This window comes from Apis laboriosa, unplaced genomic scaffold (assembly GCF_014066325.1).
Source record: "Apis laboriosa isolate Shangri-la unplaced genomic scaffold, ASM1406632v1 scaffold13_cov153, whole genome shotgun sequence".
Classification (NCBI taxonomy): domain Eukaryota; kingdom Metazoa; phylum Arthropoda; class Insecta; order Hymenoptera; family Apidae; genus Apis; species Apis laboriosa.
Genome location: NW_025221370.1, coordinates 1 through 119,244, shown reverse-complemented (window position 1 = coordinate 119,244; position 119,244 = coordinate 1). Strand labels below are relative to the sequence as shown.

Below are 119,244 nucleotides of genomic sequence, written 5' to 3'. Positions count from 1 at the left end.
GAAGAAACAATGTTTCAAATACATATAATGATGTTTACAAAAAAGAAATTCCATATCAATGAAAAATTAATAAAAAATTACGTATCAATGATACGTTGGCTTGATATAACACATTAATTCTTAATAAGTAATAGAAGTAAATTTTTCATTAAAATTGATACGAGAAATTAACCTGGAATTCTAGCTTTAAAGTGCAAGTTTAAAAATTTAAAAATTTTAAATAGAAAACTAATTATTAATGAATTTTTAATATATCTTCGACGTATTAAAACGTATGACGTATTATTGTTAATAAACAAATTAACTAAAAAAAAATATCATATCAAAATTAATATTAAAAACATATCTGAAGTTCTAACTTTAAGATTCGAGCCTAAAAATATCGAAATTTTAAATAAGAAACGAGTAATTAATGAATTTTCAATATGGCTTCTTATATAGCTCTTCTAGGCAAATATTATGCGTTAATCGTTAATAAATAATTAATAAAAATAAATTTTATATTATAATTGATACGAGAAATTAGCTTGAAGTTTTAGTTGCAAAATGCAAGTTTAAAAATATCAAATTTTTAAGGAAAAAACGAATAGTTAATGAATTTTCCATATAATATTTTCGACGTAGTAGAAAGTACGGTGCATTAATTATTAATAAATAATTAATTAAGAAGAATTTTACATTAAAATTGATACGAGAAATCAGTCCGAAGTCCTAGTTATAAGTTGCAAGTTTAAATGTGTAGAAATTTTGCATAGAAAACAAGTAATTAGTGAATTTTCCATATAGTATCCTCGAGGTGGGGGAAATGCTCTCTGTCCTTCTCGCACAATGTTACTTTCCTTGTCTATGACGTCACAGGGATTCGTATACCTCCTTGCATATTCTGCTATGCCAATAACAAGTCGGAGCTTCGGTGATCCAAACGCGAGATGGCGCTGATTCGAAAAATTTTTCAATACCTAACTTATCGACAAAATATATTTTGCTTATAATTTAGAAGATTAAAAGAAGGAATGCAATAATAATTTAAAATATTCGTTTAAGAAATATCGCGTAACGTAAGAATCTATTTTCAAAATTAACAGAGATGTTTGAAAAATTAAGGAAAAGGAATATTTTTTAGAGAAAAAGGAAGGATTATTCCAAGTGTTAAAGAATATGGTAATCTTAGAAAACGGGAAAAACAAAATAGGATCTTTAATCATTCCGTCGAAGACGAGTAGGTATATTTATTAAATTTATAGCATCGGCCGATGGCAAAGTAAGCAAGTTTTACGTTTCTCGTTATCTATCCGAGATACGTACGAGATGTTTGTGCCATTATCCACTCGAGGCGTCGCGGGAAAAAGTATAATACGAAAATAAATACACCGACTCGCTCGTCTCGGTTTCTTTTTCCTCGTCTGGGAGGAGAGAAGTTTATCATTTTGATGGGTGGCTCGTTGAGGAATCTAAGTTAACCGATGCGGGAAAGGGAAAGCTCGGGGACTTTTGCGGCATTGTGCTTCGCACGTGATTCTACCGAAAATAGTTTTTCGTCTTTGGAATCTTAACGGATCGACGCCTTTCCAGATTTCCGTGTTCCTTTTCTATTTTTAAAAGTGAAATTTTGTAATTCTATAAACGAAAGTTCGATCTCGATACGTTGTTTCGATCAATTCGCTCTTTTAGCAGAGAAATTTGAAATTTTTAAATTTTACTTTTACGACATACGATCGACGTAATACGAATAACAGGGAATTGAAATTTGGCTAGATATTTCGATATTTCGATGATTTTCCATATCGTTACATATATATTCGCGCATGATCGATTCTACAAACGGGTGACAATCGTACGGAATCGATTACGATTCTAATCAGGATTAATACGGCGTAAGGGAAATACCAAACGGATCGAGCAGAACGAAACGAAATTTCATACGTGGTGAAATTGAAGAGAAAAACTCGAGATGGAAGGTATTAAACGCGGATGCACGAGATAGGCGGTGCATTACGTGTACGCAATTCTTGCGCATCGGAATACCGTTACAAAGAAAAACATCGATTTAATGGAATATTTGCGTCTGTCATAAAGGAGCTATGCATTCTTTCGTAATATTTTGCGTCGCGGCATTTTTCTCCCTGCGTTTTCGAAATTCTTCGCCGTTCCAAGCATTTTCTCATTGACACTTCCTTTAAACGGTCGTATCATTTAGGGACGACGATTAGGGCATTCGCAAATTCGTGAACGCGGGAACAGGTTTAAAAATAAGACGTAGCCCTGAAAATGTTGCGCGTTATTGGCGTTTCTGCTCATTAAGATAATTGAGCGTGGGTTCAAGGCTTCGCCGCGATAACTCATTCAGAGGCGTCGTCGCGGCGTCGTCCCGTTCCCTTCCAAAAAGCAAACGCGAGGAGAGCCAATTTACGAGCTCCGCGATCCGATCGAACTATCGCGGCCGATCGATCGCGTTCGCACGAGCGAACCCCAGTTTAATCGTCCCGTTCTTTCTCAAATCCGCGCAACGACTTATTTCCCAATTCCCGTTCAGGACGTTATCCAAATACCACAGTGATTAATATCCGAGAAAGGAGAAAGATCGAATCGTTGTTTGCTTCGTCGAAATTTGCTTATTATTAATACACGTTCCCGGAACGAGGAGGAGGAGGAGGAGGAGGAGGAGGTCTCCCCTGTTCACCGAATCGGTGCGTTCTCTCCCGGTTCCGTTGGCGGACGTTGGGAAGAAAAATTGCGGCGAATGTCGTGGAACCGGGCGGGACCGTAAAACAAACGTTTCGACGACGCGCTTTTCTCTCCTTCTAATTTTATCTCGCTGCCTCCACCGTGTGTATTTTCGTAACACGTGTCACCTACGTATAGACACCTTATGTCCGTGGTTAACGAACGCGCAACTGCGATCCTTCCAACGTACGCGCTCGTCCCTCTCGTTTCGCTTCTACCCCTTTTCCCCAAACGGGATCGCGCCTTTTCCACAACGCGATATCGACGTCACGTACGATCGCCACCTGCCTATAAACGCGAAACGAAACTAGTTTTAATCCGATAAAGATCCGTCCAACGTGGAAAAAAGGGAAAAAAAAAAAGAAGAGAAACACGCCTCGCGGGAATCGGGCCAAGGTTCATACGCGTCGATCGATCGGCGCATTCCGTTTTAAACGATCCACCCGTTTTCTCTCGCGCCGCTAATCGTCGTCGCTTCGATTTTCTCCGATGACGTTGCAACCAGTCGCAGCGTTTTTCCCCGATAATCAACTCCGGGCAATCCGGATTCCCGTCCGATCGCCTTCTCTCCACGCAAAATAAACGGCAAAATCGCGGTTATTATTATTTCAATTTCGTGTCGAACTATCCAGCTATTGGGTATCGATAGCAGTCGTTGCAACTTCTTTTCAGAAACATCGTCTATCGTGCGTTATTTTTTCGATTTTATCGAGCAAAATACTCGATTACATCCGATCGATGGATCGTTGCCGCATTTCGCTTCGACCGGCGATAAAATTTGGTCCGTTTCGACGCGAAAATATACGAACGAATTCTCAGGATGCCGCGTGCGATCGTCCACCCGAGCCCACCTACCTCACCTATTTTACGACCTATAAACTTTTTTTCCCTCTATTGTGTCCAAGACTCGTACCACGAATCGCTTTTTCGCGACCGTTTACTCATCCTTTTCTGCTTTGTAGGGAACGCGTGTGTCCAGATTTCAAAGCGGCTCCTCTTGTTCCGCGGGATCAATTTGGCAGGGTTCCCCGAGGAAACCCGAAGGGAAGGGCGAGCGAGCTCGTTCCGCGAAAACTCGTTTTTTTCGTTGCATCGCCGATCGAAAACGCGCGTCGATCCTTTCCAACATATTTCGAGCGAATTATTATTAGGAAAAATTGGGGAAAAAGTGGGGGACGATCTCCTCCGTCTCCTCCTCCTCTTGCTATTTCGAAGCGTTTATCCGTTGGTCGGATTGGTGGTACGTCGGTTTCGATGGAGAAAAACGTAAAGATCGATCGCGAGGGAGAAAGGAAGGCAGATTAACGGTTTATCGAGCAACGATCTCGGAGGCAAGGAGGTATCGAGCGTGGGAGGGGATCGAGTTGGGCATAGGGAGCGAAACGAAGGAGGGCGCGAGTTGCATTTCAATGGGCCGAGCGCGTACGTAAAAGTGTTTGGTGGATTCCAACGGGGTAAAAACCCTGGGCGATCACCGCTCGGGACCGGGCCTCACAAAGGAACCGCCATTTCGTGCGGATACCGGCCATCGTGGTTCCGCGCGCGCACCGCACCCCGCGGAATGCCCCGACACACCGATTTTTCATTCCTACCATCTAGAACGCGTACCCCTAAGTGTACCCCGTCCCTTTCCGCGTCCGAACTCGAGCGAACGGATATTCCTTCCTCGATCTCCTCTTTCGTATATCGTATCCTCCTCCCTATCGTATAATAACCGAATCCAATTAATATCAATAGCATCGTCTCGCTCGAGTCGAAACCATCCTCTTACCCAATAAATACCAACCGATAAATAATCTATTCTGGATTTCTGGATTTAACCCTGGGAAAATTCGTTCGATTCCGTTATTGTACGCGCGCGAACGCGAGAAAAGAAAGCGGACAAGAACGCGGCGGGGAACGAATATTAAATCGTCAACGTGGAAGAAGACTAATTCGGGCGAGGAATCGACGCCGCAAACGGCAAACGGGTATCCCGCCGCGTGCTTCTCGTCCGTTTAAAGTTTCGGCATTAGGAGAGGTGGAATGCGTGTAACTGCTACCCTTTAACTTCCCATTCCTCCTCGTCCTCGTCCTCGTCCTCGTCCTCGACGAACCGGAGACGTTCGTAAACTTGGCCCACGAGAACGCGGACCATGTGGTCAACGCGCGTTAAACGTTTAACGTTCCACGCTGCTTATATCTCTCCGATGCGTTTTTACGCCGGCATAACTCGCGTCGCGCCGGCCATTTCCACTCCATCGTCCGTCCTATATTTTCTTCGCGGCGAAACGCAAACGTCTCGGTTATACGTTCGCGCCCTCTTTTTTCGCGCCTACTCCCCAACACGGAGAGACAGAGAGGAATTTCCTCTCGTCGAGAACGTTCGACGCGAAACGTTTCCTCGGATGGAAAGGGATCGGCGAGATCGGGGATAAATAACCGTCTCGCCGGTATTCGTGAGTCGTAACGAGGGTGACAACGTCGACGAGACACCTTGCGACGCTTTGATTCGTTGGCAGTCAGCTGGCGGAGGGCCCGTTCCGCCGTCCGTCCGTCCCCGTCGATCGTCCCCGACAGACACGACAGCTTCTCCGCGATAATCTATGCGCCTCTTCCTTCGTACCGTTACCGAAAACGCGTGCACCTGTGCGACACGCTCCTCGTCTCTCGTTAAGGAGAGAATATCCAATCCTTCCATTACGATCCCGCAGGTGGGAAGGAAGTAGTCGGTCGGGACGCCCCGATACGGTTTTTCCGACCCGTGACTCGCGACGCTAAATCTTAGTCTCGAGGATAGGAGCGAGAAATACCACCGGTCCGTCCGGTCCGGATGGCAGGCGCGTTCGGGATCCGGTGGCAAAAGCAAGAATTATCGCTTACTCCGGGCCGGGAGCGGAGATCAGATCGCAGGCAGGATCAAGCAGGAAGGTAAGTAGTATCTCCGTCGTGAATCGCTCGTGAAATCGATACGGCGACGGCCATCAATCGAGGTAATTGACAAGGTAATTGGCGTGGTTTCATACCTCGGCGTAGCGGCGCGCGCGATACGCGGAAAAACCGGCGACGTCGATACGAAATAACGCATATAGGGAAAGTTGTAGCGCGAGTTCGTCCTCGCGCGGTCCTTCCTTCTTTACTTTCTCTCTTATATACCTTCTCTTATCTCTTATATACCTTTTCTTTCGCCCACGACTCCTCCTCCTTATCGGTCCAATCTGTACCGATAATTTCGTTTATTTGAGGGGGGAAAGGAGCGATTACGATTTCGGTGCCTTTTTCTTCTTTTTCTTCTTCCTCCTCCTCCTCTTCCTATCCCGGAAACGCGTTTTAATATCCGCTTATGACGGCTATGTTTCACGGTCTGAGACACCCACTCGGCCCCATTCCGCCCCATCAACCCCCATAGTGCGTTTAATTTACGTGTTTTCGCGAGTTATTCGTCCCCTCCACGTTTGGCCAACCCTCGTCGAAGGGGGTCGGTCGCCATGGAGACGCGGAGCGTTCCGACGCCCAATCGTGGGGCGCCTACGACGTCGGCGTCAGCCCTGCGAACCCGTGCGAAACGCGATAATAATTGATGGTGAACGAAGAGAAAGGGGGTGGTGGGAAGCGCACCCAACGGAGTTGGCGGTTTTCCTTCCTTTCTTCGCTCGCGCGACGGGCCGAGCTAAATCGCCACCCTCCAGATTTCCGTTATTAAGCGGACTGCCCTCCAACTTGGATTTCATTTAGTCGCCCAAACTCTCCAGTTTTCCACCACTTTTCCACCACCGCCGATTATATTTCGTTCGTTCCATCGTTCACCGCTTCGCCCTTCCCTTCCTCTTCTCGCGCGCGTCAGTGATAAATAGCGTCCACTCGCATTCGTACGTACGTTTCGCGCACGCTTCGAATTGGCAACGAGTCAAGAAACATGGTACGCATTTGCACCTACTTCGTACGTCTCGTTTACCACTAGCAGTACCGATATACACACACCAACTCTTACACCAACTCGAGTAAAACTCGACTGGACCGACACTCGCGGAAACGCGATCGATCGTACTCGAAAAATCCATTCTCCTTCCCTTCCTCCAAGATAACTTCTTTATTACTCGAGTGCGTCTTTACGAAACGAACGCACTTTTCTTTCGCGTCTTCTGCATCCACGATTCGAGAAAGAAATTGCTCCGTTGCTCGATTTAACCCTGACATCTCTCTCTCTCTCTCTCTCTTTCTCTCTGACTTTCGAGAAGTTGGTCGAGACGAGGAGGAGAATCGCGCGAATGGAAGACGGAAAGGGAAGGCTCCCGTGGACCGCATACCTCGCTCGGCTAAAGTAGTGCAAACAGAAGCTCGAGTATCAGCACGCGCGGCACGTTGCTCGCGCGTTGAATGCAGCCGAGGGAACTGGAACATCGGGCTGCCAACTCCCGATCCGGACTCTCCGTGCAACACGGATACGCGCCCAGATATACAGAAACGAAACTGATCGCGAGGACGCTCGTAACGAGCCACGTCGACCGAGGCCTAGGGAGAAAGAGACGCATCCTCCCCTGGACCGCGAGCCACCCGGGCTATGCAACGCTCAAATTCCGCCGACTCGTGGTGGTGTCACTCGCCGAATTCCATCCGGCCTACGAACGCGACCGCCCGATTTTCTCTCACCCTCTCCCCCCTTCCTTCCCTCTCTCCTCCTCCTCCTCCTCCTCCTCCTTTTTTCCCCTTTCTTTCCTTTTCGATTTTCGTCGGATACCTCGAGACCAACAGCCGCTGATCGATACGTCGATCGAGGATGCGGATCGAACCATCCTTTCGTCCACGTTGCTCTTCTATTCTCGGTGGCGCGCCATCTATTTAATTCGTTTTACGGGATTCTTCGATCAGTTTCGCATAGATTGACAAACTTACGCACGATAGATACGTGCAGCTAATTAGAGAGAGAAAGAGAAAAATCCGATTTTCAAGCGTTCCCTTATCGATGATCTTATTCACGGGTTGGACGGGACGAGGCGACGAGCAAAGGCATCGATTCCGTGCGAAATAACACCCGATTCTATCGGGCTTAATCGGTAACTGATCGCATGCAAATCCACGGCTGTTTCTCGCGCGCGAAACCCTCTTCGGGTCGACATCGAGGGGAAGGATGAAGAAGAAGAAGAAGAAGAAGACGAAGAAGAAGAAGAGAGGAGAAAAAAAAGAAATCGTTCCCTCGGCTCTCGACCGAAGCGAGAGTGGTGATCAGCTGCGTGAGATAAAATCTTTACTTCTTTCCTGCTGTCCCTGCGCCGGCCCACGATCTCAATACAGGCTCGCTCGTTCTTTCGAGCGGGCCGACAGGCCGGCCGGTCACGATCACAAACGAAACCCACCTTGTAATTGTCTCGTAAATTCCGAGTATCGGTTTAATAGAATATGATAAAAACGGCGACGAACCGACCAATTCGAGAAATTCGTTTCTTACTCCCTCGAAGCCAAGATTTTTCTTCTCGAAACGTGATCGATCGAATTATCGAATGCGATGTGATAACGAGCGATATAAACGATTCGTCGATCGGACCGATCGACGTTGTTCGAGTTGTTATCGAGTTTGGACGAATTTTGTTTCTTTTTTTTTCTTTTTTTTTTTCCTCTTCAAATATCGAATTCTTATTTATATCGTTGAACGAGGGGAAAGTTCGTTTCGTACGAACTCGATCCAGTTCGCGTACATCGCGATTTCATCGGACTATCTCAACTATTCCGTTCTACCTTTGCTTCGATCGCTTCGATCGTAAGAATACTTCTACTCGCCTATACCTTTCCCTTTTATCTTTCACCGCGGACCAACTATTCTCTAATTCGTTCGACCACGGAACGGATAGCGGTCGAACGTTTGCGTTTCTGCAAAATTATTCGCATAATTGGGATGATAAAAGTTATTTTCTCCCCCATCTTTCCTCCACGTTCCGAAACGTGAACGTTACGCGACGATAAATCTCGAGAACCGCGATTAACGCCGCGAGGTGATCGATAAGGATAGATAAGACAAGAGAAGGAGAGAGTCTTCCAAACGACGACGTTTCGCTTCCTTTCGCCAACCTCGAAATGATAAATCAACGTCGCGCACGGGCGAAGGGTCTTTCCCGAGATAACGCGACATTGAAGCTTTGCACGCGGATGGACATACGGTATTCGTATACATTGTATGCATATTAGACAGCTGGCCAATGGACGCGCGAGGGTAACGTGACTTTCATAGCGTGGCCGACATCGAGCCACTTTTGCGCGAAAAGTCTGCCAAGTCTCGCAAGGACTCTCGCGTTGCGACATCTGGACATCGCGCGGCCGTCTTTCTTTCTTTTTTTTCCTTTCTTTCTACGCCTTCCTTTCCCTTTTTCTCTCTGAGCAAACGTCAAATCGGTCAAAATCGCGAATACGAGTAATTTTTAATCAGAGGAAATATACGCGTAAGAAAAAGAAAAAGGAAGAAATCGTAGTTCTCCTCTCCTTCCCCTCCGAAAGATCGCCGATGGATCGTGCGACGCGAAGGAATGCTCGAATCATGCTCCCTAATTCACCGATGATTCCAGCTTTGCCCGTTATAGAGGAGACCATCTATCCCGCGACACACGAGACATCCCGCGGAGCAGGTAGCTCCGGGGAGAGTTTCTGTCAGCGTGGCGCGTTATCTACCCGTTTATCTACCTAGAGCCTATAGCACTCCCTCGGATCCCTGCGTATACGTACACGCCCTCGCCGTTTCCTTATGTAACCGCACAACAGGTACACGCATCCCAGCTTCGTCTCTTTATTTCCCTGCTCATAAATTCATCTCGTGGAAGATCGGTTGGCCGACTTGCGTGGGGTCCTCGCCAAGACGAAGGTCACCACCAATTTCTTTGGCCAAAACGAGCAAATCGTCGGGAAATCGTTCGACGATTTTTCACATTCGTCCTCCCGAAAGTGAATGGAGCACATATATTCTTCGAATATGAATATTCCACGAATATCGGATCGGAAAGAAGGATTATTGGAAGAATAGAAAACCGGGGCAGAAAAATTGGGGAGTTGATCGAGAAGGTTTGCAAGTCGATCGAACATCGGGATTATTGAACATCGTCCAGAAATCGGCGAAAAAATTTCGGACAGTAGACTTGTCGCGATATTTCCTACTCGACTTTACTTTGCTCCAGATTATCGTTTATTATTATTGTGCCTTTAAAATTAATATAATGGTGTAATAAGATCGAGAAGGATTAAAAGAATCGAGTTTTACTCGTGAATTTATTATTTGGGCTTTTATTAAATTTCACGCTCCCTTAAAAGATATATATATATGTGTGTAGGATTATTAAAGATGCGTCGATTCGAGGAATCGTATAAAAAAATGCGATACTTGTATATACTTGTATATACTTGGAGTTTACGATATCGATTCCGCTCACAAGACATCGGAATTCGGTCCTCGTGATTGATGTTGCAATAACAAACGCGACAAGCTCGCGCGAGTCGTCGTATCTTTGACTTTCCGGTTAATTACGAATGCGAAAACGAATTCCGGGGAACGACGTTCGCTTTCGGTTCAACGAAATATCATACTTATTTCGCCAGATGCGGACAACAAGAAAACCATCCCGCGATACGAGTTTTTCGAAAATAATAAACGATTCAGGAATTCGTGAAGCGTTATACCGCGGTTATTCACAAAATTTTAAGTATGCTCGTTCGGTTAAGTATTACGTTATTCGTGCGATTAAAAAAAAGAAAAGAAAAAAAAGGAGAAGAATTTTTACCATTCCCTTACGTTGAAACACCTGATTAAAAATAAATCTACGTATCGAATTAATTACGATCCCCTTCCAGAAGAAGACGAGTAAAGTAAAATTATTACAAAGTTATCAAAAGTTATTAAAAGGAGAAAAATCTTGGCGTCGAGGACTCGAGAATCTCTGGCGAAATCTCCGAGACGTTCGTATATTTTCGCGGTTGATAAGCGAAACGATAGCGTCGTCGCTCGGTTTAAAACGTCTCGCTAGGAAACAATGCGGAAATTAAAAAGCTAAAAGCTAGGCTGCGCGGAGATCCTGTCGAGGACGGCCATCTCTCCTTCCTCTCGAACCTCGCCTCGTTGTGTTTTTGCTCTGCATAAATGATGAGCTCGGGTATTTTAATGAAGACATTCCACGGCCGCTTGCCGGCTCCTTGGCGCACGGCGAGAGAAAGAGGAGAGAGAGGCCAACCTCTGGGCCTCTCGATAGACACGTTCCTGGCCATGCTTGCTCCGCCTTGTTCTATTGGCGTATTGTCAGCCTTTCAACGCGTCGTTTAAGCTTCTCTCGCCTTCCTCTCCTCGTCTATCCTCCTCTCATTCCACGTGTATCGCAATTATTTCGCCATGATATCGCTTCCGTCTCGATACCTCGTGACCAAGCCAACGGCAATTTCTCTCCTTTTCCTTTTGCGAAATTTTCCTCCGCTTTTTATCGTCCGCCTTTCGCTCCACGGGGTCGCGAGTCGCGGGATTCAGGGAACCGGATCGATCATCGAGATCGACTTTTCTTCCCAGCGAACGAAATCGAATCGATCTATCTTCTTTTAAAACGTTTTTTAAAACGCGTCTTTTAAAACGAGACGAAAAAGTTTCTTTACCTCCGGAAAGAGAGAGAGAGAGAGAGAGAGAGAGAAAGAGAGAGAAAATAAAGACACGAACCACGTCTCATGCAAATCACGACGCTCGGTCGGGGAGCGTAAAAACATCCTACTTAGAACGATTTCGAAGCGCAGCCCGTGACCGTGATTTTCACGAATCACGATACACCTGCCCTTATTCGGGTGGCGGATTTCAATGGCCTCGGCTTAACCCTCGACGATACCATTGAACGGCGCAAATGAGACGTGACTCGAAAAGATATCAGGGGTCCTGCCACGTCGAACACGTGCACCCGGTGCACGACCACGCTTAATTCTTATTCCGATGCGTTCCGGCTATTCGCCAACAAACAAATTACACCCCCTTTCGACTCCACGCCAATTTCTCGTTCTTCGTCGCGGTCATCTTACGACGCGCAAATTTCGTTAATTAAATCGCGATCTCCCTTATTATATTTTCATCCTTGCTTACGAATCGAAAAAAAAACGAAACGAAAAATTATCGTCAATATCGAGGAATAATATCGAGGAAGGTGAAATTACTCGATTAATCGTAATCGATTCCTCGAATAGAATCTAAAATCCGGAAGTGGCGATTCTTTGGAAAGCTGCCGCCGCAGGCTACCGGTTTTCTGCGCGAACAAAAAGAGAGAGGAGAGGGTCGCGAGCAAGGTAAAAAAAGGAAGAGGAAGAAAGAGACGGGAGGAGTGGCGGGAGGAGGGGGCTACGATATCGGGAAGGAGGACGTCGTGTACCGCGTATCCGAGACATCGTACGTCAAAGGTTCGAGCCCGTGGGAACACGAGGGCAGAGATGCCTCCAATGCCGAGGCAAAGGCGAACCGAGTGTGTTCCCGCAGGTAGACGACCACGAGGAACGTCTACCATGGCTGATGAAGCAGCACCACGAGGGAACCCGCTCTCCAAAACCCGCTCTTTGTATACGATTACGAATCAAACTTTCGACGATTAAAAAAAAAAAAAAGAATTTCGCAAGAAAAATTCCATATTATATTCATACATTTATTATAATTGCACGAACAGATGTAAAAATATCGATTGTAAAAGTTTGAAATTTTTGGAAAATCAGATCCATCGTTCGTAGGACGAAAACGTACAAAATGGAACAACTTGTTAACAACGAAGCTAAAGACAAAGGAGAAAAGGAAACGAGCAAATTTTTAATTCGAACTCGGAGAGAAGTTGCAAGATAAAACGGAACGAAGGCGAACGTTTAATAGAAGAAAGCGAACAAGCAACAGGAACAAAAGGAAGAGAAGAGGATAGGTATCTCTCTTAGGTGACACCGCCGAAATATTTCCGTCGGCATTCCTAGACGTTTTTTAGGCCTTTGTCAAGCACGGCGTCACTATGTCATCGAGATCGATACGATTCGATCGTAGCCTCCACGTTCGGATCTCTCTCCAACCTTCTTCGTCCGATCCACGATCCACGATCCACGATGCCGCTCCATCGCGATCTTACGCGTTCCGAAAACCAACCGAGATTCTTATCCATCGTGCGTTTATGATTTATATTCCGCTTCAACCCACCACACCGTCCAATACGAATTTATCATTTTAATTCCCTCGTGAAAATCGTTTCAACGATCGCGTACGCGATCGAATCGAATCGGGATCTACGTCGCGCAATAATTGTTTCGGGTCAGGTTTCAGATCGTTCGTAAATGGTGACAAATAAGGGTGCGTTGGTGAAGTAATATTAATATTCATATTCACGGTCGAATCATTTGTTCCCCTGGCGCAATATCAATAACCTGACCCTACTACTAGTATCCCCTTCGTAGGGATGCCACTTGCGAGAAGGGGACGATACTCGGTATTTAATTACCGTGAATCGAGGGGTGATCCGCGTACGAGTATACGGCGGTTTCCTTCTAAATTGTTTAACGCTCTTCCCACCGATCCGACCAACGTCCGATCTCTCTCTTCTTTCACGACGAAAAATTCGTTGAACAGATATTTGTAAATCGCGTACCGTTTATGGTGGGAAAATTCGATATATTTGTGATCGCAAACGTGAAAAATAGCCAGGAAATTTGTCATCGCGTATCGCTTCTCCACCAACCGTTCGGGCTCACGTGGCCCTCACGTGGTTTCCTGCTTCGAGTTTTTCCACGTCTAGCAAGCATATGCACGATTGCGTAACAAAACACACACAAATCATACTGCGCGCGACAGAAGAAACGGAACAGACTGATTTATGTTTAAGGAGCGATGGCCTATCCGCTGTTCGCCTGACGAAATGCATCGTTGGTCGGCCCGACGAATCGCTATCGCCCTTCTCCCCGTGGAATGCGTCTTTTCAGACGCATCGAAAACGACCGACCAACCTCCTGTGGAACAGCATTGCCTGCTTCGACTCGTTCGAAAAGAAACCACGTATGAGAAATCGCGAAAGAAAAAAAGTATTGCGGTAACACGTGTTCAAATCGGCCAGATTTCGTGAGAGTCGTCGCTTTTGACGATCCATCCAAAAATTTTACAAAATATCCCTTCATTTTATCGCTTATATATCCTTTGACGTGATCTCAAAATCTTTCTTCCTTCCGCTTCTTGTCAATTTGTATATCTTATGTAAAGAAAAGATGAATCAAGTTTCAAAAAAAAAAGAAAAAAAAAATAGATCGAACTTAATGTAAGTTTGCAATCTTTCCGATTGTCGTCCACGATCGAACGAAAAAAGAAAAAGAGGAAGAGAAAATCGGAGAAGGCAACGCGACTTTGGTAATTAAAACAAGATGGAATACCTCGGTCGACGCGATAAATCTCATCATTTCCCATTCTCCCATTTCCCTCTCTCTTTCCCTCCAACCCTCCCCCCGCATATATATCTTCAGCTTTCCCCTTATCCGTAGATCGGAACTAGCCCCTTCGACGACATCCAACGATTTATTTTATTATTTGGTAGATTTAGTGGCGGCTACCGTTTATTGGAATCCACGTCGATCGGAGATTATGAGGCGAACGACGCGTCCAGATGCGCGCTTGCTTCCTCGCTCGCGTTACGAAACGGCTAATTATCGAGGACGGGATGAATTATCGAGCTTGAACGCGAAAAAAAAAAAAGAAAAAAGAAAAAAGAGCGTACCGCGAATCTCTTTCCTTTTCGCCACAGAATAAGTGGATTTTGTTGTTCCGCGTTATCGGCGCATACCAAACGGGTTGGACGCGTATATCGCGGTTATTCTCTCGTACGGAATCGACGTATCGAGATCGAGGCCGAGAAGAGAACCGAACTCGGATGGAGTGCGTTTCGATTCGCTTCGATTCGATGCGAAAGTATTCGCGTAGATGAACGGGTGAACGAACGGGTTCACAGTTTTAGAAATTCTTTCTAGCAAATTATATTTCCCTTTAAAAATAATCGCATCAACGTAAGACCATCTCTCTCCTCTCCTTACGCGGCGTCGTAAATCTAAAACTTCTAATCTTCGAAACTTGGCATGGTCGTCATTATTTCTAAAAATATCTCGTGCAATCTCGTTAAAATTTCTCGCCACCTGCTTCTCTCGCACGAGTCCCATTTCCATTCCGTAGCACGACCAATCAGGCTACACGTGTTTTACACGTGATAACAACGATCACCCGAATCCGAGAAACATCGTCTCCCTTAGGTGACCAAGTTAATTGCTCGTTTTCTCATCTCGTTAACTATGGCTTGGACGGGAGAACACGTCGGTGACGTCGGGGAGCACGTGCAAACGAATCTAGCCATATGTTTTGCCCGAGCGTATTTTATCGTATTCGAGCGTAACTCGTATTCAAGTGATATTAATTTTAAAATTTGTCGAGGGATAATATGATCGGTTCGTGTGAAAATTCTCTTTTCTTCGATACGAAATACCAAACACGCGAAAAAGAATGTGGAATACGAATTCGAAATTCGAATAAGTATATTTGTAAATATCTATCATAGTATTTTGTAGATATGGAATAAGGTAAATGTTTCGTTGTATCTCTGATGCAATCGAGACTATCGCTAGGTACAATTGCGGTTATAGATCGCTTATCGGATCGCGCGCTACGTAAACGCGATCAAAACGTTCAAGAAACGAACGAAAGCGAGAGTTCCACGCGGAATTCCACAAGATTAAATTCCCCATTACTTCCACTTATTACGTGCTCGATTAACTTTCCGGCGTGAGTGGAGCCACTAAATTCAACGGCGTGTAATTAACCAGCAGCGGTGTAACGAACCGCAAAAGCATAAAATTCTATTTTCTTCGCCAGATGTATAACTTCGCTTTTGTTCCACTCTTATCTCTAATCTCCAGTGTTAATTACATAATCGCGGATACGCGGCCCACGCTAACAGGATATCACGCGTTTTCCTAGAGACAGGAAACGGTCGTAGGAAATAGAATTGAAAAAGAGATTCGCAGGAATTTCTTTCGATCGCTTTTCTTTTTCGCGTCGTCAAAGAGAATCGTGCGTACGTGAATAAGTAAGTATCGATAAGATTTATCGAACAATATATACTCGAAACGATAATATTTTCATGAAATATTCATCAAGAACGAGTTGATCGGGTGAGATGTCAAGAAGCCAGAAAATGCAACGACGTAATATTGATGCATCATTTATTTAACACCTATGATAACATGAGATGCGCTTAAGGTAGAGTAATTCACTAGGCGAAATGACGGTTGTGCGTGCGTGCTTGTTGCGCGTGTGTATACATGTCCTCGCGATATCATTGTCGATTCTATGGGAAAGGATGTAAAGAATAATTGTGACAATTCGGATAATAACTATTTTTTTTTTAATTTGCCGACTTGGATTGAAGATTTCAGAATTTCTGCAGCATCGGTGTTATGATACAATAATAATAGTAATATATATATATATATATTTATTATATATATATGGCAAGATCATTGGTCAATAAATATTTCACTTAAATCTGTAGTCAAATTCTCCAAATAATCGATCCATCTTTCTTTATCCTCTTTCGCGCATCTTTCCTTCCTCGATAAATAAACGAACGATCGCAACGAAACTCATCGATTCGTCGTTTCAACGATGATTCGAGAACAAAAAGCATAAAATTCTAAAAGATACGATACGTTTGAACGGATTGACAACGTTCCAAGAGATATCGATTCGTTTATTAGATTCCTTTATTCGATCGTTCAACTATTTCGTAATTATTTGGAAAATTTCGACTCTTTCGCCTTTCGATGGCCTACAATTCCCTACACTCTATACGAACTAGAGAATCTGTCATTTTCACCGGCCGGTCGGACATATATGTAGTAAGTAATTTCGTCGTCAGTCACTATGAAAGGTAATAGTGCGCGCAAAGTAGTTCCTCTAATACTATCCGAGTTGTACGCTAATAGTAGATCCTTAAAGTAAATTAGGTAACACTATGTACACTTGCTCGGCGTGAACGATGTTCGCATACGTTCGTCCGACCGTAACGTAACAAAAATTTCTTCCTCTCCTCTCCCTCTCGTCCATCAGCTCTCCGTTCGCCGGATGGATCGCCGTTCCTTAGCACGCTAGTATCACGTTTCAGAGCAGCCTCGTTTCTCCTCGATCGCGTCCCAACAGCGTCCTATTCGCCATTTTGTCGCTACGTTCGTTCGAGCGAGGATGACAATTCCTTCTTCTTCCGATTCCTGTTCGCCGTTTCGAAGAGCTCGTGCCTCTTTCTTTCGCGGATCCACCCACCGGATGTTGCGAATTAATTCGGCCCACGAGACTCCGTCACTCGCTTCTAGAACCAATAAAGGTCTTTGGAATCTTGAACCTGAGACTCGAGACCTGCAACACGGAGGACAAAATACCAATCTTTAATATACAATTTATCCTTGTATTATTCATGTGTGTGTGTGTGTGTGTGTGTGTGTATCGTATATCATTAATTTCCATCAATTTTTTACATAAATTTAACGATGATGGTAACGAGATATTTCATTCGACGAATGAGTTTATCGAATCAATTTTACAAATTTTATTTTAGAAATACTCGATGCGCGCAAAGTTCGTAGATCGTAACGATCTCGATCGGACACCAATGACGATACAAGTTTGGCGCACAGGACGGGTAATTGGTTATTCGAAAAGATAGGAACGAATTTTTCGTTCGGCTTCGATCGTCCATCGAAATTTATAACGCGCGGCCAACCACGTAATAAAAGAAGAGTCAACGTTTTGACGGATGCGAGGGTGCAGAACTGGTGATGGCACCCGCTGAGCGACACGGACGGACAAACCGGCGGGAACGGATGGAGAACCAACGGAATATGTCACGAGATCGACCAGTTAAGATCTCACGTTCTTTACAACGGTTGCACGGATGCGTCCCAACCTATCTTCCATCTCGATATCTCGAAACAGTGACCCTACTACGGATCATTCCGGTTCTCGACTTCGAGTACCTCGTTCGAGATCGTTCGTAATTAACAACAACTTCGATTCTCGTTTTAAAACGAATAACAATAAAATCCCCCTAATAAATATCGTTCCACGATATTTCCTTTTAATTTCACCCACGCGTAACTCGATCGACTACGACAGAACTACGACTACTCTCTGATCGTCGTCCATCCTATATCTACATCTGAACGTATCTCCTTCGTGAACCGTTCAATTTCGAACGAGCGAGACGAAGACGAACGTTTTCGAATACTTAAATTCACGGCACGTGGTGTACGGCACGGCCGATTAACTTTGTATCTGTCGGCCTATACACGTGTCAGCACGTGGATCTACCTGCTGCTTCAAAGTCAGCTACGTGTGCGTCCGCCGCGTTGCCATATTGGCGCACGCACACATACAAAAAACGAAAAAAGAAGCACAAGCGAAAACATACAAAAGATTCGATCTCCGATGGCGAGCAAGGGAACGCGAACCGCGCTAATCTATAGAAAGCCGGTCGATCGGAAAACGAAAACGCGTCGTGAGAAATCCGATGTTTCGACGATCGTGATAAATATTTCGATCGATAATCTCGACTTGGATAAATTCGAAATTCGTGGATATGGTATAGAGATAAAATTCTTAAAGTTAAATCATTGTTTCGATACACGACGAAACTTTATCTTCGTTTCGACGAGAAAAATAAAAATTCGATCGTAGTCGCGAATCGCGATAGTTCCAAATATTCTTCTACATTATGTATTCGGTTGAAATGGGGGAAAAAAGAAAATGGGGGAGGTCATAATCATAATGATACGGCATATAAACGTGTAGGAGAGGGAAAAGCAGCCAACACCGGCCAATATTGTCCGCGTTATCCGACACATCATTTACCAGCAACACCCTCTTCCACTTCGTTCCGGCATATTGGCTTCGCATACTGAACCGTGAAAATGTTATAGGCACGTAAGTAGGCACTTACGCGGCTCGCATAAATCGTCTTGACACTCGTGCTATACGTTATTCGCCCGCCCTCCGTATCGAATTAGAATTCGCTCTCTCACGGAGATTACGATCGAAGAACAGGTAGATATAATGTTTGGATATTAGTGAAATAAAACTGAACAATTACGAACAACTCGAACGAAAGATTATTTCTTTAATTACGCGTACGTATAATTTTTCAGCGAGATGATGGAAGATAATAATACGTCTCATATAATCATCTACATCTCTAGTGAAAGCTATTCTTAATAAAAAATGCGCGTCAAAAATTTAACTTATATTTATTAGAAAATTTTAAATTTATCAGAAAAAGAAAAATTTCTTCTACTTCCAAGTATGTGTGTTTGTATATTGTATTAAAAAAATATCTGTCGTTATAGTTTTTTAAAAATAATCTTCTCGAAAACGAGCCGCCTTTGATCGACGTAGTTGTGTTAAATCTTTATTGTACGAAGAATATCTACACGCCCAAGTGTTTCCATTCGAAACCTCAGACGTTCGCAACTCGATGAATACAAAGTTACGGACGAACGCACCTGTTATGAATGTTTCGGCATTCAATATCGCGATATCAAAGAGCGCAGCAAGATGGTACAAGGAGGAATTCCCTTCGGTCCTTTCAACGGAGAAACAAAGCGTAAAGTCGGTGGAAATTCGGCGTTTAACTCGAGAATTTTGCGAAATCTATCCTTTGCGTTTCGTTGAAAATTCGAAATGCTTCGAAATTATTAAAAGTCGCAGAACAGAAAATATTTAAGAAAAATAAATAATTCGATTGCGAATCCAACTTATTTAAAAATTAATAATTTCTCGCTCGCTAATTTTCCCCTTTTGTTCATCCCTGGATCTGAATTTCAACGTTCGTCAAAAGACGAGAGTCGGGCATTTGGATTAAATTAAATCGAACACCCCCGTTTTAAAAAGCAAACTCCCTACCCTCGCGTCGTAACGGGACCCTCGCCAACGTCGGGGGTTACGTATCGAAAGAGATGACCCTTATCAATGGGGGTCAAACCCCTCGCAGCCTGAAATCCAATATACTCGTGGTAAAGGAGAGAGTCCCCACTTTGATTCACCCCACCTCGAAACTCGTATATCGCACCGATGAGCGAGTATTAATTGGAAATTAAGCTTCTAAATCTTTGTGCCTTTAACGTTTTCCTAATCCTTGCCAAGAATCCTTCGACAAAAACGACGAATTACGTCCCACGGAATTCGAATTTTATACAACTTTCCTCCTTGGAGTTAAACTTGAGAAAATTTCTCTATTGGCACGAGCCAAAATACGCAATATTGATATTTCGCGTACTAACGCGAATAATTATTGATTGATTGATTAATTAATCGATAAATAACAAATCAATTTCAATTTAATCGATCGAGCTCCTATTCGACTTTACTTTAATTATTATCCTTTCCGATAAATTTCGATTCTTCCACGTTGCGAATCAAGCTTAAATCAACGCTTGGCTATAACGCGGAATGAAATTATGAAAATTTGGGCCGACGTTTAACGATTGTCAAATCCGTGCGATCCATATGCCACGGAAACATTGGAGCCCGTTCGAGGTCCTCGAAGGAGAGGATTAAAGGACGAAGAGGACGCGCGTTCGCCGCGAAGCCAGCTCCGGTTCACCGTAGTGTCTCTCCATCCGCGAACGAACCGACTTCGAGAGATCGATATAAACCGGCAGCTTTCGACCACTCCCTCCATCCAGCTGGCTGACCAATCGAGGCTCGCTAGCCATCCCCGGCTACCCTTTTGCTCTCACCCGTGGAAACGGTGCACGAGCACGACGGTGGATTACGTGACGTCACCGGCCGACGCCATTTTCGAGGCGCGTGCCAGAAAGACCCGGCTGTACCAACACGCGGATCCGCAATATTCTCTCTCTCTCTCTCTCTCTCTCTCTCTCTCTCTCTCTCTCTCTCTCTCTCTCTTTCTCTCTCTCTTTCTCCCCAGAGAATGTCCCACACGGACTAGAATTTATGGCGAAGATTCCCTGAATTAATTCTCCTGGAAATATTGAGAGCGCCAAACCGGCCCCTTTCTTTGTTTCGCGACACTCGACCGCGCGAAACCGCTTCACCGACGCTACGCGACGAATGCCTCCCAAACAGTATCGAAATTGGCCGGCCATTTAACGCGTTCGATGGCTCGCAACGTATGTCGCTCGATTCCTCTTTTTTTCTTCCCTTCTTTTTCCTCGCCGATGAATCGGTACAGTTGATGCGTTTCTCGATTGAAAGTCGATCGGTAATCGAAGCGTGGAGTTGTGCGGTTCGCACAAGATTGATCGGGAGAAAACGGAACGACGTGGTTTCAGTAACATACCAGTGATTGTTTCTTTCAAATTCTTCGATCATCGTTACGTATACCAGTTGTATATAAATATCGTTGAAGAGAGATTTGGAAAATTGATTATTTAAAAGAATCTCTTTGAAGTTTTGCAGCGATAACGCAACGACGATGTGAATCGTGATAATTATACGTATAGAATTAAATAAATAATTGATTTAAACAACATTTTTGTCAAAAACTTATTAATTAATAATAAGCGTATAACTTGAGAAGAAATTGTTCTTCGCTGGAAGTTTTTTGCTATAACAAGTAGTACGAGTCAATAATTTGTCGAGTCATAATTGAAAAATATAGAGCGGAGAGTAGCAGAGCGGAGTAGAAAGTAATTATTATTATTGCTCGTAGATAAAGCGAAAAATAAATATCAATTATATACAAATTTGTACCGTAATTAGTTTGTCGTATTATCAAAGTCAATCGTTACTCTCGTCTCTGCCTTCTATTTATATTAAACAGCAAACATTAATTTTTAATAACAAAATCAAAAGCTATGAGTATACATTTCGTTAAAATAATAATTCTAATTATTCATTACGGACAACAAAATGTATTGTTGAGATTAAATAGAAAGTCTTTCAAAATCGATAAAACAATTCGACGAAAGAATGGAACAAGTAGATATTATAATCGGAAAAAGTAAATTAAAGGAGCAAACGAAATGTTTGCGAGGGAAGGGATAGCGCATGGAATTCAATTTGGCATTCACCGGCGAGTGTGCGTTTTGATTTAAGTCGATCCAAAGTCGACGATGCGACGTCGTGGCGGCTGCGTGTTCGGAAGCAATAGATTTCGCGATATCAGCCCGTCACTCTTCCGCTTCGGATAACGAATCTCGCTCATAAATCCGTCTCTGTTCACGGTCGCCGGGAAATTAATGCTTACCTCCGGAAAGATAAAAGTACCTACGTGAACTGCATTAAATTAACATTCTGGATCCAGTTCCATCGCCTCCCCCCCCCCTCCCCTCTCCCACCTCCCGATTTCACGATTTCCGCTCCAAGTTCTTTCGCAACTTTTCAACTTCCTGTTCTTTCCAAGAAACTTCTCGTTGCAGTTTTTCCGAGAAATATTCTTCTTCCTTCTTACCGTTGAATTTTTTTAGCTTTCCAAAAATCGATACAATCGATACAATCGAATCGTGATACGAACTCTACGGTTTGCAAATTATTTTATTTCGTGGAATTTGCATCGATCTTTTTTCCACGCGATCGGGAAATCCATTTCAATCTTTCCGACGGATTTCTCTTCCTCGAACGAATCGTCAATCGATTCTACGAATCTTGTTTCACCGTGGGAATAGAAAACCCGCGCTTACCATTATCTTAACAATCCCGTTATTGCATCTCTTTAAATCACTACTTCCGCCAAATTTCTAACAATCCTTTTTATCCTCAATTCCCACAAAAAAAAAAAACGTTCTTTTCTTCGTCGCTTGCGTATTCTTTGCATATGTAAATAAATGTTACCCACTTTCGGTACGGCGCGATACAAGTCTAAACGTCGATCGAATCGATCGAAAGAGCCAAGTTCGAAACGAATTCTTTCTTCTTCTCCTCGTCTCCGTTTTATTTCCTTTCCTTAAAATCGTCTCTTACATTTTTTACCTTTACGCTTGGTCCGAGCAGTAACGAGGAAGGAAGTAGTAGCGATAGGAACAAGTCGACTTCCGGTGGCGCGTCGACTATAATCGTCATCGAACGCGCGATGATGCATCGAATTCGTCGATACGACTGCCGGTGACGGCCAATTAAATTAATCACTTCGCAGAAGTAATAGACATACGCGCGACAAGTGGGGGGAGGGGATTGAGGGAGAAGAGGGGGAAGGATAAAACAACCGACAGAAACGTCACGACGCGGTGCACCATGACCATCTACAGTTGTTCGTCGTCGTCGGATGTCACACGGTAATTGCGATTTATTTCTCTTAATCGCGCTTAAACGGCAACCAATTTATATGCCGGTCGAGTTAATTTTACGCAATTATATAATTACCAGTGGACTCGCGGCCTAATCCGAGCGTCAAGCGGCGTTCTAATGGCGGCCGATTTCCAATTCGAAGACACCGCGTCGAAACTTATCCATCCAAATCTCGCCTATCCCTCGCTTTTCCACTCAATTCAACGTGAAATTTATGTCCGATTGGATAACAAAAAAAAAGGTGTAATTTTCAATAAATACTTTTATGGGATTTTTCTTCGATGCAGATCGGTATAGTAGTATAGATCGATCCGAGTTTACGATGCGATCTGTTCTTTTGGAAATATTCTTCGATAAATTTCAAAGGATAATGAGGGAAAAGCAGAAAAAGTTTGTCACCGTCGATTCCCTGGAGCACAAAATCTCTCGAAATCCTTCAAATTGCCCTTCATGTATTTTAACCAAATTCTGAAAAATCTGGTCGATGACGATCAACAAGGTGGTTTTTTATTTTCTCGAATCGTGGAATCGATATACATTTGGGGGCCAAGAGAGCGAACAAGTCGCAAGTTCTTCCTTATTTATTCATTAATTTCGAGAATCGATGTTTGACGACGCGGTCGCTGCTACTTGGAAGGTAGCGACGAGCGTGCACAGGGCCCTTACGGTAGCACACGCCAGTTAGAATAGTGAGCGTTGCCGGCATTCCGCCGAGTAAATTCTTGAAAACTCGTTTGGTCGGTCCGATCCGCGAACCAACTCTCAATCTGCGCCCATACACCAACCCGTGCGCGTGCGAATGTAAGCGTTTCCTAAATTGGCCCTAAATCTCACCGCATACGTTCCTGGGAGTTCTTCTAGCGGACGAGGCCAAAATTTTTCTCGCCATCTCTCCCGCAAATTCCTCCGACGCGATCAAATTTTCTTAAGGGACCGCTTTCTTTCCACATCAAAATTATCAAAATTCCAAATGCGAATACACTCGCTATATATTATCCACGTCTCGAATAATTTCGAATTTTAGCTTGAAATCTTTAATTATTATTATCATTTTTATCTACTACTAATATACGAATCGATATCGGAAGGTGTCTATCGTGCATTTCGATTTCTCGTCCTATCGATAATTTCAAATTCAAGAGGTAAGATAAGCTTGATTACACGCCAGAGTGCGAAATGAGAAAACGTGCATAAGTTTCTTTCAAGCGTAGAATTGAAATAGAGAAAATGGCTACCAAAAGAGAAGGCACGGCGTATCGAATCCGTGATATCGAGAGGGATGAGAATGTCAAAGCGAAGCTCTAGTATCGATTTTCGTCGCTCGAATTCACCATACACGGCACACCGCCATCATTCTCCCTTTTACTTTCCCCTTATCGTTTCCTAAGCTATTTTAACACCATACATAATAAACAGTATTTTTTAAGTCTTTCAAATGTTTCTCGTATTTACACGAGATTGATAAGATTAATAGACGCGTTTGAACAGATATCACGAAAATTATAGTCATAGAAGAGTGGACGAATTTTTTAAACGACCAAAAATATGTCGAAAAGATTCTAAATATCGAAATATTTAAATTTCTCGATCGCTAAAATTTACCAAAAATAATTTAAACTGCGATAACTTACGTCGAATTGTTCGCTATCAATCTCGTCAAAATATTTTAAACGTTTGATATAACGAAAAATGAAAAAAAAAAGCGATATCATTTTAAAATGCAAGAAAGATCGAATTTTCCATCATCCGTAAGCCATCACCAAAGACATCAGCTTCGAAAGCAACGAATACATGTTTGAGAGGGAGAGAGATGGTGTACGGCACGTGATAAAAATAAAGCTCGAACGAAGACGCGGAAATTGTCGAACGATAGAGCATCGCGTCGAAAGTTGCAGACGTGTTACACGAAATCGCGTGACTGGCTGCCGAGGTAAAACGGAAGGCGTGTTGGTTGCAACGACGTGCAGACAGATGGGAGTGGTCTCCGCAATCACGATGGGCGTGGTGCTTTCACGACGTGTTGCAGCTGCAACTCGCCTCTTCGTACGTTGCACTTAAACGCGTTGACGAATCGTACGATACAAATTTCGTTCGTCAAACATTTTCGTCTTTTCGTCTTTCCTTTTTCCTTTTTTTTTTTTTTTTTTCTTCAAAATTGTCGACCATCGTGTCACCTATTAACATCCCCATAATAAAACACTGGTAAAATCTTCCGTTCGCGATCTAACTTTTCGAAACACACGATCCCTTAGAAGGCGGTGGACAGTGACGAGGGCACGAAAGAAAAAAAAAAAAAAAAAAAAAAAAAAGAGGAGAACGCGATGGGTCGCGATATAGGGAAGGATGAGCGGGCTTTTTACCCACGATTTACATGATAAATCTCTTTGGAGGAGGATCGACTCGACATCAAAGTTGGAAGGCCGAGGAGTGCAGCGGGTTTGTTTGCGGCGGGCAGCGGAGAGGGAACGGAGGCGGAATGGCGCGCAGGTAGCGCGCAAGAAAGGTCGGTCGGCCCCTCAGATGCTCGCAATTAATAAGAGCTTAATGGGGGCCGATATAGCGGTGCCACGCTCTCGGGACTCGTGCTTTCTTCGTTGTTCTCCCACCGAAATCATCGATGCCGACGACAAAAAGCCACGGCATGGCCGTAAAACATTTCGCTCTCCCTCCTCCTCCTCCTCCTCCTCCCCCCACCCGACTCTGCTCCAACATATCCAAGACGCGTCGCCGCAAAAAGAGCCGCGCCGTTTTCATTCTCGCAGTCCAACTTCCAGTTATATAAGAGTCGGGGAAAGCCTCTCGTTTCTCGCGAGAAGATTAGAAAACGTGGACGAAACGAATTCGAGAAATCGATAAGTTAGATTTCGAGGAAAATCGTTGACGAGACGAACAAATTGATCAAAAATCGGTCAGTAGTAACGCGTTTCAATTTCATCTTTGTTCAATTTTCGGTTAAACGTAAGTAAAAAAAGCCAGGAGCAAAATATCGAGTACGTAACGAGAACGAAACGAAAGAGAGAGAGAGAGAGAGAGAGAGAGAGAGAGAGAGAGAGAGAAAGAGAGAAAAAAAAGAAACTCTCCATATCCTCGACTCGTTGAATTCTCGCGATGGAAAGATTCGTATGAAATTCGTGCGACTCGACTCACCAGAGAGGGGTGCGTAATAGCCGTGCGGGTAAGAGGGTGCGGAGGAAGCGTCGACGAACGACTGCGACGGCGTCGCCGACGGCCAGTCCTTGTAGGAGGCCGCGGAGTGCGCGTGGTGCGCCGCATGGTGGCCGAGTCCTCGCGCACCACCCAAAAGCAAACCGCCGTAACTCGTCACGGTCGCCATGTTATGGTGATGGTACTCGTGCACAGCCCTGCAAAAATAGATAGCCGCGTGAAACGAAAGGAAACGAAACGAAACGAAACGAAACGAAATGAAACGAAACGAAACGAAACGAAACGAAACGAAACGAAACGAAATGAAACGAGACGAAACAATCGAACAACGAAAAGAGAACCGATGAAAGTGAGGGGAAAGGATAAGGAAGAAAAAAAAAAGAGATTAAAAAAAAAAGATGGCGCGAGATGGAGGGAGAGAAAGAATTCTCGATATCGTGCCTCTTCTCAAGAACGGTGACAGACTGGTAATTTATACGGCGACCAACGCGAGATCAGCGCTAAAGATCTCTCGAAGCAGGGGTACCTGCTCCCGACGGTTTTCTGTATTTTTCACGTCTCGTTTTCTCTTTGCCTTCTCCTCCCTCTCTTTCTCTCTCTCTCTCTCTCTCTCTCTTCGTTCAAACCAATCGTCTCGCTTTTTCTACGCTCCTTTAATCTATCCCGCTCTTCCCAACCCGCATCCTCCGTTCCTTCCCTTTCCTCAATTTCTCTCGATTTTTCTCTCATTTCGAACGTGTTCCCCTCCTCGCATCCCGCCTCGCAGCCCATTCCACGACCCCCGTACCCGCTGCGACATTCGTTTCCGACCATTTATCCCGGCAGGCTATCGCGTAATGACCGTGTCGCGCCTGCCGGAGGTAGATTTTTCGAATGCGCCAACCCCCGATCGGCCCCCATTATCGTTCGTTAATTGAACGGATAACGCTTCCCACTATTTCGTCGATTAATCATGGCTACTTTTCGCGCGGTGCGCGTGAAACAAACTCGAACGAGTCGATCGATCCTTTCAAATCATCCTTAATTAAACTAACCAACATCTATCATGATAAATTANAGAGAGAGAGAGAGAGAGAGAGAGAGAGAGAGAGAGAGAGAGAGAGAGAGAGAGAGAGAAAGGAGAGAGTAATAACGCAAGTATCATTTTAATAGGTTAGCTAGAAACGTAGAATTTTTAGAACAGATTCCCTCGTAAAGTATAAAATATATTTGAAGAACGAACGAAAGAATGTTAGGAACGCTCACCTGTGGTGATATTGTGGATAATGCGGATGCCATGGATCCGTTGGACACTCGTAGACTTCACCAGGATGCTGACTCTTCCAGAAGGAAGGGGGGAAGTTCCTCATGAACATAGGGGAGATATTTTCTGCGACAAAATAAAATTGTTTTAGCGATCTTTTCTTTTTGAATAAATAAATAAATACTATTGTATCTTTAATACGTTCAAATGTATATTTTATAATTACGCGAGATATTATTTTTAAAAGTGCTGCGACGTGATACAGGATCAATGGTTGAAAAGGTGGACGGATCAAAGAATAATGGATAATCGGAGCGCGATGCAAGTTTTATCGGAAAGATGGACGATTCCGAGGCGAGGTGGAATGTTTATTAAAATATTTGTATCGTTTCCCACGGGCCAGCACGCGATTCTTTCGAGGGTTCACGATAAACGAGTAGTAGTCGGATCCCACGGGATCGAACCGCGCGACAGAAAGGTACCGCTCGGTTGTTTTACAAGCGACCACTCCAAAGCCAGAAGCTTGTCGTGTATCCTCCCGCGAGTCTCCCGAGTCCTTGGTCCCGGGATTCCTTTTTCTCTCTCTCCAACCTCTTTCGGCCAATCCAAACACATATTCGAAGGTTGAAACCAGCCGACGATTTATACTTCTAATTCCTCTCCTCTCTACCTCTTCCTCGATTTCATCTTCGCCATCGCGCCACCGCTATCCCACGTGGAACTAATTTATACAAAAATCTTCGTCGGTTTACGCTTTCGATTTCGCGATACGCGATACGTATATGTATATGTATATATATGAATTTTTGATCGAAAATCGACCGAGTCTTTTCTTTCGTTTCGAGATGCTACGAAAATTTATCTTCATTTGCTCGAGTAACGCGTTAATTACGAAGCATACTCTTTATGGATCGACGGGAATAACTCGGTCGTGGAAAAAGTGGCAACCTGTACGATCGTTTAGAAGATAAAACAGAAGGATGAATTATTCATTTATGCGTTGCGCAACGGTATCCAGGTATCGATCGATACACAGCGCTCGGTGTACAGTAATTTATCTCTAATAGACGACACATCGCGCTAACATATGTATGTACATATAGGCGATAATTAACGAGTCGGACGAGTCGAACAAATCAAAAACAACGTCGGGAAGAAAGAAAGAAAGAGATAAATTAATCGGTGGAATAAAATTTCAACGCGTCGGAAGGGGATCGATCGGAATCTCGTTCGCGATCCCGGAATCGCGAAATAGGTTCAGGACGATAACGTCGATTGGGTATCGGCTCGTCCCCGGCTAACAACACTGACCCGCGACACTTTCGATATAAAGAAGCCATGGAACTGCATTGTTTCCCACGCGTGGAATGTCGGAATGGAAGTCGAAGTCGGAGGGAGGCCCCTCCCCCCTCCTCGTTTCCTCCAGTATCCGGCCAAACTCGTAAAATATACTTTCTCGAGTCGGAGAGGAGGGAACCGGAGGCGAATCGCGGCATCATCCTCCTACACACGAGTATCAAGAAAGATTGACTAACTATCGCGTTAAATATTGCAATTTGCTTATGGGGGAGATGCGAGATAGCGGAAAGGAAACCGGCCCCCACCGGTTCCACCTTCGTTCCACCACGTCCTTCGTCTTTCCTCCAACCTCCGCTTCTTCCCTTCTCGCCGCCTCCCCACTCCCTCCCTCTCTCTCTCTCTCTCTCCCCCCCGGGTCCCTGTCCACCGCCCGACTGTCCTTTATTTATTAACGCAATTAAAGAAACAGAGTGTCGAGCGTCCACGGTCGGCTTTCTACCATGCCGATGCCGCGAACCGGCTGTACGCTCGGGGAGAATATACGCAGGGAAGCGGATCCACCACTCACTCGGAGGCAGAGAGGGTTGTCGATACCGAATTCGCATCGCGAAAATTCGACGTTCCGTCCATTTCCAACCGTTTCTATCCCTCCGATTCCGACCGACAATCTCCATCCGTCCACGTTATCATACAATGTGTCGTCGATCTGCGATGTATTTATTTCTCTCTTCGCGCTACAAGAACTTATACCTCGCATATTTCATATATCGCGACGAAATGATCGCGAGTTGATAGAAAGTTGAGAACCCCGAGTTCTTTTCGACCGTTCGAAAATTATTATTCTCCGTTTCAGATATATCGCTTCGTTAAGTATTCAAATTACATCGATACCGAAGCGAATACGTATATTTCCACTTATTATCCATTTTAAGCTCCTTCTTAACCATCCATCTTTCCGATAATTCGCTTGATCCATCGATAAATCGCGCGTTGCTTCTGAAAAATTTAAACTCTCTACACTCGATTGTACTCGAATTAACCAGTTCGTTCCAAGAGAAAGATTCCCGGACGAATAAATAGGGCATTTTTCTGTTTTCCTGTGAACGGATTAAAAAATCTTGTAACTTTCTTCTAACTTTTCGACGACAAGAGGGAGAAAAAGAGAGAAGAGAGAAGAGGAAAGATTCTCTGGCGAAGAACGTTAATTTTTTTTCGAGTTCATTCATTTTCTCGGCGAGGTGGCTCGTAATGATTCACTTTCAGCCGTTGAACGAGCGACTCGACGTCGATCGTTCGCCCACTGCAGCGAGACTACCCCCGATACAAATGTAGTCGGTAAATCTTGGCGGCGACTCGAGCGCGGAAAATAATCGGCTGACACGAAGTACGAGAGTACGAGTTTCCTCGCGGTGGACGCGTGGTGTTGGCGCACCGCCAAAAGGTGGCTGTATAAAGACGTGGCGCGGCGCGATCCCGCGATTCGTCAAAACGTAACCCCCAGACCGGATTGATGTGGCGGTGCGACCGGATGCCTCGTTATTCCGATTGCCACGGCCAAAGGGATTCGCTCCCGAGACGAGTGGAATTCAGATTCGCCGCGTTCCGCTCTATTTTCGATTTGTACAGACGCCCGTCTACGATTATACGCGAGAGAATAAGAGGAAGGAGAAGAACGTCCGAAAGTTGGTCGATCGTCACGCGTTCGACGAAAGATTCGCTTTAGCCGAGAGTTACGAAAATGCTTTGCGTCGTACGTTCGAAGATGAAAAGGAGACGACGAAACACGACGTAAAATCGATCGATCGTCGGCCGTGGAAACGTGCGATTACGCTACGTTAAATTACGCGGCGTGTCATGGATTACACGGCAATTTTCATCCGTGTGATTCGTTGCTTTCGAGCGAGCGGTGAAAAAGCGTGGACGGTATCGTAGAGGCATGGTATCGTGGCTAATCTCGCGGCAACCCCTTTGAAGACGCTACGGCGTCGTGTAAGAGCCGTGTCGAGTAATTGCGTCTCTGTTGCGCCGCGGTGGCTGGCGAACGGGGCGTTAATTTGACGCCACCGACTGGAACGACGCGCTCAATTTCCCCAACTCAACCTTACCAACGTTCTCGTTCCCAACCTCGTATCCATCCTTTCTCATCGGATACGACAACATACGGGACGCGATACCACCCTTCCCTCCCGCCGGACGTTCCGAATTAACCCTTTGAACGGAAGGATGCGCGCTGATAAACGCGTGTGATTTTTCACGAAGCGTCGCCGCAACTACGAAAAAGAAACAACGTTCTTTCTCGCTCTTTCTTCTTTCGCGATTTGGCTTTGAAAACCTTTGACGGGAGAGAATTATTCGCGAACCGCAATCGAGGTATCTCGTTGACTCGTCGTCGAGTTTCACTCAAGTCAAGTTTTACGAAGATGCAACAGTTACGATGCGGCGTGTTTTTAAATGTATTTTTAGGAAATTAATTAACGCGATACGTAGTACGTATTCCACTCGAGTAGCGCAGCGATGTCGATTCGGATCGAATTGGATCGATTCTATTTTCGTTCATCGTCGAGCTTCGTCGAGTTTCGTCGTCGTTACCTCGATGATATCGAACGATATCTAAAAATAAAATCGTTCGAAAAATTCCACCACTCTCGTACTACTTACGAATAAAACGAATGCGATAATTAATTAATCCCCACCTCTACGAATATACGTCTTAATTCGATTCGCGCAAGTTAACCAACCCTTAACCTTCCCCTCCTCCCCTCTCCGTTACCGAGGGCAAAACGTTTTATCGGATAGTCGTATCGTTCGCCTCCTTCGATCTTGTCCCCCTTTAGCGTGTGCCAACCGCTCCTGGTACCGGCTGGTAGTAGCAACGCAAAACCGTATTAAATGCAATTTCTTCCTCGCGAGAAGTCATTCCCTTGGGAGCGTTACGCGTCGTCGATCCGTACTCGCGATTTCGAGCGCGACGCGAAAATCGATATTCGATAATAACGTTCTTTCAGCTACGAGGCGGATAAAACTCGCGATGTATCGGCTGATCGATCGAAAAAAAAAAAAAAATGGGACAGAAGAATCGAAGAAAAAAAGAAAAAGAAAAACTCGATTTAATAAGACACCTCTCGTCGTCGCTCGTCACGCCGCGAAACGACGACGCAACGCAACCCTTTCGATCGATCGCCTTCCTTTCTTTTCCGTCCGTTCGCGGAGGGATGGTGATGCTCTTTGTTCCCGCGCATACGTTCACCGGTAAGAGACGTTCGCTCTTTGTACGTAAGTACGTTAGCCAACATACCGCGGCTAAAACTGTCTCTTCGCCAAGCCTCCCCTCCTCCTCTCCTCCTATATCCCTGCCCCTTGCTACCCTTCACGGCTCTCCTTGAGTCAGCGTGCATCCTCCTCGTAGACCGAGGAGGAGAAGAGAAGCTCTTAATTTACCTTTCCTACGCCGTGAAACCGTGGTCTCGATGGAACGGGAGAGGAGGAGGGGGAGGGGGGGATGAACGCGGGAGAGGATGACGGAGGGAGAGACGCGCACGGCACATAACAATTAGGTCGCGTTGCGTTGAATTCTAAGCAGGCTAGTGAACCGATCGTGAGCCACTGTCGCGAGATAAATGCGGCCTTAAACGATACCGATATAGACGGGCTGCTACGCCGATCGCTTGCCAAACCGACTCGACCGCCGACAACCCCCTATATACCCTCTCTCTCTCCCCACTCGCTCGCCTTTCTCGTTACCCGACTCTTTCTTTCCTCGCCTTTCTTCGCCCCTTCACCCATCCGTCTTACCGATTCCACTCCTTTTCTGGACTATATGAATCTTTCTTTCTCCGCGCTTCCTTTCGACTCGTCCACGTCCACGTCCACGTCCACCGCCCATTCTTTCCTCGTATTCCAACGCGCATTCCTCGATTCCATCTTTCTTCTTTCGGGATACTTTATTTCGTCCCCGACTAGGTTTATCCCATTCAACCACGCCAACCGTTTCGCGTCTTTTTTCAACTTCGCGTCGGATACCGATAAATCAAAATCCCGATTGATCGTTTCTACCCGCGTATTGGAAAAAAACGGAGAGATGGCTTCGAATTTCGGCTTATTGCGTAGAAATTCGTCCCGAAAAGAGCTCGCCTTTATCTTCTCTCTCGTTTTCATTCGGCTCTCGCTCCCTTTTCCTCCCTTTCCTTTCGTTCCTCCGTGGCGAAACTCGCACTCCTCCCCTTCTTCGTCTCGTAGCACGGAGCGGACAAGGCAAGGGTTTCGAGTCCCCGAGTACGACCACGATACAATTGTTACGAGGCTTGTTAGAGTTGTCGCGGCCTAATGGCGCACTTTATTATCGGCCTCCGCCGGGACTCCGCGGCTGCATCCGCGCTGGATGCGTTTAAATCACCGCCCTTTGACGCATTAGTCCCGGTCCCGACTCGCTTCGTCCTCCAATACTCGAGTCGCGTGTTCCGATGACGTCCGAACCCGTCGAAACGGGAGATCGTAATTGGAACGTATCGCGCGCCACCATTTTTTATCCCACCGCAATCGCCGGCTTGCGTTCCATTTCCAAACCGCCACCACTCTCCTTTCTTTCCACACATTTTTCTTTTTTCTTCTTTCTTTCTTTCTTTCTTTCTTTCTTTCTTTCTTTCGCGTATGGAAAATTGACACGAGCGATTAATCCACGCGTTTTTCTATATTTTTTCACGTTGAAAATCGCGACAAAACGAGAGAAATTAGTTTGGACAACTCACCCTTCGGTTTGTCGTGCGCTAATGCCCTTTGAAAGTGTTCCTCCACTTCGGACGCAGCATCCCCTCGATAATGGGTGAAGACCACGCAATTTGTGCTCACGTATTGCGCTATGCTCTCGCCATCGTCGGAATCTTCCGCTGCGGTCCCGGTACCTACAGCTATAAGCCAATTAGAAAGGGGACATTTGTCAGGATTGACCGATATCTTACGATTCCAAATAATATTCTTTTTCTTACGAGATACCGTTTCAACAATCGTATCGTACGATTTTCGATCTAATCGTGGTAAACGTTCCAACTCACCGTCCGTCGATCTGTCATCGTCCAACGTTCTCGAGGGTTGCGAGGCGGTCGATGCAACGGGTGGCCGTGGTTGAGGAGTTGGCCTTGGCGATGCCGGACTAGGTGCCGAGCCGACGGAACCTGCGCTGCTCTGTTGCCCTTGTGGAACACTTCCACCAGCTGGACAAATTTGCCCGAGTGGTCTTTGGTGAACGTTCAACTGTAAGAACAAAAAAGGGGAAAAATCGCGATATCTCCTCTTCTTCGTCTATATATATATCCGTCCGCACATCGAGAAATATAATAATCGGGCAAAAAGAAATTCGTTTCGTTTTAACGGTTATTTTGTCGTGTTTCGATAAATACCTGTCACAAAGTTTGATAAAACGTTTAAAGATAAATTATTAACGATGTTTACACAATTTACATGGTAATTAAGATAATCGCGATTTACGATTAAAATTCATCGCTTTCGCGTATCTCGACAAATTTCACAACATCCTTTCACTCGCGATTTTCACACGATTCTGACATCGCGTGTACGTTGTGTGTACGGACCTACGTGATATTTATAATTATCAGAGTTCGAATAAGCAATAATTTTCACGATTTCAAATGTAGACGTTCGTTTATTCACGCGATACGTTCGATCGATTTCAACATATTCAACGGAAAATTTATTTCATTTTCCATCGATCAATAATTATATTATTTTCCATTTTCCATTTAAATACCAACGAGTATAAATTCGAATAACTTTAAGAAAAAAAATTCTAGTCCTAATCTGATACACCGTATCGCCTTATTTTCCATTTCCTCCGATCGTTCGAATCGTGGAGCAACGATCGTCGAATTTTCGAAGCAGCCTCCTCCTGGTCGTGGACATCCCTCGAGTTCCCTCGATAATAAAATATCGAGGGAATGGTCGGTGGACGAAACGCTTCGACATCAACGTCCACAATTCCAGGGATTTTACCACCCTCCGGCCGTAAGCCACCCTCGCCAGTCACTTGGCGAATCCGGCGAGCGGACGCGTCGCCGTGGTCGATTCACGTTTAGTAGGTAAATCGTACGAACCACGTCCTTAGAAGAGGGGCCTCCATTGAGCGCATACCGACGCCAGGCGTCGGCGTCCATTGTACCTCCCACCCGCTCGGTCAGACTGCAAATAGCGCGAGAGCTATGCTATGCGCATCGTCGTCACGGCCGCCGCTCGCAATCAGACCAAATAGGACGTAATGCTCGCTATTCATTAGATCCTACGGATGCAAATGCCACGCTGGGTCATGGCATTCTGCTCGAATTTTTTCCACCGCGCCAAACCCTTCCCCCTCCCCTCCACACGATCGCGCACGCGACGCGACAAGCCAACTATTCGGCCACCGTTCGATGGATCGAAACACGATGGATGCCAGTGCTCGAGATGCTCCACGAGAACCACGCGCAACGCCGTCCGCTCCACGTTTTCGCCCCTATCCCTTTTCTCCTTCGTCTTCTTCGTTTCGAAGACGAAATCCCGAGAAGAAACTAGATGAAAAAAAATAGGATTAAAAGTATGAATCCGCACCATCTCGAAATCGGTAGTAGTAGAGGGAAATTGTACAGCATCTCAACCGTGAAGGAATTCTATATACGAGGAACGTATAGATGGACGTCGACGATGCGCTTCGAATCGTATCTCGATCGAATACGGCCCGGGAGAACGGTGGTCGCGTGGTTCATCGCGAACGTCGAAACATCGCGACGTCGATCAATTCCGCGCGATATAATCCGGCTGTGGATTATTCGAGGAACTCGGAGGACGCGAAACCGTTTCGATCGGAAACCGGCCAATCGTGCCAACCGCTACGTAATTTTAACTAGCCGATGTTCGTTTGCCCGCTGGCTATCGAGAGTCGGTCGTGTCTTTGTCGTCGTTGTCGCCGTTCTTGTCGAAGGTCGACGGATCGATGGAAAGTGAACGGCGGTGGCTACTTATTTGCACAGGCAGGCGGGGATCGATCGAGACGATCCCGCGGCATTACGACGCGCGATTCGCTACGCAACGCGGGAAGGAAGAGGAAAAATTTCTTTCCATTCTTTTCCCACCCGAGAGAAGAGGATCGCTCTTCGCTTCGCCGCGAAATTTTCGAAATAATCCGCCCGAACGCGAACGAATTCCGTTTCTCGATATTCGTGGGAATATTAGCGGGGCGATAAATCGGGGAGAGTGGCGCGCGAGATCCATCCGATATTCGTTGGAGCTAGGCGAGGAGGGGACGCGGGCCGTGTACATCGATCCTCGAGATCGCGGCGAACACGATCGTAATGATCGAAGAAACCGCCTCGCGCGAGCTGCATACCATCCCGACGCGATGATAAAGGACGCGCGATCGCAGTCTCGCGTACACGTAGCCGGTAGCCATTATTGTTGCGCCGCTATCGCCAATAAATCTGTCGGACGGATGGGCGTGCATGAGTTATAATCCCGAATCCCGCTGAATCGAGAAAAACACCGTGTCACTCGTGTCCCTCCCGATTCGCAGCGCTCGAATTCCTCCTCTCCCGATAACGAACGCGTTATTCTTCTTTCCAATACTCGTTGTTTACGACTTTAAGGAGTAATTTTACAACGTCCACCGCGATTCAACCGAGATAATAAATTGTTCGCATACGTCGTTAAAAGATGGGGCGGGGGGGGGGGGGGAGGAGGAGGAGGAGAGGATTGATACGTGGAAAAGAGGATACATCATAGGCAATAGCGTCGAGTTCAATCGCGGTTCGAACTCGTTCTCCTTGAAACCCCTTCGAGACCGAGTCGTCGCTCAATCGAACGAATTTATCCTACCTACGTTTTCACGTTTCGTGTAATTCGTTTTCCCCCCCCCCCCTTTTCTTTCCTCTTGTACTTCATCGAAAACGAAAATCCAATATCCATGTCTCCGCATATATTGCGCACACGAGATCTCGTTTAATCGAAGCTACATTAGAGTTAGATAAATAAAACAAGATGAATATCGAAAAAATCGAAGAATTTATCGATCTTTCGATGTTTTACCTCGTTTTATAAATTGAAATCTCGAGTACGAGCGATCATTCGCGTAAATTATTCGCGCTTTTGATTATTTCTTCCTCTCGGAAATCGTCTTAGGTATATATATATATATATCTAACTCGTATATCAAAGACGCATCGCTCTTCTCGTAACTCGGTTGAAACTCGGACGAAACTGGAATTTATCCAAGGCTTGACCCGTGCAAGCGTTTAATTCGCCGCGTAAACGACGGTTTATGCAATGAATTAGAGCTTCAGACACGCTAATGAACGATCGCAATCGGCCGAGAAAATGTACGCGCGACTCTCGCATCGTTCGACGGCACGATACGCGCAATTGCAGTTGCGTATGCATCGTGGTAGCCATTATTGTTGCGAACGTTGTGATTGTCGCGTCCCGGCTGACAAATGGACGCGCGAGCGTGCGTCAAGTATAAGTTTAACCCTGGCAAATCGATCGAGAGATGCTGCGCGCTCCCATTTCTAGCTCGTGCCACTCTTTGCCAGGATCCTCTTCTACACTCGTACTTGCTTTCGTTCCCGTTCGCGCGAAAATACGCCAAGAAAAGCAACCTAAATCGTTATCGTTATAATCGCAAAAGAAATATCTCCAATATCGTTATTATCGATTCGAAAGAAATGTCATCGTAGGATCTCTACTCTTCGTAATATACAAGTGTTACGTGTCATCGATCGATATGACAACGCTTATCATTTCACGCAATTCCGTTTGCAAACATCGCGGAACGCTCGATCCAAAGGCGGTATCTATATTCGCTTGTGCGGGGAAAAAAAAGGGGGAATCTTTGGACTTGGAAGTAAATAATGTTGTTGCATCCAACAATGTCGCGGCGATGTTGAAACCACGCGTTTCTCGTCTTTCCCTCCCTCCAATCGGTTTGTCATCTCCGCTGCCTCTTCTCGCTCGCTTCTGTCTCGTTGACAGGCGAACCTTTTCTCGCGTATATCGGGGCGAGCCGCGTATCCCGCCTAACCAATTACGTTCATACATCAGCGGTGGCGTAGCGACGCACGAAAATAAGCTGACGCTGATGTATACCGTGCGACCGATGGCGGCGGGTGGACTGGGGCCACGCGTGGCCCCAAACCCAAACTCGCGCGCTACGCTACTCCGAGATGTTATCGTTATCCGCTATAATAAACCGAGAGCCGACATTCCACGGGCTAGTAGATCACCGCCATGATCCCGAAACGGCGAAAACTTGCGGCGGAGTCGAGCCACGTCGAACGATGACCGCTGGTATTCGGGGAACGCGCAATTGATCATGAACTTGAGCGACCAGCCCCAACTTATACCACCACGTACCGCGCTATCTCGATCGCGTTCGTTTTCCGCGCCATTTCGCCCACTCGCGGTGATTTACGTTTCTAATCTTTTCTTTCTTTCCTTCTTCCTTTTTTTCTTTCCTTTACCGATGGGATAGAATAATTTCTCTTCCCATCTCGCGGGCCGGATGATTCGCCGAAAACGCGCGGAGAAAGATGAAAAGAAGGAGAAACGAAAGTAAGAAATGGCCGATCTTGCACGGATTACCGCGGCCAAGCATCCAACATCGTCCGGACGACAATGTGGTAATTAATCGAAGCAAGTCTGTCCGCGACGGTCCCTCTCTTCTTCCTCTTTTACCTTCCCTCGAAACGGTCTACGTCCTCGTCGCGGCGAACTCTAACTCCGCCGAGAGAGAGAGAGAGAGAGAGCTCGCGGTCTTTCAAAGCATTCCAAAGCGCGAGCGCGCCTCTTCCTCTTCTTCCTCTCTTTCATCCCCTCCTCGATCCCACCACCACCACCACCACCGGTGTCGACTCACTTCGCCGGCTCAAGACCGCGCGCGTCTTTATTCGTTTCCTCTTTTGTCTTATAGATCTCTGAATCTTTGTATCCCCCCTCCCCACGTCTCGTTCGTTTTCCTTCGCGTCCTTCAACCCCCATTAAAATGCTCGATACCTCGATGATCCTGGACGTTGATTTGGATTTATGTTCCACCGCGAATCGAACGAAACACCGACTGGTCACCGATTGTGTACACGATCCACCGATCATTGCTCGCCGATGTTCTTGCGTTTGTTTCTGCGTCCAAAGTATCCCGAGACCTTTCTCTTCGAGGGGACCAGTTTTTGTCCCTTCCACGCTGGATTAATCGTGTCGATAATTCGTCGTTCGTTTAGACGGAACGTTTCACCACGTTCGCCCATTCTTTTCCACCCAATATTCCTATTCTACGGTATTTTCTCATTTACTTTTATAAGGTTATCCTTGATACCCTTGGAACGATAGAAAACCCTATACGCAACACACAGGGACGATTGGACGTCCGCTCGATCCAGATTCGATCGGAAAGATCGGTCGCTCCGTTCGACGAAGGCGAAGGAAGGTGAACGATGGGAAGGAATACGAAAAAGGGATGAAAACGTAGGACGAGGGGAGGAGGAAGATGGGGGTCGGTAACAAGCTACCACGGGATATCGCGCAATTTGTTTGCCGGACACGGCCATTCGTCGACACGATTCTCCTATCTTCCACGGAGATGAGAGTCCACAGATCTCGACCGTGCCGTTGGATTACGACTATTGATAAGGCGCCGGTGAACGAGTTCCCTTTGGTTAAGTTTAGTTCATTAGCAAACCAGCCAGCACAGGTGGACGATGGAGCGATCCCTCGTCCGACCGACAAATTACAACGAGCTCGGCCTCTTTGGGGGGACACGGCAAAGTATCGCGCCCGAATGTCCAGAACTCGTCCGGATTTGCCACTCGATCCTTAACCGATATTTTAACCGATATTCCCTCGAACAATATATCTCATCTTCGTCTTTCTCTCGTCGCATCATCCAATCACACCCTCCAAACATCCTCTTAAATCGAACTCGTGACAACAATGTCCGTGCTCGGCCTCACTACATATTATATCGTCCATACGACTAGGAGCATTTTTCGGATTCCATTCTCGAAATCCATCGTTACATCATCGAGATTATAGTATAACATGCAAAAGTCGTACGTATACTGTATCCGCTTGAGATAAAAGTAGGCGTAAAGACAGAAATAGATAGAATAGGACTCGAGAAGCATCCCGTTGAACAAGCCTGCACGTTAACGCCGCTCGGGGTCTGGCCGCGATATCGGTCGAGCATCTCGATCTATCGCGCCGTAATCCTCTCGTTTTTCGTCGGCATTAATATCGGCGAGAACGATAACCACGGCGACAAGTATCGCGCCTCCGGCAGTAAACACGTGGCGACCGCGATTCCACGCGTCAACCCAACGTTGCCTCCGCTTCAACATTCCATCCCGAACAACCCGACCTCTTATTTTCACCACGTGTAAATTGCGCGTACGGAGCTACCGCTATGAATTTCGCGGCAACATAATCGTAAAACCGATAAATAGAGCGGCATTCCAACCTCGCGGATGTCGGAGGATCCCTTATAATAACCCCTCATTTTTATCATATTCTCACCTTTTAATCGACGACGAATATACGCGTCCTTCTCCTTTCCCTTCTCCTTTCGCGCCACGCGCCGCGAGTTCATACCAACTCTCAACCGTCTCAATTAAACGCGAAAAAGCTCGGCGAGAATTTGCGAAATGCGACGAGACGACGAAAACTCGCTTCGACTCGCCATTCTCTCGCTTTCTTCCGATACCGTTCTACGTCAATTGTCGCATCGCTGCAATTACACCGCGTTATCTTTTCTTCTCGGAAACAAGATCCAATAAGAAGAACGAAGAAGAAGAAGATGGAAAAAATCGATTCCTCGAACCGGATCGTCTCTTCTCCTCACCGTCCATCGAGCACCGGCAAAATTCGAATGGATTTCGACGAAGAAGCGAACGACGAATCCTCGTCCGCCCGATAACGCCTCGGTATACGTATTTAATACGTTTCTCCTTCTACCGGTAACCACCGGCCAGATACGCCTGAGTAATATTGGCGCATCGCGATATAAATGAAAACGTATCCCGGCAAGGTGGCAATGGCGTGGCAACCGACGTGGACCTGTCCGGACCGGCGAGAGACCGGCGTGGAATACACGGAGGGGAGTGGGAGCGGTGGAATAGGCGCGTTAAAAGCCGGAGGAGAGATACCTCGGACGGACGAGGCCTTTAGCGTCCTGTTATCAGGCCCGATCCGATACGGTCACCAATAACTCGGCCTACCTACCGCAGCGACGCAACCTACTACGTAAAGGTTACGCTCCCACCGAACGTTTGCTACCGGCCGCCGGACCATTTACCAACTTATTACCATCTACCGTCCACCGGCTCGTTCCACCAACTTCGCACCGAACGATAGTTGTCCAATAAAAACTCGCTCTTTACATCCGCGGTGTAACGTCGTTCGCCGCCCATAACCGAGATGCATAACTCGCTGCGCTTTATCGGAGGGGACTCGTTGCTCCGTTTTTGCCGGCGATCGACTCTCGTGTCCCGTGCGATTCCGCCGCTTTGATACCTCGTAATATGGAAAATCGAAATTCGGTTACGACCGCGAACTTTTCGTTTTCCGAACAAACTCGAATCGAAAGAATCCCTTTTCCTTTCCCACTCGTTTACGCCAATTCCAATTCGCGATGAATTTTTCTTTCTTTCGTACGCCGTACGGAAGGATATATTTTCGTACGGATAGTCGCGAGATTAGTCAAGGAGCAGCAAAAGGAATTTGCATGAATATTGGACTCGGTTCATTAAATATTCTTAAGATGCGCTTAAGGATTATTATCTCGTATATCGGAATTACGAAGGTGGGTATAGTAGAAACAACTTTCTTGGAAATAACTTTTGGAATATATCGTTTATAACCACCGTTTGCCAAATAACGCGATGAAATCTCGATAACCGATCGTTTAAAATTATTATCCACTTTGAAATTTATATTTTACATCGATTATTAAAAAATTCAAAAATTCGCGTAAACGCAACGATAATTATTTCCATACTTCCAGACAACATTTTCCTAAAATCTTTCCACGCGCAAAGATCTCGTCTTCCTTCATCCCTCGTTCGAGGAGGAGGAAACTCTAATCCCTAATCCTTATTACGCGGAAGTACAAAAATTGATTCTACTTTGCGAAAAGAAATGGATAATTTCGATCGATCGCTCTTCTAATTAAGAGCATTATTTTTACAACCGAGCGACATCTAACAACTTCATTCGACGATCAAACGATTTCCAATCGAAAGAGAATCGAAACGAGAAACACTTGGCGTCGCGTTCCATCGTTCGCCTAATTGTTTCCTTATCCGTGGACGAAACGACGATTAAACGTCGCGATACGCGAAACCTTTCGTTTCCTTATGACCGGTGCGCGATATATGAATTCCTCGCTGCCATTTCATCGCATCGAGTAGTGGCCGAGCTACTCTAGGAATCCGACCAATGTCCTCCGCGAGTCCACGCGCGTGCTTCTCTATACGGGGATCGCTCACCTCCACGCGATTCCTTTATTTTTGCGCACCAACTATTTCCGTTTTCCCGTAAAACAAGGATAAAACATACTTAATGCCATTACTACTACCACTCGCTTCCTTCTTTTATCTTTTCCGCTGGCATAACGGACGATTTCATCCTACGATCGCAATAAAATTGTTTATCGCCGATCCAATGAAACGTAATAAACAGTGATAGGACGCGCGTGATAAAAAAATATCGTCTTCTCTCGTTTTAATCTCTATCTCGCATCTCCTCTACGTCGATTTATTCTCGCTATCGGTCACTTAGAAACCTAGATCGAGCAACGACACGAGTAATCGCGACCTACCTACCGGCGCGAGTTTCTATTAATTCCTACGGTTCGTCTCCCTATAGATAGGTGGATAGGTAGGTAGGTAGGTAGATACTCGTCAACCAAGGCAATTAACGAGCGAACCGACAAAACGTCCATACCTCGCGCAAACATCAAGAGGCCAACTGTCGCCATTCCGCGTCATTACCTAGCAATGCCTGCCAGTTTGCACCCTTTGCATTCCCTACGCGCGTTCCCGAGTAAGAAGCATAACCAGTCACCCGAGAGCCGACCGCGCGATCCACGCGATGGCATGAAAATAAGGTTGAACGATTATCTCCGTTGCGCGTGCAGCAGGATAGGAGAAGCGGGTCGTCGATCGCCAACCAATCGCGCGCGATGCATCGAAAGAAAGATCGCGTCGCGCGATCCCCTTTCGAAAATAATTCCTCCGCGAATACCTGGCTCGCTGGTTACGTGGCCCGCCACGACCAGATTGCTCGCGAGAATGCGCTCCTTTGCAACGACCGTTCCATCGATTAATAATCGAACGTTGCCTCCAGTTTTCCTTCTTCCCCTCTCCTTCGTACCGGTATCGCACTACTCACGCGATGCCAATCGTATATCGAGGACGCGTGGATTCGTCTCGAATGCAGCGACCACGTCTTATTACACCGACTACCGACGACTTCTGGAAACCGAGGCGGCGAGTGGAACGGCGAGCGTGGCCCGCTTTTCCACTCCGACATTCCCTACAGTCGCAACGGTTTCGATCGAGAGATACGTTTTACCGATGATTAGAAGTGCTTCGAAGCTTTCTTTCTTTCGAAATTATAGATATAAGATAGGGAGTGGTGGTAAATTTTGGTTGAGAAAAACGAGGATGGGAAAATTGGGCAAAGAGAAGGAAGAAAGGAGGGCGCCGTCGCTTTTCGAACGTATCGAACGAGAAGCGTTTCGAACGTATCGATGGACGGAGCGAGAAGGCGACGTGGATCGGAATGCGATCCTTAGAAAACAGAGGTGGCCGCCGGTGAACGCAGTGGCACGAAGCGTAGCCCCCTTTAGCGCGTGTCGCAAAGAATGGCGTTCCTAGACTAAAAACGGAACAGCGGCAAGGAATGTAACGTTGCAGCACACCTTGCCCCGAGCTGTGACACGAGTTGGCGCGGCCGCGCGCGCGCAACGAGTCCGATATGCCGATTCCGTACCGATAATTCTCAACCATCCCCGCCATCCGCGTGTAAATACGTCCCGCTCGTCCTTCTTCTCGGACGTTTCACGGACTTCCGCCGTCTTACCTCCGCGATACCTCGCCTCGCCTGCCCTCCCCTCTCTTTCTCTCTTTCGTTTTCGTTTTTTTTTTGCGGAGAGAGCGTGGAGAGCAGATCTGTTCCTCCACTCGAGCTGTGATTCGCGAATTTAAAAATAAATGAATAAAAGGATCGTTGTATCTCACAAATTGATCTCGTCCGTGGAGGTAAACCATTTCCGACGTTGGCGAGCAATAATTTTCGCCGTAAATCTTATTCAAAGCCGACCAGTTGAGTGAAAAGGACAGCTGCTCGCGATCCGATTCTGGTGCGTTTCGGTGTAATCCAACGGGTCATCCAGCGTGATGAATTACCATCGAGGATACTCTCTCCGCTCCTTCCTTGTGTTTGATGTTGAACGCGATTAACGTGTTCTTCTTCGTTCTAACCTCCCGTTTGATCTTGACACGCAAATTTGCGCTCCTATCCTCAGCTGCGCCGATAATATCGTACAACGCGTGCTATTCGGTTATTACTGAATTCGGGATTATCCTTCAAAGGGCTTGAAAATAAGTCTTCAACACCGATCCCATTGCGTTCTCACACCAACGACTCGTAATTTATTTCGCTTATCCTTCCTTCTCGTCCGATTATCATATCCTTTCCTACCTCTCCTCTCGTGTTCGAGCAGAGAGCAAAGAAAAAACTGCGCCGAGTCTCTCATAATTTCAATCGCTAACGCAACGCGTCTCGTTTCCAACGTCTCGTCTAATATATCCGTACAGATAAGCGGTAGTAAGATCCAGGTAAATATAATATCCATTCTGTACCATTTTCGTTAGAATTTTTTAAGATTCCTACGATCAATAACGATGCGGATTCAACGCGGATCGATACTCCTCTTCTTTCGACGTTAATTATTTCACTTTGTAACCACCAGGTTAAATCATTTAAACCAATTTGATAATATCGATGCAACTTGCTTTTTCAATCTATACCTATTTAAAAATAGAAATACGCGTAATTGCCGTATAATTTTTTTTTTTTTTTACGATAAAACGGGTACAATAAAATTAAAGAATCGCGAGGAAACGCGAACACGTATTACAGGAGGAAAACGCGCGGATGTTCGCGTGTTCGAAAGCATTAAATTGGCCGAAGGAACGGAAGTAATTTCTTAAGGCGACGCAAAGTGGACGATTACAATGAAGGTATAAATTTCGTTGAACAAATTCGGTGGGAAAATGGCGGATCTATCGTAGAGGGAGCCGAGTGGTTTGCCGTCGTCCTCGGACGAAACGCGACGAGAGCCAACTGGTACAATAGTCACCCGAGGCGATTAATGGCGTCCGGTAATCGTAAATAACAATAAACCAGTTTACTCGAACAACAGTCGCGTGGCTTCCGCGATTCTGCCAACCATCTCGATCGCGCTACCATCCATCACGACCAACAATTAATTTCCAACGGACGCGAATCGCGGTCAAACATTTTTTTCGAAACGGAGAATACGCTTTATCCGTTTTCAATTGAATCGAAATTTCATCAAAATCGATCAAATCGAGCGGGAAGAATCGAGAAACTTTGTCCACGAAACTCGACTCGAGCGTTCTCGAAAAGTGGATCGCGACGGGTAGAAAGACGGTCACGCGTCCCCTCCCGCGAGAAGGGGGGAAAAAAGTGAGAGGCGTTCTGTTCGGTGGAAACTGGCCCTCGAGGAAAAGCTTATTCGATTCAATTCTAATGGCGCGGATAGTTGCATTCGCAACTAAACCCGACGAGGGACCATCTCCACCGTGCCGACGTCGAATAATGAGAGTATTCTCACCACGTTTTCCGCGACACCGGCGTATTACGGATCTTCAAAGAGCCGCCACGGACGTCGGTCTCGCATCGTTGATATAAATTACACCCACACACAAGCGCGCACGTTTCGAGGCCAACCGATACAACGTCTCGAAGGGAGGACGTTCGTCGCGCACTGTACGCGTCGACGTATTACCAGATTCTTAGGAATGCTTATAATTTTACGAGCCTGCTTAATATGCGCTTAGCTTCTGCCGCGGTAGCCTCGGGCCCGAGGGTCCTTCCCCCCTCCTCTTCGTCATCCCTCGCCTTCCTATCCACGACATTTTCCACTTAACCTTTGAACCAAGATCGTTCTCGCGTAGCAGGTGCATTCCACCTTGCGGCGCGATCATCGCTCGAAAATTCATTCCGTCGAGATGAGGTCGCCGACTTCCTCTTCTATCGCGGAACATCTATATTCGATACGGGTGAACGAACAAGGATTCCAAACGGATTGAACTTTCACTCTTACCGCGCTTCTCTCTCTCTCTCTCTCTCTCTCTCTCTCTCTCTCTCTCTCTCAATTTTTTATTTCATTTTTCTATACGCGCAGCACGTACTCGCCGATTTTTTCTTATCTCTGTTCGGAAGTACGGTATAAATGAATAGATTACGTGGATCGGGAGGCATGGCAAATTTCCGGAGAATGCCTCCTCGCTATGACGAGGAGAATTATCGAGATTGAAGTTTGCGTGGATCTTCGACGAGGAGCGTAATTGCATAGCCGTAAGACCGTATATGACGTAAGAAGGAAAAGACGGTTCAAAATTTCTGTTCTTTCCTATTCTTCCATGTATTCCACGCGTACGTATTGTTTCGTCGAGACTATAGTAATGAATATCCTTAATCCTTGATTCGCAGCTTCCTTCCATTTATTTGAAAATCACGCTTCGACAGTACTTGACGTTGTGGTTCGCGTAAAATACGCGTGTATAAATCTGAGTTTCCCGATTTCTCGGCCGTGCCGCTTATTTTTCAACGCTCAAGGTGCAAAACCAGTATGGTACGCGAAAGCAACTCGGCTAGTTTATGAGACAGGTGAAGGGCCATCGTTTTTGTTCGAACGAAACTTCCCGTGTCGCCATTTAAGCGCGTATAATCGTCTGACGTATACGACTGACCAGTTGTAATTGCATTAATTTCCTCCCATAATTATGAATCTTGTTCACCGCTTCCGATCGTTGTCGGGTAACGTATCCGCAAAGAAAGTTGATCTCGCGACTGCGATTAAACGTTTGGTTGGATCCGTTGAGAAAAAAAACTTGAAAATTAATTTTTTCATTTTCATCCGTATTTGTATATAAATTATCGTTTATACGCGAGAAAGAAACACGTAATCCATCAATTCGTAAAATTCAATTCAACGGAGAAATTGTGTTACGTACTAAAAATCACGAATTTTAAAAGATCCGTGTTCTTGTCTACCGAACGCGATACGAAACGATAAAATAAAATTGCAACTTTTCGCGATACCGAGAATAAAAGAGTCGATTCGAAAGAAGGCTGTATTTTCATTAGTCATGAAACGCTGGTCTCTCGACCAGTGTTGTCTCAAGGGTTGACTCGACAACTGTCGATTCGTCACTGTCAGCTAGTGCAGTGTCACGAGCTGCGCGAGATGAGACGACCGATTACGAGAATGAAAAATGATCCGCGAAAACCTTTGATATTTCGTCTTCTATTCCCCCGGGGGATATAAGGAATATGTATCGAGATCTTTGGAATCAGAAACGAAGCGCAATTTTTACTTTTAATTCTTCTATCCTTCTTTTTTTTTACTTTACTCTCATTCATAAATGAGAAAAAAATCACGCGACGAACGAGACGTGGTGATCTTCTGATTGGAGGATCTTATCGCCCTAAAGAAATTTATCGCTCGTTGTTCCACTAATATTAATGAATATATTAATTTTATTGTAAACGAATACGCAATGACGGTGTAATGGACAATAATCTTTTCCATTTCCTCGTTCGAAAACGGTAGGAAAGCCGTGATAAACGATCAACGAACTTACGGAACGAGCGTGTATGACGCGATAAAAACAAGATAATTTGTAATAACAAATCGATTAATCACTTATCGTTATGTTCGCGTGTTCTTTGTTTATCATCCGTGAAAATGATTTATACTTAAGCGACAACACAGGTGCAACAAGAACGAAAAGATATCAACGAAAAGAAAAATCTCTTTTCTGGTTTTTTTTCTCGTTTGGAAGACCAAAGCTACGATATCATTCGGTTTAACGATCGCGATTAAACAACCGTGAGATGACTCAATTATCGTTAATACGGTCGCGACGTGCCGCTTTCCTCGGAATCTTGGAGGAAAGGAGAAGAGGAGAGAGGAGAGGGGAGAGAGGAGAGAGGAGAGAGGAGAGAAGAGAGAGGAGAGAGAGGAGAAAGAGAGAGGTGAATTTAATTAATCCGCAGTTCATTCGTTAAAACCCGGAAATGCGACCCTTGTAATTGTCTTAGTTCGATCGTTTCCTTGGCTAATTGAAATTCTTATCCAAGTACCGATAGCGTCGTGAAAGAAACTTGCCGGACTCTATTAACGATGCTTGATCATCAACGCGTTAGCGATCTTTTGATCTTGCTGACTTTTTTTCCCCTTAAATCATCGACGATGCATCGATCGTTTGGCGTAAATTTTTAAACGATTTCAAATAAAAAAATCAATTCCAATATTTTATAAATTACATTCATTTAAAAATTTAAAAACGATAAGTTTAATATTTTCTTTCGATTTATAAATTTTGTTTTTTTCCGCATTATCGATGCACAAAGTTTCTTTTATGAAATTCTTTTTATTTATTTATTATTTTTTTTAATAATATTTCATTTCAATATCGTTTATTAAGATAATTCATCTTTTATTCGATGAACAAAATGATTCGATCGAACAATAGACGTTCTCGATCCCCTTTAATACGAAATATAAGAACCCAGAAGCGACGAGCTGCGGTGTCCGAGCGGTTAAGGAGATGGACTTGAAATCCATTGGGTGTTAACCCGCACAGGTTCGAATCCTGTCCGCAGCGAAAAATTTTTTTTTCTTCAAAATCGTATTTATTCGATAACGAAACGTTAAATATGCATCGTAAATGTACAATTTTTCAATTATCGTTAATACGAGAATAAAAAACAATGTTAAACGAGTGCATTACGATTGTGCCTCTTCGCTCAAGTTCACGGTAAACGGTAAGTGGATAAGTGATGGCATAAGAGAACAACGATGAGAGGGATTTTTATATCGCGTTATTTAATTCACGCGTTTCCAACGTTCATTTGTCACTTTTGCAAAGTTGGTTCCGCGCCAGTTACGATCGTAAATGAACGACGACGAAAGAAAGGTTTCCGAAACTTCGCGAGTAAATAGACGGTCGTTCGAAAGTATGCAGATTTGTACAACGATTAACAAGTTGTGATTCGTCATCGCACCTACGCAATCAACTCCGTTACGTTCAACCGAGATTTCACGATAGCGATAATAATAATAATTCGAAAAGAGCACCGATAAATACCGCGTTGACGTTGATACATCATGAAAGATACCTTATTTCTCGCGATTGATGACAATTGCCACGCGACGAAACGACAAAAACGATCACTCGTCGAATATCGTTTTCCTGGAAATGCACTCTATGTATTTATATATACATATATATATCACGATATCCCGAGTAATAGATAAAATTTTGTCCCTTTTTTAAGAGAGGATCGCGTAGATAGACGCGCGACGACGCAAAGAGACAAAAACCGTTTCATAAAAATTCTTACACAGATCCCTCGCGTTTCCCTCGTATTTCCCTCACGCTACCCGCTTCTTGACTCGCGGTAATTGAAGAAACAAAGGGGACTGTAATTATGGCTGGCAATTACGTCGGCGTAAACGCGCTTGCGCGAAGCGGAGAAGCATGGCCGAGCGTGCGGCTTTCTTCCACGCTCCACGCCAATTTTTGATGAAATTATTTCCTACGGAAGAGTCGTTTTTCGTTGTTGTCGGAAATGGCGGCAGACGGAAAGCCGCTCCGCAACAAACTCGATCAACACCGGAATCGCGCTCCGTCTCTTCAATAATAATCGCTCGTTTCGCAATTAAACAATTGGAAACATTTTTTGGAAGAAACCGAATCGAGTCGAAATTCGAATAAAATCAAATATTTTCGAATCTTGAAATATCACGAAATTCTCGGATTTTCGTAATTCTCTTCGAAATTTTAGTTTAAAACACGCTGATAAAGTTGCCGACTGTGATAAAGTTGGCAATGCGTTACAGCGATAATTCAATGCATACTTTACCTTTTTATTGCGCTTTAACTAAAATTTTTATCGTGATTTGTTCATTAATATTTTTAAATTATAGTTTATTAATAGGGAAGGATGTAAAGATACGCGTATAAATTTACATCGTAAAAAATATAAAAGGTAAATGTTTCGATTAATTAATAAATCATAACCTTTCAACGGAAAAGTTTCTTCATTTTTCACACGATTTCGCAAACGATAAATACGCAAATAATATCTCTCGATGTAATTGCAGAGAACAAACGACAATTTGATAAATGAATCGCGATTTTAAGTATTTAAGAGATCGAACTATTCGTGATTAAAAATTGCAAAGAAAACCAATGTATATAATCTCGATAATGAGAGACGAAAGAATTCGTAGATCAAAGGCGATGAATAAAATACGAATTTTGCGCAATTTGATAAAAATACTTACATGTAAACATTTAATATTACCTAATAAGATTAGATAATAAATATACAACGTATTAGAAAAAGTATTATCACTAGTATGAAATATCAGAGAAATTCGAGTCGTTGAATAATCATCCATCGAAACGTTTCGATTCTTTCGTCTCCTTTTTTTTTTTTACGCGTCGTTAAAATTAATCAAAAAATTGCGTTATCGCAGTATTCGCTTCCAATTTATTGCATATCGCGTAACGAATATCGAGAGCGAGGACACTCGTTATATCCGAAGCACAGAAAGAAGAAGAAGAAGAAGAAGAAATCAAACAGCCGTTCACGAATTACCATACATTTTGTGGCGGACCGGAGATGACCGTAAAGCTGTCGGCTATCGCGAAAATCGCGGTGAACCATTGTACGCTCGAGGACAAATGCCCCGTGTCGAGCATCGAGCGAAAAGAAGATAAATAAGAAAAGAAGAGGGAAAGAAAGGATCCGAAAGCGCAAATAAGACGTCGGCCGATCGTTGGCTCGATCGTGGAAGCGAATCAGAAAATCGCATGCAGAGCCGGTGGAAAGGTTTACGACCTTCGTTATCCTGTTTGCGCGCTCATCAACCTCGAAGGAACGCTAACCCCGACGTATCTGCCAAGAAATAAGTAGCGGCGCGGCGATCGTGATCACCGATGCGGATTCAACACCGTTCCGAAATCCCCTTCCGCTCCCATCTCCCTTTCTTACCAAACCTTTCTTATCGTTCGTCTCTTTCTTCGCTTCTTTCCAAACATTCGAACGCGACAAATCCATTCTATCGACTATCGTTTTTCCCTTTCTTTCGTTTCCCTTTTATCTTTTATATTTATAAAGAGATTCCACGTATTACGATTATATTATATGATCGAATACTGGAACCAGATTTTTTCTATTCCCCGATATCAACGTTCTTCGTCTAAAATATCGAATTCGCGTTTCGAAGGAAGATCCGCTAATACGATTACGTAAATCGCCGCTTTCGTTTACACGCTACTTAATTTTGATAAAGAGGCCTTATCACTCTTAACCATAACGCGAAACGAGGCACGCATTGGTTTCGCGTGTTGCACGCTTTCCGCTTAACTCTAACTTAACGCGGTTAATTAAAGTAAATTCTTATCGACTGACAACGATTATACATCGCTCGTATATAATCCCGATCACGCGCGTGTATACTTTTAATCGTATTTGTATAAATTAGCGAACAAAAACAATTCTCTTCCGTTATTTTTCTTCGCGAGAAATTGAAAAAGTTAAATATTTTAAAAGACGATTAATTGGAGGAAGAAAAAAAGAAAAAAGAAAAAAGAAAAAAAAAGAAAAAAATAGATATTAATCGATTCGCGTTAATTCGCGAATTCACACACGGGAGGGAGCATTCACGAGAACGAAAACCATAAAGATACCCTCGTAAGAAGAAGCTTTTCATCGAGCGAATATCGAAGAATTTGTCGCTTCGCTCGAAGCGGGTCGAGCGAGAAAACATCAAAGGATTCCTCCTCACCCTTGTTTCGTCTCCCCACCCTTGGCCGCCATCCTTCTCGACGTAATAATCATTTATTATCCCGACGAGTAATAACCGGTACGCAACGATATTATGAAGTTGCGAAAATTAAGGCTTTGTTTAAAAATTAGCTACCCCTACAATTTACGCGACGACCTTCTTTCATAAACTTTATCTTCGAGGTCTATCCTTTGCTTCGTTACCGGTCTTATCCTACGTATTACGAAATACTTATTTGATTTTCAAATCAACACACTTGTTCGGTGTGCGAGCAACGATCATCCAAATCATCATAACGAGATTTTATTCGACGATAACGCAACCGTTTAATTCGTTTCTACGTTAAAAAGTTTGTATATATATCTGTTTGGAGAACAGATCGGATCGATGGATTGGATAGCGATCACGTTCGTCGAAAAACACGTTCGTCCGCGAGTGATCGTACGAGATAGGTGATCGCGAGACACGGGAAATTGACGAAAGTATGCCGAGTGCGTGAATTCCACGAAAGTTTCGAGTTGTGGCCAAGTTTGGCGAGGCCGGGCAGGCGAGAGGTAAACGCATCTGTTTCAGGCGTCCGATAACGCGACGCGTTTCGCGCTCTCGCGCCCTTATTAATGAGAGGACATTCCCGAACAGCTCTCTCGGAATCTTGGTTTCGACCGACGGGATTCGAAAGCAACGAAAGCCGAAAACGCCAAGAATCCGCGGCTAGCTGCCGGTCCTCAATGAAAAACAGATGCTGACACCGTCGCTCCGAAACCTCGCTTTTTCACCACACCCCTTTGATCAACCAACTGCATCGCGAGACGACTTTCTGCGCATTCTTTCGCACAGATTTCTCCGACTACGATTACGCTCATTCTCCTCGCTCGTCCGAACAAAATTTCAATTAACGCGTTCAAAATTGTTCGCGACATTTTTGCTCAACATATATTTTGAAGAAAACGAGGAGCGAACAATGTGTAGAAGATCGATAGAATATAACGACAGAAAGAGAGAGAGAGAGAGAGAGTAAAATACGACAACTGAGTGGAAGACGGACGATAGATGGAAAAACGTGGAATGTAAGAGAAGCGATCGTTTGGAAGATTGGAATTTTTAAATCGAATCTTTAACTTTGAACTTTCGTTGCTCGATACATTTCGAGTTCGAATCAAAAGACGAAACGACAAATTATTATAAAATATCGTTCGATCGATTTAGGAATTAATAATTCGATCCGAACGCGTTCTCGACATCGGTCGTTTCTTTTGGCGAAACGTTTTCCATCGAATTGGACGCGACAACCACTCGACAGGTGATGATCTCCTCAATTGAAGCGATCCCTTAATTGCGATTCCAGGGCGCAGGTGGCTCGTGAGTTGCGAGCGTGTGTGCCTAAGCCGCGGCGGCACGCACAAAGGTGTCTCTATTAACCCCGGAAACTAGAGAACCGTGCAAAATGTCTGGCTCGAGAGGGAGGCTCGCTCGCTCTATATTAGCTCGTTTTATGCAGACGCCGCGGCTTCCATCAAATTAAGTTCATACGAGCTTCTCGCCTTCCGCGATCTCGAATCTCGACTCTGCCGAGTTTCCCTTCGATCGATCGCTTCGGTTCGCGCTTAATCAACACCGCCTTCGCGCTGCAATTCGAGAATCTTTGAACGCGACGCTTTCACGTTTCTCGTTTCCGAATTCGAAATATCCGCGAAAAAATAGGTAGATTTCGGAAGGGAAAAATAGGGGGTCAAGTTGAATTACACCGTAGGTGGTCCAAAGCGTTCGTTAAGCAACATCGGATAGATTCGAAGATAAACGGAAGCTACGTCTCGAGTTAACACGTACGGAATTAACATAGTCGAGCGCGGTTCGACGTTTAAAAGCCGATCGCATTTCCATACCGGTGCCATTTCAGCCTACCACCACTACCACTATCTCTCGCTAACACGCTGGTCTATATTTGCCCTCGGACCTCTCCGAGACTCGCATTTATATCCCGTTATCCGTGGATCTTTACGCGACGTTCGAAGGACGGGCCTACCCTCTTCCGTTTCTTTCTTTCCTCCCCCCCTCGCGTCCTTTGTCCCCTTTCTTCTTTCTACGTTTTTTTCTTTATTCTTACGAAAAATCCCGAGAGACGAAGGCTGTCGATCAAGAGGGGAAGAGGGGAAGAAGGTGCGTATCTCTTACCCCGTTCGCAGCGAGAACGATCATATATAATTCTTTTCTACGTGACAGCCGGTAGTTTGGATACAAGTCATTAACTCCGGCCGCGGGGAACGCAATATGTTAATGTCACCGATGACAACTAGTCGTTTAATCACTTAACGCCTCTTTCGAATACCACGAATCGCGGACCACGAACCCGGAGTGATTCATCGGCTGCAACGGCATCTCTTCTAATCTCGAATCCCGAAATTCCTTATAAATCGTCGACGGATGGCCGTTTCGCGATTTACTTTCGCCTCACAGTTAACGAGGAAGCACGCCGCGGCCGGGACGGGCGCGTTTCCGCTTCGAGCCCCGACCCGCGTTCTCATCCTTTTCGCAAAAATTTCTCTCGCGAGGAAACGAGCGGAAACGAAATAAAGGGGAAACTTTCACCGATCGTTCGTCGGCGATGTGACGCCAAAGCGAAGGCGCGCTAGGGGAACGAGTTCTCGCGCGTGTTCCGTTTTCGATCGAAGGCGGCGCGGCGCGACGCGACTTTCGGAAAAGTGGAGAAAAAGCCAAGACTCTGTAAAAGTTAGTCGTCTCGTTTACGAGCTCGCTCGGATCTGTTGCCGATTGTCGGCATAAAATACCGGCCGGGTATCGTAAAGCACTCGACGCGCGGTTACAACCGCTTACAAATGACTCTCTTAATGCTCGCTGCCCGCTGTATATATATTACAACGAGAGTTCACTCTCGTCGCTATAACTTATACTTTCTGCACCGAGTACGGAGCCGCGCAAGAAAAATAAGGAGATCCGTTTCTCCGACTCGAGAATTACGCGCTCTGCCTTTCCTTCCATAACACCGTCATTTTCACTCAATTTCACCGGTACCCGGCGGAAAAAGGATTTCGAAAGGATTTGGAAACGGGAAACGGGAAATCATTGTGCAGGGAAGCAACATCGCGTCTTAAATTAGACAGGTGACAATCGAATTTAACCCGTATCTGGACGGTGAATCAGTGAAGCGACCGGGCCAGTGACTCTCTCGCCCCTTAAATATAGAGACGGCGAACGGTCCTCGGCCGCTAGTCGTGCTCGCTAAGAATTCGCAGGCATTGTGGTTTAGCGCCGAGTCGAAAATCGAGCCGCGTGCTTTCGCCCGTTTTCCTTCGTTTTTCTCCGCATTCCCTCCGTCGCCGCTTTCACCTCCTCCTCCTGCAAAGCACTGGAAAAATAACGACGGCGCTTCGCTCTAAATATCGACCATCGAATCGAGTAGTAACGCATCATCCACCGTCCATTTCTTACGATCGAGATTTCGAAACATCTACGTCTACTTTTCCCCTAGAAATCAAATCAAGATTCATACTTCGTTACGTAGAAAAAAAATCTCTCGCGACGATTTGGTGAAACGCGCGAACGAAGCGACTGCATCATCGGGCCGAGATTTATTAGTTTATTGCCGGGAGGGAGGGGGAGAAAATGGAAAAAGCGACGGGGGAACAATGACGCCGCTCGAAACGAATTTCGGACGAATTTTATGAACTCGAAAAAGCGGCCGACCCCTCCCTGGCCGCTCGCCAACCGACCGACGGCGGTTTATTATAGTTTTGTTATGACAGCGGGGCGTTTCGGTAAATTAATGTCGAAACAAATGTATCTCGTCCTAAGAGAGCCACGGTTGTACCTCTAATTGAATCGGTAAACATCATAAGTTAACCGGTAAGTAGTTGTGTCGTCGTAAATCACTTTTGGAAGATGAGCCGTCATCGCGAGACAACGAAGCGGCGGCATCGATGGGAAACGGGGATCTCGAATTCTTAGCGAATCGGAGAGAAATCGCCATCCAATTCCATCCTATTTTTCCATTCTAGAAATTATTATCCGATCCAACGAAACGCAATTTCTCTCTTTCTTTTCGAAAAACTACTGCTCGCTGCTACTATATCGATCTAGGCGGATAGAGATAGGCCGATATCGGGGTATCGATCGAGGAACGATGGCAAAAAGACGGTGGAGGATTTTTTGGCGGTCCGGATGAAACGTGCGATAGAAATATTTTTGCCGGTTTAAAACGGGTTGGTTCGGAAAGGCGGAAAGGGAGGACGGACAGCAGCTGGCCGGTCGCCGCGCCGATGCGACCAATCATACCTGTCGCGTCGCCATTCGCGCACGGGTTACCTTACCCCTAGGGGAAAAATCCTATTTACCGATAGAATCTTAGGTATATCGAACTCGATGCAACGCTTAGGTATCCGCCGCGCGTTATCGAGACCGAGACCACGCGAGAATTCCACGGAAGCGGGAACCCGGTTGACGCCAGATGCGCGATCCGGGTTCGCGAGATAAAGAGACTATTCTCTTTCTCTCTCTCTCTCTCTCTCTCTCTCTCTCTCTCTCTCTCTCTCTCGGCTCCGCGTCCACGCGTCGAAAGGGAATGAAAAAAAGGGCCGAGTATTTTCGCGCGAAAAGCACACCGGCGCGGCGAATTCCAGGAGGGCAGCGGCGGCGGCGTCCAAGAATAAATCATGGAAAAGGCGGAGAAAAGAAAGCTGCTCCCCGGTGTTTCTCTTCTTCTCTAACCATGCCATCTCCTGCCTCGAGATACGAATACAGGGGTTAATAATTTTCCCGACTTTTCCGAGACGCATTGATTAATCGGATGCCATGTTCGACTACTTCTCGAGGGAGGAAGAATGGAGGGAGGTAGAGGGGGAGGGAGATAGAGGCAGAGGAATCGCAGGGAGCGCGAGTTCCGCGGGGTTAAACGGACGGTATTTCAGTAATGGAGGCTTATCGCGCGCTGCTACCGCACGAATCCCCGTTGCGTCCAACAGGCCTGCAGCTCGCTGCCTCCTTCGGACGGCGTTTATTAATTCGCCACTTAACAACCGTAGCTCGCAGTCTGTTCGTCCGATATCGATGAGGAATTAGACGCGTTCAGCCGGACGGACGATCGCGCGAATAAGCGAACGCAAGCTGGAAACCGAGTACCTAGTCGTAAATAACGTACCGCGACCGTGAAGCGCATCTCTCGCTGCAATTAACCATCCTCCCTCCCTCCCTCCCTCCCCTTATCCCCCTCTGCCGCCTCCTCCCTTTATCGGCCTTTTTGCCGATCAATTGTTCCAAAGCCCTCGTTATACCGCGCCGCGGCACGCCACGATCCGCTTGTTTTTACCTCCTTTCCGAAGGAATTAGGGATGTCCACGAGTATGCTCATCTCTCGGAATCCCTCGATCGAAACGCGTTTTTGCACGCGTGGCGGGACCTTTTCGCTCGTGATCCCGTGTCGCGAGAATCGATACCGATGGAATCGTTGGGTTTGAGAGAACAACGGGATCGATGTTTGTCGCGAACCCGTCCTGATCGATCATTCCGCTCCGAAGGGAAGATATCACCATCCCCCCTCCCCTCCATTCATCGTCCTTAATCAATTAATTCTCTCGTCGATTTTTCTCAACGCTCTCTCTCTCTCTCTCTCTCTCTCTCTCCCAACGAGTTAATTTTATTCACTCTTAAAAAACCACGCGCTATCACGCGCTACGCGCAAGAATATTGTATTATTTGGATCGATAGGTAGGCAAAGACTCGTCCGGTAAAACTGGTCCTGCACCGGACTGGACTGACGTATCAAAGAGATACCGACCCAACGATCAGATTCGACGCGATATCGCGGTAACAATTTCTAATTAATCGCGTTCGGAGATCGACGCGATTCTCGATTTTCGATTCGACGTATCCACGCAAGAAAATATATTATTCCGATACTTTGTATCCTCGTTTCTTACCACGAAATATCAACTATTTGTCCTTCGAATCGAGCGTAATCGCGCGAAATATTTTATTTCTCGTTAATGCTATATAATACGTGCGTATATAACGTACCGAATGTTCCAAGGTAGATAAAATTAAATGAACATCGAGAAATACGATACGAGTCGAAATTTGATCGCAATCTCGGCATGAAATAACGATCTCTTTCCAACGAATAATCTAGGCAAATTAACGAAAGCACGCGTATTTTCAATTAGAACGAGCGAACGAAATTGTTTCTCAATTAGATCGAATTCTTTTACACACGCGAGACAACATAACAGAGATTTTTAGGCGACAGAATCGCTGACAGCGTGAACGTCGTTATTTCGGCAACGACTCTCTTACGGTACATTGTCGGTGAATTTCGAGCGAATAGCGGCCGAAGAACGCGAAGAATTTGGCGTCCGACCGATGAATCGTGTCCGGCCAAAAATTTCTCGCCCGCCCGTATTCGCGAATTAATCGAGAATCGTTGAAACGATACGTCTTTCCGAGTTTCACTCTCCGCTCCTCACTCCTCACTCTTCGTCATCTGTCCTTCCCGATCGTATAAGAAAATTACGAAATCGATCCACAGTTTTCGATTCCTTAACGCTTAAAGCGACGTTTCTCCTCGAGGTTTTATCCATCTCGAGGTTAAAAAGGATAAAAGAGAGAGAGAGTGAGAGAGAGAGAGAGAGAGGGAGAGAGAGAGAGAGAGAGAGAGAGAAGGCAAACCTTCGACTTTGCCTCAACACTGTGAAACATGGAAAATTAAATTAGAACGGATACTCGAGAAATCGAAATGACGGAATCGATGTCGGATGATACTCGACATACCTACTACCACGCAATTCCCGATAACCGATGCATTTTTCATCGCCGTTTGTTCATTGCTCGGCATTGAAACGATCCAGTATCGAAATTGTCCTAGATCGAGTGCCAGTTCGAAGGCTGAACCAGCGATTTCCCTCCACTTCTCGATACGTCTCCCCCTCCCGTACACCTGAATCCAACTCTCCTTTGTCCTCCGCTGGCAACAGGTTACTACTCGCTATCGATTCCATCTCGCCTCGCTTCCGGGAGCCTTCCCTTCGACCGTAATAGACCAGATATCTCGCAACCGCTCGCATTGTTCGCTTTCCACGCGTCAAGGAGGAGGAGGGAAGGGGGATCATACGTACCGATTCACCAAACGATTCATACGTGTCTACCCTCCAAACGTAATCGACATAGATCGACGTTCGATTTTTCGAAATAGCGATTCCTCCACTCTGCTCATCTCATCCGTCCTTTTTCGAAATTAAATCGTCGAATCAACGGCTAGAAGAAGGGGAGGAAACGAAGAAGGAAAAAATGATAGGATCGGGGGGGGAGGGGGACCCGTTCAGAATTGCAAATCGATGACCAGATGGACGAGCGTTCGTCGAAATGCTCAGGCGATCCGATCGGACGGCAAATGGAATAAAATTTGGGTTACGCGAGCGAGCAATCCCCATTCTCGGGAACGAGGGAAGGAGGGAGGAGAGCGAAGAGGCGAAGAGAGGAAAAACGAGGTGAAAACGAGGGAACGGAAGGAGAAAAGAAAGAAGAAGGAAGCGGCATGACAGCGGCGGCGGCGCGGCGGCGACGCGGACTCTTTATACACCGTCTAACTGTCCTTCGTGACAAACCATGGACGACGCGTTCCTTTTCCAGTCAGTCATTGAATTGTAGATTCGTACGGACAGATGAACACGTCCGTCGACAAACTTGCAGTACTTACGATCGATAAAAAGCATCGAGAGACCCTGGAAATCTTACGATCGTTTATATATTATCGTCGACAGATCCCAGGAGACTTCCGTTTCGATTCTTCCTTTCGTTCTTCGATTCGCCACGATTCGCCATTTCCACGCGATCTTCTTCTTCTTCTTCTTCTTCTTCTTCTTCTTCTTCACCGATCGCGTTCTATCACCCTCCGGATTCGGCAAACTAATCATCGATCGTACGATTTCACATTTTCATCCGGAATAGAAAAAGAATCGTACGCGAGAGAAATTTGAATTTCCAACTGGACGATCGTTCGATCGTTCGCAAGAACGATTTCACCGGCCTAAGATCTTGGCTTCTCGTTACGGGAGCAAAGTCGTTAATCTTTCTCGATGGAAACTCGCGATTTGGGCGGATTAGAGACAGCTCGCCGCTGGTAATTGTGTTTAAATATACCCATGCGCGATGGTATAAGGAAGAATTCAAATCCGGACGAGGACGCGCAGGGTTAATTGTGATTTGTGGCTTTAGATTGTTGCGAATAGACGCGAGAACGTTTTCTTGGACACGGTACACCGTTTGCGCACGGCACATCCCGAACAACGATCGCGAAATAAAAATATCCGCGCGATATTTTTCGACCGATCGCTACGTTTCCCCTTCCCCCGTCATCGATTACGCCAATACGTGCTTTTTTATGTAACGTCACGCGGATAATCGGCGTAGAAAGAAATTTCGCGCACAATAAGAAAACTATTATAACTAAACGCGTTTCTCGTGGTGCAAAAAATTCACAAATTTATCGCCGCCGTTTGCAAGCTTGAGTACATAACGTATTTCATCGAAATTGACGCGTGCCGATACGGTGAAAAGTGAGACATTCGGCGAGAATAAATTACTACGGAATGAAAAACACTTTTCGTTTAATTAACGTTATTTATCGAGACACACGCATCCGCGCGTGGACGGCGCCGTCGCGATGCGCCGAAAAAACGAACAGGTGATCGGACGGACCATCCGATGGATGCGATATCGAAAAGAGATAGCGCGACTGATCGATCGAATTTTTGCCTACTACTTGGCGAGAACGTTTACTGCCTCGATACGAATAATTATTCGATACGTACTTGACGAGGAAAAATAAAATGTTAAATTAGTGCCAATGTCTTTTTCTTTTATATAATATTCCCTTATATTCAGAAGTTAGCGTCGAATTAAAATTGCGGCGACATAAAGGCGGGAGAAGGGAAAGACTCGCATACAATGCGTTCAACGATTTAAAGATTGTCTCTCTGACGCGCTTACAGTTTCGCAACTTTACGTTATAATTGAAATTGCGAAATTGAGAGTAAACATCGGAAATTAACTGGAAATTATCTGGAAGAGCGACGATGAAAATTTTTTTCAACAAAGGAAGGCTCGTGTAGTGTAGCGTTCGATTTAAAATTTGATTTTTTTTCAAAGTTCAAACATCCAAAAATGAGGATGTTGGCTTTGATTTTTAAATAAATCAAGAGCGCAATTATATAATCGATGTATTTCCTTACGTTCGTGCGTAATCTGTAATCTGTAATCTAAAAAATAATTACGCCTGACCTAGGCATAATTTCCAGTCATTCTTTTTTCGGATCGGATTCAAACATCTCCGCGATCTTTTAACGACGGAATCGATGGAATGCCGGTCGATGATCTCGTTAACGAAAGGCGCGGTGCGGCGCGGCGCGGCGCGGCGAAACTTTCACCGAAACGTCGCGAAATTAAGGTGAACCCACCGTACCGGTTTCCGCGAAAAAATTCATACGTGACCCGGCCGTGATCACCGGTTGTTACGCGGCCGAGCATCGACCGGGTCCACGGATCGGGTGGCAGGCAAAGACACAATCCGTTGCTCATCGCGTAAAAAGCGAACGGACGGCAGTGGTAAAACCTGATTCGATTCCCCAAAGGCCGGCAAAGATCGTTTCGAACGAGCAACACGGCCGGATGGTGTCGGGAGATCGAGATATCCGATCGGGAACGTTTCGGAAAACGGTCGGAGGGACGACGGAGTCGGAGCGTTGGCGGAGTGAGAAAAAGATGGAAAACAGGATGAGAAATGGTTTCGAGGGTCGAAACGAAGATGGAATCGTCGATTTCGTACGTTTCATATCGTCCAAATTTTATACGATTTCGAAACATCGATTCGTTTTTTCCATTTCCGTAAATAAAATTTAACGGAACCACGGCGTCATCTAAATCAAACGAAATAACGAGGAATCGGTGGACACGGGTCACCGGCTCTCTTCCAATCTCTTCGATTTCAATTAATACCCGCTTCCCGCGTATCCTCAACGAGGGCGAACCATCTCGAAAGAGCTGAAAGAGCAAGAAATTTCGATAACAGCGATCGAGTCAATCGACCGAAACGAGAATCTTTTCCAATTACGTTTACTCTCTCGACGTTAAACGTCCGTTCGTTCGAGAAAGCTCCATCTTCAACGTCGTTTTCCCTTCTCGCGTTCGCGCATACGAGATAAAAAATAAAATCGGTACCCGGTAAGCTGGCCCATCCCGATAGGGGACTCTTCGACACGCTCATCGTCTATTTATAGAAATATAAAGCGGAGAAGAACGTGTTTATTATTTTCTCCACCGAGATAAGTATACTCGGATATCGGATGATCGAACGGAAATTAATCTCGAATTTCGTATTCGAAATATCTCTATGACATCGATGTGCATAAATTAAAAGTACGTATGGAAGAATATGAGAGGCCGAATCGGTGAGCCGGATCGCTTCGAAAGCTCTCGGAAGAAGAAACCACTTCTTCCTATGCTTGGCTGCCTCGCAAAAATCCTGCCAATTGCGCGCTGGTCAAAGGGTTAAGTAAAGACGTACCGTTCTGCGTGCCTCCGGGAACTTCCGATATACCAGCCACCTTTAAACGCGTTCCTTCTTTTTCCTCGCGTTTTACGGATAAAGGATAAGTAGCGTTGGTCGATTGGCAAACGAGTACCGTGGTTCGAAAACTAAAAAAAATTCGCATCAGTGACGAGGAATATTGGGAATCGCGTCGCGTTCATTATTTTATCCGAATATTTATCCGTTTCTTCGAAATTTGTTTCAACGACGAGAAATAATAATAATTATAAAAAAAAAAAAAAAACGCGATGCATCGAGTTTGTCAAATTACCATAAAATCACTATTGTAAAAAGATTTATCTGGAAAAATTGGAATTCCTGTATAACCCGATAATAAGGCAACGCGACATTCGACGACGATCGTTCACCGCCCGAGCATTCCCCGTCGCGAACGTTCGTTTCAATTATCCTTATATTAATAAGTCAATTATGCGCCCGGCGGGTAAACAATTTTAACGCAGTCGTAATTAACGCGGCACGATACCGGGGCACGGTCTGGGAGCGGCGCGAGCGAATGCTTCCAACGAATTCCACGCACGGGGAATCGCGGGAATCGCAGAAACGCAACTCTCGTTAAATCGCGATTAAACTGCTATACGTTTATAAACGCCGAACACACACACGTTTGAACGTCGAAATCGTAATCCACGCTCGAACGACTCGCGACCGTTGCTCGATAGGTGGTCCACCACCACTCCGATACAGCTCCCACGATTTCAATTCCCGATCGGATCGCCGTTCCGATTTTCTTCAACAACGTTCGTCCACTCTCTTTCCTCCTTTCCTCCATTCCTTTTCCTTTACTTTACCGTACTTTATCCTATCATTATCGAAAATCGCAAATTTTCTCGTCCTTCGATCGATTCGTCGATCGATCGATCTCCACGCGGAAAAAGAGAAAGGAGGCGAGAACTGTTCGAGAAGAAGGGAGAGACGAGAGGAGCGAAGAAAGGAAGAAGAGTAAGAAGAGAGAGAAAGAGGAGAAGAAACCTGTCTCCAGCGATTCTAGTCGTGGTTTTCCAGCGTGCGCGCGTCCCCCGTCGATTACGCAAGGGAGCTCTCGCGGTGGTGAGCCATATAGGAACCGAGAAACTAGTCCGTAGAAATTTATTCCGGCGAAGCGAGAACAACAAATTACAGGCCGTAATCGATCTTTGCTAATACGACGCGTCGGGAATGTCTGGACGAGCCGCTCGATCCGCTCGGCAAACACCACCGGCGTATATTGATTTACGCGAGAATAAATCATTTCGCGTTCGTGCCGTCTCGCGCAACTTTTCGCGGAAAACACAATCGCCGAGAAATCGAAACGGGATCGCGACTGGTTCGCGATAATCGCTCGTCTAATTGCCGATGCTAAACGGGTATCCACTTCGGAGTCGTGGCATTTTCCTCTTAGATATACCACGATCGTTCCACATTTTTCTTTTTCCTCCGCTCCACAGAATTAATTATCCTCAAGTAGCGAAATAATTTTACGAATCGAACGTTTATTTATTATCATCGAGGAACGAGACAAGGAATCGAATGGAATCGGAACGAGTTTTCCTTCTTCTATAATTTTTAAAATCGAATCGATCATCTTTCTCCCTCTTAAACGAGATGAATATTTCGTTTCGTTTTCAAGTTTTTCAAATACTTTTATTACATCGTCAAATAACATCGATCCGAACGAAAACAGAATACAAAGGATACACAAGTAGGGAAGCGTTGCGCTAATCGTAGGACGATTTAAATAAGACAATGCTTCGTGTCCCTCGATTATTTCGTGTTTCGATGGAATCGCGAAACGAAGAAAAAGTCGGACGTGAATCACTCTCGAACCAAACTTAGAGAAAGAAACACGAAAAACGAAGATGCGACGAAAGCGAGAAAGCATCGACGAACCTTCCTCCTTCGTATATTTTCTCTCTAAGAACCAAACTACTACTACTACTACTACTACTACGTTCGCAACGATTGCCGAATCGTTTTCTCACCAAGCGTACCACTTCCTTTTACATCGAGCCGTTAATTTTAATTCGATTACGCGATTCGAACGGAATTCGCTCGAAATTTGTCGCGTCGATTCTCATCGAATACAATTTCCATCCTTCGTCTTTCGTACAACCAACGTCTAGTAGATACATACGTGGATAGAAAAAAAAAACATCTATTTCGAACAGCGATTCGTTTAGAAAAAAAAAAAAAAAAAAAAAAAAAAAAAAAGAAAATCCATCCATTGCTGAAATTAAATTAATGCGAAAAAAAGAAAAAGAAAAAGAAAAATCTAGATGCTTTCGAATCAGCGATAAAATCTCCTATCTCGAACACAAAGCAACGGAAACTTATTCCCAGTGTCACGATTCGGCAATAATCGTCGCTCTTCCACCGATCGAGCGTAAGCTGCGCGCGTTGCGACCCGAGAGTACGATTTTACGCGTAAGAAGGACGCGGCGGCGCGCGGTACGGCGCGCCAACTATGAAATTTCAGCGGAGCCATTACCGCGAATTCATTATGGAACTTTTCTCCTCGCTCACCAGGCAATACCTGCATATTAAACGTAATTACGCTCTCTGTCCGCTTTGTGCCATAGCCGCGGCGCGCACACACATACGCTCGAACCGGGCGTATAATATCGACTAGCACGCGAACGCATGCGCGCTATATATTTTTATACGCGCAACTCTTTCCCTTCTCTACAATCTCTACAAAACTTGGTCTCCCTTGCGCGGTCAGCTGCGAGAGGAGAGGCTTTTAAAACCCTCCTCCGTCGCGAGTAGAAAACGCTTCTCCGCGTTTAATTTATGTAGGAAGCTAGGAAAGCCCGGCGGAAAAAAAAAAAAGAGAGAGAGAGAGAGAGAAAAAAAAGGCAGAACATGTGACGCGGTAAAAACCCTGCGCGACCGCCGTTATAATTTATACGGCAAAGGTCCGCGTGTACACGCGTGCACCAACCACTTTCTAGCCCCCTCCTCCCCGCTTTTCGCCCGGTTTCGTTCACTCTCGTCACGTGGTCACTCCTTCCTCTTCGCTTCGACATTTTCCGTCGCTCGTTTCTCTCTTCTTTTTTCCTCCCTTTCGTTTTTCGTTTTTCCTACCGTTCGACACGCAACCACGTCAAGAATGTGGGGAACACCATCGGCGAGAATGGTAAAACTCGCTTGATACTCGCGTTACTCAACGATATCGCGTGGCTGAATGGAACGAAATCGACGAAATCGAGATCTGGACGCTGTTGCTGGACCGACGATTGTACCATATTTCCAAACAGTTTTGTCCAACCATCATTTCAAATCTTTCTCTCTATCCAATTTTTTCCCTCTTTTCTTCGAGACGTAGAGTAATAAGTACTTGCGTAAGTAGATACACGTATATAACGTATAAGTATAGCTTCTTCGAAACGCGTTTATGCACGATGTTACGTTTTAACGCCTTCGTTCAAAATTAACTATTTCTTCGTCGAAACAAAGCGAACGAAGAAGAAGAAGAAGAAGAAGAAGAAGAAGAAGAAGAAGAAGAAGAAGAAGAAGACAAAGATGTTGGTTCAGGTTTTTCGCGTTCCAAAGCGGCGTGACCTCGGTCACGCCACGTGATCGCTCCTTCGGGTTTTCTGATAAAAAAGACGAGAGAAGAGGGAAAAGGAACGCACGAGAAACGGCAAAAGAAATAGCGTTATAAATAAAACTGAAACTCAGCGTTACGTTAAAGTACGCGTGTTCTCCGCGCGTATCCATCCGTTCAACGCACCGATTTATCCGGCAATCAACGGAGAACCCACAAGATTCAATATGATGAAGAATAGGGAAATTCTCGATCATCCTTATATATACATAAATATATATAAATACGTACATATACTCCCACTAAAACTATCATCCTACTGTCCATGAAGAAAGAATAATAAAAATCAATGGGTACATAAAAATCAATGGGTATATAAAAATCTATTTTACATTTTTCGCATTTTTACTCCTGTAACGTGCGATATTTTTAAAACACGGCATAAATGATTGTTAGAATAAAAGAGAAATCTTACATCTCTACGCGTGCAGAGATAAAAGGCGTAGTTGCATCGCGATTATTACGTATTACGTAAAAGATAAAATAATGATAATCCAACTAATTAATAAATCTAAATCCAAGATCGCGTCTTTTCCCCCTCCGCGATGAAATTGGAAGAGGTGAATAGCGTCTCTTTCCCACAGAACGTCGTTCGTTGTCGGTCGTGATCCAGGAGGAAGAAGCGAGAAGAGGACAACGGGAGCAACAAGACAACGCGCGCGGTAGAAAAGAGAAATAACAAAAAGGTCCGTGGCAAAAGGACTGCTTTAGGTTGGGCAGATCCCGGGCGGACGATAACGGGAGGACACATCGCCACCTCGACGCGACGATCGTAAAACTTGGTCAGGTAAAGGCGCGGTTCGTTTGAGAAGCCGATGCTACGGAAGGACGGACGGGAGCTGCTTATAGTTTAGGTATTATAGTCCGGGGACCAGTGCTCCTCTCTCTGGCTCTCCGAGTCTATCGCGAGGGCTGCACGTACCGTACGCGTTCCCTTCGGGGTGGTCCTCGCTACGACATCGGTTCATTAATCGGCCAGATACCCGAGAAAAATGCGCTTTTACGGCCTCCCTCCTCACTCTTTCTCACTCTCTCTCTCTCTCTCTCTCTTTCTCATCATTCAACGCACACGTTCTCTCTGACGAGAATCGTCCAACTACGCTTGTTGGTAGCTACCTCGATATTACCGCTCGAACAACAACCATTCTCGTCCGTTTAGAATCTTTTGCGATTACGATCAAGAGATCTATAGACGACTCCTGTCCTCTCTTCTTCTCCGATCAACGATCAAAAATAATAATCGTCGAGAAACGATCCAATTCTCAGATTCCGAGATTTTCGTTATTGTATCTTTTACGCTTATTCTTCCATTTTTCGAACGATATGAATTACAACAAGAATTAAATAATCTTTGAATTTGAAACTCTCTTTTAACTTCAACTTTATAATATCATCAATCATCATCATCAATCCATTTATTAATCGATAATCTGATATGAACGAACGCGAAAAAAAAGAAATGTTATTTTTAATTTGTGAAATTACATTTTTTCTCCTCGAATTCTAATCTGGCTATCATCTTGCGACGAGTCAGTATCACTATTTCTACAAATAATTAACCGTTATTCGCTGATTATTATTAGAGGCACGATTCGCGTTACGTTTCTTCGCAACATACGTATCCATATACGATTGAAATTCATTTTCTAATTACATATAAAGTAATATCGCTGTTTCGAAACTGTTTTAGCGAAATCATTATTATTCGACTTTTTTCCCTACTACTAGAGGATTATTTAAAAATAGATTCTTGGTCTTTTTGGTTTTTCGATGATTAATGAACGCGTACCGGAGACGGAAGTAACGGCTCGATGGTTTCCGAGGCGCCGAAACTTACGACTCCTTATGTGTTCTTAGGATGACTGAACGAGATTAACGTCCAATCTTTTTTTCTTCCATATATCGAAACACTCGAAATCATACGAACCACGCATTTCCCTATTTTTAAACGTTACTCCGTTACTTCGTTTAGAAAAAATACAGGAAAGATTTATTTACAAATTACATCGAATTTCACATCGTTCCAGATACGGAGAATAATTTTCCTTATTCTTGGAAAAATACTTGATCAAAATTTTCAAAAATAATAAAATTTAAATTGACTTTTATTTCAATTTGAAAATATCATGATACGAATCTTATTTCAAATTGACATAGATACATACACTGTATAATCGTGAAAATGTCAACTACGATATTTCGCCCGATCTCTCTTTTCATATCTCGAATCGAATCGAACATCCAAAAGTTGATAAAAATTTACAAACGTATGATTATAATTATTAATACTTGTCCAATTTATTTTTCATCGTTAAATTACGAAGAATCATTACGCGAATTAAATTACGCGAAACATCAAAGTAGTACCGTTTCTCAAAGTAGAGTGCGAGAAAAGCGCAAATGAATCTATAGAAAAGACGATTCCAATCCGATACGCGATCCAAGAAACAGAGGTTCGTTCGCAACAAGAGTGCTAACGAAGGACGGCAAAGTTCTTACTCGGTTCGGAGCTAAGCGGCTTGTGCACCTGTCTTCTCCCTTTCGTACTCGCGTGGTCTCGCGTAGCGATCAGACCGGCCACGAACGCGACCAGATCCAGCCTTCGCTTCTCAACTTTGCAACTTTTCGCACAAATTGAAATTTATACGGTCACGTTAAATACGATAAACGATCCAAGACTATTCCTCGCTCAAATATTCCCTTTGTCGCTTTATCTCGCGACAACGATACGTCCGAATTTTTATATACCAAACGGATATATCCTCGTTTTAAGAACAAGCGAAGAATTAAACGATCGGATCTGAACGTACGAATTCAACGTTGCGTCGAGAAAATCCGAACAAAAATCTCTAGCGAGAAATTTATTCATTACGGACAATTATCGTAAGAACGTATACACGTATTTACGTTCATATTTATAAGGGAAACGTAACGAATTGTACAGGGGAATTTTGCAAATACGTTATTCGTATGGAGTATAATCGAACGATTAAAGGATTAAAACTGAAACATTTGACAGATCGTTAAATCAAGCTCTTTTCGAGACAAGGTTGTTGTCGTTGCAGCGTGGACGCGAAGGATTAACGATCCTTTCGAAGGGGATATTGCGGTCGAATCGGTTGTTTTACACGTGAATCCCGGTGTTTGGCGTCGCGAGCCAGCCATGGGTGTCCCGCTGTTATCGGCATTTAGCGTTCTCGTCGCTAGCGATCCCAAGATAACCAACCGAGTGGTCGCCCCCGGTGCTGCAAACGCGCGGCTGTCCCATCGCGCGATAAAAATGATTAAGATCGAATAACGCGGAGGTCCAGCGTCGCGACCTCCGATGATCTATCGACGGGCTTCCGCGGCCATTTAAAACCGAGTTCGAGGACCGACTCGTGAAAAATAACGCGATCGTAAATGAATTTTAAATCTCGTCCATTCGCCGAACCAAAAATCGACCGTAACGAGAATTTATAACCCGCGATCGATTAACCGCGATGCATAGCCATTATATTATATCGCGTAATCGAATTGTGCGTATTTTTTGCTTTCGACGTGATCGTTTTCAATTTCCATTTCCCTCTAGAAGAAACGAGAAAAAGCGATAAAAGCTGATATCGTATAGCGATGGTAGGGATTCGAGAAGCAAAGTTGGATCCCAAAGCTTGAAACGATAAAGCACGCGTGCGGTTTCGTAGCGGCGTGAGAAAACGGCTCTGGCAAAGATTTTTAACGCGCTGGTATAACCCCGTCGCGTCGAGGCGTATACCGTCTGTACGTACACACGAGAGAAGATGGCCACGGCAGGAAGGAAGAGAAAAACGAGAAAGGAATATAGCAGGACCAGACGAAGAAACGAGAAGAGAGAGAGAGAGAGAGAGAGAGAGAGAGGAAGGGATGGGTAGAAGAAGCAGAAGAAGGAGAAGAAAATAAAGAAGAAGAAGAAGAAGAAGAAGGAGAGAAAGAGGGAGAAACGCGCGCGTATATTAGCCACAGCACAGCGAAAAACGCGAGGCTATTAATTCAGAGCCGGTGGACACCGGTCAGCGCCGGCAAAGGAACAAAATGAGCGCCCTTGGGTCAGGCCCTAAATAAAAGGAAAGAAGGAACGTTTAAATAAAAGTAAACTCGTGTCGCCGTGGACCGTCCGCCGCGTGGTCAACTTCCCTCGAGCGAAAACGAGGGACTTTCGGGAAGAAAAGTTGCCTCGAGATCGCACCATGGACCCCGCCATGGGGACCGCGTGGTGCTCCTTCGCGAGAAACCTGTCCGAGCATCGAGATCGACCTTGCGCCAACCGCGATTCCCCTCTGTTATCCGAGTATCGCGTGGAGAACGCGGAGAACACGCGTTTTTCGCCTTCTCTCGGCCTAACGGTACTGCAACGAAACAGCATCGGCTTCCCTTTCAACCGTCCTCTCCTTCGACAACCGTCCAAAGGATAATAATGTTTTCTTCGCGAGAACCGATACACCCACTGTCGGCTTCGCAAATTTCTCTTCGCTAATTCTCGCCGTATCGAAGATCTGTATCTCGTTTAGACGCGGTTAGATCTCCGACCTCCTCTCAACCATATTATATACTCGCCTCGTATAATTTACCGCGTGATAAACAATTCAAGTGGATAAACAGCGGTAATATCTCATCCTCGTCCCGACATTCCTCTCAATGTCGACCGAGTAATACCGGCCATTACTTATTATTTATCGCCCCGACCGTGATATCGGTTATATAAGATATTATCCCGTTCCATCTCGCGTGATGGCGTTTATCATTTTCCACTCTTCCTGTTCGCGAACCGATTGTATTTGGATCGATCGAAACGCTTTTGCGGATATCCACTCGTTAATTCGATCACTCGTTCTGCATCTATATGTATATATATTTTGCATATAAATCGTTTCAATTTTATCGAAAATAATTGAAACTTATTTATTAATTCCAAATTATTTATTAATATTACTCCATCGCGGATCACAATTCTACGATGGAGACCGATTCCTGATTTTATCGCGACGATCAGCCAGATATAACGACGACAAATTGCAAGCGTGTCCGATGGAACGGCAATCAGTGAGACGTTACGCGCGTCGTATTTGGGCAAACAACGAATGGAATGATCGGGAAGACGCATTGCCGGAGCATTAGAGGGAAATTCCTCGTCAATCCAAGCGTCGCTACGTTTTTTTCTTCAGCGCGGAGCCTACGAGAAGAACGTTATCCTCGATGCAACTTGTGTTTCGAAATTATTTCCACGAATAATGCACTTTTTTTTTAATTCCCTCTCGCGAATTCCCTCTCTACGATCAATTTTTCTCTTTTCATTTGAATCGGATCGAAAGAAGGGGAAAAAGCAAAAGCAAAAAGTCGAGATGAATAAAAAAAGAGATGAGAGATGAGAGAAAGGATATTTAAAAAAGCAATAAAAAGATAATACGGGTATGTTCATGGAATGGGAAGAAACACCATGGGATGGCTCATGCTTCGAGCAGACGGTGATATTAAAATGACGCGGCAGAGGATCCCCACGCGGAATGAAACTCGTAGAAATTCTCGTTTCGTCTCTCGTCTTGGTAAACTATTTCAGGACAACCGACTAAAAGCGAGAATTCGTAAACTCTGCGCAAACTAAAACATTGGAGAAGCCGGTTGGATCGTTTACAAACATATTATCGTATAATGGGTCTATTTTTGTCGGCTCGCGCGACTTTTAAAAAGACGTTTCCCGAATTTCTATTTCACGTCCATTCCGATACTTTTTTGAGAAAATCGTTTTTAAATCGTTTGAAATCGTTATTAATTTTTAATACCGAGTACAGATACACACTCGAATCTATCATTTTTTTTCACGCGTCCATCAATACGAATTTAGATATATTAATAGGTAAGTTATTATATTAAATCCTTTTTATTCGAAATTATCGATGATATGCCACGATATCGATGCGAATCCTACCGAAAATATTTCGAATATTTTTCTAGATAATTCGTAAACGATTATTCGTAAACGAACTTATCTAAATCTATATCTCGGTTCGTGAATTCTTTCGCGCGACAAATTTTCATCAACATTCGTATTTATCGTTATTTCACAAACGATGATCGCTCAACTTGCGGAGATCAGACACGTCGTAATGGTATTCCTATTAAAATAAAATACGCAGTCGCGAATGCGAGGTATGCAGAAAATAATTCGAGATTCACGGAAATTCGTAATCATGGTTTTAAAAAGGCTCGCCGAAAACGAATGCTCGTATATTCAACTAATAGCTTGAAATGCGTTCATAAAGAATTTCTATCGTTATCGTTATTAAATAATAATCCATCATTATTCCTTCGTCTCGAATATCTTAATTATATTTTATAATAACGATAAATTTCCCGTCGCAAAATATTCGAATTAACGCGAAAATTTAACGAGATACGAACATGGTATCTATATCGCGATGATTTAAAACCCATCCGACCGAAAATAGTCGTTATTGTACAGTGATAGCAGCGTATATTAAAAAATAAAATATCTAAATACGTGTTACGATATTCGATAATTTCAATATGTATTAAATAACTAAATCTTTCTTGTAATTACGCACATTTATTCGACAAGTGAGATTCATCGAATAAATTATTTTGAATTTATTTTTTATATTATTCAAGAATGAAAGAAAACGAATGATAAAAAAAACACGATAATTCTATATCATACGATACGTCGTCCCATAAATTTCCGATGAAAGGCTTCGTTTTGACCAACGATCGAGATTTTTTTCCCCGACCATCCACGTCGATCCGGAGAAACTTTTCTCGAATCAAGTTTTCCATTACTCGACCACCCCATGGATCACGTTGTCGATTCGAATCGACAAACTAGTTTCTCCAGTTTCGAAACAAACTCGGCTAATTCGAATCCAGTAACGGTACCACGTTTGAGATATACGAGCGACAAATAGCGAGCTGGGGTGAGGAAGCTATCTAACGAGATAATTCGACGCCCGCGATATCATCCATCGGCCAGAAAATTTCGTTCGGAGAAAGAATAATACGTACGTAGCGCGTTATAATGGCATAAAAGTGAACGTCGAATAAGAAATTGCGCGATTTATATTTATTTTGTTAGCGTCACGAGAACAAGGAATCGGATGTCGGGACGGACCAATCGGTAAGTGAAAACTGCGATCATTTTTAAAAACGAGTTCTACTCGAACGCGCGACGTGTCACGTTCGCTTACGAATAACAGAATCGGTTGACAAAAATCGTTTAAATTTTCCAACATCTCAACGATCACGAAACGTCTCTTATCGATACGTACGAAAGTGTATTCGTTTCCGCGTATAAGATAACGAGGTAACGCATTCGTAGGAATCTTGGTAAAATATGGAAAACGATACATCTCGATTACGTTAGACAAGAAACGAAAATAAGGTAGATATATCGAACTTACCCTATCGTATTGATGCGTCGCCGTGGCCGCGGAGAAAGATTGAAAAGACGCCGACCTTGTAGGGCTGTCGTGGGCCGCATGTGGATTCGTGTGGGGATGGGTGTGCGGGGCCGTATGAGGGTGGGTCGGGTGCGGCGGTGGTGGCGGCGGTGGCCTCTGGTAGAGGTAAGGATAATATTGATACATCACCTCGGAACAGCTCATCACCCCGCCCGGGCCCGGCACCCCAGAGCCGGCCTGTCGACGTGCGTACCCGAACGTCGCACCACCCGTTCGTCCACTATCTTTTCTTTCCACTTCGTCCACCACTCTCCACCCTCTCCTCCTCCTCCTTCTCTTCCTCCTCTTCCTTCTCCTTCTCCTTCTCCTTCTCCTTTTCCTTCTTCTCCTCCTCTTCCTCTTTCTCCTTCTTCTCCTTCTTCTCCTCTTCTCTTCTTCTCTTCTTCAATTTCCTATATATATATACGTTTGTCGTTCGATCGATCGAAACGATAAATGCCAAAGTGTCAGCCCGATCCGAGCATCTTCACGTCACGCGGTTCGTATCCACGAATCGCATCGACAAAGATCGCTCTCGAGATCTGTCTTTCGAATGCGCGTCCACGAATTTCTCTCGAGATTCGAGAGATTCTCTTAGCGCCGCGATGCTTTACGTATCGATCATATCGAGGGAAACATTGGAAATTAGATCAGGGAAGGGATCGAGATTATTCGGTATATTATTAACGCGTAAAAAAAGATTTTTACCTCGTTTTTATTCGGTTCTTCTCTTCGCGAGGAAGAATCACGTCGTAGCACTTTTTCGACGATTGTCAACGCGATACTCTCGTTTTTATAATAAATACACTTTAACGATCACTCTTCGATCATTCGAAGAAACGACGATTTGCAAGTTTCTTTGTTTGTCACAACTTTGATTCACATAGTAAGTGTTTAACACTGCATCGAATTAATGTTTTAATGTTCTACGTCGAAAAAATAAATCGACGATACAGGACACAAGATTGTGTCGTAACGAGCACGTACGTTTATTTTACAATCGATTCTTTCGAGAATCCACGTGTTATTTTTTCGAGCAAGAGGAGAAGAAGAGAGAGAGAGAGAGAGAAAAAAAGAAAAAAAAAGAAAAAAAAACGTTTTCCTCTTTCGTATCGTTGCTCTTTCCGAAATTGGCGATTAAACACGTTTGACAACGCACTAACGGTTCTCTTCGTCCAATTTTCTCGATGATCGGACGATCAATCTCGATCTAATCTTTCCTCCTTTATCGATCAACGGTCGTAATATATAATAAAAATCACAAAACTTGAAGAAACTTTATATATTATGCACGTATATAAATATATACGTATATTTCGAATTTGATACTCGATTGAAACACCTGTTTTACGTTGAAATCACGACGAACTCTCGTTTCTCACCGTTCCCTCGCTCCAATCTCTGGGATCGATCCATGAAACCGTGTAATTCGTTACCGTGTCGTTCGTAAACGTCCCAGAACGTTGTCAAAGCGTCGAAGCGTGTAAGAAAGGCAAAGATCTCGTTTGTCCAAGATACGGGCAACACCTGGCTCGACGAGGAGTTATCCTCGCGTCGAAGAGATACGTAACCGGACCGTATCGTGGCTGGTGATGTGTCTCTGATGGGCGAACACAGACTGAACCCCCCGGCGTCGTGTCACCCTCACCGTAGACCAGTCCGCCGTCTTTTTCCAACTGGTCGCGCCGCGCCGCTCCGTCTTTTTCGCTCGCCGCGTGTTCTCTCCTTCCTGGCGAGGGTCAGGGCCTGTTTCCCCCTTTCGTTCACCCCCCAACAGAGGGGCAACCAGCAAAGGAACCGCCTCCTGGTAGTTCCACAACCGGCCAATCACCGACCAGGAACGGCACGTCCAATGAGGCGACGGTTGCCACTCCTACACCCGGTCGTCTCTGTATTGATCCCACAATGAACCCGACTCTGCCGTCACGGTATTAAGAAGTTCCTACTCGGGTTAAACCATCCCCCTACCTCCTCGCCCGCCTCCGCAACTCGCTCCCTCACCTCTCCTCTCCTCTCCTCTCCTCTCCTCTCCTCTCCTCTCCTCTCCTCACTTCTCTTCTCTTCCCTCTCTCTCTTCACTCCTCACTCCACCTCTCTCCTCTCTTCCCTCTCTCTCTTAACTTCGCCTCCACCATCTCTTTCCGTTTCTCCTTTGCCTTCTTCGCTTCTCTTCTCGTCTCACCGTCACGTCCCCCTGCCTGTCCGTTCTTCGCGTTTGTCCGCGTATCCGTTCGCCTTCTCGGTTCGCCACCCTTTCGCCGCTTTCGCAACCCCAAACCCGAACAGCGGCTCAGCCAGGCCGCGCGCATAATGAGTCTTAATTAACAGTTTCGCGGTGTTTCGCCAAGCTTAATTTGCCGCGTCGAGCGGAATCTCTCCGAAGAAGAGATTCTCTCCTCTTTTACCCTTCATTTTTTCGCATCGAATCGGCTAAACCCGGCTAGAAATCGATTCCATTGCTTCCATATTGCCGGATTGGATGGTGATCGTGATTCGGATCGGATCGATCGATGTAATGATCTATGATCGATGGACGATGAATTTCTCCGCGTCGAGATATCGAGATGGTTTTATAAAATTTTATGTAATATTCGATGATGTAAATTTCAACGATACGATCGATACTATTCAGAAAAATCGAAACGTACGTAGCTATTTGCTTATTCTATGTATATCTTAACGCGCAAACGTGTGTTTCAAAGTAAATGGTTCGTTGCTATAGAGATCCTCCTCAATATCCGGAAATTCACGGCAATGTTACACAACGAGAATGTTACATAGCGGGAAAAGACGACGCGAAACACTTGACCGTGGCGAATCTCGTCGTATCTGCCATCTAATCTCTCGTGTAACGCGGCAGGTCCGTGAACAATACCCTGTGGCATGGACCAAATCCAATAACCCTCGACAAGTGTGATACGATGCATGACCCCTTTTTTTCACGTTCCCCTTCCCCCCTTTCTCACTCTCTCTTTTTCTCTCTGTATTCTCTCGTACTACGACGGCTCGACGATCAAACGTTTCCTCCCGAGCCAGTCATCCTGCACGTGGCCACTCCAACAATGCGCCAACCGTACCCCGCTGCTAATAGTCGGACATTAAATTCGTCGGTGATATTACCGGACAGGGGTTGTATCTCCCTTCGACTCGAATTGAATGGGACGAGATGTTTGAAATATGCTAGCTTGCGCGTCATCCAAGGGGATACGTGCACTCCGACCTATGATTAGATAGGTAATATTATGAATCGAAGCAAGAGAAAAAGAATGGATGTTTTTTTGGAATCGAATCTTTCGATAGTTTCGAGAAAGAAAAGATGTTAAACGATGAACGATCGGTATGGATCGATAATTTTTTTTTTTTTTTTTTTATTAAAGATAACATACATCTATCCAAGTGCATATTCTGAAAATGATCTATTTTCATTGTATATATATATATATATATACATCATTTATTATAGCGGTATTTTATACGTAGATATTATTCTTCCATTGCTATTTTAATGCTAAATTGCTCGTATAATTAAAGGAATTAAATTGATTTTAAAAATTCTTGATCATTATCGTGTCAAATGTAATTTTAATCAATGAAAAAGGTCAAAGTAGTCTTTTTTATTTGCAACGAGATATCTGTAACGATGCTACGATTCAGCTTCATCATTATTAATTCAACGCACGGATCCGACACAATTGTGCCGTAGGGATTAAACTTGAAATGCACATATGTAGCCATTGTGTTAAATATGGATCTTTCGAGTGGTTGTTGCATACCTGTTGTGCAATCTTCTTCGATGTGGAAACCTTCGATGTTGTATTTCTTTCACTTGAAGTGCAAATATCACGCTCTATTGGACGATAAGTAACTCGGCGATTGAGAAATAATCAACGCAATTTCACGGTGGCTATTATGCGATACGCGAGTAATTATACGCGAGTTGAATCTAGAAACGATTGATTTGAAATTTGGATTTAAAATTTGGAATAATGTATTTAATTATCCATAATAGAATATCCATTTTTACGTTTTCACATAAAATGAATTCCGTTCGATATTTTTATATTATATTTCGATATAAAAATATTATTTTCTCGATGGCCAACATCCTTAGAATCGAACAAAATTATATAAACGATTATCAAGGTTGGATGATAATCTACCCAACCACGCGACAGATCATTACTATTATTAAGTTTGTCGGAAGGGGTGGAACGGAGCGGTGGAATCGAATCGTAGCGTTCAAGGCGGACGAGGACAAAGCTTTGGAACTAGAATAAGAAAGAAATAAGAAGTAGGTAAGACAGAGAGGGCAGTTCTCCTGGAATCCCCTAATTTGCTATTTCGGCATTCCAATCGATCCGTGTGTTCGTCAGTTTAGTTCGTGGGATCTTGCTCGTGAGAGGCTGTTGCCGATCTATCAAAAAACGGTTCCTCTTCTGTCGCCACATCGCGAACCGACTGAATTCTTGTTGTCATGATCCTGCCATGGTCGATGAAAATCGACCGATTCGAATCTATCGAAAGGATTTCTCCGTTGATATCGTACTGGATTATCACCATCGTGTTATCGTGGAAATCATTTTATTTCTTTCGGAAGGATCCGTTCGAAAAATAATATCGTTCGAAATATCTCTATACTTAAATAAGAAGTCATTTATATTATATTATATTATATATTAAGTACGTCAAATTTATTGTATCGAAAGATTGATCAATAGCATGTCACATTTTATCACGACACATTCATAATTTTGATAAGTAATATTTCAATATTTCAAAGACCTATTTCGTATTCTTAAAAATGAAAATAATCATTGGTTTATATCAATTGTCAAAATTGATAATACAACAAAATGAGAGACAAGATAATAATCAAGAATAGACGTAATCTCATCTAACGTAATGTTTGATGAGATTACACATAGCGAATAGAGAATAAAATATTATCGACAAACGAATTCTCGATAATATTATTTTTTAAAAGAATATTTCAAAATTTCTTCCTATATATTTATTTTGTTGCCGTCTCAAACTTTTTTATTCGAATCCTATCGCTTTCAAAATATTCGCGTCAGATATCACGGTGCATCGTTGTTTCGCAATTTTATCTATCTATCGTTTTAAAAATACATTGTAAAACCCAGAACGTTAATATCTATATTCTTCATGTTAGATTAAAGATTAAGACGATACATTGTAGTTTCGAAAGAGAAACGATGCATGTTCGATTCACATATCCTATATCTCTTTTATGATCTCGCGTTAACAGCGAGTATAAACAAAAAAAGAAAGAAAGACAAAAATATATTAATTGCGAATTCAGCACCATCTCTAAAATATAGAAAAAGAAATATACATGAAAAAAAAAATACGTCCAAGAGTGTTCGATAGATGGCACTGATTTTCGATTCTTAATCTACCTTACCTTGCCTTTGAAAATATTATATATATTGTCGAGAGATGGCACTAGTTTCCTAATTATTACGGATGAAAAGGTTAAAATTCTGAAAGCTTGTAATTAATTACAAAAAAGAATTAAAATTCAATGACAAATAATACGATCAATCCTCTTTTCTTTTACTCCTCTTCTTCAATTTGTATCTGTAATAAATTTAATTATTGAATTAATAATTAAAATATAATTTATATCTGAAAAAAAACGTTAATGTTTAGAAAAAAAAAATTTTTTTTCGCGTTTCCCGAAATGATGGGATTGGATCCGATAAGCCGGCATGCAAATCGACCAAATAATACATTTACTACGTATTACTAAAACGAACACAGTGACAAAATAATAACAATAATTTTCCATTCTTTGGAAATCGAAAAATCGATCAGTGAAGCTATAGAGGATGTTAACATTGTCCATTTCCTCAGATTTTCTCTCAATTTTTTCAAATTTAATTTTTTGAAACAAGTTGTCACGAGAGAATGTGCCTATCCGATTAGTGATAACCTGACCGGCTCTACTTATTTATTTATAATTAACAGACACACTAGAAATATACTATCTATCCTTATCCTTATCCTTAATATACTATATTAAAAAAACGACAAAACAAATATACCAACACACTCCACTTTATGATTCTCACGTATAACGGCCGGGTGCAAATCTACAGAACATATCCAATATCAATATTTTATCACATTATATGCATAAAATTTACGTATCATTTTTCCTAAAATCGATTGAGAATGGCTAGCTACCATTGACACGCGATAAACACACGCATATATCTTTTAATTTTAATTATGATATAATATAATAAATATCTATTAAATAGATATATAGTTCTATTATTAAAATAAAATTTAATGAAATGATTGACTTAAAATGAAATTTTAATACGAATGAAAATATTCTCATTTTTTTTTTCATCTTTCATCATTTCTTTTTCATCAAAGAATATTTTCACAAAAGAATACAAAAGAAATATTCAAAATTTGCCTGTCGCTTAGCATCTTCTTGCATACGATATACGTTTTTATACTATATTTCTAAATGAGAAGAATAAAAGTATCTTTATTATTTTGAAAATCAAGCGTTTAAAAAAATTAACATGAAAGAAAAGATTAAAAATTAAAAATGATCTATTATCGTACTATTTATTATTTATTAGAATATATGCATATGAATATTTATTATATATTTGAATATTTAACGTTTGGAAACATTCATGGATTACAATGATTTAATTTTATATAATTAATTTGGAAAATTATTAATATTTAAAAGTGCCATGTACACAAGAAGACCTAACCTGAGTTAATAAATAAAACATAGAAAATGTTTACTATTTACAGATATAATAAATACCTATAGTCACTGGGTGCTTGTATAAAATTCTTGTACAATTCTTGTACAAATTCTATATATTCTATACACTCGTAATAATCACTCATATCGATTCGGATCATTTATCCTACGATATGATTGAGTAATCAGAGAAATGAAAATATATGCTACTTACCCATTGGATGCGAAAAATTTGTATTATTTTTTGATGTTCTATGTTCTATGTGAAATCTTCAATGAGTAAAAGAAAATAAAAACTGTAACAAAAAATAAAATATAATAATTTAAGATATACCATATATATATTCTAAAAAAATTGTGTAAAGTAAATGAAAATAATAATTACCTCTTCTTCTTTTGATGGACACCTTATGTTCTTGTAATACTAATTTTAATATGTACCCGAGATAAATATTTAAAAAGAGAGAGAAAGAAAAAATAAAAGCGATTATTGACGCGATCGTTTAAATTATAATCGGCGAACAAACACTGATTCTAATTTCACGAATGATTATTACGATTAAATTTAATTAGAATTATTATGCTCTAAAAAATAAATAATTTAAAAAAAATAATTTAAAATACTATTACGGAACAAACACTGACTCTATTGATCGCATTGCGCACGATCACAATTCTCTGAAAGAAAAATTACTTTAGAAGAGTAAATTAAGGAAAAAAGGAAATTATTCTTTCCATATTTTATTTCTTTATTCTTATTTCTTATTTCTTTTCTCTATCGAGGATATATTTGTTAAAAAAAATACTTTCAAAGTTATGCATTGAAAATTAGATGACGAAAGAATATATTTTTAAAAAATATAACCTAACATATTAGAAATAATTTTATGATTTGTTTAACCTTTTCTATTTTCCTCGTAATAGCTTTCAATAATTCAAATATAGATAGATTATCAGTTATTTAACAAATATATACAAACAAATAAAAAAAAAAAATAAAAATAAAAATATATCTATTTTGATATGAAAAATTAAATATTATTATTTCTTCGATTGATCATCATATTATGGCGTCCATATTGAATTATTTTCTACGTATAATAGGATATTGTCTCGATAATCAATTAAAGAAAAAAATAATCGAATTTTTAGAATAAATATATGAAAAATGTATGAAATTAGAATCGATTGTATTGATAAGATAAGACGATACACGAATTTAATTAAATTTTTTTAATTTTTTAAATTAAATTTAATTTTATAAGCTGACAATTTCAATAATGAAATTTATGTTCGAAATAAATCAATAAAGAAAATAGAAATTATTTCTCAAAGAATTATTCAATGGTAATAATATTCAAATTATTATATATATATATATATATAAATTACTGAATTAAATAATAATATGAGAAAAATAAAAAAATAATTAGACAAATAAGTAAATATATTACACAATAAATTACGCACCTGAAGCAACGCGTTTTTCGATACACACACAAATTTCGAATGACACTTTGCATCGCGATTTCAATTATCGAATTGGATCAAAAAGAATGTACTCGAAATTGTGACAAGAAGTCGAAATATACCAGAGAACAAAACACGAATGTGAACCACCAATTTTCTGAAAAGGTCTTGAGCGTAGTTTCAAAACAAACAGATATACGTCGTCAATTTTCTAGAGAGATAAAGATTAAATTATAAAAAAACATTCATAGCCTTGAACGTAACATCAAAATAAAAATAATGTTAATGAAATAATGAATTAAACGGACGAATAGACACAATATTTAAGAAAGAAATATCATCAATTAGAAATCAATTATCTCTACCATATTTGCACAAATGTTGTGATCAAATATTATACAAAACTGATTTATATAATATTATAGTATAAATTTTAATTATTAAATAAAAATCAAATCTATAAAGTAAATATATAAAATTAAAATAATATTAAAATAAATATAATATTTATCATACTCAATTTATTATACTCAATTTATAATTAGATATGATCAAAAATTTATAATATTTATAAATTACCGGTAACTAACAAATGGATAAACAACGAACAAACCGATAACTGACAAAGAAAGTTAAAACGATAATAAAATTTTGATATAATAATATTTAATAAATGATTAAATATATACAACTATTAATTAAATAAATAGATTATAATAATTATAATAATTTATAAATTATATCACAATCAAATAAAATCAAATTTATATATAAATATTATATGCAAATATATATATGCAAATGTACATAAATAATTATATGTACCGATACAACGAATATTATTCCCACGATTCTTGACAATAGACTAATATTACTGCGCACTAGCGATTCGTCTAGCTGCTAGGTCTTAGCAATTTTCTGATTGGTTAGAATCGTCGGATTTTTTACTCACTTCAATCGTATGAAAATTAAAGTATAATATAATAATTTTAAATAACTTAGATTTCTATATATCGAAGTTTTAAAAAGATACATTAATTAAAAATATAAAAAGAATATATATATATATATATATAAATTGTTTTTATAAAATATTATTAAGAATATATGTACATATATATACATGCAAACATACACACATATATACATACATACAATATTTTTTCAAATTTTTAAGAAATTTTTTTGTTTTATAACGAAACAATTTTTTATATTAATAAATAATTATTTATTTATTATTTAATCTTCATAAGTAAGAGAAAAAAGTTCGTTATAAGTGAAAGATCAAAGTGAAAGTGAAAAATCATAAATCTTGACATCCGTTCGAAATCGTTTAATGAGATAAGACATCGTTTTCTAAAAAATAATATTGTTGCTTGGTCTATTATTTTATAATTTGCTGTTATCTCGACTTGCTGTTGCTCTTCTGTGTTTTTTCTTATTTCATACAAGAATAAAAATAATAATATTGTATGCTGTAATAAACGATCCTGAATCATGTTCATATCGAAACAATACTTTTTTATAATAAATTGTTTTGATTTATATCTAATTTAAAGTTTTTATAATAAAATTAAATTTTAATGTCAACTATTATCAATATTACAATCATTTTTGTGTTGAAGCAATACCATCATAATACATAACAACATTCAAATTCTTGTGACACGAAAAAGCATTGCATGCCATATCTATTCAGTATCTCATCTGTGGTTATTAATTTCAATAGCGCTATTGTCTCATTCCGTTCTGAATCGATAATGTCGCATGTGATACAAGTAAATTCTTACGTAGTAGAGCGCATTAGTATCGCGAACAGGTATCCATGTATATTACAAATGATATGTTGCTGTCAAATTTAAGAAAATATTGATTGCATTTTTTTTAAATAAGAGCTATTTTTTGACAAGAGTAAGTGTTATATAAGTATATGAGAATTAACATATAAGATTAAGAATATTTTAATCTGTTGTAATTAAAGGTGTTTGATATTAGTATTGATCTCGTTATATATCGTTATATGGTTAACCTATATTAAAACATTTATACTTTTTTGAATAACATTTTGACATATCAAAGAAAATTGTGTTGTTATTAAATAATTAGATCATGTGAATGCGATTTATGTAGTAATTATATAGAATTCATAAATATAGAAATTGTATATAGAATTGCATAATGTTAAATATTGTTTTTCAATATTATGCATGTAACCTGTACTTTTAAATATTCAGTCTATATATATATTACATCACTTTTTCTTTTTTTATAAATTTAGTATTACAGTTTATTTAATTTGATATAGAAATTCTATAAACTTGTTTTTTTTATTAATGTTAAATAATATTATATTTATGATATTTCTCTCTATAAATCTAATATGAAATATAATAAATCGACTAGGTTAAGTCAAATGTATTTTGAACATCATTTAAATATTTTTATTAAATAAGTAAATATCATTTATCAACGAATGATTATCATTAATCCTGCTTATGCTAAAAAATTGGTTGTTCAAAAAAAAATTATTTAATCGATAAAAAAAATTTTAATTATTTTTTTAATTGATAGTAATATAAAATTTTTTATTACTATATATATAGGTGTTGAATTTTATGCCAAAGTTTATTGGATTAATTATCTATTAATGAAATATTACTAATAATTATAATGGCAAATTATCAAGATACGGATAAGACTGAAGATTTCATGAAATATTACAAATTTGATGGCCAATCTTATATATATAATGATCCTACGAATAATGTGACATATAAGTTTGATCAAGAAAAAAATGAATGGGTGGTAAAAAATACGGAAGAAGAAACAAATGTTAAAAATTCAAATGATAATGAATCTAAGACGCAGGAAGGAGTATTTGGTTTTGAAAACGATACTCATACATACACAGATCCTAATGATGGCAGTGTGTACTTTTGGGACAAAGAGAAAAATGCATGGTTTCCAAAGGTGAGACATGTTATTATTATTATTATTATTATTATTATTATTATTATAATTTTTTTTACAAATATTTTATTGTTCACATTCATGAATGAGTTATTATTAAAATATGTTCCATATATATTATCATAAAAATAATGATTACTTTTTTACTTTTCAGGTGGATGAAGATTTCATGGCAAGATATCAAATGAGTTACGGATTTACAGATGCAAATCGCATAGAAACAAAACCTATGCAACAATCTCAATCACAAGGAAAGGTCGATAAAGAGAAAAAGAAGATGGAAGCCAAAAGAAAATCACAGGAACCACCGACCTGGTTCGAAGTGGATGAAGCCCATAATACTGCTATTTATGTGTCTGGTCTACCATTAGATATTACTATGGATGAACTTACCGAGCTTTTCAACAAGTGTGGTCTCATAGCGCGAGACGAAAAAGGAAAAGACAAGATCAAATTATACAAAGATTCGAATGGACAACCAAAGGGTGACGCTCTCTGTATCTATATAAAGGTAAGTAACTATTTATAATTATATTTATATAAATCGTTTGCAAATATGTGTAAGTTATATATTAGATTCGAATTATGAAATATGAAATATGAAATTTTATTAAATTTTCGAATCCGAGCATCGGATTGATATTTTCGTATTCTCGCGTACTTTCTGCGTACTTTTATCCTTGATAATTATCTTTCGAGAATAAAAGTGCATTCTTGAGCATCTGGATTTCTGACATTTTCACATTTTCATCATACTGTTGTGCATTAGCATTCTTTTTAATTTAATCTTGTTTACATTCGGAAAAAATAGTGACAACATACACTTGAAATGACATCTAGTCATGCGCGAAACATTATTACCATATCTAGTAAGAATTGATATAAATTAAATTTTCGGAAAGGAAGCTTTTGATATTTGTAAAAATTTTTATATCAATAATAAATTCGTAAAATTTTGTTTTCAAATAATTTTGTTTTCAATTAATTCAAAATATATATACATTGAATATTACGAAAGAATATAAATTTTTTTAAAAATTAGCCAGTACAATTATTATCATTGAAACGAGTTATAATATCATTTGACATTTGCAATTTTTATTGATATAATGTACATCATATTAAATACATGATGAAAAAGAGATTTCAATAATATTATTATATTTCGCGAAGAATAATGTTACATAATGATTTATCGATAATTTATCACGAATAAATCGTACGTTTACATTATACAATATAATAATAAATATAATTTACAATTTTAAAACACATAGTATTGTATATACATCCGTGCATAGATACACATGCAAACACACACACACACACACACACATACACACACAACTAAATTGATATGTAAATAAAAGAACAATGCATGTAAATATAAATAAAATATCTTTGAAATATATAATTAGCTAATTATAATTTAGCTAATTAATTTTATCAATTTAAATTTTGAAACATTCTAATGATAAAAAAGTTTTATTTTACTGTATAAGTTATATTTACTTCTAATAATATTATTAAATTAAAGTATAAAAAATAAAAATCTTAGGAAATTTATATCAATATTTTTATTAATGTTAAATATTTTTATTAAATAAATTATTAAATATTAATAACACAATATTAAATAACACAATGTATAGATAAATCAATTATATATATATTTTTTTGATCTTTTTTGTACATGTAATTGTATCGATATATAATATATCGATATATAATATATAATAAGTCAAAATAATCATTTTTTTTTTAATCATTTCATTGTAATAGCGTGTATTCTTAAAATTTTGAAAGTAGCGATTAACAAGTAATTATCATTATTTAAATAATTATTAATTATGAATTTATTAATTTAATTTGATCAAATATTTATTTGATGCAAAAAAATATTTATTATTTCAAAAATATTTCTTTGTGTTAAAATAAAACAGACATTCATTCAAAATATATTATATTATTTTTATAAAATAATTATTTCTTTAAAACTAAATTTTTATCACTCAAAAATAAGGTAAAAAAAGTGAGAAAAATTACTTTTTTATGAATAATTATTTTTTTTTTTTTTTTACAAAAAAATTTAAAAAATACAGATGCATTTAAATATATTCTTACTTTCGAATTTTATTATCTTTTCTTATATATCTAAATACCTTTGAATGCTATATATAATACCAATGAGCGAAGCAATGAGCGAAAATTAATATTAAAAAATAGAATTCGCAAATAGTCAATCCGCATTTCATATATGTTAATTAAATAAAGAAATAGATACAATTAAAATGAGAAGGAATATTATAATTATAATTATATAGTATATACGTGATACATCGAACTATTATTTTATCGAAATAACTTTAACTAATTAACTAATTAATTAGACAGAAGTACTTACATACATTTTCAAAAATCTTACATTTATTAAAAGAGAGGAACATGAGAGACTATTTTGCCAATCTAATCTGTGAATAAATTATTTCAGTCTGTGCTCGATAACCTTTAATAGAATCTAAACGATTTTCATCTTCCATAAAGTTAAAATGAAAACTAGAATTAATTTGATTAATTTTATTCAATTCATTATTTGATAAATCTATTATTTGGTAAATATTATATCAATTTGGAAGATTTTTTTGAAATAATAATGATCAATGATCAATGATCAATGATCAATGATCAATGATGTTTAAAGTCCTATAAAGGAATTAATAATATACAACGTTTTGCTTATGGCTTTAAAAACCTTTTAGAACTTCTTCACTCGCCAAGTTGATTCCAAAGATTTGAGGAAAAATTCTATTTCTATCGGTTAGACTTTGCGGATCGTTATTGGATCCATCGGCTAGAAATGCATTGTATTCTTTTTCTTGAATTTGTGCCATTATCGGTCCAGTTTTATTCGAATGATGCCGCATTCGTGGATTCGAATCATACATTTTTTCGTTGCTGTAATTATAATTTTCATAATTTCATAATTAAAGTAAAAATTCCTATAAAAATTGTTGTAAAAATTGTTTTGATGATGATAAAATGATATAAAATATAAAATATTTTTATTTAAAATATAATGATTTCTTAATCGTTATTATTATTATCATTATCATCAATCACCATTATCATCATCATTATCATATATATTATGATCAAGTTATTTTGATTTTTATTTCAACTTTGTACAAAATTTTTGTAAAAATATTGTGATGCATACTATAAGAATTTTTTATTTATTTAGAAATTTCTAATAATTTTTGAGAAAATTTTCCTTTTTTCTTAATAATATTTTTTCGCGTTATTATTATTATTATTATTTAGTATTTATAAGCAATTCGTTAATAAGAATCATTTATCTTTCATATATGGTTATATATTGTCGAGAAAATTTTTATAATAATAATAATAATAATAATAATAATAATAATAATAATAATAGTAATAATAATAGTAATAATAATAATAATATAACATGATATCTTACTAAGATGGTGGCCTTGAACCCAATTTCACACCATGTGCCCAATCGTCTGCATTTTGCTCTACATAATTTCTTTTTTTCCATGCATTTCGCTGTTTGTTCCGTCCATTTGACTTGTGCGATTCATTTAAATATTTTTTACCTTTCTTTCGGGATTTTTGATTTTGCAATGCACGAGAATTCGCCGTTTTTTTACGCCTTCTGACTATAATTTAAACAGATACATATTCATAACATACAGAACACATATTCATAAATTATATTCATTTCGTTATCAAAATATCAAGCGAATTATCTTCTTTTACTTTGATATATACATGGAAAACGTAATTATTTTAAATGATATGCCAATCTTTTAAATGTACAATTTTTTTTGGAAATTTTACCTATACGTCCAGCCAGTACCTCGCATACGTAATGTTTTCGTTCGACGCAACTTTGTGGTCTCCATTTATACTTTAACGTGGGATCGATCGTGATACAGTGCCACGCGTATTGTTTCGATCGATTAAATTTAGGTAGACCAAAATTTTGAAAATGTACTTTTTCTCCAGTCATACCCCATTCCCAAGTCATTTGTTGCCAATTGTATATTCCACCGATCCATCTTTCTAATTTTGCTATGATATAATATTTTAATCATTTTAGATATTTATTTAAATTTTAAAGTAATTAATTCTAATTTGTTATTATGAAAATTTATAAATAGTAATTTGTAAACATTATAATATTATATAATTATAATTAGAAGTATGAAAGCGTAAATTATATATATATATATATATATATATATATATATCCATAATTTTTGCATGGAATATATCGCAATTTTATATAATTTATCAAATATTTTAAAAGCGATTTTACTAAGAATAAATAGTAGATTTTTATCATATTCATTTAAAAATATAATTACTAATTTTTTTTTTAATCGTAAATATTCAAATTTCACTTACTAAATTGATCGTTCCACAAATATTTTCTTAACATTCGATCCTTCCCATTTCTATCGAGAATAGCCAGAGTGGCATTTCTATCTTTGCAGTGAAAATAGGCCTCTCTCCAGGGTGCTGTCCCGCCGCTTAAATAATAACAATATCTGTTCAATCGAAAGAATCCTATGGGACACGCGTATCGCTTTATGCCATTATTTTGCCGACCAATTCTAGGCCGGCTCGCAGCTGTTTCATCAAAATTGATATTATGCGTTTGTACCGCAAATATACCTGAAAAATAAGGGCAGATATTTTTTATTTTTAATTAAAATTACATCATATGTATATATATTGTAAATAATCACATAAAATTTCACAATTCGTATAATCTTCGTTCAATTTCATTCTCATTTTTTTCAATTTCTTTTTTTCTATCTTATCGCTAAATGCGGATATATTTATGAAAAACTTGACACGTTGGTAAATAAATTACATCTTAAATTGTATCAGATTGTATTTTAACAATATTCGTCTTTTTTCTCGTATTATTCGAACCAAGGAATTTTACTACCTACTCTCTAGAATTGCGATGGTATATTTCTCGTTCAAAGAAATTCTCGAGAGAAAGAATACAACAATCTTACCTACATATTCCGCGTAAATTTCCCTCTCGGTGTACATCCAAGTCGTATGCAACGAGTATTAAACAAATGCATCGCATTTACGAGCGATTTTATCTCTCGGTAAAAATTGATGATCCATATCGAGACATGGATACAAAAATGTAGCGTGATAGCAAATTCATTACGTCACGCGTTTGCACAGTGCAGCAGGGTTAAGCATTCTTATAATTAGTTCAGTGTTACGGTCATTCTCCTCTCCGTGCAATAATTTCTTTCGTCTCTCACGGCTATCCTTTTAAGGAGATAATCGCAGGAAATCCAGTATAAAATGTCGGATGCAGCCTAGTTATTCGAGTTCCATGGTATTTCTTGTTCTTTATACCATCTTTTAAGGATTACGCGATCGCAAATATTCGCATTATGTAAATGAAAATTTTTCGATAAACGTAATGTTGCGAAAAACGATAAAGATAGATTGTGATAATAATAATAATAATACGATAATATTCTTATCTTCTTAATTAATATTATTCGTTCTTACAAATTTATTTCTTTAATTTTAGTTTCTACTTTCTAATCTTTGATTTCTTTTTTTTTTTTGTTTCTCTTTAATTATGAAATAATAAAAAGATCTTGATATATAATTGAAAAATACTGTTTAATAATATATATTTGATGATTGAAGAAAAACATGGAAAAAAAGCTTATTCGTGGATGATTTAGGCAGTGATATATACTTACATACGCATTTAGTTATCGTGTCGCTATAGCGAATCGTTATAGCGGATGATAATAATTTAAAAAAAAAATCAATTGTCTCTAGTATTTATTAATAGTTACATTTTATCCATCTTAATAGAAATATACGTACATTATATTTCACGCTACTATAGTACTTACGACGCGATTCAATAACTCTACAATGGAAATTTATGAAGCTTATAATTAAGAAAATTTTTTATTTCAACGATTATTCTCTTATCACGATTAATTTATTTAAAAAAAAAATAATAATAATTTAACGGATATGAGAAGAGTTTTCTCTTAGGAAATTTTAATTACTTAGCACATGGAACTTGAGTAGTAAAATCTTGGCAAATCTTCGAGATAGAAATCGATGAAAAATTCATTAAAACGATAATTTGCGTTGAATAGTAATATCTTAATAAAAATTTTAACGAGATAATGATGACTGGTAATAGAAAGAAATAGCGATTATATTTCAACATTATAAATAAGTTGTAAAGTTTTCTAAAAGATTACGCAGTATCTATTTTTCAGTACGAAACACGAGTTAAATTTCTGCGTATGGCAAAATATTTTTTTTAACCTATTCTAATTCGCTGTATTTGATCTGTTGTCCGTTCCGCGTGACATGTGTGAATGATATCATTCGAAGAAATTATTGTTATGCATATTATGTATACATGGCAATTGTCGGATTTAGAAATGATTATCAATTGATCGAATTGTTTTCACGAATTGTAAAATTTCAACAATCCAATTAAATCGTGAAATAATATTTTCTCGTTTACTCGTAGATAGATTTTATCTTCGTTCTTCGTTCTTCTTAAAATTGAAATAAAATCTATTATTTTTTATATATGTAATTTCATTAAATTTATCTTTGATATGTACGGATATATATATTTCAATAGAGAAGAGAATGTTTGTATGATAAGTTGTTTGCATTCGAACGATACATTATAATTTTTTTTAATTTGATCTTTTTCAAAAATAACGATCGATCAAACCAAATGTCCATCCTTTAAAATATATCCTAAGATTCATTTGCAAGAAAGCGAATCGTACGAAATATTTCCATCGAACACGTTTCGTTTGCTTGTTTCTCTCCGTCTGGAAATCATAAACGACACGCGGCCATGGGAATGTTGAAACTTTATCTTTTCGCGTATTCATTCGCAACTATTTTAGATGTAATCTCACCGATATTTCTACATACCCAGAACATATATTCAACATAAATCCATCTTTTAACGGATATTGCGAACAAATTGTCTTTTCATTCATACGATATTCAATTATGATAAATATACGTATAATCACTTGTTCGTATTAATTTGTAATCATAAATCGATAATTTCACGTGATAGATAATTTTTAGCTATATTCCAACTTTCTTATCATAAGCTTTTTGTATCAGATTTTTTTAAACCATATTTTCTATGCCATATTTATTATTCGTTATTGTCACGTTACTTATAATTTTCTTTTTCTTATTAAAAAATAGGAAATTGATTTTTTATCCATCATGATTTAAATGATTTAATTATTAGTATTATTAGTATTATCAAAATTTTTATATAAACAATGAAGTTAGATTATAAAAATATATTTTTTTATAAAAACAGTTTTTCACGTTTTTATAGAATATTAGAATCGCACGATTGTATTTTTCAAAAAATTTAACAAATTGTCACTAAAATTAAACAAATATTAATATATACGATAATATGCGCCGATAAATTAAAATGTCTTTATCTGTTGTCAATATTCGTATATCAATATATACGTATACGTAACCATATGGTATAATGGTATAAAATTGCGTCAATTCGGTAGCGATATTTTCAAAATCGGTTTATATTTCAACGATCGATAGATATTCGAAGATATACACGATACAATAACGTAACTGATTACCGGTACATGATGGACTTTGATAATTATTATTTCGTGCTAGCTTGAATATTGCCAATAATTAATATTCAAAGATAAACAGTATTATTTTTAGATTTTCTCGTTTAGTTGTACAAGAATCATCGTATCGATACAAGTAATAAGTGATATGCCCACGATTTTTACGTACTTTCAGCACAAGGTTAAATTTACACGTACTCTGTGTAATTGTTTCGTATTATCGTTAATAGATTTTAGTAGACAATTTATTCGCCTCGGACTATCAACAAGTATCTCGTGTGTGTATTCCTTTCTTGGCGAGGCTTTTTGACAAATATTTCGTTTAATCTCCGATTTAACTTTTCTTTCCGATAACTTTAAAGAATATATTATATATTAATATGTATTCTATGTATAAAAACATTTTTAATAAGGTGATTTAAGGTAATTAGTTAGAACGAAACGTATGCGTGATAAGATTCCTGATTATAATTATATTATAATTTGTATTTTGCAATTTTGACATCGATGAATAATATTGTATGATTTTGTCTAATTTTGCGATATATTTGCCATCTGATTCAATACTATCGTATACAGTTTTCTGCCTATAGATTCCCGTACTCTCGAACAAAAATAGATGCCCGATTCTCTTTTGACTTCTAGCTATTCTATAGTATACGTGATCTTATTTTTTTTTATTAATCTTATTTCACATAAGTATAATAAGTAACGGAACGTTTTATTTCTTATGTCTCTTCTTTTTCTTTTCGGAAAAAATTAATGATTTTATTTCAAAGAAGAAAGAAAAAAGAAAAAATATATATATAAAATTCAATTTTTTTCATTTAAATATAGCATCTATAAAATGCAATATTTCATTAATTTTCTTTCAAAATGAAGTTAAAGAATATTTTATCATAATTATGCGCATATGTATGATAATGATAATGATAATGATGTTCTTCTTTTTTTAATATAAATTATGAATATGTAAATTTGTTTACTCTCATGTAACTTTTTTATGGTTGATAAGAGAAAGATAAGTTAAAAATAATAATCAGTTAAAAAGTTATAATTCATTTCTTATCTCAAATTTTTCGATAAAAAGATAAAATGATCGAGTTGCGTTATGGGACACAGTGTCATTTTTCATAATGACATAATTATGATTAATTTTTTTCGCAATTTAACCATATATATACATATGTTTATATATTTGCCTAGCAATACATCGCGTTACTCTAATGACTGGCATATATCCCGACATGATATTTTATCATGGAGATTTCAGCCGTTGGAAATATATTTATTTTATTTTATTTTTTTTTTCTTTTATACAAGGAAGTATATATATATAGAAGTATAGAAATTTATATATATATATATATATATATATAGAAGTATAGGAATTTTTATATAAGGAAATATATAAATAGAAAAGTGCAGAAAATGAGAAAAAAGGATCAAATTGATACTCGTTTGTCACATTGAAACGATTTACTTTTTATTCCTATTTGTAAACAAACATTTTTTATTAGATTCGAGTTATAAATCATCAGATTTCGCAATTACGAATAAAATTATTTAAAGTGTTTTTAAACTTTGCTTTCTGAATATTTTTCAACGATTATATTATAAATTTTTCGTATTATATTTTACACGAATTTTCCTTATCTGTTTTTCAAAATTTCTCTCCTCGAAACGTTTCGGTTCGAATTTTGATGAAAAACTTGATATTCAAATATAAAATCCGATTTTTAAAAGTCATTTAAAAAAATTTTACACGGTTTATGTGAATGTTTTATATATATTCGATTTTTCCTATTAAAAGATTTAATCCATTCGATTATCGATCATAAATAACAAATACGTGTAAAACATTTATTATTCGATTCTTCGACGATCTTTCTATTTATCCATCCATCCATCCATCAATTCATCAATTCATCCAAATTTCCTTTTACTCGATATTTACGCGAATAAGAGAACAAATGTCGGATCGGTAAAATCACGCATTACCTGCGGCACAAAAAACAAGAAGCAAACACTTCCGCATGATTTTCACGTATTCTGTTATTGATTTATTCGCCGAATTGATTTATTCGTCGTTGCACAAAAAAAACTGTAGTAGATACGAATAAAATCGTCTTCATCCTCGTTTACGAGTCACACTTCGATTCACACGCATCAATATCTTCCGCAATCTTATCTTGAAATTTGGTCGAAATTTTCAGTGAAAAATTCATTAATCGATGATTTTTAATCGCTATTTTTTTCGTTGATGCGATTGTCGAAAGCACGATCGGACGGAAGTGGACGCGAACACGAACGATAATGTTGCACGGTGGAAGTTGGCGAGCGACTGAAGCCGCCGCCACTTTCATTCCGCTCGATGTCAAGGTACGAGTATGCGAGGCGAGCTTTCGATCCAGACTTCTCCCCTATATATACTTGCTCGATCTTCACGCTATTTTTCAGCCTTCTATATAATATAAAACTAACTATATAATATAAAATATAATCGATTACAAATAAATTTTCAAATTTCTTCTCTTCAAATTCTTCAAGTTTTTCTTATTATGAATAATCTTATTCAAATTTATTAAAATTATCGATTATGAAATCGATAATTTACTAAAATTATACATACATAATTATCTATATATTTTCTTACTCATGTTAATCATAAAAATTTTCGATGATGGAATAATTATTTTCTACACAGTATTAAATCCTTCGTATTATTCTGTATGTACTATTATTCTTCGTAATTTCTGTATGTACTATACTGTACTATAAAACTATAAAACGATTAAACATCGAATCATCATTTATATGATAATTTATCGCTTCATTGGCTATTTTATCGAATACGCAAAAATATCTATTGTGGATAAGTTGAAAAATTATTTCCATTAGCTATTATTGTTATTCGTTTCTTCAAAAAAATAGAAAAAAATACGATTATGCGATCATTTTTATCACTTTCGAAAAATGATCGTATAACAATTAAACAAGAAAGATAAAGTTTATTTCGAGAAACACACTTAAAATTGAATTAGTTACTTGAATGAAATGATTACGTAAATTATTATTATTAAATGAATCATATAATTTACAATTATAAATATAAATCTTGATTTATCCCATTCAACGAATAATAACTAATTATCATATTGTAATTTATTTTCGTTTTTAACTTGGTAACTATAAAAATCGTACGTATCTGTAAATCTAGTCGATAATTTCAAAATCAATTCATAAAAAAAATCGAATTAAAATTCCTTCCATTGTTATCGCATTTGTAATTCATATCGATAAAAAATTTCTTTTTCTTCTCTCTCTCTCTCTCTCTCTCTCTCTCTCTCTCTCTCTCTCACTCACTCACTCACTCNNNNCTCACTCACTCACTCACTCACTCACTCACTCACTCACTCACTCACTCACTCACAAGTTTAGGTATTCAACGTATAAAAAAAAAAAACAGCATAATAACGGTTTAGTTTGAAACGAAGGTCGTGGTTTGTGGTAAACAATAATTAAGGATAGAATAAATTATGATAAAATAAGAGATATAATAATTTTACTAGCTATGTATGCTTAAGTTTTAACACGTATGCAATATATAATGTATACATACATTTAACTAGGTAGTAGGTAGTAGTAGGTAATAGGTAAATGTATATGTGCACGATCTTTCGACAAGCAGAAAAAAATCTGTGATCTTTTCTCGTGTTTTCTCCTCAATAGGTTGCCAATGAATAGGACGTATTGGCAGACGCACACTGTGAATTCACAATTTCCGTGGAACACAATGCGCAGAATGTTGACTTTCCTATAAACCGCTTTTTCATGCCTCGCGGCTGCCAATAACTGACCAAATATCATTATCTTTGTCGTGCTGTTTTCTTTTCCTTAAACTCGATCAACACTTGACAACTAGCTAATACTAGTGCTTTGCGCATTAATAAAAATTTGCAAAAATAAATATATAATTTTTTCTTTCGTCGAGAACGAAGAGAGAATATATTTTTTTCGTTTTTTCAATTTTTTCTCGTAATTGTTTTTAAATTTTTACGAGTATAAATAAAATAAAGAATAATTGCGAGGTATCTATATTTCATTTTTGTTAAACGGAGAATAAAAAAAAAAAAAAAGAAAATAAAAAATAAACCGAGAAAGATAAAGTTGAATTTAAATAAGTAATTGTGATCTTTAAAAATACAACAATTTCATCTTTATGATTTTGTAATCTTAGAAACGTTATATTTGTTTTTTTTTTTTTTATCGTCATTGTACAGAATTATAATAAATGATATTTGAAATATAGGTCACGCTTAAATCGGTCGAGATGGAATACATTTAGCTTTTCGCACATTATATTTTTCCATTATTTTCAATTATTATCTTCTATTGAAATTAAATGGATCATTAAATACGATATTTCATCTATCCGATAAATATTTTCAATCAAGCATCATGTTTTATCAAAATTCGATACATTTTAAATATCATCGTTATGATATTTTAAAATTTTGAAATAAATATTTTACCGCAATTGTATTATTATTAATTTTTTATTTCACACATGTCTACGGTCAACTATTTAATTTTCAATGAATTGAAATTTTCATGATTGTTCAATGGATTTAAAATTTCCATAATATAAATTACAATTGATGTTTTATTACTTATTATAAATAAATGTTTAATATCAAATCATAGATTAAATTTAATTTTCTTAAAAGTTAAACTCGAAACAAAAAAAAATTCTTTTGCTCGAAATATTCCATTTTTTTCTTTATTTTGTTGTTAAAAAAAAAAAACACTAATTGTGCGTAATTTTTATTCTGTATTTAACTCGTTTAAGATATTTCAGTTTCTCGAACATTTTTAAGATTATTTATCGAAATCGTGTGTGTCTCTTTCATGGTTGTTAATCATCGTTTGCATTTTTCAATCGTAAAGCGAAATACTTATTTATTTCATTGTTTTTCATTTCTAATTCTGGAAACGTGTTAAGGTTACGTTAGGTTAAGATTAGTAGGTGTTAAGGTTAATTCGCCATACGCTTATCTGATATATTTTTATTACATTCACTTTCCATCCTTGTTGCTATTTTAATTTGATTTTTTTAATTAATTTCCCGCATTGATGTATCCATCGCATTTTCGATTCGTTTTATCATAAATTTGTCTTTTAACAAATTTTAATCTTTTCTTAATTATCGAAATTATAATATTAAATGTGAGATACCGTGATATACCGTGAGATACCGTTGTTTCCCTTCTAATGGTTCGTTGTTCTCTCTCTCTCTCTCTCTCTCTCTCTCTCTCTGTTTCTTTTTTGAATATCAACATATAATCTTTATATATCTCTTATGTCTCGTTTCATTTGATAACGATAGATGAAACACGAAGAATTTGTTGATTCGTATTTCATTGACTTTTCTTATATATTATACGAATAACGTGATAAATGCAATGAATATAACGTAATTTTATTTACCGGTACGCTATTTTTCAAAAGTGAGTAGATTACGTGTTCGAATATCACGAGAAAGAAAATAGAATAATCCTATCCTTAGCTCGTAGTACGTGATACTTTATGATTTATACAGATGAAAAAACTTAATCATTGTAACTAAAAAGAACAATGCAAAAATACAAAAATTAAGAGAATGAAAAAGAAATAAATTTGAATAATTTTTTAATGGATGAAATATATTTGAAACGAAATATTTATATATGTGTAGCGTAGTGTTTTTCTGCTCAAAAAACTTTCTTCTAGAAAATAATTTGGAAGCGAAACAATGTGATAAATTAAATTTTTATCTTTCCTTTTTCTTTAAAAAGAAAGGAAAACAAGAATTACCATACTATGCTTCAAATCGAAGAAATAACAATTTTCGAAAAATTTATTGGATATTTTACATCTTTCTGCGATATATTATTCATATATATAGGAAATAATTGAATATAATAAGAAAGAATCTTCTAAAATATAATGAAATTTTCGTATCGAAAATTTCGTGGCAAATAAATGACCAACACCGAAAGAAAAATTGTTAAAATTCGACGAGAAACTACCCTTGAAAAGAATACTCACGAGATGACTTGATTAACGGAGAAATTATCTTCGAAATTCTTGGAATAAGTTATTCGAAAGCATTTCTTCAAGAATAACGGCATCCAAAGATTCCGTTTCAAATTCCGCCGATATCAATCGCAGATATGTTTGTTAAACGTCTGGCACGCGGCCATTTCAACATTTCTTTGATTAATTATAAAATTTATTTTATCGTTTTCTAACAAGTCATTTCGTCACGTTTCCTCAAATTTCTTAATCGCATAAAAATCATCTTACTTTCACATGTATACGTATACGACGTTTTTGTTTTGCATCGAAAATGAATTTTCACTGGCATTGAAAATAACATCGGTATAATTTTATTACCGTACCATTTATTTTGGAAAAATTAAAAATTTGCCAATATTTATGATATTTATATTATATTTTCCTTTAATTCTTATATCCCATTGTTATCGAATATTTATTTTAAGTCAAACGTACGATTTAAAAATCACAATGAAAAAAGTTATCAACTAAATATTAAACATTTGTATCTGTAAACTATGCACGATGATTTAAACGTGGATTCATTCGTAAAAGGATATTAAGTAAGTATTTACGTATTAACGTATAAACGTATAAATTTAATAAATATCTTTGATGGGATAATATGGATCTGATCGGAACACGACAAATTAATCACTATTAATTTGTTTTCGGATTTTTTCTTTATAAATATGTTTTAAAAAATTGCGATATTTTAGTCGAATTTATAATATTAGGATCGAAAAAATAATTATTTTTATTTATTGAATATGGAAAATCCTGTCATCGAAGCAAAATTAAAAACGTTCGTTTCATTATTCTCAATGGATGGGGAATGAGGGATTTTTAACAAATATGTCAAAGCGGTCTCTGTATATGGCCAAGAAAATATTGAAGAGTTCGAGTTTCAAAGGACGGCGCATCGTTTAAATCTTCAAAAATCGTTGCATGTTCGATTATTTCGCGCGATCGTTTTTATTTTGTAAAATGAAACCGTAAAATTCTCAATTTTTTCTTTTTCAAAGAATTCTCGCTCCATTAATCCAACACGATGAATGCATTCGGGATGGTGAGATGTAGTATAAAACATTTTGTTATAATTGAATTAATACAATTTTGTCGCATTTAAATACACTATTTGAGAAAGAACTTATTCATTATAATCCAAATCTCGAGAATATATGAATCGTATCCATAGATAGATATCAATTTTTAACATTATTTTTAGAAAAAATGAAATTTTTTTGAGAAGAAAATTTATATTATTATTATATTATTACGATTCAAAATTGATTACAATCTCGTTTTAATCTTTAAAAAAATTTTAATCTTTAAAAATATCTTGTTTTTTATTCAAATTTTCCTAAGTTTAGTTAGTTATTTTCTCAGAAAGAAATTTTGCAAAGTATGGTCGATGATATTGGCCAAACGAAGCCACCTCGTATTTAACCGTGAATAAATTTACGAATAAGTACTTTCCTGGATGACTCAGACGACACGCGAAGAATATACAAGTTTTCTCTGTTGGCTGCGGCTCTGTTCGCCACCACGATTATTCAGATGTTGCGTTATATCGTCATCGCCTCTTTTTCCTTCACGTCGCGTTTAACCAGCCCAATGAGATCCGGCCGAGGTCGGCGATGAATTCAGGGCAGACCGAGAGTACCGCGCGATTTCATCCGCAATACTGTTTCGTTGAAATTTTTATCGTGCTTGTCGCTCTCTCTCTCTCTCTCCCCTTCTCTTCTTCTCCCAGATATCAGGTAAAGGAGACGAAATTTCGCCGACAAAAATTTTTTTTTATCGCTTTTTCAAACCAAAAGATATCCGCGACTGCCTTTTAATACCGCTCCCTCTTTGATCGTTCGATACATTGATTAAACAACGTGATAAATCTTTGAATTTTGATAGATTTTTTTTTTACAAATATTTTTGCCACGTAACGTTATTTAGGTCGTTGTACATGTGTAGCAGTTTATATTAATGACAATTGTTGGTTTGGTTTCATCGTATTATCACTCATACGTGTGATATTTAATACATTGATTTATTTCATTTTACGTTTTTAACTTGCGTTTTTAATTTGTTTATTTATTTGTATGAGAATTATAAAATATATGTACTATGAGAATTTATAAAATTTTTATCCAAACGAGATATAAATATTATTTGATATTTCATTGATAAATGAAAATTATAAAGGAAAATGCACAAAATGCAAATGAAAGTCTATTCGTCGTATGTTTCTATAACGTACATTTTGGTTTTAAAATTGAATAATAATTCATTTATATGCGGTAATTATAATTGTATTTCACAATTATCAAGAATTAATAATTAACACTTACGTATATTTATGTAAGTTATTTATAAAAGTTTAGTAAACGTAAATCATGAAACGGAATTAGCGTTTCGAATCTATGGTTTCGTAACTCGATTTTGCTATATATAATACAATACATCGTTGTATTCCATCGAAAACTATTCTGTTTCCAATTTCACCGTCACGTTTTCATTGCAATCTTTTGATTATACGTATTTATTTATTGTTGTTGAAATGATTTTTAAAAAAAATACTTAGATACATATATGTATATATAATTGGATTCAGATTTTAACAAATAATAATAATCTATAAAATAGAAAATTTTTTATTCAATGTTTTAGAATATTAAAATATTTAATTTGCATTCTATTCGTAATGTATATTTATCGCGTTTCATTTCGAGGAAACGATCCAGAGATTGGATTCCTCGATGAAGAAAAACATATCCATTCAGGTATCCGGTTGGGAGCCGGTCTCTGAATCGAGTTTCTTCTCTTTTTCTTTTTCAATGGTTTGCTTTACATTTGTTCGTTCATCGTCGATTAATCCTCGCGCCGTTTCCTTTTCCGCACGACGTGTTTTCCGTGACACGAGCGCGTATCGCTAATCATTTATTAACCGATTAAAATTAAAAATTACTACGTAAATGCTTTCTTTTATGTCCGGTCTGAGTTCAAGAAAATTTTCAACAAAAATATAGTATTTGGAAAATACTCAAGAGAGAAATCAAGCTCGTTTCGTGCATTCGAATCACGATAATCGAGATATGCCTGAATGCGAAGAATCGTTTCTCTTTAACTAATCGATTCGTACATATAATTGCTAATGGATATCTTATCACGGTTGCGGTATTATACCGATATCAACCACGGATAGTATATAATGTAATCTAAATGAATCTAAATTTGCATTACGTCTTATCTTTTTGATATCGAAGTTACGAACGAAATTACGTATCGAGATTATTGATTTTCCTTTCGAAATGTTTGAAATAATATCATTATTAATTATCTTCTTATTAATTAGTTCTGAAATAGTAATAATAATATTAATAAAAATAAATGTTTCTCGTTTATTCGTCTATGAATATCGAATCGTTTGATTTCTCGTATCTGGATTTATAGCGCAGCCATCATTGCACCATACCATTTTCTTCGTAAAATTGGTCACTATTGAATACCAAGAATTATTGCGAGAAGTTTGTTCATCATCGATACGAGCTTTTCTTCCCACCAATGCACTTAAACAGAATATCGATTGTACGTAAACGCGTCCGAATAAATTATTAAATGAAAATTACAACATCGCAAAATTGCTGTTCATTAATATGAACGTGTCAAATGTACGTATTGTACGTATTAAATAGATAAACTATTAATAAACTATTTTTAATAATATTTTTAATAATTATTTTTAATAATCGTGCCATATGGTAACCTTGATGATATTTCTTCTTCTTCTTCTTCCAACGCGATGCGACACGATTTTTTGATACTTTAATATTTTGAAAAATTTACTCGGCCCAAAGATAAACTAAAATTATGCACATATGTCATTGTCTAGCAAGAATATTGCTCCATCATGTGCTATGCAGATTCGAAAATCCTTCGCGGTACTATATTTAGAGTAATCCGTAAACTTACATGATTTTCCTATTTTCTTCCGTATAAGAATCGAGAAACTAGCTAGCTACACCGTTACTTCCTTTGCACCGTTATATCGTATCTCTCTTTCCCGTTTCTTCTTCCTTTTTTTATTCTTTTTACCAAGTATGGATTCTCTTTGTCTTTTCGATCCACATCGAAATGCTCGAAACAGTAGTACATCGGCTCGGTTTAGAGATGTTATTTATGGATATGGTCGTAGTATTTTTAAGAAGAAACTCGTTCTATTCGTTGTTAGATATATGAGGTTATTTTATCGTGTTTCAAAGTTTCGTTTAGTCTAATCATAGATATTTATTATTTAGATTGCATTAACACAATGAATAATAAGCGAAAGAATTTATAGAAAAATCTGAAAGTCTGTCGTGAAAATTAATCGTAAACGTCCGAGTTTCAAAACTTTCTCCAAGATACAAATATTTATTTCACAAAATATCACAGATGTGTCGTTTATTCTTCTACCGACTAGTAGTAATCGGCAATTTTAAAAATCGTAAATCTGTAACAGAAGCGTTATAAATGTTTTCGTATTATTTTTTCCACAGAAAAACAGAATCGCGTGTATAGAAACACACAAACATGTATAGAATTTCTGATGAAAAATACATCTTCAAAGAGTATGATGTTCGAGATATCGATTTGATGGCGGATACTAAAATTTTGGAAATAGCACAGGCATGCAATCCTGATTGGTGTAAAATTCGAACGCTTCGTCATTTCAATCTAAAATAACAAACGTTCAATGCCCATTCAAATTTCTGTTTTTTTTTTTTTTATCGTTTCATACTCCTTTAAAATGAGTTTACGTGCAAAATATTGAACTTTTGCGCAAAAACAAAAGAACGAAAAAATTTGCATCGAATAATATTATTATTATAAAACGGAAGAATAAATATTAATAAATCAAATATTAATAAATCAAATATTGTATTATTTTCAAATCAAATTCGAACAAATTTTTTTCATTTAAATGATAATTAATCAAATAGTAGAGAAAGAAATAATATTAATAATTTTTATAATCCTTTCTCATTTTTTCTTTCTTTTAGTTTTATATGTATGAAAAGGTTCTAATGTGATGTCTGTCCTCAATACATTCTTTGATGGGAATTAAATAATAACAATGTTCCACAATGGCAGACAATGTTAACAAACGAAGCGTATTGCTACTTCAAAATAAAAAATGCTTTTCTCATGATTTACATACAATACGGGACAATTTGAGAAGCGAGCGTAGTAACGAAGATTTATTTAAATTCAAAGGATATTCGATAAATTTTATTGATATCTGATTATCTTGTCGAAACTCAACAAATCGATTTGGTTATTAATCATCGACATAGATATTAAATTAATTTTTAAACAAATTATTGCAAAAAAAAAATATAATGAAAGGAAAATAAATTCGAAATAATATTAGAATACTATATTTGACGATATATTATATTTTTGTCATATTTATTTATTATATTTTTACCATTTATTGGAAAAACAATGGAAACAATTTAAAAATTACAATGTTAAAGGGAACAACGGTTTTAATCGGTATAAGGATGCATACTAATATTATATCAAAATGTCAGATTTAAAATTTGCAAATTCATTTAGAGGATTCTATAAAAATTAATAAAATTAATAAAAAAATTATGATTGTTTTTTCTATATCAATATAAATATATTGGGGGTCTATATATATCTCACTTTTATTATATTTTTTTTATATTATATTTTATCGAATACAATAATATCAAAATATATTATTAATTTTAAGATTCTTTTATCAGACTAATGGAAAGCTTATAATTATTCACTCGCCAAGATTATATAAATTATTTACTTACAAATACCCATAATTGGAACGAATTCGAATCTTAAAAAAAAAAATATAAATGTATACGTCTCTTTATCCATCAATTCGACATCAATTTCGATCACAGTGTAACAATCACTATCAATCTCTTTATAAGGATGTTCCTCATTTGGACGGTTAATCTCTGTTGGAACCCTAAAAATAGAGGCATATTTAAGTAGATGATATTTCAACGCTCACACTACGTCACAAGCAATACAGGAATGAAGAAGGGTACACATAAAACGAGCATATTGGTGTCCCATCGTGAGTATGGAACGATATACGCGTAAACGATATACGATTTGTGCTCGTTTAGGCGAGGTGAAAGCGAAACGTTCGAGGTGGGAAATGGAAATACGAATGTCCTCGTGAAAGGAACGAGGCAAGATCATCCTCGAAGCAAAAACACGTGCGTAGGTTCATTCAGCCAGACGAGCTCTCTCGATTTTTGCCTGTCGGCACTCGTATTATTCCTCGCTGTTGTTCGTCATCACGTGGGTGGAAATACGACGGTAAAACGATGGGAAGTGGGTGGATGAGGGTAGGTTATTCTCTAATGTTTTCTTCTTTTTCTTCTTCTTTTTCATCATAGTTTCTCGACTCGATCTTTTTCCTTCATGACCGATCAAGGGAGAGAAAGGAACTTCTGAATTTTCTATACTTCGATGAATCAATCTTTTCTATCATTCTCGCTCTTTCGATTAGATTGACATGTCAAATTGGAAGTAAAAAAAAAAAAAAAAAAAAAAAAAAAAAAAATAGCTTTGCAATTTTCGCAAAATTTGCGATTTACGAGACAAATTTTTAACATATGTTGAATGCTTTTTATATAACTTTTATTAACCGAATAATGTGGAAGAATATTTTTCCAAGCCATTGTTACCAGACTATTCCGCTATCGTTACATCATCGCTCAACTTGGCTTCAGTAAATTTACCTATGCATTTAATCATTCATTGGAAATTACTCGTTTATCACGCCTACGTATTTCTTCATTTTTTTAAAAAAATAAGGAGAAATTCGATAATAAAATGAAAACGGAAGAATAAAAACATTTATTCAAAAAACATTTTATTTAAAATTAAAATTAAGATAATTTTATATATTAATCGTACTTAGCTCTGATTCTATATAAATTTGATTATATGCAATTTCTTCAAATTTTTACCAACGAACGATCCTCATATGCTTCGCCGCTTTAAAAGATATGAAATCACGGTTAAAAGTATTTTAATGCTACTTCGATCGAACATTGAAACTGGCGCGTAGTTTGAAAATAAATCTGACAGAACTATCGGTTCGATCCGTTCTGTTGTATGAGCTGGAATTTCTTATTTTTAGTATCAATATCTATCCGATATTTTCGTATAACTCAAGTTATACATTTGTCGTTATGCATCAATTTGTTTTCGTTTCATTGCAGAATAGATATAATTTTTCTGATACGATCATACAAATATCGAACGACTACACTTTTTTATTATGCTTTTTATAAAAGAATAAAATGTGTATTATACGTGTATTAAAATATGTGTATTAAAATATCTATAGGGAATAGATATAATAACGATTTTCTTCATCTTTCGGTATGAAATTATTTTACAATTTCGATAGCTGCATACATTTCAATTATTTTTCTCGCAACTTTTCTGTCTGAGAAAAATAAAAAATAAATAAATAAATAAATAATTAATTGTCTCTTTTCATTTAAATATTTCACGCAATATTTCTGTTAGAACAAGGATAAGAAATGTCATATGAATTCGATGATAAATCAACGAATCATATTTGCAATTTTCTTTTTTTTTTATCCATCTTTTTTAGTTTTTATTTCAAAAGATAATATTCAAAGAGAAAAAAATATTAAAAAAAAAATATTTTAAATTAAAAAATTTTATTTTTAAGTTTTTTTTATTTTTATCACCTTTTATCAAGATTTGAAATTAAAAGCATTTGAACGATATTCCCAAGCTATAAACTGTTAAAAGATAATTAATAATATTTTACAGCACACGTTAATTGTCGACGGTACACTCCTTATTAAAATTGCTCGAATATTTATGATTATTATCGTGAAAATTTGAATTGTGTGAAAATCAACAACAATTTTTTTTGTGCGTGTCGAGGACAAATTAATTGGTGACATAAAATCATATAAATGATGATATTGAAATGGCCTTGCATTTAGTTTTCTCTTATAATATTTAATTAGTATTCTTATTAAACTAACATTTTCATTCTCAAATTTTTCAATGAATAATAAAATTTTAATAACAGACGGAAAAAATAATTTTAATAGGATGAATAATAAAATAATTTGAAAAATAAAAAATCAAATGAAATAAATCAAAGTTAAACAATTAATAATTGATAGAATAAATATGAAAGAATAGGATAATATGGGAAATATGATAGAATAGAAGATAAGAAAAAAATAAGTAAAATCAAAAGAAAAAATTGTATTATAAAGTAAGATAGAATAGAAAGAATTTAGAGGTTAGAATTTAGAATTTAGATAGAATAAATTGAGACATATTTGTTATAAATATTTATAAATGGGAAATTAATAAATGAAAATTTAAATAAAATTTGAATAAGTTTGCCAATTAGTAGCTTCCTAAAAATACATAATTTTTTCTCTATTTCATCTTCCAAATAGAAACTTGTAGTCATTTATGTTATTAATTATGCCTTCCTCGCGATGTATCTCTTGCGTTTAATTAATCTTTACGATTTTTTTTTTTTTCATTTTTTTACTTTTTTTTTTTTATTCAGGTCGAATCGGTGGATTTGGCATTAAAGATCTTGGATAAATCGCAAATCAGGGGTAAAACGTTGTCTGTTCAGAGGGCAAAGTTTCAAATGAAAGGAGACGCGTACGACCCAGCCTTGAAACCGAAACGGAAAAAAAAGGATAAGGAACGACAGAAAAAGTTGCAAGAAAAGTAAGTCGCATATAGTAGATATTTCATTTTTAGAATTTCTTTCTTTTTCTTACTTATCGTTAGATGGATAGATAATGGTAATCGTAAGATAGGATCAAGGTAAGGCTCTATCTAACTAAATTGCTTCATTTTTCTTTATTTTATTATTCTTTTCTTCTCGATGGAAAATAAGATAGAATGCAAAAAACGTAAATTTTACCTCTATCTTTAATATCAAATCTTATAATCTTATAATCAAATTATCGCAGTTGAAATATAATATATATATTATACGAAACATTATAAATAACAAACACAAAGCTTTAATAGTAAAAAGTTCCATAAACGTTTATAAAAATATTCCAATACTTATTTCTCTAAAATTTCTAAGTTTTATTATTAATTCCCGCCATTAGGAATTATTAATTCTTAATATTAAAATCAAAGTAACAATTCTAAATTCTGAATTTCTAAAAACTTTTATAGTGTATATTTTTTCCTTTTATCCTTTCAGCAAATAAAATTGAAATTTTTTTTGTACATATGTATATTTATATATATAAGCGTATATAAATATATACGTATAGAAAATTATAAAATGTATTCAAAACGAATAAAATCATTTCCGTTCATCTCCGTGCTCGAGATCGTATGAAATCGAACGATCGGTAGAGGTCATGATGAACTTGATCACGTTCCATAAACCGGATATCAGAGAGGCTCGAATCAAGTTGCTCGAGATAATAGGGCCAGACTGTTTGGCGTTGGTGAATTCCGGTAAAAGCAGCTGCGCGACTCGATTACTCACGCACCACGATGTTAGTATATCGCTCTTGCATACAGACCTCCGTATTTTCTTACACACGTTCATTCAGTGAGCAAAAAGAAACGATTCTCTTCCCATCTCGTGATCCACATGCGATGCTGCCTTACAATGCACCACAATCTTGTTTCCTTTGCCTTCAAATTTATATTGAAAATTTTTAAATCGTTTTAATATCGTAAACCAACTAATTGCCCTCTTCTCTCTCTTTTCTTTTCTCCCTCCCGTTTTCTATTCCAGTTGAAATTGAAATCCATTGAAATAACTTCGCGTTTGAAAATTTCGCGGTTAAGATATATCGATTCTGAAATCTGTGAATATATTTGAATAGAATCCTTATCCGTGGTCCTATCCATTCACAATGTCCGTAATCATCAGTTAGTCGAGTGTTTGCCATCTTCATTGGTGTGCACGAGGTATCCGCCTAAGGACGAGAGTTCGATGCCCTGAACTTTGCGAAAACCAGTTATTTACGAACGAACTTGAGGTCCATCTCGACTGTTCCTTACCGGAAGTTTCAGCTCTAACGGTCTTTTCGCGTTCGAATCGATTTCTATTTGTCTATCTCGTTTTCCTATTCGGACAATTTTCTCTCATGGCCTCGATATCGATCAATCAATTTTCTTTTATAATCTTCGTCAATTTCATAACAATTCCTATATTTATTATTATATGCAACGATATTACGTATCTTTATAAATTTGTTCTTCCCATCGAATTATTGAATTTCTATCATGTACATATATACATATAATGATTCGCATTCCAATTTTTTATACGATTTTATATTCGAAATCATAAAAAATATCGTAATCATTTTTCATTTATGAGATTTTACTTCTCTTACTTTTACTTTTTCATTTTACTCTTACTTTTTCTTGTAAAAAAAAAAAAAAAAAAAAAGTACTTGAGGATATTGAATTAAACGAAAGGAAAAATTGAGTTAAAAATAAATTTCATTCGTTTAACGATTCCTATTGGAAATTGCTTTACCATTACTCTTTAATTTTACGATTAGTTTGCATTTTTTAAAACTAAAAACTATTTTTAGAAATCTATTTTTTTGATAAAAACTATTTTTAGTATTGAATGATATTAAATTCAATTTCCATATTGCATCGAAATTTCAGAATTTCGAAATTTAATTTTTATCATTGATACATACAATTTAATAAGTTGTAGAATAATAAATACTTTATACATAAAAAAGAATTTTTCTATTTAAGAACATAATAATTAATTACACTGGATAATCATACGTAGTTTTTAAATATTATAAACAATCTTTTGTATCTTATTATTATGAGAAAATTAATCAAAAGATTGATTTGACTTGAAAAGAAAAAAACAAAATGTAATAATATAAAAAAATCTTTACATACTACTATAAAATATATATATATATATATATATATATTATTAGGTATGTAAAAGTATATTAAGATTATTTAACGCATTCGATAGTATTATTATCGATAGTAGGACATTATTTCTGGTTTACGTCATTTGGGTCATCAACACGACATACAGTTATCATTATGCGACAAAAATAATAGTTGAAAATAAAATTTTTCTTTTTTTAATTTTTCTCCGCAAATATTACTTGTGATATTATACAACAAAAAAATTATAAAATGCTATAAATTAAATGATTTTCGGATATAATAAATCCTGCAATTTTCTATTCGACCAGTATCCTTTTAATCCAATTCTAATGATTCTTATTACTCGTATATATGTACATATAAATTTCCATGCGTGTTTATTTTATCGATATAATTTTATACATAAAAAATTATGTAATACATAAAACTTTTAATTAATAAACGATTAATAAATTTATTGTCCATACAAACAAACTTCGATAAATTTTGTACATTGACCGACACCTTGATAAATTTATTTTCTTTTCTAATTAAATCAGCTTGCGAATTTTACCAACCATGATGTTATAAACAAAGCATTTGATCTATATGCATTATCGCTAATACACATTTGTCGATTTCATACTCGTTTAATTATGGCATAAATATTACGCGATATAAACTAATAATATAAACGTACATCATAATTCATTCATTCAGTATACTTAATTTAAATAATTAAGTAAACATTTTTTGATTCATAGATTAGATATATTTTTCATACATTATACATAAAATTGAAACCGACTCGACGATATCTATTTCTTATGAAAAAATCATTGTAATTTCTAGTCTACGTCTATTTGCAAATTACAAAAGGCCACACGTGCCACTTATATCACATCGTATATATTTACTCTTTCTATAATACATTTGATTATCTTGTTACATTCATGCAAATTTGGTGTACGTTTGAAATTTTATATCTTCACTTTAAATGCAAATTTCATTTTTTATATTCTCTCGCTTAATTAAAAGAATCTTAGAATATATCTATATATGTATATATAATATATATATATATATATATATATATATATATAATTTGAATGCAAATAAACACAATTTGCAAAAATTTATAATTAATTCGTTTATGCGCATAAAATCTTTTTAAATACGCGAAACATAAATAATTCTTAAATAATTATAATATATAATATAAATTACGATTCAAGCGCAACTCGAAGAAATAAAATTGGAAAATTAAAAATTGTCAACAACAAATATAACTAATTTATACGAAGTTTTCATTTATGTTTTCAATTTCAATTTGTATAATATATAAAATAAAACTAACGTAAAATCAATCAAATCTAAAATCAATAAATCTACTCTAATATATATTTTTTTTAATTTATAAAAATTTCGAATTTTTTTTATTTTTTATCTAAGTTTATTTATTTATTCATTTATTAAGTAATAAAAAGAATTTTTAACAAATCCGCAGATAATACAATAAATATAATTTATATAATATATATAAAAAATATATATCACAAAATATAATATCATATCATGTAATATCATCATATATATATATATATATATATATAGATATATATCACAAAGAATAAATATATATATATATATCACAAAGAAAAAAGATTTCAATTTTTTTATAAATACACGCACAAAAAAAAGGTCCAATTACTTATTATAAATTTCTATTATTCGTTCATGCTTGTTTTTGTCACAGATTATTCGATTGGAGGCCTGAACGTGCGCCAGGAGAACCATTAAAACACGAAAGAGTAGTAATTATAAAAAATCTATTCTCTCCGGAAGATTTTGACAAAGAGGTGTCGTTATTGCTGGAATATCAACAGGATATCAGATCCGAATGTTTGAAATGCGGTGATGTTCGAAAAGTTGTTATTTACGATGTAAGTACATTTAATATGATCACTTTTATCAGATTATTCTCGGAAAAATAAATGCAACGAATCCAAATATCAAATCAATTTACGAGTTCGTATTATTCTTAATTCTAATAAAATAAAATAAATAATAACAATGAAATTAAATTATATCTACATATTTCAATCTAATAATATATTTTATAGAAATATATTTATAATATTACTTTATAAAAATGCTTTCTTATCTCAATGTTGATAATCTCAATGATTTTTTAATAAACTGTTTCATATATAATAAATTTATTTTATCGATCATGCGCGTTTTTAATAATTAATTAAATATTAATAAATTCACGAATATCTATAAAAAATTGATCATTAAAGCATCAATTTAGATCGATTATAAAAGCATTCTGTGTCGCTTAGATCATCACTGACTAATGAAGTAATGTCACGTAATATTTTATAAGTGTATATACGCACTTACAAGTATACGCGCTTCTTACAATCGAATCGTTTTGTCGTAGATTTCTCTAATGACCCATGCAAAGTGGAACAGATCATTCTTCTTTCATTATCGAATATCTTGGATCAATATCGAATATTTTTCATCTCTTGTATCAAAATTTTTATTATTTTCTTCGTGTATCGGACCAATATAATATAATAACAATATTGGTAATAATTAATAGATTTAAGAAAATTGTTATAAATGACGATTGATAAAAATATGATAAAATTTATATAAATCAGATATTGAAAATTTAATTTTTTTTATACGAAAAGAAAAGAAATAATCTCGTAAAATAAAATTTCTTTCGTTCATTCGTTTTTAGAAAGATGTTTTAAAAATCACATTGTGAAGCAAGATCCAAGATGCGTCGAAACAGTGACAATCGCAAAAAATTCATGGATATTCTTCCAAAAAAAAATAACCTAATCTTATAAATTTAACAACAAAACATTCGTAATCGATACATTTCGCGAAATCATTCAATATCAAAGCGAGTTCTATTCTTTAGCTCGAACTTGGTTAAAAATGGAAAAAAAGGAAGTCGATTATCAGAAGTTGTCAAGTATTTTTGTTCGCTTATATATCTCCATCCAGCGAAGCGTGTCATACCGTCACACCGAAACAATAGATCATAAATTTTTTCGTCGAGCTCTCAATTCCTCTTCGTGTTTTGGTAGCTGTCATTTTGTACGATCTTTATTGTCGAAACACGAACGAAAGTTTCGTATTCGTTGTCGATCCGACAAACGATTTCGTGCTTTTATTTACGCGATCCTTGTTACTTATTCAAATTATTCAAAATCTTCTAGAATATGTAAAAACTTAAGTTTAAAATTATTATTACATTTATTAAAACTTTGTTCGAAGTTATTCGAACTGATCGCCCTTCGAATAATCTCTTCGAATAATAAATTGGCTATTATTCACAATTCAACGGCGATTATTCGAAAGTAATTTTATTCGAAATTTTAACCGGTTTTTTCAATTCATTTTTCGTTTTATGGTTTCGCATAACATATAATTTTGAATTCAAAAAACGAAATTCTTTCTGCAAATCTACGTAATAGTTTTTTTATAGAAAAAAATATTACACACATTAATATTTAATCGTTAGAAAAGGAAATTTTCTTGAATTCAAAAATGATTTTTACATTATACATTTGCAGAGACATCCGGAAGGTGTTGCGCAGGTAACATTTCGGGAACCAGCAGAAGCACAAGCTTGTATTCAATTATTAAACGGTCGTTGGTTCAGTCAAAGAAAAATATCGGCTGAAATTTGGGATGGTAAAACAAAATACAAGTAAGTCGCTCTTTCGTTTTTCCGTAGTCATCGTCTTTATCTAAAACTTTATATAAAACTTTATTTAACATCAGTTCATTATCAGTCGAGGCTCGCTTTTTACACAAGTATCGTTACATAATATACATACCGCATGAATTAAAAAAATAGCGATTCAATCGTATCTCGCGTTCATGATCGTAAAAAGAAAATATTTCTTATTTTCGTTTCGAGTCGAGAAACAATTTTAGCAAATATTTTGATTTTATATTTTATTTCGTAACTTTAATATTTAAGATAACATTTAATCATCAATTAATGATCGTAACATTATAAAAAAATACATAAATTACATAATTATAAATTACATAATTAACAAGAGATAATAATTAAACTTTAACTTATTCGCTTAAGAATTTATAAAAAATCCGGTATGACAACAAATCGATAAATTATAAGTAGTATACAGAAATAGATACAGAGACGAACGATGAAAATACAACATTTTCCAAAATAATATACGTATATCGATTTTTTTTTCTTTTTTAGAATTTTAGAAACAGACGCGGAAACGGAAGCTCGAATTGCTAAATGGGATAAATATCTGGAAACTGAAGAGGAAAAAAAGGAAGAGGAAATTGCGAAGCACGAGATACGAAAGGAGTTAAAACAAGACGAAAGGCCTGTAATTATAGAGAAAACGGGGTTAGTCGAAACAATAGCGAAGACATTGGAAAAATCGGAAACGACGCAGCAACTCACGAATATCGCGAAATACGCGAAGACTTTGGAAAATACAAAACGAAGCGAAATATCATTGAATTCTGGAAATTCGCAGGAAGCAATAAAAAATATCGAATAGATGTAATAAAAATTCCATTGACAGATACGTATTCACGAATCGATTACGGGAAAAGCACATGCTTTATATGAAATACATAATTAAGAGTAACGTCGACGATCGTGATTAGCGAGAAGTATTAGAACGGTTGATTACGGGATAACTTTTGATCAAGTAACTTGTAATTCATCGTTGAACATTCAAATATTATATTATATTAAATGTATAAAATCGAAATCACGTTCTCGTTACTCAAAAGAAATAAAGGAAAATAATTTTCCCTGTAATTTTTCCTTCACTTTTTTTTTCTCACCTTGTCAATTTCGCTTCTTATTATTTTGCGTTTTCAACGATTCACTTTACAATTCATATTTATAATTTACGAGATACAATACGTCTATAATTATCTCCTTACAATCGCAAGTAAATTTTATACAAGTCTTTTTTACGTTGAAAATATTTTAATATATTTAAATTATAGAATACTTTATAGTATATACATATATGAACGAACGAACGAACGAATTTTATAACGTTATAAATTAGATACGTATTTAGAAAGCATAGCAGCATGTACGAAAGAAATTTCCGAGAAACTGTCACTCTCTATTCGGTTAAAATTTCGAGGATGATTTCTCGTTTCGTATAAAAACATAACATTGTTACGAGAAAGATTTTTGCGAAAATCAAGATCGTTCAATTTGGCATAAAATGTTTCATCTTTTTAAGGTCATTTCCAATATTACCGACACAACGTAGAATAAGATTAGAACAGTAAGTATACATCAAATACTTTCTTTCATTTTTTTCCGTAGAAGAAAAAAAAGAATCGCTTATATTTTCTTATTATAGTTTTCTAGTTTCCTAATTCATTGCGATTCTAATTCATTATTAATTCGCAATTTCTTAACGTTAATAGGCATAATTTCGTTAATGTAGTTTTTAACTGAACCGTTATTTAATTTTTTTTTAACGTCGAAAGTTAAAACGTTATTCGTTTCGTAACAAGTATCTATCTAAAATTATAGAATTCCATCATCGGGATAAATAATAAATAAACGATCGTTATTACAAGAGTTGCCGTCAATCATTAGAATCGAAAAACTCGATCAAGAATTTTTCTTTTATTTTACTACCTCCTAATATGCCACGAAAAAAAAATAGCAAAGAAAATCAGCGTGGAAGATCAAATCTGAAAATAAAATCTAAACGAAGAGATTCACTATTAACATTTTATATTTTCGTCATCGTGAAAACGAGAAATAATTGATAATTGAAAATGAAAAAAAAAAAAAAAAAGAAAAAAAAACAAAAAAAGCGAAATAAATTTCTCAAACAAAACATTAAATTATTTTACCATTAAGTATTTATCTACATTATCTATTTATCTACATTATATTTACTTACATATATTCATATTTAATACTCTTTAAGATTATGTATATATTTGATTCAAAATCGCACATTTTTTTTTTTTTATCATTTCTTTCTACAATATTTTTCCTATAAAGAATTTTGAAACAAATTTAAATACAACATTAAAATATTATAAACATTTTGTCAATTCGAAAAGCTTTTTTTATATCCTTAGTAAGAACTATTTCGTATCTGTGTTTATTCAAAAAACAGAAATTATCGATTCATAACCTAAGCATTATGAATCAAAAAAAAGTAAGTTTAATTTAAATCTAAAGGCGAGCAAACTAAAACAACATGTACGTATATGTATAATTGCGTATATAATAAATACTTTATATGTGATAAATTGAATCACCAACCGTGTAAAAATAATAATATTAAAGAAAATAAATTCATCAATTCAAAAATCAAGAATCTAATAACAAAGAATCTGCTATCGAAGAAGATAATTCTCGATATATTAAACCGTTTAAAACGTGTTACGGAAGAAAGAGAATATTAAAATCAACGCTTAATTTTTTTATAGAAAACTGTTATTTAATCTTTATATTAAACAGATTAATATAAATTCATGAAATGTTGGAATATTTTCTCAATGTTAAATTTCGTTCTTTATTTTAAAATTTTTTTGTATCGGACGAATATTAGGTTTTCCTTTTTATCGACTTATCGACTTATATTTTATTTATTTAACAATCATTTATTACATTTTAACATTCTATTATATCATACGATATAGTTATAAAATCTTTCGGAGAGCAGAAAGGAACACGTCCGTTTCGTTCCGTATTCGGAAAACGACTACGCTTAATCGATACGTATACAATAATAATCGACGCGACATCGCGCTACGATTCACGTTCCCTATAATATATATTCGTAAGAATATTAATATTTATTTCATTTTATTAATTTATCAATCATTATCACGGTGCTTCTTTTTTTTTTGTTTTTACGTTATGTTTACAGATTTTTAATTATAATATTTTTCGTTTTTGGAATAGTTTCGAATTTTTTTTTTCATTATTAATTTATGAGATTTATAAAAAAGTTCAACGATATTTTTTCTTTATCTTTTATTTTAATTTTTTAATAATTTTTGTTGAATTATCGTTCGAATTATCAGTATCGTAAATCTTTTTTCGATTAATTTAATCGTCAAAATTTATTTATACTATTTATATACAATTTCTTTTTGTACAAATATCTTTTATACATTTTTATCGTTTTTTTTTCTTATTATTATTTGCCGCATTTTAACATAACATAACATTTTAACGATAATAAATAATTTTAATTACTATAATTCTTCTTCGATATTTTCGTTCGTATTTTTGATTTTCATTTTATCGGTACAATTTCGAATGATTTTTTTCTTTTTTTTTCTTAATAGAATTTTTATGATATTGGAACATATAGGAAATAAAAGAAAAGAAAAAAAAAATAGAAAATAGGATGAAAATTAAATTTCTTAGAAGAGACATCGAAAAATAGATGGAATTCGAGATCCGAATGAAATAGCGAACAGATCATCGAGAAACGACGCATCAATTCTCGGTTCTGTTCTTATAGTACGGAATTTTTTTTTTTAAATAAAAATGTCTTTTTTCTAGCGATCGAACGATGGAAAACGATCCGGAGGGATGAAAGAAAATCGAAATTAAAAAAAAAATTCGCAAAAAGTATTCTCGAGTACCTTAAATAGCCGAAAATTAGAACTCTCCCTCAGAGGGGCTGTGGCTAAGTTGGAACACTGCTTTTTCCGCACGCCGAAGAACTCGAGTTCGAGACTCGCCCAGGTCTTCAACCGAGAGTTTTTTCGCGAGCGACGGACAACTTAAATTGCCACGAGGGAATGACTCTCGGTCGTCTTTCTCCCACGGGACTCGGGACGATAAACACTCTCTCTGGTCCCGGGAGGTGTTTTTCATCCACGGGGACCATTCTCTCCGGTCCAGAGGGCTTCCCCGGGCCGGACTGAAATTTTGGAGGAGTCACAGGCGGAGGATGGAAGGGGAACGTTGCAATTTCGTCTCTTACCGGCTTTTGCTCACGGGTAGAGGGAGCGAGATTGTGGCTACTCTCACAGCGAGAAGATATCAGCTTAACGGAGTGGAAAGGTATCGGGTGTTTAGCGGTAATATGAAAAAGCGTCGGCATGTATCAATAATTAAAAAAGTAAGCGAAAAGTAAAAAGAAGAAAGAAGAAAAAGACTGTAGTAAATAAAAAGAAATATCTTTTTTTTCTTTAATCAAAGGAAATTAAGAAATATAATTTCGAAAAAAATTATTTATGGTTTATAGGAGATTGACAGAAATTTAAAATTTAATATTTAAGGAAAAAAGATTAAATTGAAGAAAGCGAACAACTTGAATTACATTTAATAAATACTTAAGAGTTAATAATATATTTGGAAAGTTTAAAGAAAAAGAAAGATTAAACGTTGAAGTCATTTATTATCAGAATATTTAAAAGAAATGGGAGAGGGGAGGAGGGGGGAAGCAAAAAAGAAAAATTGAAGTATGGAAATTATTATTTCAAGAACAGATTAATAAAACGAATGCATGAAAAATTGTTATTTAAAAAGGTAATTGGAAGAATAATTTATAAAGATTTCTAAAAGCAAAAAAATCGGTAACAGAAATATTTAAGAAATAAAGGAAGGAGAAATTGAATTTAGAAAATAATGATTTTATTTACAATCTAAAAGAATGGAAGAAAAAAATGATTACTGAAATATTTAATCGAAAGAGAATGTAATATAATACATCTTTACATTTCGATACTTTATTTATCGAACGATTACTATACTCGAATATTCTAATACATCGTACAGATAAAATTTATTCGGAGAACAGAAACGTGCAGATCCGTCCCGTTTCGCGTTCGGAAACCGACTACGTTTAGTCGAAACGTACAATAACAATCGAAATATACGTCTGTTTTCGTCCGCGTTCGGAGACAGACTAAATTTAATCGAAACGTATACAATAATAATTGAAAGCATACATCTATTTCCTTCCGTGTTCGGAAACCGATTACAAATAATCGTATATATACAATAGCATAGGACGCGATATTATACCGCGATATATATTCATTACAATATTTGTAACAATACTAACAATTAATTTATTATTAACTTTTATTCAGGATAGAAAATATAGTTATTAGTTAAGGTTACTACTATTACGATTATTATTATTACCGTTCTTTGTTTATATTCTTACTAATCAATTTTTTATTACTAACATGACCAATTACAATCATTAATACTATCACTACCAATAATATTATCATTAAAACTATCATTATCAGCATCTTTACTACTTTTAATAAAATCGTTATCCTTATAACTATTATTAAAAAGAGATAAGAATAATGATATCAGTGAATAAGAATTATAGAAGGACAAGATCAGGTTAGGTTAGGTTAGGTAAACGTAGGTTAGGTAAGGTTACGTTACGTCAGAGTCAGGTAGGGACGGGTTACGTAAGGGTCAGGTAGGGGTGAGTTACGTCAGAACCACGTAGGAGTACCGTCAATACCACGTTGAGGTGGGTTCCGTCAGGACCAGGTAGGGGTGGGTTCCGTCACCACCACGTTGAGGTAGGTTCCGCAAAGGTGACGTAGGGGTGGTATCCGTCAGGACAACGTAGGGGTGGTTTCCATCAGGACCACGTAGGGGTGGTTTCCGTCAGGACCACGTAGGGGTGGTTTCCGTCAGGACCACGTAGGGGTGATTTCCGTCAGGAGCACGTAGGGGTGTGTTGCGTCAGGATGATGTAGGGGTGGGTTCCGTCAGGCTGACGTAGGGG

The 119,244-nt window shown here is 38.5% G+C and overlaps 3 protein-coding genes and 1 non-coding gene across 10 annotated transcripts; 2 read left to right on the top strand and 2 right to left on the bottom strand.

Annotated features, from left to right (window-relative positions):
- Window positions 1-15,901: 15,901 nt before the first annotated feature.
- On the bottom strand, window positions 15,902-75,379 carry LOC122721098 (protein vestigial). Of its 5 annotated transcripts, XM_043948376.1 has the most exons (7): window positions 74,207-75,375; window positions 73,460-73,911; window positions 33,746-33,944; window positions 33,443-33,601; window positions 27,401-27,524; window positions 26,138-26,352; window positions 16,920-17,107 (listed from the first exon to the last, which is right to left on the bottom strand). In XM_043948376.1, the coding sequence occupies exons 2-7, from the start codon at window positions 73,661-73,663 to the stop codon at window positions 17,061-17,063; spliced, it is 948 nt and encodes a 315-aa protein (XP_043804311.1). In that variant the 5' UTR covers window positions 73,664-73,911; window positions 74,207-75,375; the 3' UTR covers window positions 16,920-17,060. The 5 variants fall into 5 exon arrangements, with proteins under 5 accessions (XP_043804312.1, XP_043804311.1, XP_043804313.1 ...); XM_043948378.1 differs by having other exon boundaries at window positions 33,443-33,595; window positions 73,460-75,379; XM_043948375.1 differs by having other exon boundaries at window positions 73,460-75,375.
- On the top strand, window positions 48,561-48,643 carry Trnas-uga. The gene has a single exon. It is a non-coding gene; the product is annotated as a tRNA-Ser (tRNA).
- Window positions 75,380-83,506: 8,127 nt separating the features above from the next.
- On the top strand, window positions 83,507-114,293 carry LOC122721092 (HIV Tat-specific factor 1 homolog). 2 transcript variants are annotated; one of them, XM_043948358.1, is made up of 7 exons: window positions 83,507-83,639; window positions 84,332-84,698; window positions 84,853-85,209; window positions 107,115-107,284; window positions 111,207-111,393; window positions 113,050-113,186; window positions 113,715-114,293. In XM_043948358.1, exons 2-7 carry the CDS (start codon window positions 84,399-84,401, stop codon window positions 114,025-114,027), a joined length of 1,464 nt encoding a protein of 487 aa, XP_043804293.1. In that variant the 5' UTR covers window positions 83,507-83,639; window positions 84,332-84,398; the 3' UTR covers window positions 114,028-114,293. The 2 variants fall into 2 exon arrangements, with proteins under 2 accessions (XP_043804293.1, XP_043804294.1); XM_043948359.1 differs by lacking the exon at window positions 83,507-83,639 and adding an exon at window positions 84,154-84,237.
- Window positions 86,883-94,779, bottom strand: LOC122721093. 2 transcript variants are annotated; one of them, XM_043948361.1, is made up of 5 exons: window positions 94,400-94,779; window positions 89,136-89,405; window positions 88,566-88,799; window positions 88,183-88,384; window positions 86,883-87,653 (listed from the first exon to the last, which is right to left on the bottom strand). In XM_043948361.1, the coding sequence occupies exons 1-5, from the start codon at window positions 94,434-94,436 to the stop codon at window positions 87,443-87,445; spliced, it is 954 nt and encodes a 317-aa protein (XP_043804296.1). In that variant the 5' UTR covers window positions 94,437-94,779; the 3' UTR covers window positions 86,883-87,442. The 2 variants fall into 2 exon arrangements, with proteins under 2 accessions (XP_043804296.1, XP_043804297.1); XM_043948362.1 differs by lacking the exon at window positions 94,400-94,779 and adding an exon at window positions 89,759-90,136.
- Window positions 114,294-119,244: the final 4,951 nt, after the last annotated feature.

Bases quoted from the DNA above. Each gene is read 5' to 3' on its own strand.
- LOC122721098 (XM_043948375.1), bottom strand. From the start codon at position 73,663: ATGAGCTGTTCCGAGGTGATGTATCAATATTATCCTTACCTCTACCAG. The intron at 27,525-33,442 runs GTGAGTTGTCCA...ATTTTGTCGCAG, and splicing joins AGCGCACGACAAACCGAAGG to AAAATATCTCCCCTATGTTC. The intron at 17,108-26,137 runs GTGAGTCGAGTC...TCCGTGTTGCAG, and splicing joins CTATTACGCACCCCTCTCTG to GTCTCGAGTCTCAGGTTCAA.
- LOC122721092 (XM_043948358.1), top strand. From the start codon at position 84,399: ATGGCAAATTATCAAGATACGGATAAGACTGAAGATTTCATGAAATAT. The intron at 85,210-107,114 runs GTAAGTAACTAT...TTTTTTATTCAG, and splicing joins CTCTCTGTATCTATATAAAG to GTCGAATCGGTGGATTTGGC. The intron at 107,285-111,206 runs GTAAGTCGCATA...TTTTTGTCACAG, and splicing joins CAGAAAAAGTTGCAAGAAAA to ATTATTCGATTGGAGGCCTG.
- LOC122721093 (XM_043948361.1), bottom strand. From the start codon at position 94,436: ATGCGGAAGTGTTTGCTTCTTGTTTTTTGTGCCGCAG. The intron at 89,406-94,399 runs GTAATGCGTGAT...CTTATTTTTCAG, and splicing joins TCTTGTTTTTTGTGCCGCAG to GTATATTTGCGGTACAAACG. The intron at 87,654-88,182 runs GTAAGATATCAT...TTATAATTACAG, and splicing joins GGTTCAAGGCCACCATCTTA to CAACGAAAAAATGTATGATT.